General features: G+C 36.5%; 1 protein-coding gene and 3 pseudogenes across 1 annotated transcript; 2 read left to right on the top strand and 2 right to left on the bottom strand.

Annotated features, from left to right (window-relative positions):
- The first annotated feature begins 4,885 nt into the window (after positions 1-4,885).
- On the top strand, positions 4,886-85,533 carry LOC132170965 (cold-regulated 413 plasma membrane protein 1-like; annotated as a pseudogene).
- LOC132170972 (putative CoA ligase CCL6) lies at positions 6,322-13,659 on the bottom strand (annotated as a pseudogene).
- LOC148587412 (uncharacterized) lies at positions 49,174-49,937 on the top strand (annotated as a pseudogene).
- Positions 85,534-136,039: 50,506 nt separating the features above from the next.
- On the bottom strand, positions 136,040-137,926 carry LOC132170956 (uncharacterized). The gene is made up of 3 exons (XM_059582122.1): positions 137,674-137,926; positions 137,289-137,518; positions 136,040-136,054 (listed from the first exon to the last, which is right to left on the bottom strand). Exons 1-3 carry the CDS (start codon positions 137,924-137,926, stop codon positions 136,040-136,042), a joined length of 498 nt encoding a protein of 165 aa, XP_059438105.1.
- Positions 137,927-144,179: the final 6,253 nt, after the last annotated feature.

Raw genomic sequence — 144,179 nt, forward strand, 5'->3', positions numbered from 1 at the left:
TCAATTTATGAAAAAGCCAAGAGAGAGAGTTTTCAATCGTTGTTTCTCAATGAAAAAAATAGAATACAATTCTTTTATTTTTGTTATAACAGTTCTTTTCAATTATATTAGTATTTTAAATTTTTTCGTTTTTATCTTTATCCTATGGTTATGTTCTTCAATTTTCGTTTGTGTCCCTTATATATATATATATATATATATATATATTATATATTATTTTATTGAAATTGATTATTGCTCTTTTGCAAATTTTACATTGAATTCGAGAAATTTTACAATCAAAACGTAGGGGTTTTATTTGTAATATATTTTGATGCAGTGTAGGGCTATGATGGACAAGAAAACAGCAAGTAGAAGGGATAAAGATTCCTAAGAGTGTGAGACTATCAACAAAATCAAAGAAATTTTTTCTAAACAATAGATACCATCTAAGATTTGAAGGAAAAACCATAAAGAAACTTAACTCTGAGTATTTTTATTGAAGAAAACTAAATATAAACATAAAACTACGTTTTCAAGGCTCTAACCATCTATTTATAGCCGCAAGACTCCTAGTCCTAAGATAACAATGAAATAAAGTCGGTTTAAAAGTTTACGGGTGGCCGTCCGGACGGGACATACCCCTATTCGGACGGTCCATCACAAAACCGATAGGCAAAAAGCTATGAGTTCGAACGGAACACTCCTTCGTCCGGATGGGACCACTGAAAATATAATACGACACTGCAAAGGAAAACTAAACCAAATAAACAACTAAAAAGAAAGACGAGTTCTAATCAATGACTAAAATTAGGATAGGTGTCCGGTCAGCTACCGAATGGCCAGTGAACGAACGCCTTGGGTTTTTGTATGGAGAGATCTCCGAATGCTTCGCGTTCAGATGGTCTCCATCCCGTCCGGATGGTGATCTCTAAGACTTTGACGATAGCCTATCTGCTTGTGTCTGAGCTCTTGTCTTGACTCCTCCAAGTGCTTCCAGACTCCCATTTGCTTGGGTCTTCTGCATGTAATCCCAAGTAATGTGATCTACATCATCCTCCCAGGTTGGAGAGAATTCACCTCGAATTCACACCGTCATCATTAACATTCGTAGGGGTTAATTTCCACCCTACATCATTCTCTCCCTGTTGGATACAATTCGTCCACGAATTCCACCGGTTCTTTCTGTGGTCCTTCAGATGCCCCGTCACTCATTCCATTTTCCTCTGCTCTTCAAAAGTACAATAATGTAACATCCCGATATATCTAACATTCCTTTAATTACCACAAGAATGTGAATATCATCTTGAACCTCCTTTACAATAAGTCGACATAATGCAATCTTCACACGCAATCCACTTATTCTCTCCCATTCACGGGCCATGAAGATCTCCCAAAAGGGATTAACGATCTCTTTTGTTTTAAACATCATATTCTTCTCCGCATAAAAATCATCATTAACCTTAGCATCAAGGGAATTTGATAAAATCTGATCTACCCCAAGGAAATTGACTTCATTAACATCCATATCAAATACTTCACTTTTAGGGCTTTTATCAAGCACATGCTGTATAAAACTCACCTATTTGTCAGGATAGGTGTCATAGATTGGTGGAGAGGCCTAATCTATCGAGCAATCTTCCTCAATAAATCCACCATCCTCCTTCACAACTGATTGACTACTAATCTCCACCACCTCTCTAGGCCCCTTCTTTTTGTCGATTTTTTCTATTTTTTCTTTTTGGGTGTTGAGCTTGACACCTGCGTCTCGTGATATAGCATGGGCTTGTGTTGTTGGAAACTCTTTCTGCACTCCGCTCCCCGCATAAAGATTGACAGGTTCACTCAAACGATAGATTTGTCTTCCGGCCCCGCATACCGCGGTCTTGGTTGACTACGACATCTGTTGTGACCACTTATGTTGGAAACAAGGGTAACGAGGGCTTCGAATTGATCCCTTATAGCCGTGATTTGTTCCTTCATGTGTTTCAAACGAATCGTTGGTTGCTGCTTACATGCTGCTTTCGTGCGCATGTGCACTTTGTTTATGTCTGCACAACGGTTGCCCTTCCCCATTTATGGAAAGTAACTTGGGCTCTAATACCAACTGATGTAGTGTAGGGCAGTGATGGACAAGAAAACAGCAAGTTGAGGGGATAAATATTCCTAAGATTGTGAGACTACCAACAAAATCAAAGAAATCTTCTCTAAACAATAGATATTATCTAAGGTTTGAAGGAAAAACCATGAAGAAACTCAACTCCGAGCATTCTTATTGAAGAGAACTGAATATAAAACATAAAACTGTGTTCTCAGGGCTCTAAGCATCTATTTATAGCCCCAAGACTCCTAGTCCTAAGATAACAATGAAATAAAGTCGGTTTAGAAGTCTACAGGTGGTTGTCCGGATGGGACATACCCCCGTTCGGACGGTCCATCACAAAACTGATAGGCAAAAAGCTACGAGTCTGAACAGAACAATCCTCCTTCCGGACAGGACTACTGAAAATATAATACGACACTGAAAAGGAAAACTAAAACAAATAAACAACTAAAAAGAAAGACGAGTTCTAATCAATGACTGAAATTAGGATAGGAGTCCAGACGGCTACCGAACGGCCAGCAAAACGGACGCCTCAGGTTTTTCTATGGAGAGATCTTTGAATGCTTCACGTTCGGATGGTCTCCATCCCATCCGGATGGTGATCTCTAAGACTGTGACAATAGTTTGTCTACTCGTGTCTGAGCTCTTGTCTTGACTCTAGGCGCTTCCACACTCCCATCTCACTACAAAAAACCGGATGGTTACTGACGTGGCAAACAGTAACCAAATTTTGCCACGTCAGTAATATATTTATTGACGTGCCAAAAGTGGCACGTCAACAAATTTTTTTTAGACATGTTGAATATGCCACATCAATATTTATTGACGTGTTACATTCAACACGTCAGGATTTCCTAACGTGTCAATATTTGACACGTCAAAAAATTTAAATTCAATTTAATTTTTAAAAATTTTATTTAAATAACTTAATATTTAAATATTTATTGACGTGCTAAAATTAGACACGTCAATAATTTATATATATCAGGTTTATTTATATTATATATATTTCATCTAATTTTTGTTTTTTATTAGGAAGGAATTTAAGTGAAAATGAGACTCAAAATCTTTCCAGGTCTTTATTAAATAACTCTATTGCTGCTCTTAGCCTTTCGATCCGGATTTCTTTGATTTATTATTCTCCATGTAGTAATATAGAAATTAAAAAAAAAAAAAAAAGTTTTCTGCTGTATTTCTATTTTTTTTTCATTAAAAAACACTATTTGTTTGTAGATAAAACAAAGAAAAATGAAATGAAATTTCTGACGTGTTAATGTAGCATGTTAGAAATTTCTGATGTGCTAGTTCAGCATGTCAGAATTTTTTTTTTTTTTTTTTGATATGTTCACACAAGGGAAGCAGGAGGGAGAATTCGAACTAGTGACCGCCACTTTATGAGGCATGGTCTACTACCGATTGAAATACCCCTTGAGGAACAACATGTCAGAAATTTCTGACGTGCTAAACTAGCACGTCAAAAAAAAAAAAAAAAAAGCGGGACATTCAACTTTAATTTTTCCTCTTCTTTCCCTTTTTTATTATTTATTCTTTCCGTTGGATCTTATTTTCTTATTTAATTCCAGATCTTCTTTCCCTCTCTGTCTCTGCATGCCTGGCCATGGCCAGCTCCCTCTTCTCTCTCAATCTCTCTGCACGGCCAGCGCTGGCTCCCTCTTCTCTCTCAATTTCTCTGCATGGTAGCAGAGCTAGAAGAAAAGCAGAAGCTAGAAGAAGAAAAAGAAAAGAGAAGAGAAGAAGAAGAAAAAAAAAAGAAGAGAAGAAGAAGAAGAGAAGATAAGAAGATTTTTTGGGTTTGATGTTTGGGTTTTTGATTTTTAAGGTTGATTTTTTGATTTGGGTTTTTGATTTTTTGAAGATTTTTGGGTTTGGGTTTTTGAAAATGGAGGAATGAAGAGAGAGAGTGAGAAAATGGAGAAAAGAAGAAAGGGAGAGAGCTGGGGGGAGTATTGAAAATGGAGAAAAGAAGAGATCAGGGAGAGAGCTGTAAGGTGGTGAAAAGAATTACAAAAAAGAATTATTTTAATTGAAAAATAATTTAAATTAATAAATTTTTTAATTAAAAAAAAAAATCAAGACAAAATTTAAAAAAAGAAAAATTATTTTTTTTAATAATTTTTAAATTAAATTGACACGTCTGAAAAAATTTTTACGTGTCAAAAAGTGACACGTCAGAAAATTTTTATGACGTGCCAATTTTGACACGTTAGAAAATTATGACGTGTTACATCTGAAACGTCATAAATTTTACATTTCTGACAGCCAAAATTTAAACGCCTGACACACGTCAAAAATGCCACGTCAGAAAATTTTCTGACGTGTCAGACCACCTAACACGTTAGAAAACGCATGTCAGCAAAAAATTCTTTTTTTTTTTTTTTTTTTTTGTAGTGTCTGCTTGGGTCTTCTGCATGTAATCCCAAGCAATGTGATCTATATCATCATTTCTAGATCTTAAGACTATCAAGTAATCAAATAAATCTTCTTAAAACAATAGATACTATCTAAGGTTTAAGGAAAAAATACAAACGAAACTCAACTCTGAGTATTCTTATTCAACAAACTCAATAATAATCCAAATCTATGTGTATGAAGGCTATAAGCATGTATTTACAGCCCCAAGACTCTTAAACCTAATAAAACTACGAATTAAAATCGGAATTGAACTTTTACGGTGCCCGTCCAGACGGGACAAACCCCTGTTCGGACGGGCCCTCCTAAAACTAAAAGGAAAGTGCGTGAAACAATGAAAAGCTAAAAATAACATAAAACCGTTCGGACGACATGGACGGCTTGTGAACGGGCTGCCAACGGACGCCCTTTTGATCTAGTAAACATCGGAATTAGCAAACTCTTGTGAAACATGACTTTGTAGATCTTTGAGTTAGTTTTCTAAAGCCACAAAGATTGCTCCAATCGAAGGTCTGAAATGCTATATATGATCTTTTTAGTATAACTTGTCAGGTGCGAATTTCTCTCTAATCATTGCTCTTCTTTATGGAATCCTTAGTTTTCCTGGTCTACATCATCCTCCCAAGGTTGGAGAGAATTCGCTCTTGAATTCACATCCTCATCATTAACGTTCGTAGGGGTTAGTTTCCACCCTATATCATATTTATGTCTTAATGAAGAAAACAAAAGGTTTCCAAATTTTTTCTTTCTCTCTATTTTTTTTTTTTTTTTTTTTTATATTCTCTTGATTTTTGTTTATATCTTCAATGTGAGACAATTAAAAAGTATGGGTTTTATTTAGAATGCATTTAATTGACGTCTTAATGAAGAAAATAAAGGGTTCCCAAATTCTCTCTTTCTCTTTGTTTATTTTCCCTTTTTCTTCTCTTACTTTCTATTTTGGCTTAGAAAGAAAACAAAAGGTTTCCAAGTTTTGGCTTAGAGTGTGCCTAGAATAGCGACATATGTCCTAAACCTATTTGTTTTTGTGAGTGAACCCGTCCTCTTAGAGAGCGCCTATAATTGCGACACGTGGCCTTTTTTAAATTAAACTTCCATTTAGGTGAGACAATTAAAATGTAGGGGTTTTATTTGTAATGCATTTAATTGTCTTAATGAAAAAAAACAAAAAGGTTCACAAATTCTGTCTCTTTATTTAATTTTCTTTTCATATATCAAAGCCTAGTTTTGGCTTAAAGAATGCTTAGAATTGCGATACATGACGCTTTTTTAAGTAAACTTCCATTTAGGTGAGACAATTAAAAAGTAATGAATTTAAAAAGTATGAGTTTTGTTTGTAATGCATTTAATTGTGTTAATGGAGAAAACAAAAGGTTCACAAATAATGTCTCTTTATTTAATTTTCTTTTTATTTTCTCTTGGTTTCTGTTTATATATCAATGTGAGACAATTAAAATATAAGGGGTTTTATTTGTAATATATTTAATTGTTTTAATAAATAAAACAAAAGTTTCTCAAATTTTCTTTTTTCTTCTCTCGATTCGGAACCAGTTTATGACCTCACAGAATAAGAGTAGCACCAAGATTCCTCAAAATAGAAAATCTCAAACAATTTTTTATTTATAATTTATAAAGAAACATGGACAATGATCGGCATACCCAGCCATTGTGGGTAAAATATATAGGTGCTTTTCTCGTACTAGAGTTGTTAGACAAGAAAGAAAAATAAACAAACTTATGGGAAACTATAACAGTTGGTAATATCTGAATTACAGTTTGTACTTAACTTGTAGCTTCCAATCCTACTGTCACGCCCTTATTCCCTTGCCTTCACTGTACAATTGATCAACAGTGTCCTGCAGATGACATTGGCAAAAACATAATATTGATTACGCATAGGCCAACACTCTGACTTTCATGGTAGATCAATAGAAAGAATACACAGAATAATAAGAGAAAGAGGAATGCGGATTCGACTTGGGTCCTATTTCAGTTGAAATTGGACCCGAGTGAGACTTGTGTCCTGTTATGGGACACAAGGGATGCATGTCCCAACCCAACGGATTTAGTTCTAACTAGAATTGAACCCAAACCAAACCCGGAGGTTGGCTACTTAGCTTGAAATATAATCCTAAATAACGCACGTCATACCTTTTGGACTCTATGCTTTAAAATTCAGGTTTAGGTTCAAGTAATAGTAAAATGCCATGGGACCATTTTGTTTAATCCTTCATATTTTCCATAGAAAATCACAAAACATTAACCAACCTATGAATTGATCAATTTATACAACCTTTTACTTATTTGAAAAGATGGGATTTTAATTTCCCACTTCTGATAGGGAAAGATGGGAAAGACATAGCTTGGGTCCAATAGCAAGTCATAGTTAATAACTTGGCAGGCAGGTAGGTAGGTAGACCTTTCATAGACAGAGAGAGCACAAGGCATACCTTGTAGTACTTGAGCAATTGTTGTCTCTTCAATTTGAATGTTGGAGTTATCAGATATAATCCCTCTCCATGCCAAATGGATTTGGTTCCAAATGCACTGCTTTTAAAATCTCAAAACCTCGAAGCTGTCGGAATGTGTTTCAGTTAGATGAGAAGACATATCTCTGCATGAAATTAGAAACAGCCAATCGAGACAGATATACATACTTGGTGTTTGCGACCAGTGCTATTAAGCTCATCTAAAATGTATTTCCTTGCCTTCAGGTTTCTGCACAATGAATTAAAATCACCACTCATATTATGGTTTACTGCCCAATCCTCTACTGCTTTTTGGTCTGGGAAAACCACAGGTACAAGAAATGACTCAAAACTGTTCCCATAGACCCAAATCTGTGCCACAGAAGAAAGAAAATTGCACTTCCAAGATTAGAGAACTTGAAAAAAATTGTGTTAACAACTCACTAACAGGACTTATCGATTCTTAGGCATAAAGAGAACATTTGTGGACACAAGCAACCTACCGATGTTATAAGAGGGCATCGCAAGTATGTACTTTCAATGTTCTCTACAGCAACATATTCACCTTGAGAAAGCTTAAATATATTCTTTGTTCTATCAATGATTTTCATTGCTCCATTGGGCTGCCATTCTCCAATAATGTCACCTGCAGTTTTGTCAAAATGATGCCCATTAAGATTCATATTCAAACTGGGGATGAAGTTTTTTATGTCTTACAGCAGGTAAACAAATTATTGATAGGTTCCAAATACAACCCATGTAGTTATATATATATATTCTCCCTGTTCTGTCACTGCATAGTACTTCCAAGATTTACCTGTGTGAAACCAACCATCAACGAGGACATCTTCAGTTAGATCTTGTCGTTTGTGGTAGCCAGAGAACAAGATATTTCCCCTCAGGCAAATCTCTCCACGTGGCACGCTAGAAAGGGCATCATATCCCATTCTGGGACTGACTCAAGCCTGACTTCAATGGTTGTCATGGGGACTCCAACAGTTCCCACCATACTATATACATTGCCTATGGATGTAAGACACCCACCTATACTTTCAGTGAGACCTGTGAAGAACAAGTAGTATAAGTGGATAGAAAGAAAGATGTCCAGAAAACAATGGAAAATTATTATTACAACATACAATTTTTTGGAAAATAATTATCATAATTGGTGCTTCGATCTTCCACACACCTACTAATAAGCAAAACAGTTGGTCCAACTTACCATATCCTTGTGATAAAGTAGAGCAAGTGACAACCCTCAAAAACTCCTCCACATGCCTAGACAAAGGTGCAGCACCTGATAACAACATACGGATTCTCCCCCCTAATCCTTGTTTAATCTATAATGATTAACACATTATTATCATGCAAACCATATTTTTGAGAATAAAAAAATGGGGAAGGATATTATAATGACGGACCTTATCAAAGATAAGCCTGTCCATGAGAGGAGCTGCTTTGTCTTGTGGGAGACCCTTCTCCAGATTTCCCAACTTGCTGTCAGTATATTCTTTATTAGCCAAGCCCAGGCAGTAGGGAAGCAAAGCAAAGGAACATAGTGTTTATAGGTAAACGTACTAGGTATAAGCATATTGGAACAATGTCTTCGGCAATGCACCTCCAGATGATATTTTACTATTTATGCCTTTATGCAAAAGATATAAAGCCAATGTTTAGAATGACAAAAATAAATATACATCATCGATCTTATTATTAAATATAAAGTACAGAAATAATTATACCAGCGTATATACGATCATAAACTCTTGGAACCCCACAAAATGCAGTTGGCTTCAGTTCCTGGATGTCCTCCATCAGAAACCTGATATCCTGCAAGTTTAAATCAAGAAAACCCACATTGGACAAGTTCAAAATCTGTGAATCAAAAATATATATACATTCAAATAAAAAGATGAAGAAAGAAGTCATTGCAAGAATGAATCTTAATCTTATGCCTCGCCAAAATCCTATGGAGGAACCCTTGTAGATGAAATAGGTCTCCATTATCTGATCATATATATGGGCAAAGGGAAGGAATGCGAAGAATGAATCTTCTTCTGTAGCCTGTAATAGAGAAGATTCCATGTCAATATCATAAAGTAACTTCCATTAAATTTCATGCACATCCAGAATGTTTACATCCATCTAATTAAAAGAATCTTGAGAAAACTAAACTCGCATCTTTCAAAAGAGATGATGATCCCCCTAAGAGAGGAACTATTACTGACAACTTAGGTATTTGGTAGGATATCCCTTTTTAGATCCACAAGAGTATTAAACCATGAACAGAATTTCATTCAATATACAATATACTTGTAAAACATTAGACGAGGTATTGACAATGGCAAGAAGAAAACCAGCCTGAACCAGAGACATCGCTGATATTATTCATCAAATTGGACTACACCCACATGATTGCAATTTGCAAACATAACCTACTTCTGAAGTTCATTCTGAACAGGCATTTTACATTTGTCTTGATGTGATCAACATCATTCCAGGCTTTCGGGGAAACAAATCGTCGAACAACTTACATTGAAGTGTGTGTTCTATGCAATTTTATTTGCTTTTGGAGAGAAAATCATCATGGGCAGTAATATGCAAATCATAGATTAACATCTATTGACCAGGCTTTTTGAATCAGACCTAATCTAATGGAGATAAGAATCTGGTGATGATTATTGACACAAAAGAATATCACCAAATTAGAGTCACAGAATCTATTAGTGGGCATGATATATTTTCTGTAACTTTTGACATGCAGCAAGTTTGAAACTCAAAGAAATATAGAAAACAGAAAAGGTACAGAATCATTTAGCCTCAAGAAAACATAATGTGTGTTTTGGTTGTTTACCACTTTATCTGTAAGCAAAAGTATGCGGTCGATCGCCAATACTTGTGCTGCCATTATAGCCCCATTAATTTGTAAGAATAACACCTTTTGGTTCTCCTGTTGTTCCACTTGTATACATTATTGTGCAGATGTCAGTCTTCTGTTTTGGAGGCAATTTGTAATTCAAACTTCCCTGAAATTAGGTGGACAACATCAAACTGATGGAGAAATCAAAATTAATGTAGACAAGAATAAGCATTGTATATAGAGAAAAACAATGTGGATTGAAATCCTACCGAGAAAACTCTTCCCAAGAAAAGCAACACACTCCCAATTCTTCAGCTTCTTGCTTTTGTGCACTCGAAATTTTAGAAAAGCTGATAATAGCTGAGAAAATAATATACATAATTAGTTCCTGGCCCCAGAAATCTCATATTGTTTTTCAACTATCAGACAGAAGATAGCAGTTTGACCTACTTTTTAAATTGGTAGAACAGCTTGGGAGGCATGACAGAACCTGCACCAAGGAGTTACCACACGTGAGTGACGAAAAAAAAAAGTTGTAGAAGCCTAAGTAATTATTCAGAGAAATCTAAGTTGCCTCCTGTAAATTATTTTCATCCATATACACAAAGAGAGGAAAAAAACAGTATGAGCCAAGTGCCAACTGCTGACATTTAGATATGTCGATTTTATATTTACAATGATAACAACAAAATTGATAGAAAATGAAAACCTACGGCAGGGATTTTATTCTCTTGAACAAAAGCTATTGAGACTTCAGCATGATTGATTATGAACTCCACTGCATTAGCACCTGTGATGAGCAAAACCACTCAAAGTTTTAGTCAATTCATTTGATAACTCAACAGGCGTACGTTCTATACTCCAAGTAAATCAATTACCACCGGATCGGATGGAGGTGGGCAGAGGAAATAGAAAACTGAAAACTCATGGTGAGGATGATAGTAACTAAGCACACTGAGATTTACTGGAAAAGAAAAGGGTGTCCTATATTGGAACATACCAAGCGTGTCATATAGTGGAACATATGTTATAGACTGGCTGTTGCAAGCCTGTTGAAAATCAAACAAAAATATCAAAAACTTCTATCTTTGGCTCCCCTCTTATTATATGAAGATTGAAGAAGCTAATAAATCACGTTAAGGTGAGTTAATTAGGAAGCAATACAAGCAAAAATGGCTGCATGCACCATACTCATTAAACATTATTTCAAATCTTCTCACTCTTAACAACTCTTTGCATTATCATTGTATGTGGAAATCATAGAATAACACAGCCTCCTGACTGATTTACCACCATAAACAAAAAATTTGACCAGGCACTATGTGTCATCCTCATAAAGACACTAGGATTTATATTGATAGTCACTTAGAAAAGAAAATAACTCTGAAAGCCAACTAAACTAAAATTTTAATCATTTAATTAATATTCTAAGATTCTATACTTGTGTGTAGGTAATCATAATTAATCTGTATAAAACATGGTTTATACTTCCGTTGCGATTATCCATTCGGGACAGTTGGATCCATATATGCCACAACGATCACCCTACAAACATGAAACACATTATTACTTGCAAGAAAAAAGGATTTTTCACAAAAAAAAGAAAGAAAAAAACGAAGTCTTGTTAAGTTATGTAGGGAGAGTAGAAATTGGAGTTAATTACAGGATTGAGACCACGGCTCCTCATCGCAGAGCCCATGCGGATGGCTGCATCGTAAGTCTCCTGGTATGTGAGCCACACGTAGGGACCCACCTGCGAATTAATTGAGTAAAATATTTGTTAGCATTTTCTTTCAGCATTGTAAATTGAGAATGTTAATGACATCATCATCGATCATATTGCACCTTGGAGTCGGTGATTTGACGTCGACCCAGCCTTGGGTTGCTGGGGCTCCTCTCGGCGAAGTCACTGCCACAAAAAACTTAGTTTCAGAGGAGAAATCGCAGAGAGCCGAAGACCACGCAGTTCAGCATGCACGCTTTTTAAAACCGTAACAAATTATATGATTATGTATATTCTACTACACGGCTACACCGCTACTGGCCTAGCTATTGGCTCAATTGCTTAGAGCGTCTTGCTAATAATGCCAAGGTCGCGGGTTCTAGACCTGCAAGGGCCATTTGTTTTTATATTTTTAGTAAGGGTGTCAAGGCGATTACAATTAGTGGTTATTGGCAATAACTGTTAATCATAACGGCCTTAGCGGTTAGTAAATTAACCGCCGGTTAGCAGTTAGTGAAATAGATAACCGCCCGCTAACCGCTTTTTTAAAATTGGACTTTTTTTGGGCCTTTTTGGGCTTTCTTTAGGGCTTTTCGGGCCTTTTTCGGCCTTTTTTTTTTTTTTTTTTTTTTTTTTTTTTTGGCTTTATGGGCCTTTTTGGGCTTTTTTTTACCTTTTTTTTTTTTTTTTGGTTGTATTTTTAGTGTTTTCTTGGGACTAATTGCTATAAAAAGAGCTCAGAAAAATCAAAAATATTTGACCCAAAATTTACATTTACTTGTACTTTAAAAAGTTTTCTTAAATATTAAATCATAACCGGTTAACTTTTTTTTTATTTTTTATTTTTTATTTTTTAAATTCAACACAACATATAAAAAAAAGTTACAACTGTCACAACATATAATGATAATACATTAATACTTAAATTGTATTTATAAGTAACACATTGGTCATTGTTTAATCCACTGTCAATTACTTAATTTGATATTATACAAATCATATCATCATTGTACATTAATAATATGATTCAATTGAAGTCTTGAATAAAGTATTTGAATTGTCATTGAATCATAGGATTAAGTATTAATATTATACATTTATATTATTCATATGCATATGTAGACTTATATAGACTTATAACATATATAGACTTATAAGTTTATAACATACATTGGAAATAAGTCTCTAGATATTTAATTGTTGTATTAGTATGAATTGGTATACTTATGAGTTATATCATATTATATATGTATAATTTGTTATTATATAATCAAATGATTTAATGATCAATTGATCATGTGATATAATCTTATAAATTATAGTGACAATATATTAATACTCAAATTGTGATTTAATTATTTTTTTAAAAAAATTATGATTTAATGATCAAGTAATTGTATGATATAATCATATAAATTATAGTGATAATATATTAATACTCAAATTGTGATTTAATTATTTTTTAAAAAAATTGTGATTTAATGATGAAGTGATTATGTTATATGTATAAATATTTTTATAATTATAATTATAAAAATATATTATATAAAAAGGCGGTTAGCGGTTACGGTTAGTAAACCCAATAACCGCTAGGCGGCTATAGTGATTAGGCGGTTAGCAGTTAATACAGTTAAGCGGTTAACGGTTAGCAGTTATAGCGGTTAGCGGTTAGCTGGCGGTTTTTAACCGCCCGCATTAACACCCCTAATTTTTAGGACAAATTTGTTAGCTCAGTTGGTTCGTGCATAATTTTTTTTTTTTGGCTCTTTTTTCCGGTAATTCTCCATGCATGACGCTCATTGCGTGCTCTTAGAGTTGGTAACACGTCCGATCTTCTATAATAGACTACAAAAATTAAGGAAAAAAAGAAAGAAAGCAAAAGTGATCTTCAAGACTACCTTAGACTGAAGACGTACAGCTCAGAGAAGATTAATATATACCAAAACATGTTGAAAGAATGTCTCCATAAATAAACCAGAAAACACAGCAATGCAGTCCAAATTTGAAATGAGTGATATCATTACCTGAAGAACTGCCAGGGAGATTCCAATCCGGCCGGCAAGTCGAGAAGACCATCTTTGGCATAAATGTTTCTATACACATGATTTTTTTTTTTTTTTTACTTTTCATTTTCATGGCATTATTTTACTGAATTTATCTAATATCACTTGTTCATGAGATGTATTGAGGGATCTTTCAGTTTATGCCTTTGGTTAACTGATCTTCCAGGGTTCAAATATGTTTGCTTTTCCTGCCATGGTTTAATGGGGGGTGTCTTCGACAAATTTCTGATTCCAATGAGTAATGCTATTTAGTACAATTATCATACAATTAGATGATGTGGCAGTAGAAGTCGGCTATTGAATTAGCACTTATAAAAAAAAAAGGAAAAGAAGAAAGCCAATAGCTCCGAGTTTGTATGATAGTTGTATAGGGTGTACTAAATAGAATTACTAATGGAATTTAAATTTGCTCAATTTTACTTTCCCTCCTTGAGAGTATTTTTTTTTTCTCTTCAATTTAGTTCCTTTTTGATGGATCAAATTGTTTTTTCTTTTCCCTCTTTTTTGGGCCTTTTCTGTTCTTTATAGTTTTCTCTGCAGGTTTTGCTGCAACCAGTCTTGTCGCATTCCTTTTATGTCTCAAGATTCTATAATTGAATCTACCGAGTTGTTTCTTTTCACTTTATTTCACTTTTGATTAGTCAAGAAAATTTTATGTCATTGTGCTAGGAGGTCTACTATGTTTTCTGTTGCTTGCCATGGCATTCAATATTGCTGGAAAAATATGCATCCTGTAGGTTGAATCTTTAAATTCTACATCATTGATTCATTGTGACATCTTTGTTACAGATGTTGTCTTACGACTCTTACCTACATGAAAATTTTAATCAATTGACCGTAAACATGCAGCGTCTGATGGCAGTGAATTGATCATTGAACTTTTAAGTGGAAACAGTTACTTTGGAATTGCCAATTGATCAAATGAGAGCATACTCTTGCCATGTTTCTCTAGTCTATTATGTTTTTGTTATGGTGCTGTCTAGTTATTATTGCTTGTGGTGGTCTAAGAATTTCGTATGGCCTAATTGATTCCTTTCATATGCTTATTTTAGTTATTTGTTGGTTCTGGATCGAACACAATATTGGAAGACAAACATTCTTACGTCTCTGCTAATCCCGAACATCTTCTTCAGTTTTCCCTCGCTACTGTTCAACATCTTCATGTGATCGGTTGTACTATTGTAACACTTTTTCAATGATCTCAATCTTTATTGTACTTATATGCTACAAATTGTATGGTGATGCAGAGGAGAGATTGGGAAATGGATTGCTTTCGATGCGGTTGTGTTGCGCCTTTTCCTCCCACGACATTTCCCAAGTATAGCATAAGTTTCAGTCAGCGTTGATTGATCATGCTTATTTTTTAATGCTTTATAAATAATAAGTTAAACCTATATTGTAATTCTAACTTGGAATTTGAAGACTGAAATCCTAAACTTGCCGACTTCATTTAGTGGCGGGAATATACAACTAGTTCATTTGGGAAAAATATAAAAAAGTCTCCAAAACTACCAGTCATTTTCGATTTAGCCCCATAATGTTCTAAAAGTCTTAAAGTAGCTAGCCCCTCAAACTACCAAACTTTTTCATTTTGGCCACTCCGTTAGTCAAAACCATCAGTCTGGACGGAAAACACAAAACGGCGTCGTTTAGAAGGGGTGAAGTAACTACAATGCCCTTATATATATATATATATATATATTTTAAAGAAGGTGCAAAACAGCGCCGTTTTGCTTAGGGTAAGGAAACCCTGAGCAAAACGGCCGTTTTGCTCAGGGTATACATTAAGTCTCTTTCTTCCAATTCCCATCTCCCCCGATCGAGACCCTTCACACGCAGCCCAGCCGCATGGTGCCGTCCCATCTTCTCCTTCACACGTAGCCGAGCCGCACGGTCCCATCCCGCTGCTCCGAACGTCTCCTTCACACACAGCCCACCCGTCTGCTCCGAACGTCTCCTTCACATGCAGCCCAGCCATATGGTCCCGTCCCTTCTGCTTCGATCGTCTCCCCCACATAGCCGATCGGCCACTGAAGGTAGCCCACTAATTTCCCAATTGAGTTGTTCCTATTTTTTAGGGTTTGTGGAGAAAGGTTTTGGTCGTGTGTAGATGTATTGATGTTCTGATTTATTGTGAAGGAAAAATTTGCTTTATAGTTTCCGAAAGTGATATGGGTCCCTATGTTTAGAAGATTTTTGTTTGTATAGTTTTTTCCTTGGCTACAGACCGTTGTTTTGTATATTTTTATTTTGGTATAATATTTGAAGTTATTGGTTTATGGGTTTGTTGTCTGCTTATTGCCGGATGGGTTGGCTGTATGGTTTGTTTTTTTGCATTCTACCTTTCCTTTTTTCTGTGGTCCTCCTGCTGTAATGCATGCCATCTGTGGTCCCCTTTGTTGTCTGCTGTAAAGGAAATGAAAGAAAAATCTGAAGAAATCATGACAAGCAATACATCATAAGGTGACAAAAAATTAACAAAAAAGAAATCAAATTGTTCAAATGTAGAGCACCCACCCTGCTTCTTTCAACCTACGGCTTGGGTGTCAAATTTTGATTTTTCTATGCTATAGACCACCATTTTATTTAAAATGCACTCCCAAATGAGGAACTTTTAACAATTTTATTTAAAAACGCATCTTTGGCTTGCAAATCTTAAATGAACTCCAATAGAAAGTAGACATTAACAAAGAACCTTAAAAGTTGTATTTATTTTGGCACGAAAAAAATTGTTAGATGTCGGATGGTTGTTGTTCTACCAGTAAAATTCGGACCTAAAATGCTTTTTTATTTTTTTCTTATAAAAAATGATGGGAACCACACTTTTGAAACAATGTTGAAATAAGTTAAAAAGAAAGAAAGTGAAAATGTCATTAAAAAACACAAATGTTGACGAATTAGTTGCATCCTCTAGCCATGCTTGACTAGCTCCAAAAGGGATATCCAAATATATATTTTTTTCTCCCTTATGTTGTGAGTGTTTGAATATTCAAATATTACCATTTTCTTCTCTTCTTTATCTTTTCCTTTTTTCGTTTTTCTTTTCATTTTATCTCTCCTTAATTATATGCATCATGCATGCATGGGAGAGGAGAGAAATACGAATATGCTACGAATATGCCTCACTTTCGTGATATTTTGTTGCTACTTGTATGTTGCAAGTGTTTGAGAATGTCAAGTTGACAAGAATATATATATATATATATATATATTTTTTTTAAGGGAAGCTTTCATATTCATTTATTGAAAAAAAAAATCAATTAAAGTCACAAAATTGTGTGGTCATTTTGTAACATAAAAAACGTTATCTTGGAAAACAGTATGTATAGCACTTAATTCATTTTTACTCTAGTAATGTAAAAATATATTCTTGATTTTTTTTTTTAATTTTTTTTAATTTTTTTTTATTTTTATCTCACATATAAAATCACAATAATTAATTTATAGTGTCGAGTAACGCTATATCCCATCACTATTTCCAACCTCCATCCGCAATGAGTGACGTGGCCATATAAAATAATGTCATATAAAATAATCATATGATCATATAAAGCTGCATGTGCCTTTATAATTGGGTGTACATAATAATGACCATATATTGTCTACATTTGTTTCCGAGATGGTCCCTTACTCTAGATTACATGCATTGTACAATTTAATGTAAATTATTATTTTTATTTTTCTGTGAAGTGACTTTAATTAATTAGTTAAAGTTAAATTGTACTTAATACTAATTGATATTTACATAGTAACCCACAATAATAAACAGTATGTTGTGAATTTGTTGAGGAAAACTTGTGGCTGTAGACAGTAGGACATGACTGGAATCCCTTGTTCACATGCAGTGTTAGCAATTTGGTTTTTTAATGCAAACCCCGAGGATTACGTAGATGATTGGTATAGTGTTGAGATGTACAAAAAAGCCTATGATGACATTGTGTATTCAATGCCTGGAGAGGACCAATGGGTGAAGACTAACTATGGCCAAGTGGACCCCCCCATGAGTAGAAAACAACCAAGGAGGCCCAGAAAAGTAAGGACAAGGGGTCCAGACGAACCGGTCAATCAATACCGTATGAGAAAAGGTGGAGTGAGAATGAGATGCGGCAAATGCAGAGAGATTGGACACAATAGCAGAACATGTCCACGGAACAGAATAGATGCAGTGAATTATAGGAGAGGAAGCGGTATTGCAAGATAACATAAGGTGAGTTACTACATGTTTTTCTTTCTCTTTTTTGTTTTTTGTTTTTTGTTTTTTGTTTTTTTCTTTCTTTTCTCTTGATCATTATATATATTGTGCTATGTTAATATCATAGGTACAAGATGATAGTGGGCGAAGTTTACATGGTTAGACCCCAACTCCCTAGCCAACCATTGATGTTGAAACAGTAAGTGATAAACTTTTTAAATGTCATTACTCATTGTAATTAATTCATTACATTTGATTTACCAAGTTTACATCATATTTGCAGATTTCGCAAGATACTGATGCATTTTCTAAAGGTAGATGGAGTACTAGGGGTAGGGGTAGAGGTAGAGGTCAGTTTAAACCTACCCCAGAAGGGTCTACTCGACTGCAAAGAGGTGGACCAAGGACTAGGGGAGGGCTTATTGGACTGTAAAGAGGTGGACCAAGGACTAGGGGATGGCCTACTGGACTGCAAAGAGGTGTTCAGAGGACTATGGGAGGGCTTATTGGACTGCAAGGAGGTGGACCAAGGACTGGGAGTGGAGGTAGAGGTTAGTTTCAGGGTACAGTCCACACAGTCAGATTGTATGGGCCTTCTCAACATCAAACACCACAGTCTCAGGGCAATGCTAGTGTGAGCAAACTCTTTTGATACTATTATTTTATTGTGGTGCATTTTACTTTTGGATGACACAATATAAATCAATTACTTAATATTGTGAAATGTTACATAGTTTCAGGGTACTGTCAATACCGTAAGGTTGTATGAACCTCCTCATACACAGTCCGCACAATCTCAGAGGGATGCTAGTGTTAATGTGAGTACTTTATACACTAAGTGTTTCTTTTGTTAAATGATTATACACTTCAATTACTGTAATAAGAGTATGAATGCAGATAATGAAAGCTCCAAAAAATGTATTAATTTGAATATATATATATTAAAAAATGTGATGGGAAAAATGGGCAATGGGATACGGAGGACAGGTGTCCATTACCAAATGTTGAGAAAGTTAGGTGGTTAATGTGGTAGGAGGCTGTTTGTGTGATTCATGCATGTGATAGGCGAAGTTTGATGTAATTATTATGATTCTATGTAATAGGGACTTTCATATTTAGTTGGCAATTTTTAGATTTAGCCTATATTTTTTATGTGATTTTTCAATTTTGATAATTAGATGTTAAAGTTTTTTTTTGCCCTTTTCGATTAAAATATTGCCAGTTATGTGGGTGCTTATGCGTTTATTCCTTTGAAATTAATGGTTGGTTAATGTGAGCCCACACTCTTCGACACAGGAACATGGAACATCGCAAGCAGAAGGGTCTGCTCAACCAAGCGGATCTTCTCAGCCTTCTCAACAACAGTTGGGGTATACTACTGCACGTACGTCAACGCCTACAAGAAGAGGTAAAACTATTGTACACACCGTGGAGAAGGGAATTGAAATGATGGAGGCTAACAAGAGAAAAAGGAAGAAGCCAGATTGGCAAAAGTATTAGACTCCAAGGAAATGGATTACTATACAGACAATTGATCATTGTGGATGTGTAAATATGTATATGGTTAGTGCTACAATTTGATCGTTTTAGATGTGTAATATGTATATGGGTAATGGTAGACACGTCTACCTTGTCAATGCTATAATTTGGTCATTTTGGTTGTGTATTGTATATATGGGTAATGGTAGACACATTTACCTTGTCAATGCTACAATTTGGTCATTTTGGATATGTAATATATATATGGTTTAATGTTTAGACACATTTACCTTGTATATAAAACCATTGTAATTTGTGATAGAAAATTTAACTTAATTTTCCAAAATTATTTCCTTATATCATGAACAGACTCTCACCTACAATTGCATAGGGAAAACACCAATTACACGAAGACTAGGTGTAAACACTGCTTTATATAACACAAGGAATGCAATTTGGTTGGAATAGGTGAATGTACAAACAATTGAAACTCGTCAAATTGTCATATCAGGAAATTGAAACATCTCAAATATATACCTACTACCACATAGGTTTCGCACTTTAATACAACCCACTAAATAATAGTCCTTAAACTACATAGGTTTCTCCTTATCATTAACAAAACAAGACAACAACAAAAAAGCTAAGATCAAACAAGTGGCCAATGACATCCTTAAATTTTTTTCGACGCTATTATTTTTGCACTTTTCAGTAGCAATCTGCAATGTCAACTTCGCTAGTTCAGTTTCAAAACCTTTCTTATGATCAGCTATTTGGGCATCAAACTATGACACAGGGAGCATAGCTTCTTCGTCAACCCACACAAAATAATCACAACCACGATCACCTTCGTTCTACATATTTCATAAATGATAATTACTAACCAATTCACATACGGAGTGTAATATAATTCACAATGTAATTATTTAATGTTATTTGATTTCAAATAGTCAAAAAGAAAAGAAGGAAAAAAAGACAACATCCACATCCAAAATACCTACATCAACGAAAGTAGGTATTTCTTGCCTCTATTATTATAAGGTTTATTTTGGAAGTATGTTCACATAATTTCGACGACAAGTTGACATAACTCATTATTGTGCCGCATCACCACCAATCATATTAAAAATATGTAGTTAATGCTCTAGTGCGGATTAGGATCCCCTCAAATTTCTTTCAAATTTAGGATTCTCTTATTATTAAATCCTAGTCATAATAAGAGAATTGTGTATGTCATTGTGCAGCCCGCCCTAGCTCTTTGTCTTTGTCTAGAGTCTCAATTTTTTTGAACAAACATGTATGACAAAATCTCCATGTAATTTTATCATCTTCAATGCTACCTTTACAAAAGTCAATATGTATATTTTTGACTTTTATTAGATTTGAATTAAGCTCCCATTAAGAGTACTTTAATTCTCAACGCACGTGCCTAATATCTCAAGCACCTAATGCCTTATCTCTTTAGCCACATAACATAATCTCATCCTGAAAAATATCTTTGAGCAAATTGATCAGTGATGATTAAATTCTTTCATTCTCTCAAGAAAAGAAAACAAAAATAATTCTTTCAATTTATTCGTATATCTAGTAATAATTAGTACGAGAAGTACTTTAATTTTGAATAGATGGTATGTAATCTATTTTGATATGTTCAATATCTTCTTCTTTTTATTCTTTCTTTATTTTTTTATTTTTTCTTTTTTTGGCAGCTTACCTACTCAAACAAATTCATATTATTGGAGGCCCAAGTCTTCTATTCTCATCACAGAATCAAATGAAAAATATCTAACATAAGTAGTCATCATCAAAAACATCAAACACATTGGCTACACAACATGGAACACATCTCTTAGAAGAGACCCACAAATCCAAACCAACAATCACTGTACATAATTCAATCAAATGGAGAAAAGTAGAAACAATGAAAGAAAGAAATCGAAAACCTCTAATTTTTAAAACCTAAATTCGCACCTTGTATTTACCGTATCCAATAAACCTTCTACCAAGATTTTTCTGTGTGCGAGAAGTCATCACTCGTGATTCAATTCTGCATAGGCATTTCGTACACACAGAGGTAGACTTCGCCGGCGAACTTCCCATTGACAGTACACAGCCACTCGAATCATCTTCGCCTGCGGACTTCTCCATCGTTGACGACGGGACAACGGGACAGGCTGCATGGGGGAGGCGATTTGCAGAGAAGTAAAGACGGGACCGTGCGGCTGGGCTGCGTGTGAATGAGACGATTGGAGCAAACGGGACAGGACTGTGCGGCTGGGCTGTGTGTGAAGGAAACGATCGGAGCAGATGGGTGGGCTGCGTGTGAAGGAGATGATTGGAGCAGACGGGACGGGACCGTGCGGTGAAGATGCGTGTGAAGGAGACGATTGGAGCAGACGGGTGGGCTGTGTGTGAAGGAGACATTTGGAGCAGTGGGATGGCACCGTGCGGCTGGGATGGCACCGTGCGGCTAGGCTGTGTGTGAAGGGTCTCGATCGGGGGAGATGAGACTTGGAAGAAAGAGACTTAATGTATACCCTAAGCAAAACGGTGCCGTTTTGTACCTTCTTTAAAAATATATAGGGAAAAATATAAAAAAGCCCCCTAAACTACCAGCCGTTTTCGATTTAGCCCCCTAATGTTTCAAAAGTGATAAAGTAGCCCCCCAAACTAACAAACTATTGCATTTTGACCACTCCGTTAGTCAAAACCGTCGGTTTGGATGGAAATTCAAAATGATGTCATTTTGTTGGGGGGCTACTTGATCACTTTCTTAATATTAGGGGGCTAAAATGAAAACGGCTGGTAGTTTGGAGGGCTTTTTTTATATTTTTTTCATATATATATATATAATATATATATATATATATATATATATATATATATATATATATATATATATATATATATATATATATATAAACGACGGCGTTTTGCGTTTTCCGTCCAGACTGACGGTTTTGACTAACGGAGTGGCCAAAATGCAAAAGTTTGGCAGTTTGGTGGGCTACTTTATGACTTTTGGAACATTAGGGGGCTAAATCAAAAACAGCTGGTATTTTGGGGGGCTTTTTTATATTTTTCCCAGTTCACTTCAATACAACTTTGTTATATATGCGCTTCTTCTCATGCCTAGGCAGACATTATTAACTTGCTTAAACATTAGTTAAAAAGGGTGTCAGCCTGCTAGTACAAATTCTGATGCAGCGTAGGATTGTAGTGAACAAGAAAATAGCAAGTTGAAGGGGTAAATATTCCTAAGATTGTGAGACTATCACAAGAATTAAAGAAATCTTCTCAAACAATAGAGACTATCTATGTTTTAAGGGAAAATAATGAAGAAACTCAACTCTGAGTATTCTTTATTGATAAAGAAAACAAGTAATGAAAACTGAATTGCTAAAGGCTATAAGCATATATTTATAGCCCAAGACTACTAGTCCAAAGATAACAATGAAATAAAGTTGGTTTAGAAGTTTATGAAGGAAGACTAAACCAAATAGAAGACTAACAAAGAACCTAATTCAAATTGAAAGACTGAAAGATAAGATAGAAACAAACTAACAAAGATAAAATAGGATAAGATAAGATAAGCCATTCTAAACTACATCTGCATCATTCTCCCCACGTTGGAGAGAATTCGTCCTGCCGGTTCTTCCCACGGTCCTTCGGATATTCAGTAAACTCATTTCACTCCCTGTTTCTCAAGATCAAGACAAGGTAACATCCCACAATAAGCGTGACCCTTCTCATCATCGAAGTACCTGGATGTTTTGTCGTGAAATCCCCACATACCCCTTTGCTGTGTAGACTTGTCATGTGTTACGTGAATGCTTTTACATACATGTAATGGGATAGATTGTTAGGTTTTGAGGGAACCTAGAGCCCTTAGATTCGTTGAAGGGAACCTAAAACCTTTTCAAACATAAAGTTTGGATGAATTTTCTGGTTGCTTTATTCATAACATAATGGCCTTTAAATAGGCAAACTATTACAATATTTTATTGGGCTGAGTCATCAGCTCTTATTGGAATATAAATTAGGGTTGACTTATCAAGACTCTTAGATGGAAATAAGTAAAGGCAATATCAAATAAAATAAACATAATAGAATATTCTACAATATCATATATTTTAATATATGATACTATTAGTAATTATTCGGCATAATACTCCATTCTCGTAACATCATGCTTCTCTCATGCTTTGCTCTTCCCACAAGCCATGAGAATCCCCAAAGAACTCATAAAGACCCTTTCAATCTTTGACAGAAAATTCTTCTCCACCATATAGATCTCATCACAATTTTGGTTAGAATAATTTGATAAAATAGCATCTATCCCAATGAAATCAACATAGTCAATTGGCTCAACACTAAAATCGAAGGCTTTATGTTCGAAGCTCTTATTAGGCACATGATATGTAGAATTGTCATAAAAAAATACAAAACTATCCAAAAGATTTACCTCTTCCAAGGGTTTCTATTTTTCATGAAAAATTGCAAAACTCTCTAAAAAGCTTACCTCTTCCAAGAGTTCCTTTTCTTCATGAAAAATTGTGATACTCTTTGAAAGGTTTACCTCTTCCACTTGTTCCCCTAATTTTTCAAGCTTTTTAGGACTCTTGATGTCGTGTAGATGATTAGGAACATTAGACCCCAACACCAAATCAAGTTGAGGTTGAATGTCTCGCAATGAGGGCACCGCTTTCGGTAATTCTGCTCGGACCACATCGACAAATCTTCCCAATAGCTCCTTTATCGGCCCCGGTACCACTCACTTGATGCCACTTTCCTTGTTCGTTAACTCCTGCTTGGCTATAAAGGATTGACCACCTTTTGGCCTTGTGAAGGTTTTGGCTCTACCCATGGGCTACGTAGCAACGTCAATTTGGTTTTACCCAACATGAAGTTGTATGTGTTCTTTGTTTCATCATGGGTAACACTCTTCTCATGTTGCCATGGCTTTCCCAACAATAGGTGACACGTATCCATGTCGACCACATCACACCACACATGATCCAGATATTTAGCTCCATTAGAAAAAGACACTAGACAACGTTTAGAAACCATTACCTCATTTCCTTCTGTGAGCCATTCCAACCGATAGGGAGTAGGATGTCTCTTGGTCTCAAGCCCTAGCTTCCGAACTGCTTTTTTCGAGACTACATTCATACCACTCCTTGGATCGATGACAAGCTTGGCCACCTTGCCTCCCATGGTGCATGTAGTCTAAAATTGTCGGCATGTACCTCCAATGTATCAAGACACCGATTGATGCTTGACCTCCGCCATCTCCCAAGACACATTTTTTTTGTAGGAATTTTCTATTTTTTCTTTTTGGGTGTCGAGCTTGACACCTGCATCCCGTGATATAGCATGGGCTTGTGCCGTTGAAAATTCCTTCCGCACTCCGCACCCTGCATAAGGATTGACAGGTTTACCATCGACGATAAATTTGTCTTCCGCCCCCGATTATCTCGGTTTTGGTTGATAACGACGACGAACGCTTGGACCATCCATGTCTGCCAAGTGATCGGTAGGGACCCCATGTTGGATGCGCGCACACCCCTCCTTCTGCATGGTTAGACCACCAAACCTCTCCTTGATGTGCCACAAACAAAAATCGCTGGTTGCTCCTTACGTGCTGCCTCCCTGCACACATGCACCTTGTTTATGTTTGCACAACGGTTGCTCCTCTCCATTCATGGAAAGTAATTAAGCTTTGATACCAACTGATGCAGCGTAAGATTGTAGTGAACAAGAAAACAGCAAGTTGAAGGGGTAAATATTCCTAAGATTGTGAGACTATCACAAGAATCAAAGAAATCTTCTCAAACAATAGAGACTATCTATGTTTTAAGGGAAAATAAAGAAGAAACTCAACTCTGAGTATTCTTTATTGATAAACAAAACAAATAATGAAATCTGAATTGCTAAAGGCTATAAGCATATATTTATAGCCCAAGACTCCTAGTCCTAAGATAACAATGAAATAAAGTTCGTTTCGAAGTCTATGAAAGAAGACTAAACCAAATAGAAGACTAACAAAGAACCTAATTCAAAATGAAAGACTGAAAGATAAGATAGAATAACAAACTAACAAAGAAACCTAGTTTAAACCAAAGACTGAAGTGTAAAATAGGATAAGATAAGATAAGATAGGTCGTTCTAAACTATATATGCATCAAATTTTGCCATACAACCAAATATGTACTGATTATGATTGTAACTGCAGATTGGCTGGAACTTCAAGGCGCTTTGATTCTTTTGATGGTGGTGGCTCCTAGTTTACTTGTAGACACTGTAAGGGACGACTGGATTGGCGTGGCAATATGTCTTGCCATTGCATGTTATTTGCTGCAAGAACACATTCGGGCATCTAGCGGTGACACAATTAAAATATACTATCATAAGAACCATATATAATTTTATTTTTAATCCATATAAATTAAAATATGTTAAAAAAATTCTCATATGTGTAATTTAAAATGGAAAGACGTGTAAAGAAAAAAGAAAACAACAAGAAGAAAACTTGGAAGAAGTTAAAACATAAGACACTTAATTAATTTAAATTTAAGCATATTAAAAAATACATAAAAATCATAGTAAATCACACAAACAAACCAAAAAAAAAAAAATCAAACAAACAAACAAACACAAACATTGAAATGAGTTAAAATATAAGACCCTTAATTTTAACTTAATCCATATAAATTAGAACATGTTAAAATATTTATTGTAATTGGAGTAGTTTTATCTCTTTCATAAAATAAGGAGATAAAAAATCGTGGAAGGAATATTGGAACACAAAAAAAAAAAAAAAAAAAAAGAACAACAAAGTCAGTTAAACTTACAAAAGAAAAATAAGAAATTTGAATGAAAAATAATAGGGAAAAGTCCACATACATCCTCAAACTACCACTCAATTGACAATACCCTCAAACTTTCAATTGTGACAATGTTCCATCCAAATTACCAAAACATTGTCAATGTTCCCCCAAATGACCAAACTACCCTTAATAAAATAAAAACAAAAATACTAAAATTCTAAGAAAACCTAAAACTAAAAAAAAAAAAAAAAAAAAAGTAATATGTGGCCAATTTTTATTTTATTTTTTTTATTTTGTATTTTTTTTTTAAAAAAAAAATCATTCTTGGAAGAAAAAAATTAAAAATTTTCATTTTTTTTTTTAAAAAATTTGAAAAATTTCGTTTTATTTTTATTATATAATTTTTTCAATAAAAATTTTCATTTAAAATAAAATAAAATTTTTGTTTCAAATATATATATATTTTAAAAAAATCATACTTTTTTTTTAAATAAAAATTTATGCTTTTTAAAAAAGAAAAATTTTCGTTTTAAAAAATAAAAATTAAAGAAATCGTTTTGAAGGAAAATAAAACTATTTTTTTAATTAAATTTTTCATTTTTTTAAAAAATAATTTTTTTTTTTTGTTTTTTGTTTTTTGTTTTTGTTTTTGTTTTTTCAAATTTATAGAGATATTTTTGTCTTATTGAGAAATCTATAGGGGCATTTTTCTCTTTTTTGCTAGCCTTAAGGGGACGTTGATAATGTTTTGGTAGTTTGGGGGGACATTGTTACAGTTAAAAGTTTGGGAGGACATTGCCAATTATGTGGTAGTTTGAAGGGGAATGTGGACTTTATTCAAAATAATATATAAATTACAACAGAAAATAAGGAAAAAAAAAAAAGGAAAAAGAAAACAACATGAAAACGTCTTATCAAATAAAGGGATTGTTTTTTTCTTTTTCTTTTCTTTATACTATCCTTGACATATAGTAAAAGGAACTACTTTCAGGACAAATAGAAGGAAAAAAAAAAAAAAAAACAAAAAAAAAGACCCTCAATGAAAATCAACATATTCTAAAAAAAAGTCATACATCATACCAAAAGTGACGATAAGAAACTCTCTTTTACTATCTGTAACGACCTAGGAAAAAGCGCTAGCCACATCTGCGTTATTATTCCAAAAGGACTAGTCAATTTGGAGCTTTTATAGAATTCATTATAATCTCCAATTTCACCTAGTAACTAGGCAATGTGGGATGTAGCCCAGCTTCTCATCTTCCTAATATTAAAGTCTTATTTTAAAGATATTTATTTGATGATATATTATTCATATTAGGTAACGATATTTATTGTTGAGGTAGAAATAATTATTTGATGATATAATATTCATATTAGGTAATGATATTTATTTTAGGGTAGAGATATTTATTTGATGATATATTATTTATATTAGGTAATGATATTTATTCTTGAGAAATTTATTAGATCATATGAATATTATAGGAATAAAAATTGATTTTTTTTAATCTTCTCCATTTTGCCTTGCCTAATCTTGATTTCTATAACTGGATTAAATACAAAATGGAGAAGATTAAATACAAAACTGGATTTGGGAATATGTTTGTGGTGGATTGCGTAGGAAAAAGTGGAGGACTAGCTCTTTTATAGAATATGGAAGCTGGATTAGAAATTCAAAATTTTAGTCGTAGACATATTAATGCCACCATCAAGTTTATAGGCGGAGCTGTGTCTTGAAAATTTACGGGCTTCTATGGACACCCAGAGTCGAGTAAGAGGTGTGAGGTGTGGAGTTTGCTTAGGCATATTGCCAACCTACAACCGGGACTGTGGATGTGTGTGGGTGACTTCAACGAAATCCTAGATGCGTTGGAAAAATACGGTGGAGTTAAGAGAGCCAACTTGGGGATTATTGGAAGATTTCAAGAACACACTAAATTTTTACGAGTTGGCTGATTTAGGGGCTTAGGGCCCTAAGTACATGTGGCATAATGGCCGGGAGGGGGAGGCTTTCATTCAAGAAAGGTTGGATTGGGTGGTGGCGACTTCGGAATGGCATGAAAGATTCCTCGACATGGGAGTTTATGTGGAAGGAGCACTTAGCTCCAACCATAACCCGATAATAATTAATCTTGATGATAGTGGAGGCTGAAGGAGGGCTAGAAGGAGGTTCAGATATGTGGCACAGTGGGGATTAGAAAAAGAGTGCAAAGAGATTATTACCCATGTATGGAGGAAAAAATTCCATCATGGGGACAAGTGGCAAAATTTGAATGGGAAACTTGCTAATTGTAAGGGTATCTTAGCTTTTTGGAATTTTGGAAAGAAGGGGCAAAGTGAGCATGAAATAAAAAGAAAGAATGAGCTTTTGACCGAGCTGAAGGGAACAGAGGGTCCCACTCCAGAACTCAAGTGCAACAACTTCAAAAGGAGTTGCATTCCCTTCTTGAGCAAGAGGACTTGCACTAGTAGCAAAGGTCCAAAGAACTGTGGCTTAAAGAGGGGGATAGAAATACTAAATTTTTTCATGCTAGTGCAAATCAAAAGAGGCAACAAAACCGAATTAGGCGTATTTGTGATGAAGGGGGCCGTATGTGGGTGCAGCAGGAGGAAATCAGGGCAGCTTTTGTTCATTATTACAATATCTTATTCACAGCCGAATCATCTGGGGACATGGAATCTTGTTTGCATGGCCAGGAAGGGAGAGTTACAGAAGATATGACAGGAATTCGTTGGCAAATTTCACCGAAGGAGAAGTGTTCACAACTCTTAGCCAGATGTCTCCTTTAAAGGCACCGGACCTAGACGGCCTCTTTGCAGGTTTTTACCAGGATCATTGGGACATTGTGGGTAAAGAGGTTTGCCAAGTTGTTCTGAACTCCCTTAATTCAGGTTTCATTAATAGTGAGTTAAATTTTACTTATATTGCCCTCATCCCAAAAAAAATAATCCCACTTGTTTAACTGATTTTAGACCTATTAGTCTATGCAATGTCCTTTGCAAAATTATCTCAAAGGTCCTAGCTAATAGGCTAAAGAATGTGCTTCCTGTTATTATCTCACCCAATCAGAGTGCGTTTATTCCAGGGTAGTTGATAACTGACAATATCTTGGCTGCGTATGAAACTCTTCATACTATGCACTCCAGAATGTATGGTAAGAAGGGGTATATGGCAGTCAAACTTGACATGAATAAGGCCTATGACAGGGTGGATTGGAATTTCTTGGAAGCAACTATGGGGCGAATGGGGTTTGCGAAGAAGTGGATCGATCTTTTGATGATTTGTGTGAGAACCACAAATTATTCGGTGCTTGTTAATGGCGATCCTGTGGGTTGGATTTTTCCCTCTCATGGTATACGTCAACGCGATCCTATTTCACCTTATCTATTTCTGATTTGTGCTGAAGCTTTGAGCTCACTGTTGTCAAGGGTGGATGAGGAGGGTTTATTGATGGGAGTTCTGACTTCCAAAAGGGGGCCTCGTATTAATCATTTGTTCTTTGCAAATGATAGCTTGCTTTTTTGCAAGGCGGATCACAATCATTGGATGAGATTATCCTCTTTGCTCAGTACTTACGAACAAGCTTCGGGGCAACGTTTAAATAGGGAGAAGACTGCAATATTTTTCAGTAGGAACACCCCTATAGATTTCAAAAGGAGAATCTTGGATGTATCGAGGATCCCATCTTCACAGAGATATGATACCTATCTAGGCTTATCGGCCCTTATGGGGAATTCTAGAATAAGAGCTTTTAACAGTATCAAGGATAGTGTTTGGAAACGCTTTCAAGATTGGAAGTTAAAATTCCTATCCCAAGCGAGAAAGGAGATTCTCTTGATGGTGGTCATCCAAGCTATGCCTACCTATAGTATGAGCGTGTTCATGCTCCCAAAGGGCCTTTGTAATGATATTAACTCCCTGATGCATAAATTTTGGCGGGGTCATCAAGCAAATGACACTCGGATCCATTGGATGAGTTGGGGGAGAATGGGTACACCGAAAGTACCGGAGGGGGGGGGGGGAATGGGGTTCCGAGATCTTCATTGCTTTAATCAAGCCTTACTTGCCAAGCAATGTTGGCGGTTGTGGAAGGAGGAGAATAGCCTTATTGCGAAAATCCTGAAGGTGAAGTATTACCCAAACTGCTCCATCCTATAAGCATAAGTGGGGAATAAACCCTCATTTGCATGGAGAAGTATTCAAAGTACTTTGACACTTGTAAAAGAGGGGTTAATCTGGAGAATTGGGAATGGGGCTAGAGTGCATATCTAGGGTAACAAATGGCTTCCTATGCCTAGTACATACTGTGTCCAATCTCCCCAAAAATGGCAACAGATGCAAAGGTTAGTAACTTAATTGATCCAGATGCCCATTGGTGGAAGCAACCTTTGTTGGTAGAGATTTTCAGCCCTGAGGAAGTACAGGTGATTCAGAGTATCCCAATTAGTTCAAGCAACCAACCTGATACTCAAATCTGGAGAGGCACTGCTAAGGGAGAATTTTCTGTAAGCATTGCCTACCATATTGCTAAGGAGAGGGAGTTACTATATAATGCTGAGAGTTCCAGGAGTGTAGATGATAGTGATATCTGGAGGAGTATGTGGAATTGAGTATTCCAAATTCTTGGAAAAATTTCCATTGGCGGGCCTGCCATAACCTATTGCCTAGACAAGATAATTTGGTGAGGAGGAAAGTAATCACTGATCCATCATGCCCTTTCTATGAGAAGGAAGCTGAAACTACCTTCCATGTTCTCTGGGGCTACTTTACGGCAAGGGACACCTGGGGGGCTAGTGCAAAATTTTTTCAGAAAAGTTATTTTCATACCTCTGACTTCTTCCAGGTTGCTGAGGGTATCTTTCAAAAAGGGGTGGGGCATGCAATAGAGATTTTTATTGAAACTACCAGGCATCTTTGGGCCAAAAGGAACAAATGGATTCATGAAGGGGTTTTCACACACCCCAATGGCATTGTGCATGCTGTGGGTAATGCAGTAGATGAAGTCCACCACATTAACATGGCAAAGATCCCAAAGCATATTCATTGGGTGGAGGTCCAACAACAATAGAAAAAACCACCAAAGAGGTGTGTTAAGTGCCAAATTATTTATCTTTTAGCCCTTAACTTACATGTGTTAATCTTTAGTTTTGGTTAATTTATACCATTTTAGTTCTTTTAAGTGTTTTCTTTGTTTTTGTAGGTCCTTGGAAGAAAAGAAAGCAATCTCAGACGTTTTGGGCTTAAAGAGCGATTTTGAAGAAAATTGGAGGCTCTGGTAGTGCGATCGATTGCAGGGGAGCTGCGATCGAGCGCACTATAGGCGGAGACCACAAGCGCAAGGCACCTGCGATCGAACGCCTAGCACAAGAGGATCGATCGCAGTCCTGCGATCAATCGCACACCGGCTGCGATCTAGTGCACCCGTGCGTGATGAGCAAGTTAGTCGCCAGCCTTGATATGGAAAGTGTAATTTCTAGGGTTTTGTAATTTTGTGCAAACTAGAGCTTAAACCCTACAATTTTTAGGGTTTCTAGAGTATTCCTAGGGCTTATAAATAGACCCTTAAACCTCTAGAATAGACACACAATTTCCAAGGAGAAGAATTTGAGCTCTTCAATTTCAAGTTTCAGGTTTATTCTTTTCCTTTCTTTTTATTTTATGAAAATGTTTAACATCAAACTCATGTGTAACTAATTTACTTAGTAAGGCTAGATTGAAGCCCTAATTATGTTTATTTAATATTCAATATTGGCACCTTTGTGATGATCATGTTGTGATATTTAACTTGATTAATTCCTGCTTTCATGAATTCCTCATATGTGTTTGCCTGATCAACATATGCATGTGGTATTAACTAGTTAGTTATATCAATTTGGATGACCGAGTCCTGGGTTTAATAAAAGTAACAAAAGAAATTCACACTAGGTTCTTGGGTTAATCAACATGGGGAATCGGGAGTATATATCCATGCCCTAGGCCTGATGTGTTTATCGATTTTCACAAAATCATGCTTTCTAAAAGAACAACTTAGTATATACCTATGCTAAATCCTTTAAGAAAGAAAAGAGTTAGAGTATAAACCTATGCCTAACTCGTTGCTTAGGGAAATCTATAGCTTAAGGAGTATACACCCATGCCCTAAGGTTGACACATTAGATATACATAACACGATCAAAACATAGGCATATTGTTATATTATCTAAATATAATTAGTGGTGGATATCAAAGCCCTACCTTTTTATTATTATTGAATCAAACTCAATCTTTGTTTTGTTTTACTTTTGAAATTTATTTACGCAAAATTTAGCAATCCTCATGGGAATAACCCCGTATTTGCATCATATACTACTATGTTGACCTTGTGCACTTGCGGGTAAAATGTACAATTATGTGCCTATTAATTTAGGTAGTTGCACAACAGGGTGGCTTAAAGTAAACTGTGATGCAGCCCTTGACGTGAGGAATGGCCGTATTGGAGTGGGTAATTTGGTGAGAGACCATGAGGGAAGGGTGAAAGGCTGCAAGAAGCATCATGAAATCTGGTTTCCTGGAGCCTACTGCAGCTGAGGCATTGGCTTTGTTTGAAGGTGTTTGGTTATGCGAGGATCTGGGCATTCTCAATTTGATGGTGGAAGGTGATGCTCAGGTAGTGGTCAACGCCATTCAGGCAAGGGATCCAATGTGCAGTAGATTCGGCCAGCTCATGGACGACACATGGTCCCTCTTAAGGGATTTCCCCAGATGGCAAATTGGTTATGTGAGTATGAATGCCAATAACGGGGCCTATAGACTCGCAAGGGAGGCCACAAGATTGATCATGGACCGAACTTAGAATAATTCAATTCCGGATTGTATCTATGACCTTGTTTCAACTGAGCTTTCTGCTCATGTTGTGTGATTATTTCATGAATAAGAGTATTACTTCTTCTAAAAAACAAAAAAAAAAAAAAAAAAGAAGGAAAAGAATGAAAATTGATTTGAGGTTATTACATTATGCGGTTTGATTTTATATGAGAGATTATATTTTAATTATTTTATTGGGTGATTTAAGAGATATGATAATTAAAGATTTATTAATATATTTTGGAGTATGATTATAATAGTTGGTGATAGATTTAATGAGATTTTATGAAGTGAGGAATTCGTTGGATTATTAATGGAGGATTTTATTATATTTTTTTTAATAAATTGGAATTAGTGGGAGTTAGATTATCAGACCAGACGATTTGTTCCCTCTTTTCCCACTTTCCCCCACTCTATTTCTTTGATTTTTCTGGGTACTTACCTGCTGCCTAACGCCACAACCCCACTATCTTTATTTTCTTTTGTTTTTCATTTCTCCCCCTTGCCTCTTTAATTCACTCTTTCTTGCCTCAACCGAACCAGAGAAGAGGGTGAGAGTGAGAGATTGAGATAAATCAGAGAAAGGAGATTGAGGGAGAGAAGGTGAGAAAGAGAGTCACGTAGAGAGAGTGAGCATCAGTGAGTGGAAAATTTCTGATTAAGGATTAACTGCAGCAGAATGAGTTTCAAACAAGTAATTACCTTTGATGATTCATTCTTGTAACCTACTATAAGTATTCTTACTTACTGAGTATGATATTGATATTCAATAATACGGATTCTTGTGGTTTTATAACTTTTTTGGTCTTTTGATATATATGATTCAACAATGATTTATATTATCGAGAATCAATTGACTCACTACTTCACAGTTTTTGTAGTGCTTGCAGAAATGGAAAGTCAGGGTAATTATGCAGTTGTTTTTGAGATTCATACATGAGATGTACAGAGATTCCAAGTTGGAGGAGTTTGTCTAGAGTTTAGATAGTAGGATAGATTTGTATAAAGGCATTGTTTGGCATAGTTGTGGGTATTTTGTATAAATAAAAGTATTTTTAACTTTATTATTTTGTATTGATAATTTTAGCTTTTCCGCTGTGTGAAATTATTTTAGCGTAACACTCGATTTTATTTACAAAGAAAAGAAGAGAAATATCGGGATGTTCCACTATCGTTTCCTTGAATTCAATGTAAAATTTACCAAAAAAAAAAAAAAAAATCAATTTGAATCAAAAAATTATATATAAATTAGAACAAAATATAAGGAAAAAAAAAAGGTTAAATACTAAAAAGCCCGCTAGGGTTTGAACTCTTCATTTTTTTTCCCCTGGGTTTTCATTTTTATTGTTGAGATAGTTGTCAACCATTATAGCAATGGGACTTCAAAGACCCGCTAAGAACAAAAAAGGTTCAGTAGTGATAGACCGAGGTGGGGGGTGTGGCGGTCGTGCCACCTTCGATGCCTGAGTAAGAACTTGAGTAAAATAAATGTAAAGGAGATAATGAAAGTAATAAAAGTTGAGAATAGTCAAGGATAGAATTCACAGTCCTTTTACTGTTGGTTGGCTCCTCCTTTTATAGAGGCTGTGAGTGAGTGGGTGAGTCCTTATGAGACTCTCACTCGACTCCCTTCATATGTGGGAGTGGTTAAGCGATTTCCTCCATGATAATTTTTGGGAGGTTTTACGTGGTGCTCTCTTAATGCACCTGGACCCATTTCAGTGATATCTGATTGGTTATCCTCATATTTGGTTTGTTGGATGATGGTTGTGCTCCCTTGATATGTGGGAGTGGATTATCCTTCTAGATAATCTTGGAGATTACATGGAGAGAATATTATGTATCTGGACTCCTTTTGGGAGCTTTAGTTTGTTAGTCCTAGATGAGGTTTGTTGAGCAACTATTGGGCTTCCTTGATTATTGGGCTAGCATGATACACTGCATAACTACACAATTTGGAGCGGACTATGTGATGACTATGCGTCTTTGCTCAGATTGCAGGGGCTTGGGCTTAGGTCCTTAGTGATTTAGTGAGCCATGAGCCTCTTATTTGGAGTGGGCCCTATGGTTGGGCTTTAGGATATATTTTGTCCCAACAGTACCTTGGCATTCCCTTAGGTCACCATGGTGGCCTAATGGGAATAAAGTTTCTCTTATCCACACCTGAAATGTTACCTTTGTTTTTGCAACTCTTGTTTATATATCTTCGAATTTGATCTGATCGAGCATGCTCCGCCAAAGTCAGGAAAAATTTTGCATTAATTTGAAGATGGCAATTTTGTATGTAGGCATACTCGTGCACCGTTTAAGTAGTACGAGGTTTAAAGCATGTGTTCGTAGGTAAACGTATGGATGCATGTATGAGCAGATGCATCCATGAATAGATGCATGATCGGATGCATGTATGCATGTATGTATGTATGTATGTATGTATGTATGTATGTTTGTACTTTGGTAAGTAGGACTTTTATAGCTCTTACGCAAGGGAGTACCGTTTGCCAGAGTGTACCCTTGCTGGCCCATGTGCAAATTTTGCAACTTTCATAGCTCTTACGCAAGGGAGCACTGCTTGCCAGAATGTACCCTTACAGGTTTTACATGGAGAATTTTGTAAATTTCATATCTATTACGCAAGGGAGTACCGTTTTTCGGACTGTACCCTTGCAGGCTTACACGAAGATTCGTTTTGTATATTTCTTATCCTACAAATCTTTGTATCTGCCCCCTTTGAGTTTGAAAGTTAGGGGGTCTCTCTTTCCCAGTTTCTCAATGTTCGGACTCTTATGTTAAAATTGAGAGATATGTAGGCTACCCAACACTGTTTTATCTAACTGCATGGGTAAGTGTGTTTATAGCTAACGACACAAACGCCTACTAGCCTAGGCAAGATGTTCAACTTTTAGTTTTTCGTTATTCGAATGGAGGCGTTTTAATTTGTTCATGTCTACCCAACACAGTTTTACCTAGCTGCATAAAGGAGTATCATTTTGTATGTACAAAGTATACCTTCACCAACCCAAGCGAGATAATGGCGCATCACCGTTTCATAGTTTCACACATGATGTTTTACTTTAGATGCATCTGCATATCTTTATTTATTTATTTTTTTTTTATTTTTATTTTTTTATTTTTTTTTTCTGGAGATGGAGAGAGAAATTTGGGTCCGTTGAGTGGTCCACATAGAGTTATACTTGGGGCGTAGCATCCAGTCCGCTTGGAGTTAATGGTTGTCTAGAGTCCTTAGCGGATGACTAGTTAGCCATTTTTATTGGATGTGCCTTCTAATCTTTTCTGGTAAGAATGGAGCTTATAGTTGTGGTTTAAGATGCCTAGATAGGCAAATAATGGTTCACCTGGTTCTGCTCTACTGAGGAGTGGGGTATGCTGCGAAATGATTTTCTGTTATGTGGGTCTATACGTCCCTCCCAGACCGTTGACTGTCCTTCCTTCTTTCTGGAGACTTCTCCTTTTTTGCTTGTTTCGTAAATGCTTTAATGGTTTCCTTTTATAAACCTTCAGGGGTTTTGCTGTAGTGGAGCTAACTGTAGTGGTTGTAGTTGCCAGATATGCAAAGTTTTTGCCTTCTCCTTCTCCTTTGATGTTACCTCTTTGCTTAGGTTGGTCCCTACAAGGTAGTCCACAATGAAACCAGAGATTTTTCGACATTCAAGTCAGCTATTGATAAGGTTGCTAGACTTTGTAGTTCGCTGGACTTGACGGGTATTTGACGGACTTTGCAGTTCGCTGGACTTGGCGGGTGTTTGACGGACTTGGCAGAGTTTGGAATGAGAGGTTTATGCCTTTGTAGGTAGTATTGGACCTTCGAGAATTTTACATACCGACGAAAACTTGGGTGTATTTTGAAAGTAGAACCAAGAGGTCCTGTCCTGCCTTGGTGTAGGCGGATTATAGAATGAGAAGTTTCTTACTATCTTGGCATCTCATGTCTTATATGTACTGCAATTCAAGAGACTTGGGAAGTTTCTTACGTCCAAAGTAATAACAGGATCATAAAATATATTCAATCATTAGAGATCTTGCTAAAAGATTTTCTCAATAAGCCATAATTAATATGATAAACCAAACATGGGCCGCCATTATCATGTCTTGGAGAGTCTTCATTCAAATGACCATATTTTTTTTTTATTTCACAAACAACCATCATGGACCCATGTGTTGGGAATCAATTATAAACCATTAGCGGTGAAATAGTAATCCATGTAAATTCCCATGTTCGATTTTTCGTTTTCTTGCAGAAGCTCAACGATAAACAAAAGAATGTATGGTTTGAAGTTTGGTCCTCATTGGCACGTAATGTTACTCAAATAAGTAGTAATAGTTGAAGCATAATTAAATCAATCATTATTCATATGGCATAAAATTTCCATAAGCATATTTACTTATTGTGTAAATACGAGAAGTGCAAAATGTTGTGTTCCTGTTTTTAGTGGCTGTGAGTGTGGGCTTTGTGGACAAACAAATTTTCACGAATATCCATGTAGTGGCATATAGAGGTTCTAACATGTATTCATTTTTGTTGACTCTAGCCAACCACTCCACAAAAATAAAGCACACAGGTGCTCAATGCTTAAGGAAACAAACAAAAACTGCCTCTGAGAAATCCTAACATGCGGGCAAAGCTAAATAGCTTTTATTGTGCAAATGAAAAATGAATAGTCTTTGTTCAAAGCTGAGAAATCTCCGACCTCACAGATGAATAGTCATTTATTGGAAGCTAAGGCTATCCATAAAATTCAGGGAGTTGAGTGTGGATGCACGAAATTCAAGGGCTAGAAAGCTAAACCCATTGCCTTTAGCAAATCTCTATAGTCACATCTACATATTGCTTATACATATACCATGAGAAAAACACTTACGTATAAAGCCAAAACTCTTTGCACATGTAAATAAACAAAAAAACAATCATGTGGATATTGGCACATAAACTCAAGCGTGGCCATCACAAGGCTTTAGTAGATAAAAAATTCCATATATGTTGGGTGTGTCAAGCAATCAAAATTTAAAAGTGAGCTTTGGACAACTGTGACAACTAGTGATTTGGATTTCAAACTCCTCACATATTAATAAAGCTAGAATTCAATATTTCTATCATGATTTAATTTTTAATTTTTAAATCTTTATTGCAACAGAGTAAATGTGAAGGCATAGCTTTGTGTTAGTATGCTTTGAATAAAGTGCGGAGCTAGAAGCTCTTTTTACACCATATATGATTGATGGCTAACAGGTCCTTATGATTACCGTATTGAGGGCATCTATGTGAGGTGCACCGTTCAATGGAGCAACAACCAAGAGATTGTAGTTTTGTTGATAATAGAAAATAGGGGCACACATATATAAAAATAACAAATAAGAGGAAAACATGAGGCTGAATAATATATATGTATATATATATATATATATATATATATATATATGAAAAAGAGGGATAAGCATTCAACCATCTTTTAGATTGATCAAAGGTGAGTGTAGATCTGCTTCCGAGGGACACATTTTTGTTATGGAGGGTGTAGATCTGCTGTTGCCGAAGCAAGAATCCGATGAAAGGGTAGAGACCATGAAGTCTTTATTCTAGGTATGAGCTCATGGGGATGTTGGACGTTAGATGTCTCGGCATGAGCAGAGTGTTCATGGATCTAGTATTTACTATAGAAGCTTTACAATAGGCAAAAATGTATGGCAGCGCTACTGCTTGTATGCTCAGATATGGTTAGACCATAATCCAGGTTGATCCAAGTTTGATGGTTGCATTTTTCAAGCTTTTTTGATGCTTGGGCGTTGTGTCTTGGAACCTTGGCTTTTGGATCATCCCGTCCAAGATTATGTAGTCGGATGCTTTTATTATAACCTTACATTCTGGCAAATTGGAATGTAAATCCTGCATTTTACATAAGTACTACGAGGACATAGCAATATAATTAGATCCAAAATAGGTATCCGTCCCCCAACTTTGTTACTTCTCGAAGTTGGGGTTTCATTATCAAAGTTTTAACGTTCGAGATTATCCATTTGAAATTCTACTTGAGCTGTTGGGTCCAAGCAGTACCTCGAAATGTTTTGCCCTAAGTGCTATCAGCACTTGGGCATAAGCTTTTTTAGGGAGTATTTTTTTTTTCCTTTTGTGTATTTATGCATCTTTGTCTACACATTTTTTTTTTGTTTGAGTGCTTGCATATATACATATGTATAGGAGAGCATCTTTGGTGGTGAGGTTGCACAAAAGGTGATTTTTGTGCACTAACCAGAAGTTGACATATCAGCCAATTTTACTAGACTTATACTTAAAACAAACACACAACCACACCAGATTATACTCTATATGATATAAATATATATATATATATATATATTTTTTTAAAAAAACAAAACCAAAATTTAAAGGGGTGGTTGGCTAGCCACCCCTCCCCCACTTGGGGTGGCCGGCAGCCACCCCATAGGGAGGTGGGGCGGCGGAGCCGCCCCCAGCTCAGAGGGGTGGCCGGCAAGCCACCCCTAGGCCATGGGGTGGCTCCCAAAGTCACCACACCCTCTTCTCTTTGAAAGTCGTCTTCTTCTTCTTCTTGGGGTTATCCATAGCCCCCAAACCCAAAATCCTTCCCTCAGATCTCAAACTCTTAGACACTCACAAGAAGGTATATTCCAAGTTCCCTCATCTCAAATCTCCTCCCTCTTTCTCGCTTTCCATGGCTTCGTCTGGTAACCCAAACCAGCAACAGCAGCCCATCGCCACCTTCGACATGCAGAGCTTCTTCAAACCCAAGAACCCTTCACCGCCGCAACCACCAAACCCTCCAAATCTAAACACTTCACCCCCATTTCCGCCTCCCTTTAGATGGGGGTGGCCGGAGTGGCACCTCCCACCAGCCACCTCAAGTGGGGGAGGGGTGGCCAGTCAGCCACCCATTCAATTTTGGTTTGATTTTATTTTTAAAAAAATTAATTTTTTATTTCATATAGTGCATAATCTGGTGTAGATGTATTTTTTTCGTTATTGTGAAATTGACTAATGTGTCAGGTTGTGAATGGTGGGCACAAAAGGAGGATTTTGTGCAACCTCCTCATATAAGTTATTCTCTATGTATAGACATGTGATTAACAAAATCTGAAAAATTAATCACAAAAGTTGCATATAAAAAGGCATAATGCCGAAAGATGCATAAAAGAATAATATATTTTGACATTTATTTAAATAATTTGCAGGTATTTAACAAATTAAATATGCAATTGCACGATTTCATTGTTGGTGTTTATACACAAACAATTCAACCACATATTAAAGCTTTCATGTGAAATTGTCAACATACATGTTATGTCACCTCTTGATTTTTTGTTCCACGGAATGGGGCTTTTCTTTTTGTGCAGAATCGATAGATCAGAAAGATAGACATGCATTCTTATATGAACCCTTGCTACTTTCAAGATTTTAAAGGCAATGAATTAAAAAGACAAAGTATGACCCATATCTCTTTACCGTCAATATATATATATTTTTTAAACAGACTAGATATGAATGTTGCCAAAAATTCGTCTCGATAAATTGGAAGTTGCTACGAGTAAGCAAATAAGAAAGAAAAAATAAAGTATAAACTTATCTTGCTTTTTACGAAGATCAACGTACACTTTCAGAGACCCATTTCCTGGTGCAGCAGTCTCGAACTTTCCATTTTTATTGATCTGCAATAATTTGGCAAAAGAGAGCATGTGCATCCAAGTAATAGCAATGATATTTCTCAATCAGTGAGATGAGAATCAAGAAAATTAAGCCCTCATTTGCGCTTACACTGTTATAGTATGCACATATGTTAGTTAGAAATAAAACATCAATCTCCTTTATTTTTGTTTTGACTTCCGCCAAACACATATGAAGGAATAGAACTTTCAACTTTCATTTTACATCATAAATGCATTTATCGGACAAATTGTATTATTCTTAAAATTGCAAGGACACTAGTTAGTAATAAAAATATTGGTCTTTGTGCACCAATTTGTTTTGGAGCGAAGTGCTTGTAAAAAGGCAGAAAACTTATTGAGTTGTTTCACAGCTAAAGGCATAGTTTTATATTAGACTTGATGTTCAAGTATTTTTTTTATTATTAGAATATGCTCATCAAAATACATATATTCATCCATGCAATAAATTGCAAACAAGCATAATTAACTTTTAAAAAGAAAAGCTAATGTGGACTTATCTCGTTTATCTGGTGACCTTTTAGGTTCGTTGGTGAGGAACGACCCTTCAGGTCCGTCGGCAAGGAACGACCCTTCAGGTCCGTTGGGTGAGGAACAACCCTTTAGGTCCGTCGGGTGAGGAACGGCCATTTGGGTCCGTCGGCAAGAAACGACCCTTTAGGTATGTTGGGTGAGGAATGGCTTTTCTGGCATGTCGATGAGAAACGGCCTTTTAGGTCCATCGGGTTGTTCAGAATGATTTTTTGTGTCTGCTGAATCCTTATGCTTGTGTTGATTCTCGAAGTTTTGTTGCAGTAGGAGCCTCATTGTTTTCGTGTTGTGTTGGTTAAGATTCCCCGGTTGGTGTGGAGGGATGATGTAATCGTTCATCATGTTATGAGGATTTCTGAGATGGCCTTGGGATCTCGTAGCTACCATTCATGACTTTTGTCCTGTTTGAACTTTGGATCGTTTGGATGATCCTCGTCCCCACAGATGACGCCAATCGTTGAGACAGTTGTCAACCCTGATAGCAACGAGACTTCAAAGACCTGCTAAGAACAAAAAGGATCAGCAGTGACAGACTGCGAGGTGGGGGGTGTGGCGATCGTGCCACCTCTGATGCCTGAGTAAGAACTTGAGTAAAATAAATGTCAAGGAAATAATGAAAGTAATAAAAGCTGAGAATAGTCAAGGATAGAATTCACCGTCATTTTATCGTTGGTTGGCTCCTCCTTTTTTAGAGGCTGCGAGTGAGTGGGTGAGTTCTTGTGGGATTTTCACTCGACTCCCTTGATACGTGGGAGCTGTGAGCCCCTTATTTGGAGTGGGCCTTCTGGTTGGGCTTTGAGATATATTTTGCATCAACATTTATCATAGGAGGTACATGTAGTTTTCATAAAGACGAAGATGGTACCCCATTAAAATTCCATCCAAAACTTAACGAAACGCTACATCAGCACCAAACAAATGTCACCACGTGTCATATAATTAATTTTTTCAAAAAAAAAAAAGAGAGAAAAAACTAAAAATTTTGGAGCTACGGCCACCCCCTTGGCCATTTGTGGGTGGTTGGCCACCCCCTTTGGCCCTCTTCCTAGCCTGAGTGGCCAAAGCTCGCTAGAAGTGCTTATGCTTAGTAACAACCAGTTTAGTTTCATTTCTAGTGATTTCTTTGCTCGCATGTCTTTGCTTCAAGCCTTTGAGAGAATAATCCACTTTCGGGTTGGGAAATCCTAAAAAGTCTCCGTAACGCTACTGCGGTTCAGAACTTCTCGGCGAATTCGGCCAATATTACCGGCATGATACAGGAATTTTTAAGTGCCGATGTGTTCACAGGTCTGATTAATTTGCACTTGTCTTTAAATAACCTCGAAGGTGGGTTACTTGTGAGCCTTGCTCAATCGCAAATTCAGTCCTTCTGGGTTAATGGGCAGAAAAGCGATGGTATGCTTAATGGCAACATTGATGTTATTCAGAACATGACTTGACAGAGGTTTGGTTGCATTTGAATGCAGTTTGGGGCTCGCAACCCCCAAACTGGCCAAATGGGGGTGGCCCAGCCACCCCATGGCCAAAGGGTGGCTACGGCCACCCCAAAAAAAATTAATTATATGACACGTGGCGACATTTGATTGGTGCTGACGTGGCGTTCTTTTAAGTTTTGAACGAAATTTTAGCAGAGGTACTATCTCCATCTTTATGAAAACCACATGTACCTTTTGTGATAAAAATGAAAACCGAGGGGGCAAAAAATAAAGAGTTCAAACCCTAGGGGGCTTTTTAGTATTTAACCAAAAAAAAAAAAATGAAGAATGAAATAACATAACAACATATATAACATAAGATGAACTACTTTTAGGACACATAGGAAAAAAAAAAAAAACACTACTCAATAAACATCAACATAATAATAATAAAAAAAGGCCTTATATATCTAGTACAAAAAAATAAAAAGTCATATCTCATACATCATAATAAAAGAAACTCTCTCTCACTATCATTTCCCTGAATTCAATGTAAAATTCATCAAAGAAAAATAATCAATTAGAATAAAAAATAATATATAAATTAGTAGAAATTGTCTTTTTTTGCTTATACGTTTTCCAATTCCAATGAAACCTTGAAAACCAATGTCGTCCATTAATTGTGCAGGTAAATAGAAAAACGAATTACTTAATGAAGAACAACACAAACTAAAAATCCTCAACTAAAAATAACGATAGGAAACTATTTCTCACTATCATTTCCCGAATTCAATATAAAATTTACAAAAGAACAGTAATCAATTAGAAAAATAATAATATATAAATTAGAAAAAAAAATATAAGGGACAAAAATGAAAATAGAAGAACATAACCACATGATAAATATAAAAACAAAAAACAAAAGAAAATGCAAATACTAATATAATTAAAAACAAATGTTCTAGCAAAATTAAAAAAAAAAAAAAAAAAAAGAAAAAAGAAAGAAAAGAACAATAGTATATTTTTTTCATTGAGAAACAATGATTGGAAAGTCACTCTCTCTCTCTCTCTCTCTCGTCTTTTTCCTAAATTGACTGTATAATTTACAAAATAATATTGAGATATAAGTAGAAAGCAATAGAAGAAAAAAGAAAAATAAATAGAGAGAATTTGAGAACATTTTTTTTTCTTAACTAAGACATCAATTAAATACATTCCAAATAAAATTCCTACGTCCTAATTGTAGGATATAAATAGAAAGCAAGAGAAAGAGATAAAAAAAAAAAAAAAAAAAAAAGGATAAAATTTGGGAATCTTTTATTTTCTTTATTAAGACAATTAAATATATTACAAATAAAATCCCTACATTTTAATTCTAACTTTCCCAAATTCAATGTAAAATTTACAAAAGAGAAGTAATTAATTTGAATAAATATAATATATAATATATATAAAAAAATATAAGGGACACAAACGAAAATTGAAGAACATAACCACATGATAAAGATAAAAAAAGAAAAAGAAATGAAAATAATAATATAATTTTAAAAAAAAATTGTAGTATATTTTTTCATAAAAGCAACATTGGAAATTGTAAAATATAACCAAAAAAGTATATTTTATCTTTATCCCACAGGATAAAGATAAACAAAAAAAAGAATAAAGTAAGAGTTAATTCTTATGGAAACCACTTCTATTATAACCAACAACAATTTAATAGGATTAGGAGTAAGTAACCTTAGAACATTAATAGTGTTTAACGGTTTATCATATGTGCCATTAAATTCTTAGTGTACAATTAATGAGTTGTTACAATCGTGTGGGTATTTAAAGGATGTAAGAAGTAGCAAAATTTGGAGCATTAGAAATAAATCAAGCGATGGAAGTAGAGAAAATGAGTAATTTAGCACACTTGCTTGTTTTGGCTTTGTGCATGAGTCAACCGCTGATCACCAACGCCAGCTGGTTCTCCAAAAGGTATGTTGTCCACATTGAAAATAGGTTATCAAATCATAATCTACAAGCTCATCGTAAGTCTGGAGACAAAGATTTTGGCCTGCAGCATATCTCTCTGGGTGTACAGTTGAAATTGGGGTTTTACGTTAACTTTTAGGGAAACTTTTGGGGGAACATAGACTACTTCTGCGACTGTCGTGGCCGAGTGGATTTATGACCTTTGATGCTTTCAATAATGATTCCAATCATTGTGAAACATGGAAACCATTCACAAATAAACCTGATTTGAATTGCGTTTGGCGAGCCCAAGATGATGGAATATATTCGCTCGATCATGTAGAGCAAAAATATTATTTACAAAAGACGTGGGAACATTGGTAAACTTGAAGGTATGCAGATCTATTATAATGAGGTCGGTCAATTTTGTTAATTTTCTCTAATAAATAAAATGAAAAGCACTTTCTGATTCCAACGTTTTAGGAAAAAATGAAATAAAACATTTGACTCTTTTTTTTTTTTTCTCATAAATGTGCAATTTAGTTATTTAACATATTTTTATGTCCAACCTACAACATCTAATTAATAGATGGATGGAGTAAATTGGCAGGCATTGAAACTTCAACATAGGATCCAAATTACATTGACCTAAAGTTCAATGAGATAAATAACAAATAAGTGGTAGTTTATGGAGAAAAGATATATATAGTTGTAAAAAAACACTTTGTCAGGAGTGATGATTATATGCTTAGTGATTATATGTTCATTGAGCTATAAGGGATGTTAGGGTTTTGTTGTAAGAACCAAGAATGCTGAATCAAATTTTACTTCAATTCTTAGGACCTCAAAGACTAGCTAGTTTTAGCTAGTGATAGAATTGAAGTAAACGTTATCGGGAGCTTGTGCTTTGCTTTCATTTACATTTTGCGGCAGCTTTTGGAGTTGTAACGGCAGATGCACCATGGGACATACATACATACTTGTGGAAATTGCCTTATGTGACAATGTCGCTTTAATAGCTCTCTTTTTATTTATTTATTTTTTGGCAAATACAGTAGCTTCATAGTGTTTATTTAACATCTTGAATGGACAACCATTTTTAATTTAGCCTCATAAATTTACCAGTGTATATATCAAATTATCATCTTGTAGTAATTAATTAAGCCTCTCTGTTAGTGTTGATCCATACTTAGATGCATCAAATATTTAAAGAGTAATGCTACACATATTCTCAGTTTCCTATACCAATCACTATAAAAAAAAATATGGGTTTAGTGACGTGACAACTGTTCATTAGATGTTGCCACGTCACCATTTGATAACGTGTTAAAAGACAACATGTTACCATAATTATTGGTAATGTGGCATTTTTTATATGGTGACATGGCAAAAATGCCACGTTACCATAAGATTACGTGCTAAATGGTAACATTTCCAAATGTCACGTTACCATATGGTAACGTGTTAAATTAACACGTTACCATTTGGTAATGTGTCATATTGACACGTTACCACGTTACCATATGGTAACATGTTAAATTGACACGTTGCCAGTAATGTGTCATATGTCAATATGACACATTACCATATGGTAACGTGGCGTTTTGACACATTGCCATTTGACAACGTATCAATTTAACACATTACAAATTGGTTAAAAATTTTAAAAAATTAAAAAATAAAATTTTTCAGAAATTTGATGATAAAAAAATTGTTTGAGTGACTCATTGCATTATTTGCTAGATGAGAAGTGTTTTTTTTTTTTTTTTTTTTTATACAAGTGTAATCTTGTAATCTTGTAAACAATCATACAATTCTGTTGACATTCATTCTATTATTATTATATAATCAAATTTAGTTAGTGTATTAATAATTCAAACTATTATAAGTTGTAAAAACTTGAGCTATATATATAGATATAATTCAAACTATAATAAGTTGTAAAAACTTAAGCTATATATATACATATATATTATAAGTTTAGTGAGAGTGATGAGTTGTTAAACATACATAGAAAAAGGAAATGGGGGCTTAGGACTTTGTGGCAGACAGATCATGATCTAGATTGCATGCAATGCTATAGTTAATTAAATTTAGTGATTCCTTAGCAATATGATAGAGTACTAATTATGAAAAGAGTTAGATTTTTAATTACCCTATCAATTAATTAATCAAAGGGAACTGGATGCAAGCCCTGAACATGCATGGTGAAAATATGCACGCCATATTTTAAGTAAACATGCATGAAATAAATTAACTTGAGCAATGAAATAAATAAACAAATGAACAAAGTAATTTAGTTTATAATAAAATAAATAAACAAATCAATAGTATCACACTTTATAAAGTATATATGATTAGTTTGTTTCCTACTATATTGTCATATAGTAATTAACTTCTTTATATATATTATGGTTTATGTTTTGCTTTATATATAATTATAAATTAATTTATAATTTAAATATGCGTAATATTATGCATATTTAAATTGATATATATATCAACTTAATTATCAATTACTAAGCTTACTATAAAGCTTAATAATTGCAAGTATTAAGCTTTATAATATATCAAGTACTATTAAGCTTAATAATTTGCAAGTATATATTAATATAAAGCTTTATATCAATTATAAAGCTTAAGCTTTGTATTAAATATATATTAAGTATATATATATATATATAGTAAGTTACAAAAAAGTAATGTGCCTATGTGGCACGTTACTATTGTCCTCGGGAATACGCACTAGCTAGACCTGCAGCCAGCTTCTTCTTCCTCTCCTTTTCTCTTTCTTTCCCCTCTTTTCTTCTCCCCCACGTGCAGTGCTTCCTCCCCCCTGCATTCCAAAATTTTTCTCTCTTCTTCTCACATTTTCCAGCTTCTTCTTCGGATTTTGTAGCAGGCCCAGCTCATCACCTCTTCCTCCTCGCGCGATCAGCCACCACCGTCTTCTCTCTCTGCTGGCGAACTCTTCTCTGGCTGGCAACTCACCTCTCACGTGTTTTTCGGCCATCTCCTGCCTCCTCATCATCGATCAAGTATATATATATATATAATTTTTTTTTTTTTAGTATATATTGATAGTTTTTTTTTTCTCTACATTGTATATGTATATGTTCAAATTTTTTTGTTAGCTAATTAACTTATTAATTTGGTTGAACTATATATTATTTGTAGGGTCCTATGTTTGTATGATGGGTACGTACGTAGGAATGTAGGATTGTTCAATATGAGCATGCAATCAAAATATTTATATCTACATTTTTAGGTAAGTAGTTTGAAATTAGCTAGATTTTTTTTTTTTTTTTTTTTTAATTTTGTGTATGTTTTACAAACCTATTATATATATGATTACAAAAATAATAATAAAAAATATAGATTGGTAAAAAAAAAAAAAAAAAAAAATACACCTACCTATGTAGTTGAATTTTATTTAGGGTCTCCATATGAAGTTTAAATTATGTAACTTTATTTTTTTTAAAAAAATTGCGACAAAAACATAGCTTAAATTTATTTTATTTAGGGCCCCCGTAACTAATTATGCTTTTCAATTTGTTTAATATAATTTGGTTTAAGTTTTGCAAATTTAGATTAGAGTACAATTTATTAAATAAACAACGAACGTAGATTTTTTTTATGTACGGTACCCATGACAAATGGTTTTAATTTTGTATTATAATGTGGTTTAAGGTTTGGAAATTTAATTTTCGTAAATTACATAAAATAGATAAAGATAATAAAAAATGTCTTGAAAAAAAAAAAACAATTAACCTAGAAATATTTTATTAAGGATCCTTGTAACAAAGGCGATATAAAATAGAAAAATATAAAATGTAGATTATGTTTAGGGTTATAAAAAACCAATAGGACACAAACCGAAAACAAATAACAAACCTATATTTGTTTTATTTCCGGTCCAAATATATACATAACAAATGCATTTACAACAACTGGCCACAACATACGTAGGTTTAACTTATTTAGGGTCCTGGCCTGTACCAAATGCATTTAAGTTTTGGGCTTCAATTTTCGGTTGCCATACGGAAAGGATAATTTATTGCGGCACAATCTTGATCTCATGCACATAGAGAAAAATGTGATGGACAATATAATTGGCACAATACTTGACATTAAGGGTAAAATGAACTACAACCTTCAAGCCCGTAAGACTTGCAAGAAATGGGTTTGAAACTAGCACTTCATCCTTTCACAGGTGATGATGAGAGAATCTATATACTTGATGCTTGCCACACGATGTCGAAAGAGGATAAAACTAGTTTAATAAAAGTGTTTCGAAATATAAGGGTGCCAAACGGATATGCCTCAAACATTTTTCGATGTGTAAAACTTAAGGACCAGACAATATCGGGTTTGAAGAGTTATGACAGCCATGTATTGATGCAACAACTTCTCCCGATTGCATTGCGTCGATCACTGCCCGGTAGCATGGTTAGACCGTTGGTTGAGATGTCTGCATTCTTTAGGGGCATATGTTCAACGGCGTTGACCCAAGAGGATATGGCTCAACTTGAGGTTGACATCTATATCACTCTGTGCAAGATGGAACATATATTCCCCCTAGTTTTTTCACCAGCATGATTCATGTTATGGTGCTTCTTGTCCGTGAATGCCGACTCAGTGGACCAGTACAATATAGGTAGATGTATCCGGCAGATATTTATTTAAAAATAATTATTAGATGTAATGATTGACTAGTTTTGATATGTAGGAGCCTTGGGGGGTTCAAATCTTCTGTGTCCAGTAAAGTAGCTCCTGAGGGTTGCATTGCGGAGGGCTACATAGCAACCGAGTTGGTGACGTTCTGTTTCAATGTATTTAGAGAATGCACCGACATTTCACAATAGGCCGCAACGAAACCCGGATGAGCCTAAAAGGGCTGGAACCCGAGTCATCCTCGACCGACTCTCGTTGACACAGATTCAACGTTACATTATGTTTAACTCAAATGACTTCCACTAATTGCGAACGTGAGTATTATGTAATCAAGATATGCATGCTCATATCCTACAACAGCGTTAGTTGTGAATTAAAATTAACTGATTTTATTTCAAAATGTAGGATGCACACGGATTCGATAAGACAAACTGCAAACAGGAGGTGAACGACAGACGATCAGTTAGAAACCCAGCATTTTGAGCAATTTTGCGATTGGTATCGTGACTACGTAAGTCTAATATCATGTACACCTTGTAAATTTCATAATGTTTCCTCATTGCACTAACTACACTTCGTCATTGTATATGAGTCGTAGGTCGATTGTTCGGACGATCGAGGCAAGAAGGATATGGGTGACAAACTAGTAATGCATTGTAGAGGGCCGATGGTCTCAGTAGTTTAATATAATAGATATATGGTCAATGGCAAGTTGTTTCGCATTGTCGCACATAAAGTGGGAAAGAGGTCTCAGAATAGTAGCATGTGTGTGCCGACTGTTGATGGCAAAACATACTACGGGAAGGTAACTCAAATATTTGAGGTGGAGTATTACGACATGATAAAGTATGTTATGTTCGAGTGTGATTGGGTAGACACCACAAGGGACAGGGGATACAAGGTTGACAAGTATGGCCTAACGCTTGTTAACTTCAAAAACCTTGTCCATAAGGGGGAGTTGATTAGTGATGAGCCGTATGCACTGGTTTCCCAAGTGGAACAAGTTTCTTACGTCGTAGATGAAAGGAACCCAGATTGGGTTTACGCGGTAAGGACTAAACCTAAAAACATATACGACTTTGGTCAGGGTCAAGCGCCTCATGATGATCATGCGAACTATCACGAGAGTGAGCCACTTATTTTAAATAATAATCACCTAAACGATTCGCATGATGACAACCAATACTTCCAATCCGGCTTTGCACCAATCGAAGCATATGTCATTCCATATGAATTAAATATTGTACATTGATTGGTTTGTTGTTATTTATTTGTACATGGATTGTCAATTTTTCTTTACAGAAGCGGTGAATATTTCTAACACTATACACATAACTAATTGGGTGCATGCTGTATTTCGCAGTTAGATATGAGTACTTGGGGGAAGACAGGAGGACGGAAGACCCAATCTTCTGGGTTGAGAGGGCATCATGCCCTTACTGACAGTGAGTCGTAGGAAGCCGCTATGCTTCTAAGGTAGCAATCAGGGTATCGACCCATACTTCTACAGCATGTAGAAGGGCATATACCTGCGAGAGATGATTATGTCCCCAACATTCCCTGCTCTTTGATTGATCTAGGCCCGAATTTTAGATACCCAGGCCATCCGACAGGCCTTACCTAGTTCGAGTATTGATATGAGCCTACTCCTAGCGACTCGGACGAATCCTTGTGTATGCCATCCCTAGGACCCACATTAACACAAACTGGTATATTGCCGCACGGGTATTTTGATCGGCTACCACATAGCAGCGCATATGTGGATTATAGGGAGACACAGGCCCCTGGTGACATGGATGATGGGACAGGTGACGCGCACAATTAGCAGCACGATGACCCTACTTGGCCAGTATTGGCTATCGACCAGGTTCGCATGATAGGTATGTAAGTATGCTCTTCCGAACCATAAATATGTACATATTTACGCATAATGGTACATGTAATTAATTAGTAAATAAATTCAAATAATATATGTTTAACCATTTGTGTGTTAATACTTCATTATTGCAGATAGCGAGAATAACTTTAAAGTGTTGACCGTAAGTGATTCCCACAAGTTGTGGGACATTCCCGGTGGGAAAAGGATCGTCATTGGGTATAATGGCGCGTGGCAACCCGTAGGGCAAAGCGGCAAAAAATTTAGAAGGAAGATGGGCAAGACTTGTAAGGCCGGGTCCTTTATCAGGCTATCCGACAACTGGAAGGATGTACTAGAACAATGCATGGAGGATTTATTTGAGTCATTGATGGTAAGTGTAGATTAGATGTTCTTAATTTATGATATGTAGCATTTGTATATTAAATTTTGTAAAACAACCAGGGCTTTAATATCCTAGTCTTTAATTGATGCAGAATTACTTCTACATCATGCCTGAGTCGGATATGAATGAAATAAAAAAAGACGCTTTCAGAGATATGGACGAGAAGAAGAAGCTTTTAAGGTACAAGTTAAGGAAAAAGCTCATGATTTAGAGCGGTGACACTCCTGCGATAATGGCGGCAAGGATCGGTTGGACCATTTCAAAGTACAACCCCGCAGATGTGGAAATATTGTTGGTGAAATGGTGTGATCCCGCTTATCAAGTAGGTCACTTCAAACTATTTGTGTTTCGTTAATTGTAATTGTTCGATGGCTTAGCTATTAATAACGTCTACATGTTGTGTTCGTAGGCTTATTCTGTGCACATGAAAGACATACGAGTACATAATCAAACACCACACTACACCGGCTCGAAAAGCTTTTCAAGAGTGGCACATGAAGACGTACTACTCTAATTTACCATAACTATATATATATATGTCACATATTGCATAGTATATTCACGAATGTTTCATTCATGGTTTGAACTTATTGCAGGTAATTATTTCGGGCAAAGCTCCTATGCAAGCGAAGGCTTACATCAAGACCGTTATAAAGAAAGATGGTAGCTGCCCAAATCCGGGTAGATGGGCCCTAGGGGACGATGAGGTAGACACCAAATGACGCTTATGATTAAGCGCACGATAATAAGCCAGAGTATGCGGGTTGTGTTTGAGGGGTCAGTAAAAATATTCTGCCTGCACGAGGCACCATCCACTTATACTATACACCGTCCCAAGCACGGTCACAGAACCGTGGCGGGACGATGGTCTCGCGGGAAGAAATTAAAAGAGCCATGGAAGCTGAGAGAGAGAAGCACAGGAAGCAAATGAATGCGATGCTGGCGCAACAGAGGAACGAGATTACTGTGGCGGTGACAGCGCGGGTGACTTAGTAGATGGTTGAACAGATGGTTGAGCAGATGGCTGCTCAAATGGTGGCATATGAGGCCCGATTTCGCAGCCTTGAGGGGTCGAGACGTATTGGGTTCGAGCCGGAGGTGACGACTATCAGGAATCCGCAAGATGCGGAGTCCCCAGCCCAAGTGCTTGTGAGATCCTTAGTTGAGAGCCGATCAGGTAACAATATATTCTTATTGTTTTTATTTGAGTAACATGATTATCTTACGAGATGAATATCATTTTAATGGCTAGTAATTTTGTTTGGTAAATAAACTTTGTTCGTATCTAACACAATTGTATATAATACAATTGCAACGCACTATGTGTAGATGACGTAAGAGTACAAGCTGAGGACGATGATCACAATGAAATCCAACACCAGATGCTAGCTGGACAAAAGTCTTATTTGTCAAGACATTATACCTGTCGTTCAGCAACCCTATGAGTACATATATAATCGAGTAGCATATATATATATAAACTCAAAATAATTTACTTTATTGTTCCTGGTTGGTTTGGTTGTGATTGGAGCTTTGCATAGTTAATCTTACCATATTCGTTGAAGCCGCCTCATTGAATAAATGTATATGTAGATGTATATGTGTTTATGCATAGGTCGTGCAAATATGTATGTCGAGGTTGTTTATGTGACAATCATTCAATTTTTTTCTCACTTACTTGGACATTGCTTATCTATTAGGAGTTGATAAGATTATATCACAAGTGTCAATTAGCTGATTGATTGTTTGTTTTATCATTTGCAGTTAGTGCAGAGAAGTCGGGAGATAATGGTTATGATGATGTTCACTCGGCTTTGGTCGGAGTAGTGTTTGTTTGATAGTCTACATGCATAATTTAAGGCTTAAGTTTTTTGTATTTATGTATAACGTTTATGTATTGTATTTTACCATTTCCTACGTTGATGTGTGTATATATATATATTTAGAGTTGGATTATTTGTGGTAGTTGGATTGTGATTATATATAGTTGAATTGATAGACTATTGTGATTATATATTTGATGTTGGATTGATTGATTACATAAAGATTATTGGATTTTGGATTATATAATGTAACTCATATATCAGGTGCCAATCGGAGAAAACTGTAACTCGTATAACGACTGGAGAAAATTGAATAAATTTTTTTTTCCTGCCAACTTTAGTAACGTGTCATATTATGACACATTTCTAAATGGTAACATGACACAATCTGACACGTTACAACCATTTGTAACATGTCAGATTGTGTCACGTTACCAACCATTTGGTAACGTGTCAGATTGTGACACGTTACCAAATGGTAACATGTCATAAACTAACACGTTACAAAGGGGTTGTAACGTGTCAGATTGTGTCACGTTACAAAATGGTAACATGTCATAATCTGACACGTTACAACCCCTTTGTAACGTGTTAGTTTATGACACGTTACCATTTGGTAACGTGTCATAATCTAACACGCTACAACCCCTTTGTAACGTGTCAGTTTATGACACGTTACCATGTCACAATTTGACACGTTACTAAAGTTGAAATAGTTACGTCCAATTTCATAACCCATCTAACACGTTACCATAGACATGTTCCTAAACTTTAGTAACATGTTAACACCATATACACGTTACTAATGGTCCATGACCAAAAAAATTGATTCTTGTAGTGAATTTTTTCACACCTATAAGTAGCTTTTACAATTACCATTTGATTAAAATGCAATAAAGATTCATCTTATATCCAATGATGGTTATAAAAGCCACTTATGGATATGAGACCCATTATTCCGCACCTATATGTGGCTTTCTAAAACTATCATTGGAGTAAAATGCAATAAATTAACATATATAGTACTAAACCATTTTTACATTGCACATTTTTATAAATATGTGAGAAATAGATGCTCTAAGTGTATGTTTATATGTTTCTAAGATACAAGTTAATTTAATAGCATGAGTTGAAAGAAATTTCTTCCAAGAAAAACTTTATTAATACAAAGAAAAAAAGAAAATCGAAAGAATTGTTCCAGAAAATGTCACACTGAACTCGGGTTACTGGATGCATAGTCCAATATCCTGACCACTAGACTATGGGACCTTGATCTAAAGCTAATCGAAAGAATACTTTATAACAAAACATCATTTTGTACCAAAGACAAGTGGAGCATTATCTTCCCAACTCGCGCCAGTGTCCATTCGGCATTCATTGACTATGTTGAGGCCTTTCGTTGACTATGTTATGGTTGAAACCACCACCATGAAGCGCTTCCCTGAGTTCTCTGAGTCCGTCACCATGAAACCGTCAAAGTGGAAAATGGGGGGTCAAAAAGGGCTTATTATGTTAAATTGTGCTTCCTGAATTGTGTATAGGTGGTTGAAACATAATTCAGTGTCGTGTCTGAAAATTGGGAAGCTGATTTGCATGTCAATGGGGAAAATTGAGTCTACAAGAGTGGTTGAAGTCAATTCGTGTGAAGGGGGAGTTTCTTGGGGTTGCACTCACAAAAGCCGGTGAGAATATTTTGGAGCGCAACAATGATGAGTTGGATGAAATCATCGAGTATCTAGAGTGCAATGGAGTTACGAGGGATTCAATCAGTTATGTCGTGAGCCGATGCCCCCCTTTGTTGTCTTACAGCTTGGAGGAAGTGAGAGCTCATGAGCGGTTCTACTTAGATATGGGTATGAATGAGAAGGATTTTGGAACAATGGTCTTCGATTATCCCAGGGTACTTGGCCAGTTTACTATGGAAGAGGTGAATGAAAAGGTATTCGATTTTGATAATTTTGGAGTTTCAGAGGATCCATTTTTTATGATGTAGATTATAGTAGCAAAAGCAATTGAAACATGAGGCAGAAGTAATTTTTTAGAAATCATTCACCTTATCCTGATTGTGTGCGTTGATTTCACTTCAATACGATGTGTTCTTAATCACTAATCAATTTGCATAGACATTAAGTAAGATGCTGCTTGTGTTAACCAGGTAAGTTATTTAAAGGAATTTGGCCTTTGTAATGAGGAGGTCAGCAAATTGCTAGCGTTTAAACCACATTTGATGGGCTATGGCATTGAGGACACATGGAAGCCTCTAGTTAAGTACCTGTACTACCATGGGATTTGATGTAGCGGAAGACTTGGTCAACAAGTTAGGAGCTTCTTTGTCCCCCCACCAAGAAAAGTAAAACACAATCCACAGATTGCAACATAACCTGCAGGTTGAAGGATAATTCTCCATAGAGAAGTTTGAAGAGAAAATTCCCAATTCATATATTTGATTCAAAATTCAAGTTGGTTGTTATGAAATGAATTGTACAAGGGTCTTATTTATAGGAAAAGGAAAAAATTAAACAATTATAAAACAAATATTAAAATAATCTTGGCCCTAACGTGATTGGCCCTAACAATGGTAGCCTGTCAATGGCTCCATGGATTTGGCATTGGCTTCTCATTGGTTCTCCTTAACCGGCAGAAGCTTCTCATTGGTGCATGGTGTTGGCAGGGCCAGTTCTTACAATATTCCTTGCGGCTGTCAAACCCTAGTTTTGACATTAATTCCGACCCTAACACGAACTTGTCGGCCTTTCTTGGCTTTGAGATTATTCCTTGACATGATGCCATAAAGTCATGTTCTGACATCACCTTTGCGGCCTTCCTGGCTCTGACATTGTCGCCCAAGGTTCTGACATTTCTACCCCTATCCTGACATCATTTTGCAGCCTTCCCAGCTCTGACCCTGCCGACCATCACTGTTGCGGCTCTATCGCCCATTACTGACATTATTCTTTCTCTAGTGGCAGTTTTGTCAGATGTCAGAAACTTGATTCCCAAGGGTTTATGCCCAGGTGTAAAGACACTTGGATGTTATGCTCGGGTCAAAGGGTGCCCCGGGTGGAAGAGAAGTCTTGCCCGGGTGAACAGTGAAGCCTTGGTGAATAGTGATGCCTGGATGAATAGTGCCCAGGTGAACAAGGTTTGGGTGAATAGTACTCGGTTGAACAGTGTCTGGGTGGTGAATAGTGCCCTGTTGGTGAATAGTACTACCCGGGTGAGGTTCAAGTTTACCCAATTTAGGAGGTGCCCGGGTGAGAGAGAAAATCTCACCTGGTGGTGTAGATGCCTGGGTGAGAGAGAAAATCTCACCCGGTAGTGTATGAGATTTCCTTTCTCACTTGGCTGTCCTACATTAGTCTCCCCTTCTTGAAAATAACCCGGCCTCGAGCTAGACCTTGAAGCCTCCTTGGTTTTCTTCATGAACTTAGTTTCTTTGTCCAACAAAATTGGTTGCTGCTTCACTTGTTGGATCATCAATGATAGGGACAAGAAAATTCCTTCATCTGCAATGCATCTGTCATTTCATATCCGGACGCAAGAGAAACAGAAAGCCTTACGTTCTAATTGTAGGATATAAACAAAAAGAAAGAGAATATAAAAGTAAAAATAGAGAGAGAAAGATAAAATTTGGGAACCTTTTACTTTATTCATTAAGACAATTAAATATATTACAAATAAAATCCCTACGTTTTAATTGTAAATTTCCCAAATTCATATTCATATATTTCATTACTATATAGACAATAATCAACAATGGAAGATTGATCATCATAAGCCTATGAACAAATTAAAGCAAACCAATCAAGAAGACATATTCTAAAAACACTCCGGACATACCTGATTTTTCGGGTCACACCATCTCGCCAACAAGACATTTAAGTCCTCGGCGTCGTATTTTCTAACGGCAGCCTCACCCATTCTCGCCTTCACTGAGTCTGGAGTATCGCCCTCCTTGATTTTTAACTGACGTTTTACAGCGTGTCTCCAACTCTTCAGCTTCGAGCCCATATCTCTGAAGGCGTCTCTTTTAATCGCTTGAAGATCGTATTCAGGCGGCATGTAGAACTGAGTCTGCATATATACCAAGTAAAAATTAGGCGTATAATTCCACACATTAACAACGTTTAAAATATTAAAAAAACACATGCAAAAATATGAGAAAAAAATTTAACCATACCATCAAGGCGTCCCATACATCTTCCTTTGCACGGGGATGTACATGCTCCTATTCATCCCGAAGCCTAACATAAGTCCCGGCCCTTATGACGTTGCCGGTCTCCCTTCTAAATTTTATTCTACTAAATCCTACGGGCTGCCACGCCTTATTGTACTCACATACGATTTTTTGCCCTGGGGGAACCTCCCACTTCTTGTTCGATGGTGGGATGTCCACCACCTAAAATTGAGTGCTGCTGTCTCCCCCGATCCCTAAGACATTAATAATTGCAAATGTTAATTGTTTGAAATTTAATAGTAACTACGTAGTATTAAATTGTTTGAAATTTAATATTGAAATTTTATACATATTCAATATGGGCATTTAAAGCATATATACTTACTTTTTGTCCGGAGCTGGCGAATGCCCAACTCCTCTGGACGATCAGCGGCCTCCAAGTCACCTGAGCCATCATCCATATCCTCCCCATAATACTGTGTCTCGCTATCATCCGGAGGCAATGGCTCACTGTATGGGATACTTGTGTTCAACTTAGGGGGGAATATCCTCTGTACCTCACCATGCTCATATACCCCCAACTCGCTCAAGGTAGGATATTCTCTTCCAAGATCATATGAGGCATCCGTGTGATACGGAACCTGCAGAGACCCTTCCTCATGCTCAGGAAGTAAGGGTATATACCCCTGGTCGTCTATCTGTATGGACCCCCATCATCTACTCTTCCCCCTCGTGTTCATATCAACCTGCAAAACACATAATATACCCAATTAATTATGTATATAATAGATAAAAAAGGCACCACAATACCCAATCAATGTATAAAGAAATAACATTAAATACATCAAAATAATGTGAACTATATATATTATTAAAGTTTTAATTTTTTTTAAATCACATACGGATCTAAGTCTTGTCGGATGTAGTCAATGCCATCCTGCGGATCCACTTCATTATTCCTGGTCAATAGGAGCGGCTCACACTCATGGTAGTTGACACTTTCATCATCAGAACCTTCACCTTGTCCAACGTCGTATACGTTTCTAGGTTTAGTCCTTACAACACAAGCCCAATCAGGGTCCCTTTCATCTTGGACGTAAAAAACTTGGTCAACTTGTGACGTTAGCACATACGGCTCATCAGTAATTTCCTGACCCCAGTGGACAAGGTTTTTGAAGCTGACAAGCAGTATGCCATACTCGTCTCCTTTGTACCCCCTGTCCCTCGTGTTGTCCGCCCAATCACACATGAACAAAACATACTTAGTTTTGTCGAAGTACTCCACCTCAATTATTTCTGTCAACTTCCCATAGTACGTTTCGCCATCAACAGTTGGCACGCACACCCCGCTGTTCTGGGTCCTTTTTCTAGCATCAAATGCAATAGTGCGAAACAACTTTCCATTAACCACATATCTATTATATATGGTCGCTGTGGCCTTCGGCCCTCTACAATGCGTTACCAGTTTGGCACCTATTTCCTTCCTTTGTCGATCGTCCAATTGATCGACCTGTTAACACATATGTACAATTGACCATAAGAAGGTTTGTTTTGTTAGTTGTTATGAACTAATAACTAAATATAATGGGTATGCAACAGTTATACATCACGGTAGTCTTACGTAGTCACGGTACCAATCATAGAACAGCACATGATGTTGGGTTTCCAATTGGTCCTCCGTCGTTCGCCCCCTATCGCATGATCGCCTAAGTGTATCCATGTGCACCCTACAATACAAAGTTTAAATTATATTATAATTCACAACTAAGGGTGCAAGATGATATTGAACTTGCATACACTACTAACACGACTTACGTCCGTAGTTGAAGGAACTCATCCGAGTTAAACAAAATGTATCGATGAATTTGTGTCAATGTGACACGGTCGAGGATGACTCGTGTTCCCGCACCTTTTGACCCATCCGGGTTTCTTAGAGCCCTATTGTGAAATGTTGGTGCGTGATCTAGATACCTTGAGTAAAACGCCACCAACTCCGTTGCTATGTAGCCCTCCACAATGCAGCCCTCAGGAGCTGCTTTATTGCGAACATTAGATTTGAACACTCCAAGGCTTCTACATATGATCATAGTTCATTCATTACAGTTAGTGACGGTTGTATATCGGAGAAAAAAATAATTTCATGAATATTAGTAAAGTTATTTTACCTTTTTGTCGGATACATCCACCTATACTGTACCGGTCCACGAAGTTGGCATTGATGGACAAGATGCACGACCAAGTGAACCATTATAGTGAAAAAACTTGGGGGGAAGACCCTTTCCATCTGGCACAAAGTAATATAAATGTCACCCTCTAGTCGGTCCATATCATCTCGTGTCAATGACGTTGAACACAGGCCCCTGAAGAATGCAGACATCTCGACAAGTGGTCTAATCACGTTTCCTGGCAATGATCCACGCAATGCAATAGGGAGAAGTTGTTTGTGACTATCATGGCTCTTCAAACCAAATATTGTACAATCACTAAGTCGTACACATCGGGAAATATTTGAGGCATATCCGTCCAGCACCCTTACATTCCGAAGCACTTTCAAAAAATGTGTTTTTTCGTCCTTAGACATCGTGTGACAATTTGCGGGCATATACGTTTGACCATCCTCACCTGTGTACGGATGAAGTGCATGTCTCAACCCCATTTCTTGCAAGTCTGTGCGGGCATGGATGTTGTCCTTCGTTTTCTTTGGAATGTCTAGTATTGTGCCAAGAATGTTGTCCATCACATTTTTTTCAATGTGCATGACATCAAGATTGTGCCGCAATAGATTATCTTTCCAATACGGCAACCTAAAGAAAACACTTTTCTTCTTCCACAATACGTTAGCAGTCTCGCCTTCTCTTTTTGTCGGCCCACTCTTCTTCCGTTTCTTGTTTTTTTTCTCATTATCCGTCCTTGCCTTACCGGCATTCTCATCTCCATATGCCATATCTTGTAATTGTCTAAGAATGTCATCTCCACTTGGCACATCAGAGGCACATTCAAATTCTTGTTTTTCGTCAAATGTTATTTTATTCCTCCTCCACGGATGATCAATGGGCAAGTATCGCCTGTGCCCCATATAACAAAATTTTCTGCCATGTTTTAACTGCGTGGACCTCGTCGAGTACATACAGCAGGGACATGCCTTCTCACCCCTGTTAGGCGACCCAGACAAATCTGCGTATGTTGGGAAGTCATTAATTGTCCACATCAACTGCGCCCGCAGCACAAAGTTCTTTTTGTTAGACACGTCAAATGTGCGTACACCTACAATCCATAGTTCCTGTAACTCCTCAATTAAGGGTTGTAGGTAGACATCTAGATCCATCCCAGGTGACTTTGGGCCTGGGATTATCAGGGATAGTATAAATGATGTTTGTTTCATGCACGTCTAAGGAGGCAAGTTGTACGGTACAAGCATTACAGGCCAAGTGCTGTGGGATGTACTCATGTTCCCAAATGGATTAAATCCATCCGAGGTTAGTCCAAGCCTGACGTTCCTGTTGTCCGCCGAAAAGTCTAGATGCAAATTATCGAATGCCCTCCATGCTTCACCATCGGTCGGATGCCTCAATACACCGTCCTTAGTCCGACCTTCTGCATGCCACCTCATATAAAGAGCAGTATGCTCTGACATAAACAATCTCTGTAGCCATGGTATGAGTGGAAACCACCGCAACACCTTGACCGGGCGTTTCTTACTCGATGAGATGGGTTGCCCATCCTCATCCAACTGAATTTCATCCTTCCCCTTAGATACTCCACAAACAGTGCATATATCCAAATCCTGATTGTTCTTCCAGAATAACATACAATTATTAGGACACGCCGGGATCTTCTCATACCCGAGGCCCATGTCCCTTAGAAACTTTTTTGCCTCATATGTATTAACTGGCAAACCTTCATCACTAGGAGGCAGCAACTGATTGATGAACTCAAGAAAAGATGAAAATATTGCATTACTAAGTCCGCAAACACACTTCAAATTGTACAGATGTACAGTAGCATTAAGCTTGCTATGTTTGGTCCCATCATGAAGTGGCTTCTCTGCCTTCTTAAGCAAGTTATTGTACTTTAGTCCGTCACCTTCGTCAGGTGCTTCATTCACAGTTTCTTCATTCCCCTGCACCTCTACTTCAGGCTCACAATTGTCTTCCACGACACGGTGCATGCCGAATAGATCACGCAACATTGACTGCATGGTTTCACCTTGTGTTGTGCCTATACCCTGATCTATGATCGTGGGAGTCAAAGTAGACACTGCAACAGGAGACCGAACAGGCCTCTCCCCGTGATAATACCAAGTTCTGTATGCAATCATTATTCCCTTACCCTCTGTCAAGTGGTCAAATACCAAATCCGGCGGGGTGGCGCTGCTTATTATGGCACACCTTACAGGGGCAGTGAATTTTTCCATCAGGGATTGTACAGTTACTAACTGCAAACTCCACGAATGATCTACACCCGTCTCTGTATTCCCTCGTACCCCTAGACTTTGTCATCCAACTCTTGTCCATAGCTTTAGTTACTGTAACCCTAATTGAATAAAATAAATCTAAGTTAGTTGGTTAGATGTTATTTTTTTTTTCTTTTGTGTATTTGTTTAAGTACATCGTTACAATTTTTTGTATATTTTTTACAAATAAACACAAACATTAAGTATTAATTATAACATCTACATAATCAAAAATTGTAAAACCTAAACAAAATTAAGGTCCAAATTTAAAAACATTTGACATGCCACATGGGGAACCTAGATAAAATATATGTGGCTATCTTATTTGCTGCAAATTTTTTGTTTTCGTTTTTTCTGACATTTACATAACCTGAAGTTGTAAGACCTAAATTAATTATTTTGTTATATAGGGGGACCCTAAATAAATTAGATATACCTAGCTAGGTTAAATGTTGGTTTTCTCTAGTCCGCTTATTATAACATTATGCATTTGTATGGGAAGTGTATATAAAACAAATCAAGCAACCTATGTTAGTTGTTTCTTACTTTCTTTTTTCGATCATAGCATGTACATACTTATTATAAATTTACAAAATCTAATCATAAATTAACGGTCGACCAAAGTAGATATGCATTTCTTATTTGTATATATATATATATATATATATTTTTGGTTACGACAATGTGCAAAAGAAAAACCTACACAAATATGGGTCTAAATGTAAATGCAAAATCCTAAACAAAAAAACAAATTTCAAACTATATATGAGGGTACGTAATTTTGCATGCATGCATGCAAATACATTAAACAATATTCTCACCATATACAAAACATATATATCAAACAAGTAATATTACATAACATAAATCTTAAGCAAATAAATTAATTAGCTAACATGTAAAAAAAAATTAAATTTGCTAATATAATTAACTACATCAACAATATATAATAATATATTTATATAATCCATATATAATCTATATATTAATTTATATAAATAAATAAACTAATTTTCTGTATATATATATAAAAGAATATATATATATTTCATTGTGTATATATACACACTGCAGGTGTATATTCGGTATGTATATATATATATATATAAATTTCAAAATCAGGTATATATATACCTAATTTTTGATAGTTGATCGGGAATGGCTTGGTCGCCGGAGGGAGCGGCGGTGACGGACGATGGTGAGAGAGAGAAGCACCACCGAGGGAGAGAGAGAACCACCGAGAGAGAGAGGCCTACAGAACGGCCGGGCTGAGAGAGAGCACGCAGGTGAGAGAGATGCTGCGCGCAGAGGGGGCTGATGGAGAAACAAAAATGGCGGATGAAATGGGTCTGTATCTACTGAGTTGCGCAGGGGAGAGAAAGAAAGAGAGGGAAGAAGGAAGAAAGAAGGGAGAAAGAAAGGAAGAAAAAAAAAAAAAATCGAAAAAGCAAGGGAAGGCGCAGCTGGTGTGCGCGCCTTCCCGAGGAGCATTCTTGATGTGGCACGTCTGGCACGTCTGGCACGTCAAGAACTCTTTTAATTTTTTTTTTTTTTTTTGTAACAATTTTAATTTTAATTTAAAAAATATACAATTTTAATTTATACCATTATTTATTATATCAATTTTTTCTCTTATATAACACATTATCCATACAGTATACTTAAAACTTATAATTAGATGATAAACAAATTAATACTCTAAACGTACAAATAATAAAATTCATTTGTTTAATTAATATTACTAGCTAGAATTATTTATGCATGAGAATTTCATATCATATATATATATATGAATGAAATGTTTGATTCATATACATGTATTAATATTAATTGTACAACAATATATGATTATAATACTAACTAATTGCCATGCATGTGATATATATACGTATATACTAATTAATTTATACTAATATGATATAATTGATTTTTTATACCAATTGAAATCTTAATTTTACATATACCAAGTAATTTATACTAATGATAATAAACTATAATTTATACGAATGACCATAAAAATTAATTTTTAAAGCCAATTAACATTAATTTTTTTTTAATGCATATTTTTTTATATCAAAATTAAATTTATTTTTGATATATATATATAATTGAAAACTCTTTGACGTGCCATGCATGACACGTCAAAACTTTTTGACGTGCTATGTGTGGCACGTCAAAAACTTTTAATTAGTAATTCCAACATTTTATGTTATTTAAATTATATTTATTTTAATTTTATTAAAATTATATTTACTCTATCATATAATTTTTTCCTCTTATACAACACATTGTCAAATTACAATTAATTAGAGAATAAATAAATTAATATTCTAGATTTATAGATAATTAGATATATCCATTGACCGACCACATATGTTGTGTTTGCCGAATTCATGTAAGGTTTGCGGGTCTTATAAAATAAATGTATCAAGTATGTTTTATATATTTTTTTAAAAATAATATGGTTAGCTATCATATTAATATTACTAGACTGATCGATTTATGCATGCATGATATGTATATATATATAAATATACACTAATGATAATTTTTTAAAAAATTATCATTAACAAGTAATCTATACTAATGATAATAAACTATAATTTATACTAATGACAATAAAAATTAATTTTTAAAGCCAATTAACATTAATTTTTTTAATGCACATTTTTTTTATATCAAAATTAAAATTATTTTTGATATATATATATAATTTAAATTTTTTTGACGTGTCATGCATGACACGTCAAAACTTTTTGACGTGCCATCTTCACGTCAAAAAATTTTAATTAGTAATTCCAACATTTTATGTTATTTAAATTATATTTATTTTAATTTTATTAAAATTATATTTACTCTATCATATAATTTTTTTCCTCTTATACAACACATTGTCCAATTACAATTAATTAGAGAATAAATAAATTAATATTCTAGATTTATAGATAATTATATATATCCATTGACCGACCACATATGTTGTGTTTGCCAAATTCATGTAAGGTGTGCGGGTCTTATAAAATAAATGTATCAAGTATGTTTTATATATTTTTTTAAAAATAATATGGTTAGCTATCATATTAATATTACTAGACTGATCGATTTATGCATGCATGATATGTATATATATATAAATATACACTAATGATAATTTTTTAAAAAATTATCATTAACAAGTAATCTATACTAATGATAATAAACTATAATTTATACTAATGACAATAAAAATTAATTTTTAAAGCCAATTAACATTAATTTTTTTAATGCACATTTTTTTTATATCAAAATTAAAATTATTTTTGATATATATATATAATTTAATTTTTTTTAACGTGCCATGCATGACACGTCAAAACTTTTTCACGTGCCATGCATGACACGTCAAAAAATTTTAATTAGTAATTCCAATATTTTATGTTATTGAAATTATATTTATTTTGATTTGATTAAAATTATATTTACTCTACCATATAATTTTTTCCTCTTATACAACACATTGTCCAATTACAATTAATTAGAGAATAAATAAATTAATATTCTAGATTTATAAATAATTAGATATATCCATTGACCGACCACATATGTTGTGTTTGCCGAATTCATGTAAGGTTTGCGGGTCTTATAAAATAAATGTATCAAGTATGTTTTATATATTTTTAAAAAAATAATATCATATTAATATTACTAGACTGATCGATTTATGCATGCATGATATATATATATAAATGTACACTAATGATAATTTTAAAAAAAATTATCATTGCCAAGTAATTTATACTAATGATAATAAACTATAATTTATACTAATGACAATAAAAATTAATTTTTAAAGCCAATTAACATTAATTTTTTTAATGCACATTTTTTTATATCTGAATTAAAATTATTTTTGATATATATATATATATATATATATATATATATATATATATATATATATATATATAATTTAAATTTTTTTGACGTGTCATGCATGACACGTCAAAACTTTTTGACGTGCCATGTGTGGCACGTCAAAAAATTTTAATTAGTAATTCCAACATTTTATGTTATTTAAATTATATTTATTTTAATTTTATTAAAATCATATTTACTCTATCATATAATTTTTTCCTCTTATACAACACATTGTCCAATTACAATTAATTAGAGAATAAATAAATTAATATTCTAGATTTATAAATAATGAGATATATCCATTGACCGACCACATATGTTGTGTTTGCCAAATTCATGTAAAGTTTGCGGGTCTTATAAAATAAATGTATCAAGTATGTTTTATATATTTTTTTAAAGATAATATGGTTAGCTATCATATTAATATTACTAGACTGATCGATTTATGCATGCATGATATATATATACACTAATGATAATTTTTTAAAAAATTATCATTACCAAGTAATTTATACTAATGACAATAAAAATTAATTTTTAAAGCCAATTAACATTAATTGTTTTTTAATACACATTTTTTTATATCAAAATTAATGTTAATTTTTTTTTACAAAAAAAAAAATTAGTTTTTGACGTGTGTAATTGACACGTCAAAAAGTTTTGACGTGTGGATTCTACAAGTCAAAAACTTTTGATGTGTCAATTACACACGTCAAAAGTTTTTGACGTGCCATTGTGACACGTCAAAAATTTTTGACGTGTGAATTTACATGTCAAAACTTTTTGACGTGCCAATTTCACACGTCAAAAACTTTTGACGTGTTACAGCACACCACGTCAAAAATATATCTGTTGACGTGTCTTTTTCGACACATCAATATGTTTTGACTTATGTTTGCCACGTCAAAAAATACCCTTTTTTTTGTAGTGCAATGATTTGTTGAAATTTGAGTTAGCTTTCCAATGCCGCTTGAATCACCTTAATTGGATATTTGAGCTGAAAGTTATGACCAAAATACCGAGACGTATGCAGAATCCAAATTTGAATCCAATCCGATTTTGACTCCAATTTGAGAAATTCCAAATTAATCCCTTTCTTTATTAGATTAAACTTAACCATGATTGGTTAAGTTTAACCATATCTTCTAGGTCTTCTCAAAGTGTTCTTTTAAGCCCAAAATCAATGGAATTAATTGCATCTTTATTTATAACATGAAAACAATAAAAACAAAACAAAATCAAACAAATAACAATGCTAAGGAATTAACATATGCAAATTAAGGGGCTTGAATATGCAACATTTGGTGCTTATCATTACATATCTCTCCGGGTGAACTGTTCCAATGGGAGTTTCACATCAACTTAATTTGGGGGACCACACTCTACTTCTGCAACATGTTGTGGCCGGGTGGATGTAGGACCTTTGATGCTTTTGCGACTAATGGCAATGGGTTTGAACGATGGAGTCCATATCCATATGATCAACATGATTATAATCTTCTTTGGCAGGCCCAAGATGATGGAATATACTTGTTCAATGGTGATGAACAGAAATATAATTTACAAGAGATGTGAGGTCATTGATAAACATGAAGGCATGCAGATCTATTATAATGAGGTCGGGCAACATTGTTAATTTTCTCTAATAAATAAAACGAAAAGAACTTTTTGATTCCGATGTTTTAAAGGTTTCTCTCAATAACATGGTGAATATGTATTGCTATAGATGAGAAGAAAAATTTGAAATAAAACATTTGACTCTTCTTTTTTTGTTTTGTTTTTTTTTTTTGTTTTTGATATGTCCACACAAGCGAGGGGGGGGGGGGATTCGAACTAGTGACATTCGCTTCATTAAGCGTGGTCCACAGCCGATTGAGTTACCCCCTTAGGGAAGACTTTTTTTTTTTTTTTTTTTTCTTTATTTTTTTTTTCTCATAAATGTGCAATTTAGTTATTTAACATATTTGTATGTCCAACCTATAACAGCTAATTAATAGATGGATGGAGTAAATTGGCATTGAAACTGCAAAATAGGATCCAAATTACATTGAGCTAAAGTTAAATGGGAAAAATGACAAATAAGTTGTAGTTTGTGGAGAAAAGATATATATAGTTATAAAAATAACTTTATGAGGAGTGATGATTCTATGTTTATATGTTTAGTGATTATATGTTTATTGAGAGCTACAAGGGATGTTGGGGTTTTGTTGTAAGAACTAATAATACAGAATGAAATTTTACTTCAACTCTTAGGACCTCAAAGATTAGCTAGTTTTAGCTAGTGATAGAATTGAAGTAAACTTTATTGGGAGCTTGTGCTTGGCTTTCATTTGCATTTTGCAGGAGCTTTTGGAGCTATAACGGTAGATACACCATGGGACATACATACATGTGGAAATTGCCTTATAGGACAATGTCTCTTTAATAGCTCTTAGGCTATTTTTTTTTTGGCAAATACAGTAGCTTCATGGTGTTTCTTTAACCTCTTGAACTAACAACCATATTTAATTTAGCCTCATAAGTTGACTAGTGTAATACTTAAATACATCAAACTATTATCTTGTTATACTTCACCTCTCTGTTAGTGTTGATCCATACTTAGATGCATCAAAAATTTAAAAAGTAATGTTACATATACTCCCACTTTATTAAATCTATTTTTTCACACTCATAGGTAACTTTTTAAATTTCCATTGGATTAAATTGCAATAAAGATTCATCTTATATCAAATGATGGTTTCAAAAGCAACATATGAGTATGAGACCCTTTATTCTGCACCTATATGTGGCTTTCTAAAACTATCATTGGATTAAAATGCAATAAATTAGCATATATAGTAAACCAGTTTCCTCCAAACTGGTTTACATTGTGCATTTTTATAAATATGTGAGAAATAGATGCTCTAAATGTACTTGAGAATTATATATTTATAAGTTTTTAAGATACACGTTACTTTAATAGCATGAGTTAGAAGGAAATTTCTTCTAGAAAAATTTGTTAATGAAAAAAAAATAAAAAACAAACAAACAAAAGAATTTTTTGAGAAAAGGTCCCACGGACATTTGCTGGATTCAGAGTCCAATGTCTTGACCAAACAAGGAAAAACCAAATCATCATCTCACAATCCAACATAATAACTTTCCTTCTCTATCTTGATTTTGTAATCTCATCACCTACCATTGAAAATTGAAGTCTTTTGTCTAAGTATATATGGACATACTATATGTGTAAAATGTAAATTGTGGGAAAATTATTGAAGAAAATACCTTGTTTCTTAGTTATCCACATGTTAAGCTGTAGAATGAATGAGTTGTTTATAATTGTTTGGGTATTTAAAGGATGTAAGAAGTAGGAATATTTGAAGCATTCGAAATGAATCAAGCCAAGGAAGTAGATAAAATGAGTAATTTAGCACTCTTGCTTGTCTTGGCTCTATGCATGAGTCAACTGCTAATCGCCAACACCATTAGATATGTTGTTCACATTGAAAACGAGTTTAAAAATCATATTTGATACAGCAATGGATAGTAATGAACAAGAAAACAGCAAGTAGAAGGGATAAATATTTCTAAGATTGTGAGACTATCACAAGAATCAAAGAAACCTTCTCAAATCAATAGATGTTATCTATGAATTTAAGGAAAAATAATAAAGAAACTCAATTCTGAGTATTCTTATTGAGAAAACCAAAAATATTCATAAACTGAGTTTGCTAGAGGCTATAAGCATGTATTTATAGCCTCCAATACTCCTAATACTACTAAAACACGGAATAGGGACTTTCAAAACCATAATCCCAGCAAAACAAACAAAGAAAGTCGGTTTAAAGTGAAATAAATGGGGAAAAAGTAAGATAGTGCCCCGAGTGTGCTCGATCGCACTTCTAGGGACTCGGTGCACTTGAGCATGTGATCGATTGCAGTAATAGAGACGACCCTCAAATTCTAGGGGTTGGATGCTCGAGTGCAGGCATCGTGCGCTTGATCGCAATCAACGTGTGATCGATCGCAGTTCTAGGAACTCCCTTTTCTGCCGTGCGAGTTTGGGATCGCGTCACCATCTTTCGGGATATGTCCACACTACCATCCATTCCCGTCTTCGTCCTGAAATCCCAAACACTTCGATCTACATCATCCTCCCCAGGTTGGAGAGAATTCGCCCACGAATTCACATCCTCATCCGAAGAATCCTCTGTAAACGGGACAAGGTGTTTGACATTAAAGACATCAGACGTCTTAATGTGGCTAGGCAACTTTAATCGATAAGCATTCGAATTGATCTTCTCTATAATCTCTACCGGACCAATCTTGTGAGCAGCCAACTTGTTGTATTCTCTTACCGAAAACCTATCTTTAGTCAACACATCCCACACAAAATCTCCTTCCTTAAATTCTACAGCCTGACATTTCTTATCCGCATCTGCCTTATACTTTGCTGTGGACACTTGTAAATTTTGAAAGGTGAACTTGTGACCCTCTTGTATTTGGGCTATTAAGTCTTCGGCCTTACCATGTGGTTGCTTCAAATCTGGAATAGGCGCCAAATCCAATGGGGCACGAGCATTACTCCCATAAATGATGGTGAATGGGCTCAGGAAGGTACTCCAGTTAGTTGAACGGTTATAGGCGAATTTGGCTTGGAACAATTTCTAGTCCCACGACTCGAGGTGCTCCCCCACCAAACTCCGAAGCAAGGTTCCCAGTGAACGGTTGACTACCTTTATTTGCTCATCCATTTGTGGATGGTAGGTGCTGCTGAAGTCAAGCTTAGTACGTGACAATTGCCACGAGCATCGCCAAAAGTGGCTAAGGAACCGTGTGTCGCGGTCAGAAACAATGGACAATGGTAGCCCATGGAGGTGGTAGACCTCTTGGAGATACAATTGTGCCACATTTACCACATCGGCTATCTTCTTACAAGCAATGAAATGCACCATTTTAGAGAATTGATCAACAACCATAAAGATAGAGTCGTTACCTTTTTGGGCATTTGGTAAGCCCAACACGAAGTCCATGCTCACATTGGTCCATGGCCCCTTTGGAATGGGAAGGGACATATACAAGCCAGCATTGGTAGCCGACCCTTTGGACACTTGGCAAATTCGGCAGTTCTTCACCAATCTTTCCTCCTCTTTCCTCACGCTTGGCCAATAAAACTGGTCCGCCACCAGTTGTAATGTTTTATCCCACCCCATGTGCCCTTCATTTTGGCGTTCTTGGATAATCTTCAATCGCAGGTTGCCTTCTGGAATGCACAGTTGAGTGCCTTTGAAAAGGAACCCATTCTACAAGCCAAAGTCGTCTCTTACCCTTGAGGATACCTCTCCAACCATGGGACCAAAAAAGGGATCATCAGACAAAGAATCTTTTAATAAGTCAAAGCCTATTACCTCCGACTTCATGGTGGTCAATAGGGATGATTTCCAGTTGAGGGCAACGGTCACTTTATTCAAAGCCCCCGACTAGTGCTTGATTGTAAATGAGAATTGTTGGACAAAGGCAGCCCATTTAGCATGTTGGGATGACAACTTATCTTGACTATTAAGGTGCTTGAGTGCTTCATGATCCGAATACAAGATAAAGTCGTTGTAGGCGAGGTATGAGCTCCAATGTTTCAGTGCTTGCACTAATGCATAAAACTCAATATCATATGTGCTATAATTAAGTTGTGCATTCTTCAATTTCTCACTGAAATAAGCCATGGGCTTGTCCCTTTGGCTGAGTACCACCCCAATGCCTATCTTTGAGGCATCAGAATGTAGCTCAAAAGGTAAGTCAAAATCTGGAAGGACTAGTAATGGAGCTGTAGTCAATTTTACCTTGATCAACTCAAAGGTGGTAGTTGCTGCGTCACTCCATACAAATTTTTCCACCTTCATACACTCCATAAGCAGTGCCAAGATGGTGCTAAAATTCTGAATAAAACGTCGATAAAAAGAGAATAACCAGTGGAAGCTATGTACCTCATGTAGTGTAGTTGGGAGAGGCCAATCCCAAACTGCTGTGATCTTTGACTTGTCCACTGCCAATCCATCTTTGGACACCACGTATCCAAGAAAAAGGACTGAATTGGTCATGAAGGAACACTTAGCAGGTGCCGCATAAAATTTTTCTTGGCGCAACATATCTAGTACCTCCTGTATATGTCGAAGGTGTTCCTCTGCTGTGGAGCTATATATAGGGATGTCATCAAAGCAAATGACTAAAAACTTCCCGATGAATGGACGGAATGCTTGATTCTTCACCCTCATGAAGGTGCTAGGAGCATTGGACAACCCAAACATCATCACCAACCATTCATAGAGCCCCTCTCATGTTTTGAACGCGGTCTTCCATTCATTACCAACCCGCACCCGAATTTGGTAGTACTCACTCTTCAAATCCAGCTTTGTTAACACCGTTGCCCCACTCAATTGATCCAATAAGTCATCCAAATGAGGGATAGGAAAGTGGTACCTTTTGGTGATTTTATTGATGGCGCGGCTATCTACGCACATCCTCCATGTTCCATCCTTCTTAGGCTTGAGCAATGCGGGGACTGCACATGGGCTTAAGCTCTCCCGGATATGCCTTTTGACAAGAAGTTCTTCCACTTGTCGCCTCAACTCTTCATGCTCCTTGGGACTCATGTAGTAGTGTGGTCGGTTGGGAAGATTTGAACTGGGCACCAAGTCAATTTGGTGTTGAATGTCATGAAGGGGTGGAAGCTCCTTGGGTAACTCTACTGAGAACACATCTGAAAATTCTTCTAATAAACCCTTGACCGCGGGCGGCACTACCTCCGTAGAACCACACTCCTTCCCATATAATTGGTACACACAATCTGAATCGAGCATCTCCTTAATGAACTCATGCTTTGCTAACTACATTTGACCCGCCCCTTTTGAAGGTTTGGAATCTTCTTTAGGATTTGGAAGGAGAGTAAGTTTTACATTGTCCACCAAAAAACTATAGGTGTTCTTCCTCCCATTGTGATGAACACTCCGATCATATTGCCATGGCCTTCCGAGTAATAAATGGCATGCATCCATGGCCACCACATCACACCATGTTTCATCTTTATACTTATTGCAATCGAAAAATTCACAAGGCAACGTTTGGATACTATTACCTCGTTTCCTTTTTTAAGCCTCTCCAAGCAATATGGTGTAGGGTGTTTCTTCATCCCAAGGCCCAATTTTTGGACTGCTTCCTCCGCTACTACGTTCTCACAACTGCCCCCATCAATGACAAGCTTGCACCCTTTGCCCCTAATTGTGCATGTCGTCTGAAAAAGGTTGTGGCACTGGCCATTGTCACTCTCCACCTTCCAAGGTGTAAAACACGCCCTCCTAAGCATTAATAGAGGGCTGTCATCCCCGGTAACAAATTCTTCATCCACCCCACCATAGTCGTCAAAGATTGCTTCTTGCTCATCCTTTTCCCCTTGTTCTTCGAAGGCCTCTCCCGAGTCAATGAGTAGCCCCTTACAATAACTTTACCGTTTGCGGCAATCCGCCATCCGGTGGCCAAGTTCTCCACACATAAAACATTTAGGCCCATTGGATGCTGCAGCTCGAGTCAGTGGTCCCGTGGTGGTTGGGGTACGGCCTTGACTTTGAGTTGGAGTGGTGCTACGTACAGTGAATGGCCCATTTAACTAGTTTGTGCTACCCCCGGTTCCTCGACCGAATCCTCCAAAAGGCCCTCTAGAAGCCGTCCTTTCTATCAATAGTGCCCGTTGATGGGCCTCGGACACATTAGGTGGATCAGCTTTAGGGAATCCTAAATTTGTTGGTGCAAACCTCCAATGTATCATGACACGAGTTGGTCGTTTGTTTCGGCTAGATCCACGTGAGTGAGGTACTTGTAGAATTCTTTTGTATATTGATCCACAGACTTCAAACCTTGGCTCAAATTTTGCAGCTTTTGATACATGGTTCGGGTATAATTGTAGTGTAAAAAGGCCGGTCACATATGCTTCAACAATTTCTCCCATTTGTTGATTTTCTTGTTGCCTTACAGCTCTCTTGATTGATTCAATTGCTGCCACCATGCAGCTACTCTCCCTCGGAATTTGGTTGCGACCAAAGAAACTTGGCGATCCTCGGGCACCCCCTTGAAATCAAGAATTTCTCCAACTACCGCTACCCAATCCAAAAATTCTTCAGGTTGAAGACCCCCATGGAATTCTGGAATATCGAGTTTGAAACCGCACCCTCACAGATTAGCATGGGCTTGTACATGGGGTTAATGGCCATGTACTCGGCACCCTGTGGAAAGGTTCCCAGCTTCATTCTCGGTACCTTGTTCATCTTCGTCCTCTGAGCTGGGTGGTGAGGATTGTTGACGGTGCTCGTGGCGCCCCTCTGGATTGGCCGCTAGAGCGTTGGAGGCCGCAAGTTGGGCCCTCAAATCAGTGACCGTTTTCGCCATGAGTTGCCACTGCTCGTCCGTGTGTGTTTCACCAACTACTTCCTCACGTTCATACACGTCCTCTAGATTTGCGAATCGGTTGCCCCTTCTCCTTGTGTTTGGCGGTGCCATGGGAAGAAAACTGGGGCTTTGATGCCAACTAACGCAGCAACGGATGGTAATGAACAAGAAAATAGCAAGTAGAAGGGATAAATATTTCTAAGATTGTGAGACTATCATAAGAATCAAAGAAACCTTCTCAAATCAATAGATGCTAACTATGAATTTAAGGAAAAATAATGAAGAAACTAAACTCTGAGTATTCTTATTGAGAAAACCAAAAATATTCATAAACTAAGTTTGCTAGAGGCTATAAGCATGTATTTATAGCCTCCAATACTCCTAATACTACTAAAACACGGAATAGGGACTTTCAAAACCCTAATCCCAACAAAACAAGGAAAGAAAGTTGGTTTAAAGCAAAATAAATGCGCAAAAAAGTAACATAGCCCCGTAGTGCACTCGATCGCAGGTAAGTTTGCGCTTAATCGCACTTCCAGGGTCTAGATGCTCTCGAGCATGCGATCGATTGCAGTTCCAGAGACATATTGGTCACAGTACCAGAGATGACCCTCAAATTCTAGGGGTTGGACGCTCGAGCGCAAGCACTATGCGCTTGATCGCTACTCCAGGGTGCTCGATCGCAATCAATGTGCAATCAATTGCAGTTCTAGGAACTCCCTTTTTTATCGCGCAAGTCTGGGATCGCGTCACCATCTTTCGGGGTATGTCCACACTACCATCCATTCCCATCTTCTTCATGAAATCCCAAACACTTCGATTTACATCAATATTCTATAAGCTCATTGTAAGTCCGGAGACAAAGATCTTGGCCTCAAGCATATCCGTGTCACTTCCGAGTTCTAATGGAAGTGTTCCATCAACTTTTGGCACACCACACTTTACTTCTGCAACTTGTCGTGGGTGGGTGGACATCCGACCTTCGATGTGTTCTATGTTGAAGGCAATCTTCTCCATAACTATTGTCGCTACTCAGATTGCTACTGGATGGCTCAAGATGATGGAACTTACTTATTCAATACTTATAAGGTAGCTTTCTCATTAAATTCTGAAACATGGCATATTTTAGACGTTTAGATGAAATGGACGGCTGAGATTTATGAACTTGAGAATCTTAAATTTAAAAGGAATTTCAGGGGATCTCATTCTCAGAAACCAAGAGAAGATAAAAAGAAAATTAAATAATGAGACAATTTGTGAAACTTTTTGTTTTCCTCATTAACACAATTAAATGCATTACAAATAAAACTCCTACTTTTTAAATTCGTTACTTTTTAATTGTCTCACCTATATAACTTTGAGATATAAATAGAAAGCAAGAAAAGAAAGAAAAATAAACAGAGAGAGAAAGAGAGAATTTGGGAACATTTTTTTCTTCATTAAGACATCAATTAAATGCATTCCAAATAAGACCCCTACGTTTTAATTGTCTCATATTAAGGATATAAACATAAAGCAAAAGATAAAAAAAAAAAATAGAGAGAGAAAAAAAGAAAATTTGAGAACCTTTTGTTTTCTTTATTAAGACAATTAAATATATTACAAATAAAACCCCTATATTTTAATTGCCTCACATTGATATATTGATATATAAATAGAAACCAAGAGAAGATAAAAAGAAAATTAAATAAAAAGATAGAATTTGTGAACCTTTTATTTTCTTCATTAAGACAGTTAAGTGCATCACAAATAAAATCCCTACTTTTTACATTCATTACTTTTTAATTGTCTCACCTAAATGGAAGTTTACTGAAAAAAAGGCCATGTGTCGCAATTCTAGGCACTCTCTAAGAGGACGGGTTCACTCACAAAAATAAATGGGTTCAAGATGTACACGTGTCGCTATTCAAGCCAAAATTGGGCTTTTATATATAAAAGGAAAATTATATAAAGGTCCCTAAGAGGTAGCTCAATCGGCCGGGACCACGCCTAATGAAGCGTGTGGACATGTAAAAAAAAAAAGGAAAGGGAAACTTCACTGAAGACCCCCGAACTTCCACCCATTTTGAAATACCTCCCATAAACTTCAAAATCTCTTAATTTAGTTCCTTGAACTTTCAATTTCTCTCAGTTTGGAACCTTCCGTTAATTTTAGCCGTTAAAAATTCAAAAAAGACAAAAATATCCTTGATTTTTTTAAAAAATAAAAAATAAAAAAATGTTTTGGAAGTTGAAATTTTATACAAAAGTCAGGGTATAAACATCATGTGACGTTTAAAATCTAAGGAAAGGGGTCCAAATTGAAAGCAATTGAAAGTTCAGAGGACTAAATTGAGAGATTTTGAAGTTTAGTGGGGATTTATCAAATTGAGTAGAAGTTCAGGGGTCTTCATTGAAGTTTCCAACAGAAAAAAAGAAAATTATATAAAGAGGCGAAATTTGTGAACCTTTTGTTTTCTTCATTAAGACAATTAATTGCATTACAAATAAAACCCATGCTTTTTTTTTTTTTTTTTTTGAGATAAAATATATCGGCACTTTTATAAATCAATCAAGCTGAAAAGAAAACAGAATGCTCCCTTTGGAGAATTTCCTGGATACAATCAGGAACAAACCCAATCCATGTCCTCTCAATGCCCTTACTAGCAGCCTGTCGAGCAATGGTATGGGCCACACTATTTTGTTCCCGTCCCACCCCCTGCACCCGCCATTGTAGAAAGCTCGACAATAAGATTTTCATATCATGCACCAGATGACCGATTTTGCTCCAGTCGGTGTTCACTGCATTGACAGCCTCCACCACGACCTTCGCATCTCCTTCTAACAATATCTGAGACAGGACCAGTTCTTTACCTAATTCAAGAGCTTGTGTTCCTGCCCATGCTTCTGCAGCTAGAGGATCCAAACAACCAGACCTGGTCAAACCACGAATAGCCAGAACTTTCTCGTCCCAGTCACGGACTACAGCACCCATCCCAATCTTTTCCTTCTGTTTACACAGAGCAGCGTCCCAATTTATTTTATACCATCCAACCGGAGGGGCTGCCCATTTATCTTGAGCAATATTTCCTGATCCTGGTGGTATTGTGATACGGCCTATGGGCTGCACAGACGCAAAAGCTTCTGCAGCTTCTCTCGCTTGTTGGACCATAATATTGGGGTGAAGGAAAGGACCTCCATGAACCACCGATTACGCCGAGACCAAATTTTCCTGATTAAGCCCACAAAAAGATTGATCTCAGTTACCTCCCAGTGCTTGAAAATCGCCTCTACCACATGATAGAAAGTTGGACCCCCAAAAGAACTTTTCTGCACCTTTCGCCCACACCCGCTCCACACATCGCGCACTGAGGGGCACTCCCATAAGATGTGAATACACGTCTCTTCCGCAAGACCACATATTGGACAGGATGGGTCAGTGATGACCTTGCGTTTGCATAGATTGGCTTTGGTGGGCAATATCTCACGGCAAGCTCTCCATAAATTTTTTTTTTCTCCATTTGGCACTTGTAGTTTCCACAGCAGCCTCCATAGTTCTCGAAACTCCCCTCGTCCCGAACTTTCTACTTGTTGTTGCATCTTATCTTCCATTGCCATGTAATAAGCACTACGGACCGTGAAGATCCCCTTGGCCATTCCCCTCCAGATTATTCGATCTTCTTGATCGGTGACACTTAAAGGAATAGATAGGATAGCCTTCACCTCATTGGGGAGAAAGATTTCTTCGATAAGCCTTGTATTCCACCATTTTGTATCACAATCGATTAAATCACTTACTTTAGCATCCGAATCTAGAATCCGAGGGTAGGATTGGATAGAATAAGTGGTTGGGATGGGGACCCACTTTTCCCCCCAAATTCTCGTTTTCTGCCCATTTCCAATCTGGGAGAGCAGCCCTCTTGCAAACAGATCCCTTGCCCCCCATATACTTCTCCATGCGAAGGACGGTGTATTTCCCAAACTCGCATCAAGGAGAGTGCCATTAGGATAATAGTCCGCCTTCATTATGTTCGAGACAAGACTGGTCGGTTCCTGCCAAATACGCCAACATTGCTTGGCGAGGAGGGCTTTGTTAAAACACACAAAATCTCGGAAACCCATACCTCCTCTAGCCTTTGATTTCCCATCTTATTCCAACTTAGCCATGAAATTTTGGATGCTCCCCACCAAAACTTCTGCATAAGAGAATTAATTTTTGAACACAACTTTTTTGGAAGCAAAAATACACTCATACAGTAAGTTGGGAGGGTTTGAATATCTGCCTTTAGTAAAATTTCCTTATTCACTTGGGAAAGAAATTTTAACTTCCAATCTTGAAGGCGTTTCCACACACGATCAATGATTCCTTTAAATTCAATTGACCGTGACTTTCACACCAATGCCGGGACTCCCAAATATTTGTCATACCGTTGTGAACTTTGAATGCCGGCAACCTCCAAAATTTGCTCCTTTATTTCCGCCAAGGTGTTACGACTAAAGAAAATAGCCGTCTTTGAAGCATTCAACTGTTGGCCCGAAGCTCGCTCATATGACTCGAGGGGAGATTGAAATCTAGTCCAATGACATATATCAGCTCTGGAAAACAACAAACTGTCGTCAGCAAAAAAGAGGTGGTTAAGTCGAGGCCCCTTTTTGGATGTAGGGACCCCCCTCAACTCCCCCGTGGAATCTGCCTTAGTCAACATAGTACTCAATGCCTCTGCACAAATAAGGAAGAGATAGGGCAAAATCGGATCCTCCTGCCGAATTCCTCGAGTTGGAGTAATCCTTCCTGTTGGAATCCCGTTTATTAAGACCGTATAATGAGCAGTGTTGTTACACTTCATGATAAGCTCTATCCAATTCTGATCAAAACCCATCCTCTCCATGACTACCTTCAAAAACCTCAATTCCACCCGGTCATAAGCCTTGGTCATGTCAAGTTTCACGGCCATATATCCCTTCTTACCCCGCATCCTAGAATGCATAGTATGTAATGTCTCAGAGGCGGCTAAAACATTATCTGTAATCAACCTCCCTGGGATAAAAGTACTTTGGGTCTATGACATTATAAAAGGGAGCACCTTTTTTAATCTATTAGCAATAACCTTAGAGACAATTTTGAACAGGACATTGCAGAGGCTAATAAATCGAAATTCAGTTACGAAAATAGGATTTTTTGTCTTAGGAATAAGTACAATGTAAGTAGCATTCATCTCCTTGTTAATCACACCACCATTTAAAACATAAAGGAGAGCTTGACATACCTCAAGTCCTACAATACCCCAATTTTTTTGAAAGAAACCTGCATGGAATCCATCCGGACCCGGCGCTTTTTGGGGGGCCATTTGAAATAAAGCTGTCCGCACCTCTTCTTAGGTAAAAGGTTTGGATAGTTCTTCATTCATTGTGGCTGTAACCCGCCCTTCTAGACCTTCCAACCCGTCCACCGTATGCACATGCTCTTCAGAGTGAAACAGATTCCTAAAATAATTAACAAAAGCGTCCCCTACCTCTTTTGTATCATCCCAAGATACCCCCTGTTCATCAGTTATACAACTTATATGGTTGCTCCTTCGTCTTTGATTGGCACAAGCATGATAAAATTTAGTATTTTTGTCACCAAATTTTAGCCAATCAATCTTCGCCCATTGACACCAACGTAGTTCCTCCTGCGCCATGCGGAGCTTCAATTCATCCTTGAGTTTTGAGAATTCACCCCAATCCAGGTTATTCTCATCCCCCTGCATTGCAGCAAGTTGTTCACACTGCTTGTTAAAATTCCACTTTGGTTCCTCTGCCTTTCGCCTCCACTGCAGCAACTTTTTTTGACAAGATAAAACCTTGCAATTTAGGATGTGCCACGGGTCCTCATCAAGCTGCTGCCCACCCCAAGCCTCCTCTATAATTTCATGGTATTTTGAGTCCAACTCCCACCCCATTTCATATCTAAACCTTCTCTGCGCCTAGTGCCCAAACCTGAATCCCAATGGAAGCAAAAAAACCGGGGAGTGGTCTAAACTGATGGGTGCCGTAACATGCACTTCTGCCCCCACCAAACAACTCACACCACTGCCAATTTGCCACCACCCTGTCCAGCCGCTCCTTGATAAGACCCATCCCTTCTTGACAATTACTCCACGTGTATTTAGGTCCTCTAAACCCCAAATCTGAGAGTCCACAATCATCCAGGGCAGATTGAAAGTCTTCCATTAATTTTCTTGAATGGCCATGTCCTCCAAATTTTTCAGATAGATTAAGGATTTCATTGAAATCCCCACACAAACCCATGGTTCTAGCTCCAAGTTTGCAGTATGTCGAAGGAGAGTCCTCCCTTCCATTCTCTTACTAGCGTCTGGATGACCGTAAAAGCCCGTAAGCTTCCAAGGTGTACCGCTCAAGTAAGAACTCACCCTTGCATTAATGCGACGATGGTTGAAATTTTGAATTTCGACACCATCTTCAGTTTGCCACAATAACGCCAATCCCCTACTTCGACCCACATTATCCACGACGAACATATTGTCAAAGCCCAATTGAAGCCTCACCCTTCCCATCTGAGTTTTGCACAGTTTGGTTTCCGTAAGGAAAACCACTTTGGACTTCTTTTCCCACACCATACGGCAGAGGTCTCGAATTGTCTAGGGGTTCTCAAGCCCCAGACAGTTTCAACTTAGTAGAATCATTGCGGTCGGCGGGGCTGGATGCCAGCCTCCGCCAATCCCGAACCAACTTCTTTTGTGTATAATTCCACTCCGCTTGACTTTGTGCTAAGCACTCCTTTTGTACGCCCCTTCTTATTTTTCTCATTCTCCTCATATTTGTTGCTATCCTTCTTACATTTCCCTTGAGATTCTGCACTGCTTATCGTGTGGGTTACTCCCTGTCCTGATCATTCTCGACGTTTCCAAGTCACTGAGTCACTAGCTCATCGTCGGGTAGTGCCTTCCCCACTACTTTCACTCCTTATTTTTTCTGCCACATCAGCAATGGTGAAACTCGGGCAGAAAGTTCTTGGTTGATTTACGTCCATATTAGAGGTCCAGTCAGCATGTATTTTTTCCACTTCACTACCCCTCTGGGCGTTAACTCCAGGAAACCCAACCCCATGCACGTGGACACCATCTGCATACGCAGTTGAATCCTTGCCAAAACCTCCAACGTCTTCCTCCCTATTTCCACCAGCTTCATATCTTTATAATTATTGAGAATATCTTACCTCCCAATCTGCGACTCAACTAACAGATTGTCAAGATTGACCCCCAAAATAGGATCCCCACAATTAGTGCCTTTGTCTCCCCCATCCTTACTAGAGTTGGTCTGTGCATTTAAACCATCCATATTTTCATCTCCCCAATCTCTGCCCATCATTCCTCCATGAGATTTTGAGACAGAAGGATTATTATTGGAAGGGAATTTATTTTGCCGAAAGTTACGCGCCGTTGGTGACCCAGCTCCGTTCTCCGCCATGTTAGGGAACGCTCCTCCCCTCTCCGGACTTCTGCTGTGGGGCCTTTTCTGTCGTTGGGATTGTCGGTCCTGACCATACCGACCAAACCCAGCTCCGTTATCATGGTAGGAATTCTCTTTTTTGTCCTGCATCTGGCCAACCTTCCTCCAAACGCACGCTTAGGGGATGGTGCATGGAGCCATGGCCCAAACTCAGTGGGTGCATTTTGTTTCCTAGCTTTGCTTCTCACCGGGCATCCTGTCACCCCATGCTTGATCACACCACAATGGAAACAAAATTTTGGGAGCCTCTCATATTGAAAGGTAATCAACATAGAGGTCCCGTTAATTTTCATCATTCGTCCTCTCAACAAAGGCTTTTTCAGATTAAGAATAATCTTAACCCTCAAAGCTTTTCCCCAACCCATGCCACCTTCATCTACATCCACCTCTTCAACTCGTCCCATTGACAAGCCAATCTGTTGGCCCATAGTCCGGTTCATACAGGCCAGAGGGAGTCTGTACATCCTTACCCAAAAAGCTACTTCATCAAATTCGTACTATGCTGGGGGAGTTAAACTGTCATAGTCCTCCACTGCGAAAAGGTTTCCCTCAAAAACCCAAGGCCTCCCTTCCAACACTCTGGTTTTGTTTGATTCCATTACAAAATCCACCAAAAACATGTTGTCCCCTACAACTTTAAAGGAGGGAGATCCTAATGGTTTCCAAATACGTATCAAAGTGGATCGTATTGTCTCCTTACTCATGAGGTGATCAGCAATCAGTTTCCCCACTACATAGGTTCTCCTCCGATGGGCTCCTTCCTCCCACGCCTGGTTCTAGATCTCCAATTCGACCCCCTCAACCTCAGAGAGAGAGAGAGAAGTTCCCCACATCCGTGTTAGATCCTTGGCCATCTTTGCGTCTGCCATCAATAGATTGTAATACTTCCACCGCCGTGAGAGGCTTGGAAAAAAATCCTTCTGCCCTAGGCTATAGCACGCCTAGAGAGAAAACTTTCATAATAAATTCCATTCTTTTGCATATACTAAGAGCTTGTTTGGCCTTAAACCCATACTTTTTAAATTCATTACGTTTTAATTGTCTCACCTAAATGGAAGTTTACTTCAAAAACGTCATGTGTCGTAATTCTAGGCACTCTCTAAAAGGACCGGTTCACTCAGAAAAACAAATGGGTTCAGGACATGTGTTGCTATTCTAGGCACTCTCTAAGCCAAAAATCGGCTTTTATATGATATGATATGATATATGATATATGATATGAGATGCTATGATATAAATCGAAAGTAAGAGAAGAAAAAAGAAAAATAAACAAAGAGGGAGAGAAAGAGAGAATTTTGGAACCTTTAGTTTTTTTTTCAGTAAGACGTCAATTAAATGCATTCCAAATAAAACCTCTACGTTTTAATTTCTCACATTGAAGATATAAACATAAATCAAGAGAATATAAAAAGAAAAATAGAGAGAGAAAGAGAAAATTTGGGAACCTTTTGTTTTTCTCATTAAGACAATTAAATATATTACAAATAAAATCCCTACGTTTTAATTGCAAAATTTTATGAATTCAATGTAAAATTTGCAAAAGAGAAGTAATCAATTTGAATAAAAATAATATATAATTTAGAAAAAATTATAAGGGACACAAACGAAAATTGAAGAACATACCCACAGGCCGCGGATAAAGATAAAAAAAAAAAAAAAAAAAAAAAAAGAGGAGTTAATTCATATGGAAACCACTTCTATTAGTTAACCAACAATTTAATAGGATTAGCAGTAAGAAACCTTAGAACATTAATAGGGTTTAGCGGTTTATCATATGTGCCATTAAATTCTTAGTGTACAATGAATGAGTTGTTTATAATCCTATTATTTGCTGCAAGAACACATCCGGGCATCTGGCGGTTTCAGAAAGTCTTATTGAAGTGAACTAGTTGTATATTCCCACCAGGGCCGCCACTAAATGAAGTTGGCAAGTTTAGGATTTCAGTCTTCAAATTCCAAGTTAGATTTACAATATAGGTTTAACTTATTATTTATAAAGCATTAAAACATGAGCATGATCAATCAACGCTGACTGAAACTTATGCTATACCTGGGAAATGTCGTGGGAAGAAAAGGCGCAACACAACCGCAACGAAAGCAATCCTTTTCCCAATCTCTCCTCTGCATCACCATACAATTTGTAGCATATAAGTACAATAAAGATTGAGATCATTGAAAAAGTGTTACAAAAGTACAACTGATCACCTGAAGATGTTGAACAGTAGTGAAGGAAAACTGAAGAAGAATGTACAGGATTAGCAGAGACGTAAGAATGTTTGTCTTCCAATGTGTTCGATCCAGAACCAACAAATAACTAAAATAAGCATATGAAAGGAATCAATTAAGCCATACGAAATTCTCGGACCACCACAAGTAATAATAACTAGACAGCACGATAACAAAAACATAATAGACTAGAGAAACATGGCAAGAGTATGCTCTCATTTGATCAGTTGGCAATTCCGAAGTAACTGTTTTCACTTAAAAGTTCAATGATCAATTCACAGCCATCAGATGCTGCATGTTTACGGTCAATTGATTAAAATTTTCATGTAGGGAAGACGACATCTGTAACAAAGATATCACAATGAATCAATGATGTAGAATTTAAAGATTCAACCTACAGGATGCATATTTTTCCAGCAATATTGAATGCCAAGGCAAGCAACAGAAAACATAGTAGACCTCCAAGCAAAAGGACATAAAATTTTCTTGACTAATCAAAAGTGAAATAAAGTGAAAAGAAACAACTCGGTAGATTCAATTATAGAATCTTGAGACATAAAAGGAATGCGACAAGACTGGTTGCAGCAAAACCTGCAGAGAAAACTATAAAACAGGAGGCCCAAAAAAGAGGGAAAAGAAAAAACAATTTGATTCATCAAAAAGGAACTAAATTGAGGGAAAAAAACAAAAGATAGACTCTCTAGGAAGGAATGTAAAATTGAGCAAATTTAAATCCCATTAGTAATTCTATTTAGTAGACCCTATACAACTATCATATAACTCAGAGCTACTGGCTTCTTCTTTTTTCATTTTTTTTACAAGTGCTAATTTAATGGCTAACTTTCACTGCCACTTCATCTAATTGTATGACAATTGTACTATATAACATTACTCATTAGAATCAGAAATTCATCGAAGACACCCCCCATTAAACCATGGCAGTAAAAGCAAACATATTTAAACCCTATTAGAAGATCAGTTTACCGAATGCATAAACTGAATGATCCCTCAATACATCTCATGAACAAGTGATATTAGACAAATTCAGTAAAATCATGCCATGAAAATGAAAAGAAAAAAAAAATTACAATGGGGTTGACTTTCACGAGAATGATCTGCAGACCATCAACCAGAGTGAATAGAAGCTGAATCAAATTGACCATCAACCAAAGAATAAAAAAAGTGCACAAACACACACACCCACGAAAAAAAAAAGATCTCATGATAACAAAAACATATAGACTAGAGAAACATGGCAAGAGTATGCTCTCATTTGATCAATTGACCTTCAACTTCCAGGCGCTTTGATTCTATTGATGGTGGTGGCTCCTAGTTTACTTGCAGACACTGTAAGGGACGACTGGATTGGCGTGGCAATATGTCTTGCCATTGCATGTTATTTGCTGCAAGAACACATCCGGGCATCTGGCGGTTTCAGAAATTCCTTCACAAAAGCCAATGGCATATCAAACACGGTTGGTATAATCCTTCTGTTGGTCTATCCTGTCTGGACACTGGTACTTGACTTCATATAGCCACACACTCAGAAGATAAGCTGTTATCATTTGCACCAGTATAAACGCCAATAGAAAAATTGTGCTTTATTCTGTTGAAGGGGATTAGCATAATTTTTTTTTGTTATTTCATCCTTATCATGTGATCTTTTTTAAGGCATCCAAATATTTTGATTGTCTTTTTGTGTCATTATTGGGTTAGGATAGATGAATTCGATAACAACGTCCAATTACTAAGACACATCACATGTTACATGGGCAATTCCAAAAAATAACACATCATCGGACTGTAGATGATGGAAGCCCGTCATTCTACTGACAGTCGGAGGAGTAGGTTATGTAACAAAAAAGTTGAGGTGTGTTTGTTAAAGGGTAAGAATGTTTCGTATAGAAAAATGAAAAAAAAAAAAATTATTTTGTAGTGATTTTTTTAAAAAAATTTAAATAGCAATAAAAAGTAATTGATGTAATGTAAAAAGTAAGGGAATGTTGAAAAATGAAAAAGTAAGATGAATAATATTGAACCAAAATCGTTTAGCAAATGGGGCCTTAATTGTTTGTGCCTTCAAACATATACTTGCATCTTGATTGCTTGCTCAAATCTAGATATATATTTTCCCTTCGCGCTATTGTATGAAGTCAAAATCCATTTTGTTAGTATGCGATGTTTGCTTGTACATGGGTGGTAAACTTCATAGTGCAATCTTTCTAAGGTGAATAGATAACGATGGGGATGTCCAACAGTCTTCTTGCTTGGATTGCAAGGGATATTTGCAATTGGGAGAGGTCTTCGATGGAGTTTATTTGTCTGAGTAAGTATTCAGGCAAGTGAACCCTACTAGGAGTGGTCCGAATCCCTAGCAATTAGCTGCTCATATTGTTGGCAATCTAGGTAACTAATTGTGAGAGGACTACTTATAGGCTTTACTTATTCGAGCAGGTCTCGAGATGCCTAAACATTTATCCGGACAAGTAGGCCCCATGTAGGTCTTTTTACACTTGTGGTCTAAATTGTTAACAATCTGGATAGATAAGTGCATTGAATCTCAATCCCTCGTGATCTAGTGATCCCATAGATGACCACAGAAAGTCACCTAATTACTGTAGCAGAAGTAATTCAACAGTGCACAATTGGCAAAGAAAGTGCTCTTTGCTTGTTATTCATACCGCCACTACATTGGAGCTGCATCAGCCATCCACGGCTGCTTGACCCACTATAGATTATTTGGATTATATAAAAGCAGGCAATTTCTTCTTTGGTCCATCTAACTTAACCCACTAGGGAAAAAAAAAAAAAACTGGGCTCACGTTGGTGCCAGGCTCGGGAAACATATGTTATTCTCGTAGCGTAGGTTGTCCTAGTTTTGCAACCCAGTTTTATGACCTCTTAAAAGGACAGTAGCACCAAGATCCTCAAAATAGAAAATCTCAAACAATTTTTTTATCTATAATTTATAATGAAACATGGACAAGGATCGGCATACCTAGCCATTGTGGGTAAAATATATGGGTGCTTTTCTCACACTAGAGTTGTTAGACAAGAAAGAAAAATAAACAAACTTATGGGAAACTATAACAGTTGATAATATCTGAATTACAGTTTGTACTTTGTAGCTACCAATCCTGCTGTCACGCCCTTATTCCCTTGCCTTCACTGTACAATTGATCAACAATGTCCTACCGATGACATTGGCAAAAACATAATACTGATACCGCATAGGCCAACACTCTGACTTTCATAGTAGATCAATAGAAAGAATACAAAGGATATATAATAAGAGGAAGAGGAATGCAGATTCGGTTTGGGTCCTATTTCAGTTTAAATTGGACCCGATTGAGACTTTTGTCCTGTTATGGGACACAAAGGACGCATGTCACAACCCAACAGATCCAGTTCTAACTATAATTGAACCCAAACCAAACCTGAAGGTTGGCTACTTAGCTTGAAATACAGTCCTAAATAACGCACGTCATGCTTTTTGGGCTCTGTGCTTTAAAATTCAGGTTTAGGTTCAAATAATAGTAAAATGCCATGGGACCTTTTTGTTCAATCCTTCATGTTTTCCAAAGAAAACCACAAAACAGTAACCAACCTATGAATTGATCAATTTATACAAGCTTTTACAAATTTGAAAAGATGGGATTTTTCCCACTTTTGATAGGGAAAGATGGGAAAGACATAGCTTGGGTCCAATAGCAATTCATAGTTAATAACTTGGCAGGCAGGTAGGTAGGTAGACCTTTCATAGACAGAGAGAGCAAAAGGCATACCTTGTAGTACTTGAGCAATTGTTGTCTCTTCAATTTGAATGTTGGAGTTATCAGATCCCTCTCCATGTCAAATGGATTTGGTTCCAAATGCACTGCTTTTAAAATCTCAAAACCTCGAAGCTGTCAGAATGTGTTTCAGTTAAATGAGACGACATATCTCTGCATGAAATTAGCAACAGGCAATCCAGACAGACATACATACTTGATGTAAATGTTGAGAAAGATATACATACTTGGTGTTTGATAATTTTTTTTTTTTCTTTTTTTATAACTATAACTTTTCTCCATAAACTACCACTTATTTGTCATTTATCTCATTTAACTTTAACTTGAGGAATGCTAGGCCGCATACAAACACATTTTACAAAAAAGCTTTTACAAACGGATGTGACACAATATGATTGGATATGAGATAAATTCAAATTTTGAGAAACTCAATCATATTGTGCCACATCAGTTTGTAAAAGTTTTTTTTTAAAATGTATTTGTAAGCCTAATATTTTCCTTTAACTTCAGCTCAATGTAATTTGGATCCTATTTTGATGTTTCAATGCCAATTTACTCCATACATCTATTAATTAGCTGTTATAGCCTTATAGGTTGGACAAAAAAATATGTTAAATAACTAAATTGCTCATTTAGGAGGAAAAAAAAAAAAGAGTCAAATGTTTTATTTCATTTTTTCCCTCTCATATATAGCAATACATATTCACCATATTATTGAGAAAACCCTTTAAAACGCTGGAATCAGAAAGTGCTTTTCATTTTATTTATTGGAGAAAATTAACAAAGTTGTCCAACTTCATTATAATAGATCTGCATGCCTTCAAGTTTACCAAGATTCTTTTAAATAAGATGTACCTATTCCTGAGAGCAAGTATATTCCATCATCATGGGCCTGCCAAATGCAATTCATATCACTATCATTGAATGGTTTCAATGATTCACAGAAATGTGAATTTTCCTTGTAAACTTCAAAGGTCTTATCTCCACCCGGCCACCACAGCCTGCAGATGTAGGATTTGGTCTGCCAAAATTTGAGGTAGAACCCCCATTGGAATTGTTTACCTTGAGAGATATACTGGAGGCCAAGATTTTGGTCTTCGGACATACAATGAGCTAGGAGAATATCATTTGATAACCAATTTTCAATGTGAACAACATGCCTTCTTGAGAACCAACCAGCGTTGGTGAATAGTGGTTGACTCATGCACAAAGCCAAGACAAGCAAGAGTGCTAAATTACTCATTTTCTCTACTTCCATGGCTTGATTCATTTTCAATGCTTCAAATTTTGCTACTTCTTACATCCTTTAAATACCCACACGAATATTGTAGACAACTCATTCATTGTACACTAAGAATTTAATGGCACATATGATAAACCGTTAAACACTATTACTGTTCTAAGGTTAATTACTTACTCCTAATCCTATTAAATTATTGGTTAACTAATAGAAGTGGTTTCCATATAAATTAACTCTTCTTTTTTCGTTTTTTTAATCTTTATCATGTGGTTGTGTTCTTCAATTTTGGTTTGTGTCCCTTATACTTTTTTTTTTCAAAATTATATATTATTTTTATTGAAATTGATTACTTCTCTTTTGCAAATTTTACATTGAATTAGGGAAATTTTACTATTAAAACGTAGGCGCTTTATTTGTAATATATTTAAGTGTCTTAATGAAGAAAACAAAAGGTTCTCAAATTTTCTCTTTCTCTCTCTATTTTTCTTTTTATATTCTCTTGATTTCTGATAATATCTTCAATGGGAGACAATTAAAACATAGGGTTTTATTTGGAATGCTTTTAATTGATGTCTGAATGGAAAAAATAAAAAGTTCCCAAATTCTCTCTTTGTTAATTTTTCTTTCTGTTTTTTTTTTTTTTTTTTTTTTTTTCTCTTACTTTCTATTTATATCTCAACTATGTATATATAAGCCGAGTTTTGGCTTATAGAGTGCCTAGAATTGCGATACATGACGTTTCTTAAGTAAACTTCCATTTAGGTGAGATAATTAAAAAATAATGAATTAAAAAAGTAGGAGTTTTATTTGTAATGCATTTAATTGTCTTAATAAAGAAAACAAAAGGTTCACAAATTCTGTCTCTTTATTTAATTTTCTTTTAATCTTCTCTTGGTTTCTGTTTATATATCAATGTGAGATAATTAAAATATAGGGGTTTTATTTGTAATATATTTAATTGTGTTAATGAAGAAAACAAAAGGTTCTCAAAATTTTTTTTTCTCTCTATTTTTTATTTTTTTTTATTTTTTATTTATTTATCTTAGCTTGCTTTATGTTTATATCCTCAATATGAGACAATTAAAACGTAGGAGTTTTATTTGGAATGCATTTAATTGATGTCTTAATGGAAAAAAAAAAAAAAAAAAAAAAAAAAAAAAAAAAAAAGATTTCTCAAATTATCTCTCTCTCTTTGTGTTTATTTTTCTTTCTTATTTTGTTTCTATTTATAAATGTTATTTAGGTGAGGCAATTAAAAAGTAGGGGTTTTATTTGTAACTCATTTAATTGTCTTAATAAAGAAAACAAAAAGGTTCACAAATTCTGTCTCTTTATTTAATTTTCCTTTTATTTTATTATTATTTTTTTTTTGACATGTCTACACAAGAGAGGGGGAAGGGGATTTGAACTAGTGACCTTCGTTTTATAAGGCGTGATCTCCAGCCGATTGAGCTATCTTTTAGAAATATCTTCTCTTGGTTTCTGTTTATATAACAATGTGAGACAATTCAAAAATTAGATGGGATGCGAGAAGACCCCACCATGCACAACCGTGTTCCTGCACATCCAGAGTTTCCTGGCAATGGTAGCAAAAAGATCCCCTTCCCCCTTATCACACCGTGCAACAATCTCCCTAAATAGTTGCATGAAATTCCCATTTCCTATGTTGCTTTTCTGTAACTTAATGGTGCTACCACTCAATACGTCATTTGCAGCTGGGCATTCCCAAATAATATGCATTATTGTTTCATACTCCCTTAGGCAAATCGGACATTGCTGGTTCTCACAAACTCCTCTGCGAAACAGATTTGTTTTTGTGGGAAGGAGATTATGAATTGCTCTCCAGAAACAGTTTAGCTGTCGGGAAAACATTCAGGCTCCGACATGTCTTCCAAACCTCACTATCCACTTTCAGCACTGAACCACTAGGAAGTTGCCGGTCATGCACCTCCAGCCCCAAGTGATAGGCACTCCTTACCGAGAATTCTCCATTCTTTGTGCAGCGCCATATCAGCCGATCTTTGGGAAGAAAAGGACTGAGGGGGATGTTGAGAACGGATGTAGCTTTTGCAGAGATAAAATGGCGCTCTATGAGGGAACAATTCCAATGCTTCGTAGCAATTTCAATAAGATCATATACCCGTGTATCTTCCCTCCACCCATTCCTCGGCGATTGCACCGAGAATGTTGTTGGTGTAGGCAAGGCAGCCAACAATCCCCCCATACCCTTATATCTTTTCCATCCCCTACCCTCCATATGGCCCCTTTTTGTAGAATCTCCCTCACAAAGAGTAAACTTCGCCATGCTAGTGAAGGACGTGAACCAGGGCCAGCTTCCCATAAAGTTGTTTGTGGAAAATATTTGGCCTGCATGATACAAGCCACCAAAGAATTTGGGTTTTAAAACCCAAATTTGCAGAATTCTCCATAGCTGCTTAGCCAAGAGAGCCTTGTTGAACATAGCCAAGTCTCTAAACCCCATGCCACCCTTAGCTTTTGACAAACCCATTCTTTCCCAACTCATCAATGAATCTTGGAGTTGTTTTCCTTGTGTCCCCACCAAAATCTTTGCATAAGGCCATTTAACTCCTTACATAAAGAGATTGGGAGAACACGCTCATACAATAAGTTGGTATCGCTTGGACCACCGCCTTAATCAAAATCTCCTTACCAGTTTGTGATAGGAAATGAAACTTCCAATCATTCAATCATTTCCCCATGCACTCTCCTTGATACCTGAAAAAAGCCTTATATCTGGAGCGCCCCACCACAGTCGGGAGCCCTAAATACTTTTCATATCTATCCGTTGCATTTAGCCTCGATAAATGTGTAATTTCTCTCTTTTTTCCAAGCTAATATTACGAAAGGAAAAAATTGAGGTCTTCTTCTGTCTGGAAGCCATCTCGTATCTATCTAGATTCTTTGTAAGTCGTCTTTATTCAACATAGTTGGCTTTACAAAAAAGTAAACTATCATCTGCAAAGAAAATGTGACTCAGTTTGGGTTGCTTCCTTGACGTTGGGACCCCTGTAATAATTCTCGTATTCTCTGCATGTGTTAACATTGTATTGAGGGCCTTAGCACACAACAGAAACAAATATGGGGATAGAGGGTTACCCTGCCAAAGTCCTCGAGTTGGAATAATATTACCCACAGGTTGTCCATTTAAAACAATGGAATAGGAGACTATGCATATACATGCCATGATCAATCTTATCCACCCTGCTGCAAATCCCATTTTACACATGACTGCTTCTAGGAACACGTGTGCATTGTGTGCATTGTCTCGTAGGCTGCTAAAATATTGTTTGTAATTGGCCCCCAGAGAGGAAAGCACTCTGATTTGGCGAGATGATCTCAGGAAGTACCATTTTGAGCCTATTTGCCATAACTTCCGAAACTTCCAATCATTCAATCATTTCCCCGTGGTGCATAATCTCCCTCCTTCGGCTTGGATTTGGTCAATTGTGTTTCTTCTTTTTCTTTGCGTGGCACATGCATGGAAATATTTTGTGTTTTCATCCCCATACCATAACCACTCCTCCTTGGCCCGTTGCCTCCATTTAGAGTCCTCTTGCTCCAACAAACCGTTAATTTCATTTTTGAGAACCCTTTCCTTTTCTCCACTGTGCACTACACTTTCCCCTTGTAAAGACTCCAACTCCTTGGTTTTTGAACTAATAAGCCTTTCATTAACTTGTACATTCTTCCTAACCCATTTCTGGATGGTTTTTTTTTTTTTTTTTTTGCAATTATTCATTTTTCCGCGAATCATCTCCCATTTGGTTCCCCTGCTCGGCCTAGTTGTCCAAGCAGTGTGCACCGCATCCTTGAATTCCTCATTCTTCAACCACCAAGCCCCCAAACGGAACAGTCGTTGTCTCCCCTTGCAAAAATGCTTCTTCTCGTTGAGAGTGACAAGAATAGGATGGTGATCCGAACTTCAGTTAGCCAACACCTGTACTTCCATTGCGTCATATATAGTTCTCCACTCTGAATTCGCAACCACCCTATCCAATCTTTCTTTGGTAAAGGCTCCACCATCTCGCCCATTGTTCCAAGTGAATTTTGGCCCCTTGAAACCCAAATCGCACAAGTGGCGGTCTTCTAGAGTTCTCCTAAAAGCCTCCATTTGACCATTAGCTCTCATAACAACCCTCCATTTCTCAGATAAATTCACGATCTCATTAAAATCTCCAATGCACAACCATGGGACGGGTGGTAAGGTCGATAAATGACGTAGTAAAGCCCAAGAATCCTTTCTTCATGCTACCTCTGGATGACCGTAAAAGCCCGAAAACTTCCACTCCACCTGTTGTACAAATTTATTTAACTCGCAAGTGCACGAATCGATTGTAGGTTAATGAATTGCAAGTGCGAGGTTGAACCCACAGGGAATTGTATTTTTGCAAGGGCAATTTAAATCTAAACTAATTAAATCCTAATCTAGTACCAAAAGGGTTTTGAATTTTGGTTTTAAAAATTAAAAGACAAACATAAACTAATTAACAGACAAACATAAACTATTAGTAAAATGCCATGGGACCATTTTGTTTAATCCTTCATGTTTTCCATAGAGAATCACAAAACATTAACCAACCTATGAATTGATCAATTTATACAAGCTTTTACTTATTTGAAAAGATGGGATTTTAATTTCCCACTTTTCATAGGGAAAGATGTGAAAGACATAGCTTGGGTCCAATAGCAAGTCATAGTTAATAACTTGGCAGGCAGGTAGGTAGGTAGACCTTTCATAGACAGAGAGAGCACAAGGCATACCTTGTAGTACTTGAGCAATTGTTGTCTCTTCAATTTGAATGTTGGGGTTATCAGATCTCTCTCCATGTCAAATGGATTTGGTTCCAAATGCACTGCTTTCAAAATCTCAAAACCTAGAAGCTGTCGGAATGTGTTTCAGTTGGATGAGAATACATATCTCTGCATGAAATTAGCAACAGCCAATCAAGACAAATATACATACTTGGTGTTTGCGACCATTGCTATTAAGCACATCTAAAATGTAAATGTTCGAGATAGATATACATACTTGGTGTTTGACAATTTTATTTTATTTTATTTTATAACTATATCTTTTCTCCATAAACTACCACTTATTTGTCATTTATCTCATTTAACTTTAGCTCAATGTAATTTGGATCCTATTTTGAAGTTTTAATGCCTATTTACTCCATCCATCTATTAATTAGCTGTTATAGGTTGGACATAAAAATATGTTAAATAACTAAATTGCAATACATATTTATGAGAAAAAAAAAAAAAAAAGATTCAAATGTTTGATTTCATTTTTTCCTTCTCATATATAGCAATACATATCAACCATGTTTCTTCGCCTGTCACAAAATAATTCCACGAGATCGAAAATCTCCCCCATGCACCACGAGATTTGTTCTAAACTAGATTTGACGGGCTACAGTGACGAAAAGCTAGAAGGTTTCGGCATCCAGTTTCCCCATTTGCGAAGGAGCAGATAGCCAACTCAGATTGGGAAGTGACGAGGCGATTAACTAATAGAAACCAGCTTGAAGGTCCACCTCCTGCAGAGTTTGTGAAAATGAACTGGGACGCATCTATTTCCAAAGATTTGGGGTTGATGGGGATAGGGCTCATTCTACGTGATCATGCAGGGAATGAATTAGCATCCTACTGCAATTCAAAAATTTTGAACATGGAACCACCTTCCGCAGAAGCAACAACAGCATGGCATGCCACAAAGATTTGTCGTGAACTGGGAACGGAAGATCATCTTAGAAGGTGATGCATTAGAGGTGGTTCAGGCTTTGTGGCGTGAAGGAAAGTGGAGAGGAAGCTATGGAATGGTGATAGAAGAAGCTCAACAAAACCTGCAAACTTTATCGGCATGGCGGGTGAATCATGTTAACAGGCAAGCTAATGCAACTGCACAGTACCTCTTAGCTAAATATGCTTTTAGTTTTACAAGATGAACAGCTTTGGATAAGGGGTTTTCCCCAGTGTATTCATGAGTCTGTACTTGCTGAGCAAGTTTCTGATTAATAAATGAGAAGGAGTTACTCTTTAAAAAAAAAAAACATATTCACCATGTTATTGAGAAAACCCTTTAAAACATTGGAATCAGAAAATGCTTTTCGTTTTATTTATTGGAGAAAATTTACAAACTTGCCTGACCTCATTATAATAGATCTACATCTCTTCAAGTTTACCAAGATTCTTTTAAATAATGTGTTGGATCTATATCCGAGAGCAAGTACATTCCATCATCATGGGCCTGCCAAACACAATTCATATCTTTATCATTGAATGGTTTCCATGATTCACAGATATGTGAATTTTGCTTGTAAGCTTCAATGGTCATTTTTCCACCCGACCACGACAACTGGCAGATGTAGGATTTGGTCTGCCAAAATTTGAGGTAGAACCCCCATTGGAATTGTTTACCTTGAGAGATATACTGGAGGCCAAGATTTTGGTCTTCGGACATACAATGAGCAAGTAGAATATCATTTGATAACCGATTTTCAATGTGAACAACATGCCTTCTCGAGAACCAACCGGCGTTGGTGATTAGTGGTTGACTCATGCACAAAGCCAAGACAAGCAAGAGTGCAAAATTACTCATTTTCTCTACTTCCATGGCTTGATTCATTTTCAATGCTTCAAATTTTGCTATTTCTTACATCCTTTAAATACCCATACGATTGTAGACAACTCATTCATTGTACACTAAGAATTTAATGGCACATATTATAAACCGTTAAACGCTATTACTGTCTAAGGTTAATTACTTACCCATAATCCTATTAAATTATTGGTTAACTAATAGAAGTGGTTTCCATATGAATTAACTCTTCTTTTTTCGTTCTTTTAATCTTTATCATGTGGTTATGTTCTTCAATTTTGGTTTGTGTCCGTTATATTTTTTTTTCCAAAATTATATATTATTTTTATTGAAATTGATTACTTCTCTTTTGCAAATTTTACATTGAATTTGGGAAATTTTACAACTAAAACGTAGGGGTTTTATTTGTAATATATTTAACTGTCTTAATGAAGAAAACAAAAGGTTCCAAAATGTTCTCTTTCTCTCTCTATTTTGATCTTTTTATATTCTCTTGATTTCTATTTATATCGTCAATGTGAGACAATTAAAACATAGGGGTTTTATTTGGAATGCATTTAACTGACTTCTGAATGAAAAAGAAAAAACAAAAAAAAAAACCAAACAAAAGGTTCACAAATTCTCTCCCTCTCTCTCTCTCTCTCTTTGTTTATTTTTCTTTTTTCTTCTCTTACTTTCTATTTATATCTCAACCATATATATATAAAAGCCAAGTTTTGGCTTATAGAGTGCATAGAATTGCGACACATGGCGTTTTTGAAGTAAAGTTCCATTTAGGTGAGACAATTAGAAAGTAAGAATTTTATTTGTAATGCATTTAATTGTCTTAATGAAGAAAACAAAAAGTTCACAAATTCTGACTCTTTATTTAATTTTCTTTTTATATATGAAAGCATAGTTTTGGCTTTGAGAATGCCTAGAATAGCGACACGTGTCGTGAATTCATGTGTTTTTTTGAGTGAATCAGTCCTCTAAGAGAGTTCCTAGAATTGCGACACATGGCATTTTTTTATGTAAACTTCCATTTTGACGAGACAATTAAAAAGTAATGAATTTAAAAGGTACGTAGGTGTTTTATTTGTAATACATTTAATTGTCTTAATGAAGAAAACAAAAAGGTTCACAAATTTTGTCTCTTTATTTAATTTTCTTTTTATCTTCTCTTGGTTTCTATTTATATATCAATATGAGACAATTAAAATATGGGGATTTTATTTGTAATATATTTAATTGTGTTAATGAAGAAAACAAAAGGTTCTCACATTTTTTTTCTCTCTATTTTTATTTTTATCTTCTCTTGCTTTCGGTTTATATTCTCAATATGAGACAATCATAGTTTCTGTTTATATATCAATGTGAGACAATTCAAATATATGGGTTTTATTCGTAATATATTTAATTGTCTTAATGAAGAAAACAAAAGCTTTCCAATTTTTTTTTTCTCTCTATTTTTATTTTTATCTTCTATTGCTTTTTGTTTATATCCCCAATATGAGACAATTAAAATGCAGGGGTTTTATTTGGAATGCATTTAATTGATGTCTTAATTAGAAGAAAAAAAAAATTCCCAAATTCTCTCTTTCTCTCTCTGTTTATTTTTCTTTCTTCTCTTGCTTTCTATTTATATCTAAATGTTATTTAGGTGAGACAATTAAAAAGTAATGAAGTGGAGGTTTTGCCTTTTCTCTAGAATTCTTCTCCCTCTTTTGTTCTAGACAACACTAAGAAGAACTTCAAGAGGGAAGATCTAGATCTAGATCTTCCCTCCTCCCCTTTCACGGTAGCAGTGCTCAGCATCTTCTCTGTAGGCTCCACCGGTTTTCATTTTTGGCGGGTTACTTTAGATCTAGTCTCTTCAACCACTACAAAAATGCCAAGAATTTTTAACGTGGAGTTTTTGACGTGTCAATGGTATTGATACGTCAAAAACCCCTTTTGACAGGCGGCTTTTGACGTTTCTCAACGGTTAAAATGGGGGATGTCAAAAAATTCAGATTTTTGACGTGTCTATAGTACCACGTCAAAAAATTTTGACGTGTTGGGGAGGACACGTCAAATTTTTTTTTTTTTTTTTACATGCTCTTTTGACTGACACGTCAAAAATATACTTTTTTTTTTCAATATAATATTATAATCCAATATTAACCTGATATCCAAATCCAATATTCAATACATAATCAAATTCCAATATCCAATACATAATCCGAAAACAAATCTAATATCCAAATCCAATACTATCCAATACATAATCAAATTCCAATATCCAATACATAATCTATATCCAATTCCAATATACAATGCATAATCCAATTCCAATATTCATTACATAATCCCATTCCAATTCCAATATCCAATACATAATCCAATTCCAATATTCAATACATAATCCGATTCCAATTCCAATATACAATACATAATCTATATCCAATTCCAATATACAATGCATAATCCAATTCCAATATTCATTACATAATCCCATTCCAATTCCAATATCCAATACATAATCCAATTCCAATATTCAATACATAATCCGATTCCGATTCCAATTCCAATATCCAATACATAATTAAATTCCAATATCCAATACATAATCCAATATCCAATATATAATCAAATTCCAATATCCAATATCTATATCCAATACATAATCCATATCCAATACATAATCTAATATCCAATATCCAATATACAATATACAATATCCAATATGCAATATACAATATACAATATCAAATATCCAATATACAATATCCAATATCCAATACATATACTATATATATACAATATATATACAATATCTAATACATATATCCAATATACAATATATATCCAATATCCAATATATATCCAATAATACATATCCAATATCTAATACGTATCCAATTTCTCATACATTCAATGCGTATGAAATTCCAACACTTCATTAAACAAAATTCTAGCACACAAACTACGTTCCAACACAATACATAACAAAACAGATATATACATCAAAAACACGTTCCAACACAAGGCAAAAATAAGTTCCAATTAGTCTCAACAAACATATAGTTTGATCTAACTATATACAACGCAATAAACAAAAGTAAATATATAGAACTTAACAAACAGTGATGATAAATGGCGTGTTCAACCCAACTCAACACAGTCATCCCCCAACGCTTAATTTGCATTACCTGCAAATGAGTTGTGAACTAGTAATAATCAATACACAAATTGCAAACATATCTATACAGTGATGCAAATATACACGTTAGTTCTAAAATGGACCGCTATAACAAAGCATTGCTAATTGCAACTTTTGTGAAAACTAGGGGTCTTTAACTGTTAGAAAAATAACACAACTTATATCATTACCTCTGTGGGGCGCAGATCTAGAGGTCTTAGCGAGCATGGCCTCAAGCTGGCGAAAACGGGCCTCAAACAAAGCATCTTTCTCTGCTTCCTGAGCTTTTTGTTCTTCAATTTGCTTCGCCATCTCATTCATCGCACTTCGTTGTTTTGCACACTCCTCTTCAAATTCTCTAATCCTATCCGTCATCTGTGAGAACAAGGAGTTCGAATAATTTTGAGACCGTGCTTGGGACGGTATATAGTACGAATGTATGTTGCCCCGCACCGGCAGTACATTCGGACCCACCTGTCGCACCCTGCAAGCATACTCAGGCTTATTTCCGTGCGCTTGAGCATACGCGTCATTAGGTGTCTACCGTACCATCCCTTCAGTAATGGTCAACGTCAATGCCGAGTTAGTGGGCATCAATTTCTTCATCCTGTCTTGTACATTAAAAAACAAGTTAGTATTTCATATAAGGAACGTTAATCATAAATAATTTATCAAAATATATATCGGTGAGTAATTACGCATCTCTCCCTGACCACTTCATTCGGATAGCCACCATCCTTCTTTGTGTGTGTCGTGATGTAATTTTGCGCTCGAGTCGGAGCAATGCCCTAAGATAAGGTCTGCATAGAAAAAAAAAATCAATAAAAAATCGAAAATAAAATAACAAATACCTAAACAACCGATTATATACATATAAGACAAATACCTCTTGATGTGTCGCTCTAGCGAAACTCATTGACCATGTGCAGTGAGGTGTATTGTTTTTTTGTCGCAATGCCTTCATGTAGGCAGCAAACTCCTACATGAATACCACCCTTAAAATATTAGGTCTAACACAATTATAATTAACAAAACTACACAATTACAATTAATTCAACTACACTCGTGATGTACTTGATTCTTCGGGTCGCACCATTTAGTCAACAAATAATTCAAGTCCTCGGCATTGTATGCCCTAATGGCATTCTCACCCATTCTCGCCTTCACTGCGTCTGGAGTATCGCCCGACATGATTTTCAACGCTTTTTTTACAGAGTGTCTCCAACTTTTCATCTTCACGCCCATGTCTCTGTACACGTCCCTTTTAATCGCCTCGAGATTGTACTTAGGCGGGATGTAGAACTCAGTCTAGACAAACTAAAAACAGTTAGGCGTATGATTTCACACATTAACAACGTTTAAGAAATTGAAATACAAGTGCGAAAATAGAATAAAGAGTTTAACCATACCATCAAGGCGTCCCATACATCCTCCTTCGCACGGGGAGGTACATCCATCAATTCATCCCGTAATCTAATATAATTCCCGGCCCTTATGATGTTGCCAGTCAACCTCCTGAATTTCATCGTGCTAAATCCTATAGGCTACCATGCCTTATTGTACTCGCACACGACCTTTTGCCCGGGGGGGACCTCCCACGTCTTGTTCAATGGTGGGATTGTCACCACTTGAGTTTGGGTGCCCCCGTCTCGCCCGATGCCTAACACATTAATAATTGCAAATGTTAATTATTTGAAATTCAATAATAACTACATATATTGTATACGTATTCAATATTAGTATTTGAAGCATATATACTTACTTATTGTCCGGAGCTGATTAACGCCCAACATTTCTATATTATCACTAGGCTCTGAGTCATCTGAGCCAACATCCACATCCTCCCCATAGTATTGTGTCTCGCTGTCATCCGGATGCAATGGCTCACTGTATTGGATACTATTGGGGGGAGCAACCACTCTATCTCGCCATGTGCACATATCCCCATCTCGCTCATCGTAGGCGGGGTACTACCAATATTATATGACGTGCCAGTGTTATACGGAACCTGCTGAGACCCTTCTCCATGGTCAGGAAGTAATGGTCTATACCCCTGGGTCGTCTATATGTAAGGACTCCCGTCGTCTACTCTTCCCCCTCGTACTCATGTCAACCTGTAAAACACATAACACACCCAATTAATTATGTATATAATAGATAAAATATGCACCACAATAACCAATCAATGTAGAAAGAAATAACATAAAACACGTCAACTAATGTAAACTATATATATTAATATATATAGTTTATTAAGGCAAATTAATATATTTTTAATTATATAATATATTAATGTAAATTCATATATGGTTTACATTATATATAGTTTACATTATAAACTATATATAATGTAAACTTTAATTAATATATTATTAAATCAACCTTTTTTTTAACCACGTACGGCTCTAAGTCTTGTCGGATATAGTCGATGTTATCCTGCGGATCCACTTCATTATTGCTTGTCAATAGGAGCAAGTCACACTCGTGGTAGTTGACACATTCATCATCAGGACCTTCACCTTGACCAATATCGTATACGTTTCTGGGTTTAGTCCTTACAACACAAGCCCAATCAGGGTCCCTTTCATCTTGACGTAAAAGACTTGGTCAACTTGTGAGGTTAGCACATACGGTTCATTAGTAATTTTTTGGCCCTGGTGGACAAGGTTTTTAAAGCTGACAAGCATCATGCCATACTCGTCTACCTTGTACCCCCTATCCCTCGTGTTGTCCGTCCAATCGCACTTGAACAAAACATACTTAGTCTTGTCGAAGTACTCCACCTCAATTATTTTCGTCAACTTCCCATAGTATGTTTCGCCATCAACAGTTGGCACGCATACCCCACTATTCTGCATCCTCTTTCAAGCATCGAATGCAATAATATGAAACAACTTTCCGTTAACCACATATCTGTTATATCTAGTAGATGTGGCCTTCGGCCCTCTATAATGCATTACCAGTTTGTCACCTATTTCCTTCCTTCCTCGATCGTCCAATCGATCAACCTGCAAGTATATTACGTACAATTAACCATAAAAAAGTTAGTTTTCTTAATTGTTATGAACTAATAAGTAAATATATTCAGACTATAAAAGTTAAACATCACGATAGTCTTACGTAGTCACGGTACCAATCACAGAACAACGCATGATGTTGGGTTTCCAACTGATCCTCCGTCGTTCACCCCTAATCGCATGATCACCTAAGTATATCCACGTGCACCCTACAAATTAAAAATTTAAATTCTATTATAATTCACAACTAAGGGTGCAAGGTACATATTGAAGTTGCATAGACTACTAACACGACTTACGTTCGTAGTTGAAGGAACTCGCCCGAGTCAAATATAATATAGCATTGAATTTGTGTCAATGTGATACGGTTGAGGATGACTTGTGTTCCCACCCCCTTTGAACTATCCGGGTTTCTTTGAGGCCTATTGTGAAATGTTGGTGCATTGTCTAAATACCTCGAGCAAAACGCCACCAACTCCGTTGCTATGTAGCCCTCCACAATGCTTTATTGCGAACATTAGATTTGAACCCCCCAAGGCTCCTACATATGATCATAATTCATTCATTACAGTTAGTGACAGTTTTCTAACGAAGGAAAAATGAATTGATGAATATTGGTAAAGTTATTTTACCTCTCTGCCGGATACATCCACCTATACTGTATCGGTCTACAGAGTCTTCGTGGACAAGATGCATGACTAAGTGAACCATCACGGTAAAAAAACTTGGGGGGAAGACCCGTTCCATCTGGCACAAAGTGATACAAATGTCACCCTCTAGTCGGTCCATATCATCTTGTGTCAATGGCGTTGAACATAGGCCCCTGAATAATGCAGACATCTGGACAAGTGGTCTAACCACGTTTCCTGGCAGTGATCCACGTAAGGCAATAGAGAGAAGTTGTTGCATAATGACGTGACTATCATGGCTCTTCAAACTGAATATCGTACGATCACTAAGTTGTACACATAGGGATATACTCGAGGCATATCCGTCTAACACCCTTACATTTCGAAGCACTTTCAAAAATTTGTTTTCTCGTGCTTAGACATCGTGTGGCAAGCTGCGGGCATATATGTTTGACCATCATCGCCCGTGTACGGTTGACGTGTATGTCTCAACCCCATTTCTTGCAAGTCTGTGTGGGCTTGGATGTTGTCCTTCGTTTTTCCTGGAATGTCTAGTATTGTGCCAAGTATGTTGTCCATCACATTTTTCTCAATGTGCATGACATCAAGGTTGTGCTGCAATAGATTATCTTTCTAATACGGCAACCTAAAGAAAACACTTTTCTTCTTCCACAATACGTTAGTAGTCTTGCCTTCTCTTTTTGTAGGCCCACTTTTCTTCCGTTTCTTGTCTTTTTTCTTATTATCCGTCCTTGCCTTACCGGCATTCTCATCCCGAAATGCCATATCTTCTAATTGTCTAAGGATTTCATCTCCACTTGGCAGATCGGGGGCACATTCTAATTCTTGCTTTCCGTCAAATGTTCTTTTGTTCCTCCTCCACGGATGATCCATGGGCAAGTATCACCTGTGCCTCATATAACAAAATTTCTTGCCGTGTTTTAACCTCCTGGACCTGGTCGAGTACATACAGCAGGGACATGCCTTCTCACCCCTGTTAGGCCACCCGGACAAATCTGCGTATGCCGGGAAGTCATTAATTGTCCACATCAACTGCGCTCGCAACACAAAGTTCTTTTTCTTGGACACGTCAAATGTGCGTACACCTACAGTCCATAGTTCCTGTAACTCCTCAATTAAGGGTCGAAGGTAGACATCTAGATCCATTCTAGGTGACTTTGGACCCGGGATTATCAGGGATAGTATAAATGACGTTTGTTTCATGCACGTCCAAGAAGGCAAGTTGTACGGTACAAGCATTACAGGCCAAGTACTGTAGGATGTGCTCATATTCCTGAATGGATTAAATCCATCCGAGGTTAGTCCAAGCTTGACATTCCTACTGTCCGCTGAGAAGTCTGGATGCAAATTATCGAATGCCCTCCATGCTTCATCGGCCGGATGCCTCAATACACCATCCTTAGTCCGGCCTTCTGCATGTCACCTCATATAGGGGGCAGTATGCTCTGACATAAACAGTTTCTGTAGTTGTGGTATGAGTGGAAACCACCGTAACACCTTGACCGGGCGTTTCTTACTCGATGATATGGGTTGACCATCCTCATCCAATTGAATTTCATCCTTCCACTTAGATACTCCACATACAGTACATGTATCCAAATCCTTATTGTTTTTTCAGAATAACATACAATCATTACGACACGCCGGGATCTTCTCATACTCGAGGCCCATGTCCCTTAGAAATTTTTCGCCTCATATGTATTAACCGGCAAAGCTTCATCACTAGGAGGCAGCAACTGATTGATTAACTCAAGAAAAGATGAAAATATTGCATTACTAAGTCCGCCAACACACTTCAAATTGTACAGATGTATAGTAGCACTAAGCTTGCTATGTTTGGTCCCGTCATGAAGTGGCTTCTTTGCCTTCTTAAGCAAGTTGTAGTACTTTAGTATGTCACCATCATCGGCTTCTTCATTCACAGTTTCTTCATTCCCCTGCACCGCCACTTTAGGCTCACAATTGTCTTCCATGACACCGTGCATGCTGAATAGATCACACAACATTGATTGCATGTTTTCCCCTTGTGCTGTGCTTATACCCAAATTTGTGATTGTGGTAGTCGAAGTAGAGACTGCAACAAGAGACAGGATAGGCTTCTCCCTATGATAATACCAGATTCTGTATGCAGTCATTATTCCTTTACCCCCTGTCAAATGGTCAAATATGAAACCCGGTGGGTAGCTCTGCTTATTATGACACGCCTTACAAGGGCAGTGAATTTTTCCATCAGGGATTGTACAGTTCCTAACTGCGAAGTCCACGAATGATCTACACCCGTCTCTGTATTCCCTCGTACCCCTAGACTTTGTCATCCAACTCTTGTCCATAACTTTAGTTACTGGAACCTTAATTAAATAAAATAAATCTACGTTAGTTAGTTAGATGTTTTTTTTTTTTTAAGTGTATTTCTTTAAGTACATCATTTCAAATTTCTTATGTGTTTAACAAATAAACATATACGTTGAATTTTAATTATAACATTTACATAATCTAAATTTGTAAAACCTAAACCAAATTAAGGTCCAAATTTAAATACATTAGTTATACATGGGGACCCTAGATAAAATATATGTGGCTATCTTAATATATCCAATTTTTTTGTTTTCATTTTTTTATGACATTTACATAATCTAAATTTGTAAGACCTAAATTTATTTTTTATATATGGGGACCCTAGATAAATTAGATATAGCTAGCTAGGTTAAATGTTGGTTTTATTTTTTCCGTTTATTATAACATTTATGTATTTGTATGGGCAGTGTAGATAAAATAAATCTAGCCACCTATCTTAGTTGTTTTTCACTTTCTTTTTCTGATCTTAGCATTTACATACTTATTCTAAATTTACGAAATATAAACATAAATTAACCACAAAAAACTAATTTCATTTGATTAAACTTAACCACAGCATATAGGTCCTTTGTTATGATTGGCTAAGCTTAATCATCTCAAAGTGTGCTTTTAAGCCGAAAATCAATGGAATTAATTGCATCTTTATTTATAAATTGAAAACACAAAAACAAAACAAAGTTAAACAAATAACAACGCTAAGGAATTAACATATGCAAATTAAGGGACTTGAATGTGCAACATTCGGCGCTTATCAGTGGTGGCTTGGACATGCTCATGATAAGAATTTCCAGACTCATCCTCATCAATCATGTAGTGTCCTTTAGCCATGACCTGAATTTGATGCTCTTCTTCCTTATCATTATCCTCTATGCTCTCATTGTCTCAATATTGAGTCATTGGGTCAAGTTGATGTTCAAATGGATGTTCATTATCACTCTCGCCAATCCATTCTTCCATCCCTACAGTAGCATGAGCATTGGCATCTTTGAGCTCTTGATTGAGTCTGTTCATATCTTGCTTCATCTCTTGCACGTTCTTATCAATTGATTGCATGAATGCTTTCATCATGTCTTCCAGTGATAACTGTGGTGCAGGCTGTGGTATTTGAGTAATGGATTGATCCACAGGTGCATGAATCGTTTGTAAGTTGTAAGTCTTGAGCTCTTGTACAGCTTGATGCATATTTTGCATGCATGCTTTGAATGTGTCTTCCAATGATAACTCTTGTGGAAGAGGCTGTGGCACTTGAGTGATGGATTGATAAGCAGGCGGTTGAGCTTAGTGATCGAACTGCGGATAGTCTGAGTGGTGCACTTCATCAAATTGGTGAGTGTAATTTCCTGTAGCCTGAGCTGACCATGAAAAATTAGATTGGTTGTTCCAGTCCGGGTTGTAATAATTGAAATTTGAATCAAATCCTGGACTGGAAAAACTGGTGTTCATTTGCTCATATGAAAAATTAGAAGCTTGTCCCCATAATGGACAATCACTATAATGATGATAAGGATTGGAGTAGTATGAACATGGATTATGTGGGTAAAAATTTTGAGGGTAGTTGGTAGGAGCTGGTGTCTTACAACTAGGAGAGGCATTAAAATCATTAAAGTGAAAATTCATGCTCCCCCCTCACTTTTTAGCATGCAAATATCCTACATAAAACATAAAAATAATAATAATAATAATAAAAAAAAAAACGACTAACTAACAAAAAATAAAATGAAACAAAAATTTAAAAACTCACAAAAAGGACCAAAAATAAATTTTTGGCGAAGATCTACGGAATTGCTATCTTTGTTGTGACTGCGATCGATTGCACTAACAGGGGCGTGTGGAAGGTGTTGTGGCAGAACTGTAAAACAAGCCAAAAAAAAAAAAAAAACAAAAAAACAAAACAAAACAACAAGTTTTTGGCGCCGGTGCCGGGGAATTGTTCAATTTTTGAAACCAATTTATTTCTAAATTCTAAATAGAATTACTAATGGAATTTAAATTTGCTCAATTTTACTTTCCCTCCTTGAGAGTATTTTTTTTTTCTTCAATTTAGTTCCTTTTTGATGGATCAAATTGTTTTTTCTTTTCCCTCTTTTTTGGGTCTCTTCTTTTCTTTGTAGTTCTTTTGTGCAAGTTATACTGCAACCAGTCTTGTCGCATTCCTTTTATGTCTCAAGATTCTATATTTGTTAGCCTGCTAGTACAAATTCTGATGTAGCGTAGGCTTGTAGTAAACAAGAAAACAGCAAGTTGAAGGGGTAAATATTCTTAAGATTGTGAGATTATCACAAGAATCACAAAAATTTTCTCAAACAATAGAGACTATCTATGTTTTAAGGGAAAATAATGAAGAAACTCAACTCTGAGTATTCTTTATTGATAAACAAAACAAATAATGAAAACTGAATTGCTAAAGGCTATAAGCATATATTTATAGCCTAAGACTCCTACTCCTAAGATAACAATGAAATAAAGTTTATTTAGAAGTTTATGAAAGAAGACTAAACCAAATAGAAGACTAACAAAGAACCTAATTCAAAATGAAAGACTAAAAGATAAGATAGAATAACAAACTCACAAAGAAACCTAGTTTAAACAAAAGACTGAAATGTAAAATAGGATAAGATAAGATAAGATAAGATAAGTCATTCTAAACTACATCTGCATTATTCTCCCCATGTTGGAGAGAATTCGTCCTCGAATTCGGCCGGTTCTTCCCATGGTCCTTCGGATATCCAGTCAACTCATTCCACTCACCGTTCATCAAGATCAAGACAAGGTAACATCCCACAATAAGCGTGACATCAAAGTACCTCGATGTTTTTTCGTGAAATCCCCCCACACCCCTTTGCTGTGTAGACTTGTCATGTGTTTCATGAATGCTTTTACATACACGTAACGGGATAGATTGTTAGGTTTTGAGGGAACCTAGAGCCCTTAGATTCATTGAAGGGAACCTAAAACCTTTTCAAACATTAAGTTTGGATTAATTTTTTGCTTGCTTTATTCATAACATAATGGTCTTTAAATAGGCAAACTATTACAATATTTTATAGGGTTGAGTTAGCAACTCTTATGGGAATATAAATTAGGGCAGAGTTATCGAGACTCTTAGATGAAAATAAGTAAAGGCAATATCAAATAAAATATTCTACAGCATCATATATTTTAATATATGATACTATTAATAATTATTCCGCATAATACTCCATTCTCGTAACATCATGCTTCTCCTGTGCTTTGCTCTTCCCACAAGCCATGAGAATCCCCAAAGAACTCATAAAGACCTTTTCAATCTTTGACAGAAAATTCTTCTCCACCATATAGATCTCATCACAATTTTGGTTAGAATAATTTGATAAAATAGCATCTATCCCAATGAAATCAACATAGTCAATTGGCTCAACACTAAAATCAAAGGCTTTATCTTTGAAGCTCTTATTAGGCACATGATATGTAGAATTGTCATAAAAAAGTACAAAACTATCCGAAAGATTTACCTCTTCCAAGGGTTCCTATTCTTCATGAAAAATTGCAGAACTCTCCAAAATGCTTACCTCTTCCAAGAGTTCCTCTTCTTCATGAAAAATTGTGATACTCTTTGAAAGGTTTACCTCTTCCACTTGTTCCCCTAATTTTTCAAGCTTTTTAGGACTCTTGATGTCATGCGGATGATTAGGAACATTAGACCCCAACACCAAATCAAGTTGAGGTTGAATGTCTTGCAATGAGGGCACTACTTTCGGTAATTCTACTCGGACCACGTCGACAAATCTTCCCAATAGCTCCTTTATCGACCCCGGTACCACTCCCTTGATGCTGCTTTCCTTGTCCGTCAACTGCTGCTTGGCTACAAAGGATTGACCACCCCCTTGTGAAGGTTTTGGCTCTACCTTTGGGCTACGTAGCAACGTCAATCTGGTTTTACCCAACATGAAGCAGTACGTGTTCTTTGTTTCCTCATGGGTAACACTCTTCTCATGTTGCCACGGCTTTCCCAACAATAAGTGACACCTATCCATGTCGACTACATCACACCACACATGATCCACATATTTAGCTCCAATCGAAAAAGACACTAGACAATATTTAGAAGCCGTTACCTCATTTCCTTTCATGAGCCATTCTAACCGATAGAGAGTAGGATGTCTCTTGGTCTCAAGCCCTAGCTTCCAAACCGCTTCTTTAGAGACTACATTCATACAACTCCTTGGATCGATGACAAGCTTGGCCACCTTGCCTCCCATGGTGCATGTAGTTTGAAATTGTCGGTACGTACCTCCAATGTATCGGGACTCCGATCGATGCTTGACCTCCGCCATCTCCGAAGACACCTTTTTTTTGTAGGAATTTTCTATTTTTTCTTTTTGGGTGTCGAGCTTGACGCCTGCGCCCCGTGATATAGCATGGGCTTGTGCTGTTGAAAATTCCTTCCGCACTCCGCGCCCTGCATAAGGATTGACAGGTTCACCCTCAACGATAAATTTGTCTTCTGCCTCCGATTATCTCGGTTTTGGTTGACGATGAGAACGCTCGGACCATCCATGTCTGCCAAGTGATCGGTAGGGACCCCATGTTGGGTGTGCACAAGCCCCTCCTTCTACACGGTTAGACCACCAAACCTCTTATTGATGTGCCGCAAACGAATTGCCGGTTGCTCCTTACGTGCTGCCTCCGTGCGCACGTGCACCTTATTCATGTCTGCATAACGGTTGCTCCTCCCCATTCATGGAAAGTAATTGAGCTCTGATACCAATTGATGCAACGTAGGATTGTAGTGAACAAGAAAACAACAAGTTGAAGAGGTAATTATTCCTAAGATTGTGAGACTATCACAAGAATCAAATAAATCTTCTCAAACAGTAGAGACTATCTATGTTTTAAAGGAAAATAATGAAGAAACTCAACTCTCAGTATTCTTTATTGATAAACAAAACAAATAATGAAATCTAAATTGCTAAAGGCTATAAGCATTTATTTATAGCCCAAGACTCCTAGTCCTAATATAACAATGAAATAAAGTTGGTTTAGAAGTCTATGAAAGAAGACTAAACAAAATAGAAGACTAACAAAGAACCTAATTCAAAATGAAAGACTGAAAGATAAGATAGAATAACAAACTAATAAAGAAATCTCGTTTAAACCAAAGACTAAAATGTAAAATATGATAAGATAGGATAAGATAAGCCGTTTTAAACTATATCTGCATCAAATTCTGCCATACAATCAAATATGTACTAATTATGACTGTAACTGCAGATTGGCTGGAACTTCCAGGCGCTTTGATTCTTTTGATGGTGGTGGCTCCTAGTTTACTTGCAGACACTGTAAGGGACAACTGGATTGGCGTGGCAATATGTCTTGCCATTGCATGTTATTTGCTGCAAGAACACATCCGGGCATCTAGTGGTGACACAATTAAAATATACTATCATAAGAACCATATATAATTTTAGTTTTAATCCATATAAATTAAAACATGTTAAAAAAATTCTCATATGTGTAATTTAAAATGGAAAGAAGTGTAAAGAAAAAAGAAAACAACAAAAAGAAAACTTGGAATGAGTTAAAACATAAGACACTTAATTAATTTTAATTTAAGCATATTAAAAAATACATAAAAATCATAGTAAATCACACAAACAAACCAAAAAAACAAACAAACACATAAACATTGAAATTAGTTAAAATATAAGACCCTTAATTTTAACTTAATCCATATAAATTAAAACATGTTAAAATATTTATTCTAATAGGAGTAGTTTTATCTCTTTCATAAAATAAAGAGATCAAAAATCGTGGAAGGAATATTGGAACACCAAAAAAAAAAAATGAACAACAAAGTCAATTAAATTTACAAAAGAAAAATAAGAAATTTGAATGAAAAATAATAGGGAAAAGTCTACATACCCCCTCAAACTACCACTCAATTGATAATACCCCCACAAACTTTTAATTGTGACAATGTCCCCCACAAACTACCAAAACATTGTCAATGTTCCCCTCAATGACCAAACTACCCTTAATAAAATAAAAAATAAAAATACTAAAAATTCTAAGAAAACCTAAAACTACACAAAAAAAATAATAATAATAAAAAAAATCATTCTTGTAGGAAATAAATTAAAAAATTTCGATTTTTTTTTTTTTTTGTAAAAATTGAAAATTTTCGTTTTATTTTTATTATATAATTTTGTCAATAAAAATTTTCGTTTAAAATAAAATGAAATTTTTGTTTCGAAAAATAAAAATTTTGTTTTAAAAAAAAAATCGTTCTTTTTTTAAATAAAAATTTTATGTTTTTTAAAAAAATAAAAATTTTCGTTTTAAAAAATAAAAATTAAAGAAATTGTTTTGAAGGAAAATAAAAACATTTTTTAATTAAAATTTTTGTTTTTTAAAAAAATATATTTTTTTTTTCATTTTTTTTCAAATTTATAGAGATATTTTTGTCTTATTGAGAAATCTATAAAGACATTTTTCTCTTTTTGCTAGCATTAAGGGGACGTTGAGTGTTGACAATGTTTTGGTAGTTTGGGGGGACATTGTCACAGTTAAAAGTTTGGGAGAATATTGTCAATTATGTTGTAGTTTGAAGGGGTATATAGACTTTATCCAAAATAATAGATAAATTAAAATAGAAAGTAAGGGAAAAAAAAAAAAAAAAAAAAAAAAAGTGGAAAAACAAAACAACATGAAAAAGTCTTATCAAATAAAAGTTTTTTTTTTTTTTTTTTTCTTTAGACTATCCTTCACATATAGCAAAAGGAACTACTTTTAGGACAAATAGAAGGGAAAAAAAAAACAAAAAAAAAACTCAATGAAAATCAACATATTCTAAAAAAAAGTCATACATCATACCAAAAGTGACGATAAGAAACTCTCTTTTACTATCTGTAATGACTTAGGAAAATGCGCTAACCATATCTGAGCTATTACCTCAAAAGGATTAGTCAATTTAGAAATTTTCTAGAATTCATTATAAAGCTCAGTTTCACCTAGTAACTAGGCAATGTGGGACTTAGCACCCACGACTATCTTTATAAACCACCCACTCTATGTAAACCCTTCTTCTCATCTTCCTAATATTAAAGTCTTATTTTAGAGATATTTATTTGATGATATATTAATCATATTAGGTAATGATATTTATTGTTGAGGTAGAAATAATTATTTGATGATATATTATTCATATTAGGTAATGATATTTATTTTGGGGTAGAGATATTTATTTGATGATATATTATTTATATTAGGTAATGATATTTATTCTTGAGGAATTTATTAGATCATATGAATATTATAGGAATAAAAAATGATTTTTTTAATCTTCTCCATTTTGCATTGCCTCATCTTGGTTTCCATAACTAGATTAAATACAAAATGGAGAAGATTAAATACAAAACTAGATTGGGGAATATGTTCGATGTGGATTGCGTAGGAAAAAGTGGAGGACCAGCTCTTTTATATAATATGGAGGCTAGATTCGAAATTCGAAATTTTAGCCGTAGACATATTAATGCCACAATCAAGTTTATGGGTGGAGATGTGTCTTGGAAATTTACAGGCTTCTATGAACACCCGGAGCCGAGTAAGAGGTGTGAGGCGTGGAGTTTGCTTAGGCATATTGCCAACCTACAACCAGGACCGTGGATGTGTGTGGGAGACTTCAACGAAATCCTAGATGCCTCGAAAAAATACGGTGGAGTTAGGAGAGCCAGGGGATTAATGGAAGATTTCAAGAACACACTAAATTTTTGCGAGTTGGCTGATTTAGGGGCTCGGGCCCTAAGTACACGTGGCATAATGGCCGGGAGGGGGAGGCTTTCATTCAAGAAAGGTTGGATCGGGTGGTGGCGACTTCGGAATGGCATGAAAGATTCCCTGACATGGGAGTTTATGTGGAAGAGCACTTAGCTCCGACCACAACCCGATACTAATTAATATTGATGATAATGGAGGCCAAAGGAGGGCTAGAAGGAGGTTTAGATATGAGGCACAGTGGGGATTAGAAAAAGAGTGCAAAGAGATTATTACCCATGTATGGAGGAAAAAATTCCATCATGGGGACAAGTGGCAAAATTTGAATGGGAAACTTGCTAATTGTAAAGGTAGCCTAGCTTTTTGGAATTCTGGAAAAAGAAGGGGCAAACTGAGCATGAAATAAAAGGAAAGAATGAGCTTTTGACCGAGCTGCAGGGAACAGAGGGTCCCACAGCCGGAACTCAAGTGCAACAACTTCAAAAGGAGTTGCATTCCTTTCTTGAGTAGGAGGACTTGCACTGGCAGCAAAGGTCCAAAGAACTGTGGCTCAAAGAGGGGGATAGAAATACTAAATTTTTTCATGCTAGTGCAAATCAAAAGAGGCAACAAAACCGAATTGGGCGTATTTGTGATGAAGGGGGCCATATGTGGGTGCAGTAGGAGGAAATCAGGGCAGCTTTTGTTCATTATTACAATACCTTATTCACAGCCAAATCATCTAGGGATATGGAATCTTGTTTGCATGGCCAGGAAGGGAGAGTTACAGAAAATATGAACAGGAATTCGTTGGTAGATTTTACCGAAGGAGAAGTGTTCACAACTCTTAACCAAATGTCTCATTTAAAGGCACCGGGCCAGACAGCCTCTTTGCAGGTTTTTACTAGGATCATTGGGACATTGTGGGGAAAGAGGTTTGCCAAGTTGTTCTAAACTCCCTTAATTCAGGTTTCATTAATAGTGAGTTAAATTTTACTTATATTGCCCTTATCCCGAAAAAAATATTCCCACTTGTGTGATTGATTTTAGACCTATTTGCCTATGCAATGTACTTTACAAAATTATCTCAAAGGTCCTAGCTAATAGGCTAAAGACTGTGCTTCATGTTATTATCTCACTTAGTCAAAGTGTGTTTATTCCAGGGCAATTGATAACTGATAATATCTTAGCTGCGTATGAAACTCTTCATACAATGCACTCCAGAATGTATGGTAAGAAGGGGTATATGGTGGTCAAACTTGACATGAGTGGTCAAACTTGACATGAGTAAGGCCTATGACAGGGTGGAATGGAATTTCTTGGAAGCAACTATGAGGCGAATGGGGTTTGTGGAGAAGTGGACCGATCTTTTGATGATGTGTGTGAGAACCACAAATTATTTGGTGCTTGTTAATGGCGATCCTATGGGTCGAATTTTTCCCTCTCACAGTATACGTTAGGGTGATCCTATTTCACCTTATCTATTTCTGATTTGTGCCGAAGCTTTGAGCTCACTGTTGTCAAGGGCGGATGAGGAGGGTTTATTGATGGGAGTTCCGACTTCCAAAAAGGGGCCTCGTATTAATCATTTGTTCTTTGCAGATGATAGCTTGTTTTTTTCCAAGGCGGATCACAATCATTGGATGAGATTATCCTCTTTGCTCAGTACTTACGAACAAGCTTCGGGGCAACGTTTAAATAGGGAGAAGACTGCAATATTTTTCAGTAGGAACACCCCTATAGATGTCAAAATGAGAATCTTGGATGTATTGAGGATCCCATCTTCACAGAGATATGATACCTATCTAGGCTTATCAGCCCTAGTGGGGAATTCTAGAATGAGAGCTTTTAACAGTATCAAGGATAGGGTTTGGAAACGCCTTCAAGATTGGAAGCTAAAATTCCTATCCCAAGCGGGAAAGAAGATTCTCTCTATGGTGGTCATCCAAGCTATACCTACCTATAGTATGAGCGTGTTCATGCTCCCAAAGGGCCTCTGTAATGATATTAACTCCCTTATGCAAAAATTTTGGTGGGGCCATCAAGCAAATGACACTCGGATCCATTGGATGAGTTAGGGGAGAATGGGTACACCGAAAGTACGGGGGGAATGGGGTTCCAAGATCTTCATTGCTTTAATCAAGCCCTACTTGCCAAGCAATGTTGGCGGTTGTGGAAGGAGGAGAATAGCCTTATTGCGAAAATCCTAAAGGCGAAGTATTACCCAAACTGCTTCGTCCTAGAAACACAAGTGGGGAATAAACCTTCATTTGCATGGAGAAGTATTCAAAGTACTTCGATACTTGTAAAAGAGGGGTTAATCTGGAGAATTAGGAATGGGGCTAGAGTGTATATCTACGGTGACAAATGGCTTCCTATGCCTAGTACATACTATGTCCAATCTCCCAAAAAATGGCAGCAGATGCAAAAGTCAGTAACTTAATTGATCCAGATGCCCATTGGTGGAAGCAACCTTTGCTGGTAGAGATTTTCAGCCCTGAGGAAGTACAGGTGATTCGGAGTATCCCAATTAGTTCAAGCAACCAACTTGATACTCAAATCTGGAGAGGCATTGCTAAGGGAGAATTTTCTGTAAGCAATGCTACCATATTGCTAAAGAGAGGGAGTTACTATATAATGCTAAGAGTTCCAGGAGAGTAGATGACAGTGATACCTGGAGAAGGATGTGGCAACCGAGTATTCCAAATTCTTGGAAAAATTTCCTTTGGCGGGCCTACCATAACCTATTGCCTACACGGGATAATTTGGTGAGGAAGAAAGTAATCACTGATCCATCATGCCCTTTCTATGAGAAGGAAGTTGAAACTACCTTCCACGTTCTCTGGGGTTTGCATCGCGGCAAGGGACACCTAGGGGGCCAGTGCCAAATTTTTTCAAAAAAGTTATTTTCATACCTCTGACTTCTTCCAGGTTGCTAAGGGTATCTTTCAAAAAGGGGTGGGGCATGCAATAGAGATTTTTATTGAAACTACCAGGCATCTTTGGGCCAAAAGGAACATATGGATTTATGAAGGGGTTTTCACACACCCCAATGGCATTGTGCATGCTATGGGTAATGTAGTAGATGAAGTCCATCAGATTAACATGGCAAAGATCCCAAAGCATATTCATTGGGTGGAGGTCCAACAACAATGGAAGAAACCACCAAAAGGGTGTATTAAGTGCCAAAATATTCATCTTTTAGCCCTTAACTTACATGTGTTAATCCTTTAGTTTTGGTTAATTTATGCCATTTTAGTTCTTTTTATGTGTTTTCTTTGTTTTTGTAGGTCCTTGGAAGAAAAGGAAGCAATCTCCGACGTTTTGAGCTTAAAGAGCGATTTTGAAGAAAATTGGAGGCTCTGGTAGTGCGATCGATTGCAGGGGAGCTACGATCGAGTGCACTACAGGCAAAGACCACGAGCGCAAGGCACCTGCGATCAAACGCCCAGCACAAGAGGATCAATCGCAGTCCTATGATCGATCCCACATATGCTGCAATTGAGCGCACCCGTGCATGATGAGCAAGTCAATCGCTAGCCTTGATATAGAAAGTGTAATTTCTAGGGTTTTGTAATTTTGTACGAACTAGGGCTCAAACCCTATAATTTTTAGGGTTTCTAGAGTATTCCTAAGGCTTATAAATAGATCCTTAAACCTCTAGAATAGACACACAATTTCCAAGGAGAAGAATTGGAGCTCTTCAAGTTCAAGTTTCAGGTTTATTCTCTTCCTTTCTTTTTATTTTATGAAGATGTTTAACATTAAACTCATGTGTAACTAATTTACTTAGTAGGGCTAGATTGAAACCCAAGTTATGTTTATTTAATATTCAATATTGGCGCCTTTGTGATGATCATGTTGTAATATTTAACTTGATTAATTCCTGCTTTCATGAATTCCTCATATGTGTTTGTCTGATCAACATATGCATGTGGTATGGACTAGGTAGTTAAATCAATTTGGATGACAGAATCCTGGGTTTAATAAAAGTTACAAAAGAAATCCACACCGAGTTCTTGGGTTAATCAACATGGGGAACCGGGAGTATATACCCATGCCCTAGGCCTCATGTGTTTGTTGATTTCTACAGAATCATGCTTTCTTAAAGAACAACTTAGTATACACCCATGCTAAATCCTTTAAGAAAGAAAAGAGTTAGAGTATACACTCATGCCTAACTCATTGCTTAGGCAAATCTATAGCTTAAGGAGTATACACCCATGCCCTTAGGTTGACAAACATTATATATACATAACATGATCAAAACATTGGCATATTGCTATATTATCTAGATATAATTAGTGGTGGATATCAAAGCCCTTCCTTTTTTATTATTATCGAATAAAACTCAATCTTTGTTTTGTTTTACTTTTGAAATTTATTTTAAGCAAAATTTAGCAATCCTCGTGGGAATGACCTCATATTTGCATCATATACTACTATGTTGACCTTGTACATTTGCGAGTAAAACATACAATTATTTGCCTATTAATTTAGGTAGATATTTGCACAACAAGGTGGCTGAAAGTAAATTGTGATGCAGCCCTTGACGTGAGGAATGGCCATATTGGAGTGGGTGTTTTGGTGAGAGACCATAAAGGAAAGGTGAAAGGCTGCAAGAAGCGTCACGAAATCTGGTTTCCTGGAGCCTACTGCAACTGAGGCATTGGCTTTGTTTGAAGGTGTTTGGTTAAGCAAGGATCTGGGCATTCTCAATTTGATGGTGGAAGGTGATGCTCAGGTAGTGGTCAACACCATTCAGGGAAGGGATCCAATGTGCAGTAGATTCGGCCAACTCGTGGATGACACAAGGTCCCTCCTAAGGGATTTCCCCAGATGGCAAATTGGTTATGTGAGTAGGAATGCCAATAACGGAGCCCACAGACTCGTAAAGGAGGCCATAAGATTGATCATGGACCGAACTTGGAATAATTCAATTCCGGATTGTATCTATGATCTTGTTTCAACTGAGCTTTCTACTCATGTTTGTGACTATTTCATGAATAAGAGTATTACTTCTTCTTAAAAAAAAAAAATGAAAATTGATTTGAGGTTATTACACCATGCGGTTTGATTTTATATGAGAGATTATATTTTGATTATTTTATTGGGTGATTTAAGAGATATGATATTTGAAGATTTATTAATATATTTTGGAGTATGATTATAATAGTTGGTGATTGATTTAATGAGATTTTATGAAGAGAGGAATTCGTTGGATTATTAACGGAGGATTTTATTAGATTTTTTTTTTTAATAAATTGGAATTAATGGGAGATAGATTATAAGACCAGACGATTTGTTCCTTCTTTTCCTACTTTCCCCCACGCTATTTCTTTGATTTTTCTCTGTACTTACCTACTGCCTAACGCCACAACCCCACTATCTTTATTTGCTTTTGTTTTTTCTTTTCTCCCTCTTGCCTATTTAATTCACTTTTTCTTGCCTCAACCGAACCAGAGAAGAGGGCGAGAGTGAGAGATTGAGATATATCAGAGAAAGGAGATTGAGGGAGAGAAGGTGAGAAAGAGAGTCACGTAGAGAGAGTGAGCATCAGTGAGTGGAAAATTTCTGATTAAGGATTAATTGCAGTAGAATGAGTCTCAAACAAGTAATTACCTTTGATGATTCGTTCTTGTAACCCACTATAAGTATTCTTACTTACTGAGTATGATATTGATATCCAATAATATAGATTCTTGTGGTTTTATAACTTGTTTGGTCTTTTGATATATATGATTCAACAATGATTTATATTATCGGGAATCAATTGACTCACTACTTCACAGTTTTTGTAGTGCTTGCAGGAATGGAAAGTCAAGGTAATTATGCAGTTGTTTTAGAGATTCATACATGAGATGTACAGAGATTCCAAGTTGGAGGAGTTTGTCTAGAGTTTAGACAGTAGGATAGATTTGTATAAAGGCCTTGTTTGGCATAGTTGTGGGTATTTTGTATAAATAAAAGTATTTTTAACTTTATTATTTTGTATTGATAATTTCAACTTTTTTGCTGTGTGAGATTATTTCAGCATAACACTCAATTTTATTTACAAAGAAAAGAAGAGAAATATTGAGATGTTCCACTATCGTGTCCTTGAATTCAAAAAAAAAAAAAAAAAAAAAAAAAAATCAATTTGAATAAAAAAATTATATATAAATTAGAACAAAATATAAGAAAAAAAAAAGTTTAAATACTAAAAAGCCCCCTAGGGTTTGAAACTCTTCATTTTTAGCCCCCTAGGTTTTCATTTTTATTGTTGAGACAGTTGTCAACCATGATAGCAACGGGACTTCAAAGACCTGCTAAGAACAAAAAAGGATTAGCAGTGACAGACAGAGGTGGGGGGTGTGGCGGTTGTGCCACCTTCGATGCCTGAGTAAGAACTTTAGTAAAATAAATGTAAAGGAAATAATGAAAGTAATAAAAGCCGAGAATATTTAAGGATAGAATTCACTGTCCTTTTATTGTTGGTTGGTTCACCCTTTTATAGAGGCTGTGAGTGAGTGGGTGAGTCCTTATAGGACTCTCAATCGACTCCCTTCATACGTGGGAGTGGTTAAGCGATTTCCTCCATGATAATTTTTGGGAGGTTTTACGTGGTGCTCTCTTAATGCACCTAGACCCATTTCAGTGATATCTAATTGGTTATCCTCATATTTGGTTTGTTGGATGATGGTTGTGCTCCCTTGATATGTGGGAGTGGATTATCCTTCTAAATAATCTTGGAGATTTCATAGAGAGAATATTATGTATCTGGACTCCTTTTGGGAGCTCTAGTTTGTTATTCCCAGATGAGGTTTGTTAAGCAGTTGTTGGGCTTCCTTGATTATTAGGCTAGCATGATACACTGCATAACTACACGATTTGGGGCGGACTAGGCGATGACTATGCGTCCGTGCCCAGATTGCAAGGGCTTGGGCTTAGTTCTTTAGTGATTTAGTGAGCTGTGAGCCTCTTATTTAGAGTGGGCCCTATGATTGGGCTTTGGGATATATTTTGTACCAACAGTACCTTGGCATTCCCTTAGGTCACCGTGGTGGCCTAATGGGAATAAAGTTTCTTTTATCTACACCTAAAATGTTAGCTTTGTTTTTGTAACTCTTGTTTATATTTCTTTCAATTTGATCTGATCGAGCATGCTCCGCCAAAGTGAGGAAAAATTCTGCATTAATCTGAAGATGGCAATTTTGTATGTAGGCATACTCGTGCACTGTTTGAGTAGTACGAGGTTTAAAGCATGTGTCCGTAGGTAAACATATGGATGCATGCATGAATAGATGCGTGATCGGATGTATGTATGCATGTATGTATGTGTGTATGTATGTATATATGTATGTAGGTAGGTATGTTTGTACTTTGGTAAGTAGGACTTTTACAGCTCTTACGTAAGGGAGTACCGTTTGCCAGAGTGTACCCTTGCTGGCCCATGTGGAGATTTTGCAACTTTCATAGCTCTTACGCAAGGGAGTACCGCTTGCCAGAATGTACCCTTGCAGGCTTTACATAGAGAATTTTGTAAGTTTCATAGCTCTTACGCAAGGGAGTACCGTTTTCCAGAATGTACCCTTACAGGCTTATACGGAGATTCGTTTTGTATATTTCTTTTCCTACAAATCTTTGTATCTGCCCCCTTTGAGTTTGAAAGTTAGGGAGTCTCTCTTTGTGTGTAGGAGATTCTGGAGAGAAGACCTCTCAATTTTGACATAAGAGTCCAAACATTGTGAGACTGGGAGAGGAAACCTCTCAATTCTAGTAGGAGAATGTGGACATTATGAAATTGGTGTATATGGAGAAATATGTAGGCTACCCGACACTGTTTTATCTAACTGCATAGGTAAGTGTGTTTATAGCTAACAACACATACGCCTACCAGCCCAGGCAAGATGTTCAACTTTTAGTTTTTCGTTATTTGAACGAAGGTGTTTTAATTCGTTCATGGCTACCCGACACAGTTTTACCTAGCTGCATAAAGGAGTACCATTTTGTATGTACAAAGTATACCTTTACTAACCCGAGCGGGATAATAGCGCATCACTGTTTCATAGTTTCACACATGGAGGTTTACCTTTTGATGCATTTGCATATCTTCTTTTTTTTTTTTCTTTTTTTTTCCTAAAGATGGAGAGAGAGATTTGGGTCCGTTGAGTGGTCCACCTAGAGTTATTCTTGGGGGGTAGCGTCGAGTTCACCTGGAGTTAATGGTTGTCTGGAGTCCTTAGTGGATGACTAGTTAGCCATTTTTATTGGATGTGCCTTCTAATCTTTTCTGGTAAGAATAGAGCTTATGGCTGAAGATGCCTAGATAGGCAAATAGTGGTTCGCCTGGTTCTGCTCTACTGAGGAGCGGGGTATGCTGCGAAATGATTTCGATTATGCGGGTCTGTACGTTCCTTCCAGACCGCCGACTGTCCTTCCTTCTTTCTAGAGACTTCTCCTTTTTTGCTTGTTCCACAAATGCTTTAATGGTTTCCTTTTATAAACCTTCAGGGGTTTTGTTGTAGTGGAGCTAACTGTAGTGGCTGTAGTTGCCAGATATGCAAACTTTTTGCCTTCTCCTTCTCCTTTGATGTTACCTCTTGGCTTAGGTTGGTCCCTACAAGGTAGTCCACAACCAAACCAGAGATTTTCGACGTTCTAGTCAGCTGTTGATAAGGTTGCTGGACTTTGCGGTCCGCTGGACTTGGCGGGTGTCCGACGGACTTGGCAGAGTTTGGAATGAGAGGTTTATGCCTTTGTAGGTAGTATTGGACCCCCGGGAAGTGGGTTAGCTGAAGTTTTTCAATGGTGAGAGCAAATACTAGATGAATCTCGTTCATACTTTTGGAGGTCACCTTAGAACTTTGAGGTGGTCTTCAGAATTTGAAGTCGTCCTTCGAGAATTGTACATACCGACGAAAACTTGGGCGTATTTTGAAAGTAGAACCAAGAGGTCCTATCCTGCCTTGGAGTAGGCGGATTATAGAATGAGAAGTTTCTTACTATCTTGGCATTTCATGTCTTATATGTACTGCAATTCAAGAGACTTGGGAAGTTTGTTACTTCCAAAGTAATAACAGGATCATAAAATATATTCAATCATTAGAGATCTTGCTAAAATATTTTCTCAATAAGTTATAATTAATATGATAAACCAAACATGGGCCGCCATTATCATGTCTTGGAGAGTCTTCGTTCAAATGACCATATTTTGTTTTATTCCACCAACAACCATTATGGACCCATGTGTAAGGAATCAATTATAAACCATTAGCGGTGAAATAGTAATCCATGTAAATTCCCATGTTCGATTTTTCGTTTTCTTGCAGAAGCTCAACGATAAACAAAAGAATGTATGGTTTGAAGTTTGGTCCTCATTGGCACATAATGTTACTCAAATAAGCAGTAATAAGTTGAAGCATAATTAAATCAATCATGATTCATATGGCATAAAATGTCCATAAGCATATTTACTTATTGCGTAAATATGAGAAGTGCAAAATGTTGTGTTCCTATTTTTAGTGGCTGTGAGTGTGGGCTTTGTGGACAAACAAATTTTCACGAATATCCTTGTAGTGGCATATAGAGGTTCTAACATGTATTCATTTTTGTTGACTCTAGCCAACCACCCCACAAAAATAAAGCACATAGGTGCTCAATGCTTAAGGAAACAAACAAAAACTACCTCTGAAAAATCCTAACATGTGGGCAAAACTAAATAGCTTTTACTGTGCAAATGAAAAATGAATAGTCTTTGTTCAAAGCTGAGAAATCTCCAACCTCACAGATGAATAGTAATTTATTAGAAGCTAAGGCTATCCATAAAATTCAGGGAGTTGAGTGTGGATGCACGCAATTCAAGGGCTAGAAAGCTAAACCCATTGCCTTTGCAAATCTCTATAGTCACATCTACATATTGCTTATACATATACCATGAGAAAAACACTTACGTATAAAGCGAAAACTCTTTGCATGTAAATAAACAAAAAGACAATCATGTGGATATTGGCACATAAACTCAAGCGTGGCCATCACAAGGCTTTAGTAGATAAAAAAATTCCATATATGTTGGGTGTGTCAAGCAATCAAAATTTAAAAGTGAGTTTTGGACAACTGTGACAACCAATGATTTGGATTTCAAACTCCTCACATATTAATAAAGCTAGAATTCAATATTTCTATCATGATTTAATTTTTAATTTTTACCCCTTTATTGCAACAGAGTAAATGTGAAGGCAAAGCTTTGTGTCAATATGCTTTGAACAAATTGCAGAGCTAGAAGCTCTTTTTACACAATATATGATTGATGGCTAACAAGTCCTTATGATTACCGTATTGAGGGCATCTATGTGAGGTGCACTATTCAATGGAGCAACAAACAAGAGATTGTAGTTCCGTTGATAATAGAAAATAGGGGCACACATATATAAAAATAACAAATATGAGGAAAACATGAGGCTGAATATATATATATGAAAAAGAGGGATAAGCATTCAACATATCTTTTAGATTGATCAAAAGTGAGTGTAGATCTGCTACCGAGGGACACATTTTTGTTATGGAGGGCGTAGATCTGCTATTGCCGAAGCAGGAATCCGGTGAAAGGGTAGAGACCATGAAGTCTTTATTCTAGTTATGAGCTCATGGGGATGTTGGACGTTAGATGTGTCGGCATGAGCAGAGTGTTCATGGATCTAGTATTTACTATAGAAGCTTTATAATAGGCAAAAATGTATGGCAGCGCTACTGCTTGTATGCTTAGATATGGTTAGACCATAATCCAGGTTGATCCAAGTTTGATGGTTGCATTTTTCAAGCTTTTTTTATGCTTGGGCGTTGTGTCTTGGAACATTGGCTTTCGGATCATCCCGTCCAAAATTATTTAGTCGGATGCTTTTATTATAACCTCACATTCCGGCAAATTGGAATGTAAATCCTGCATTTTACATAAGTACTACAAGAACATAGCAATATAATTAGATCCAAAATAGGTATCCGTCCCCCAACTCTGTTGCTTCTCGAAGTTGGGGTTTCATTATCAGAGTTTAAACATTTGAGATTATCCATTTGAAATTTTGCTTGAGCTGTTGGGTCCAAGCAGTACCTTGAAATTTTTTTGCCCTAAGTGCTATCGGCACTTGGGCATAAGCTTTTTTATGGAGTATTTCCTTCTTTTTTTCTTTTTTTTTTTTCCTTTTGTGTATTTATACATCTTTGTCTGCACATTATTTTTGTTTGAGTGCTTGCATATATGCATATGTATAGACATGTGATTAATAAGATTTGAAAAATTAATCACAAAAGTTGCATATAAAAAGGCATAATGCCGAAAGATGCATAAAAGCATAATAAATTTTGACATTTATTTAAATAATTTGCAGGCACTTAACAAATTAAATATGCAATTGCATGATTTCATTGCTGGTGTTTATATGCAAACAATTCAACCACATATTAAAGCTTTCATGTGAAATTGTCAACATACATGTTATGTCACCTCTTGATTTTTTGTTCCACGGAATGGGCCTTTTCTGTTTGTGTAGAATCGATAGAGTAGAAAGATAGACATGCATTCTTATATGAACCCTTGCTACTTTCAAGATTTTAAAGGCAATGAATTAAAAAGACAAAATATGACCCTATCTCTTTACCGCCAATATATATATATATTTAAACAAACTAGATATGAATGTTGCCAAAAATTCGTCTCGATGAATTGGAAGTTGCTACGAGTAAGCAAATAAGAAAGAGAAAACAAAGTATAAACTTATCTTGCTTTTTACAAAGAACAACATACACTTTCATAGACCCATTTCCTGGTGCAGCAGTCTCAAACTTTCCATTTTTATTGATCTACAATAATTTGGCAAAAGAGAGCATGTGCATCCAAGAAATCGCAATGATATTTCTCAATCAGTGAGATGAGAAGCAAGAAAATTAAGCCCTCATTTGCACGTACACTGTTATAGTATGCACATATGTTAGTTAGAAATAAAACATCAAATCTCATTTATTTTTGTTTTGACTTCCATCAAACACATATGAAGGAATAGAACTTTTAACTTCCATTTTACATCATAAATGCATTTATTGGACAAATTGTATTATTCTTAAAATTGTAAGGACACTTAAAAATATTGGCATTTGTGCACCAATTTGTTTTGGAGCGAAGTGCTTGTAAAAAGGCAAAAAACTTATTGAGCTGTTTCATAGCTAAAGGCACTATTTTATATTAGATTTGATGTTCGAGTATTTTTTTTATTAGAATATGCTCATCAAAACACATATATTCATCCATGCCATAAATTGCAAACAAGCATAATTAACTTTTAAAAAGATAAGCTAATGTGGACTTATCTCGTTTACCTGGTGACCCTTTAGGTTTGTTGGTGAGGAATGACCCTTCAGGTCCGTCGGCAAGGAACGACCCTTCAGGTCTGTTGGGTGAGGAACAACCCTTTAGGTCCATCGGGTGAGGAGCAGCCCTTCGGGTCCGTTGGGTGAGGAACGGCCTTTCAGGTTTGTAGGCAAGGAACGACCCTTTAGGTCTGTTGGGTGAGGAATGGCTTTTCTAGTCTGTCGGTGAGGAACAGCCCTTCAGGTCCGTCGGGTTGTTCATAATGATTTTTTTGCGTCTGCCGAATCCTTTTGTTTGTGTTGATTCTCGAAGCTCTATTGCAGTAGGAGCCTCATTGTTTCCGTGTTGTGTTGGTTAAGACTCCGCGGTTGGTGTGGACGTATGATGTAATCATTCATCATGTTATGAGGATTTCTGAGATGGCCTTGGGATCTCGTAGCTACCATCCATGACTTTTGTCTTGTTTGAACTTTGGATTGTTTGGATGATCCTCATCCCCATAGATGGCGCCAATTGTTGAGACAGTTGTCAACTCTAATAGCAACGGGACTTCAAAGACCTGCTAAGAACAAAAAAGGATCAGCTGTGACAGACCGCGAGAGGGGGGGGGGGGGTGTGGCGATCGTGCTACCTCTGATGCCTGAGTAAGAACTTGAGTAAAATAAATGTGAAGGAAATAATGAAAGTAATAAAAGTTGAGAATAGTCAAGGATAGAATTCACCATCATTTTATTGTTGGTCGGCTCCTCCTTTTATAGAGGCTGTGAGTGAATGGGTGAGTTCTTGTGGGATTCTCACTCGACTCCCTTGATACGTGGGAGCAGTGAGCCTATTATTTGGAGTGGGCCTTCTGGTTGGGTTTTGAGATATATTTTGTATCAACATTTATCATAGGAGGTACTTGTAGTTTTTATAAAGACGAAGATGGTACCCTGTTAAAATTCCGTCTAAAACTTAACGAATCGCCACGTCAGTACCAATCAAATGTCAACACGTGTCATATAATTAATTCTTTCCAAAAAAAAGAAAGAGAAAAAATTAAAAAATTTGAAGCTACGGCCACCCCCTTGGCCATTTGTGGGTGGTTGGCCACGCCCTTTGGCCTTTTCCTAGCCTGAGCGGCCTAAGCTCGCTGGAAGTGCTTATGCTTAGTAACAACCAGTTTAGTTTCATTCCTAGTGATTTCTTTGCTGGCATGTCTTTGCTTCAAGCCTTTGAGAGAATAACCCACTTTCGGGTTGGGAAATCCCGGAAAGTCTCTGAAACGCTACGGTGCTTCAGAACTTCTCAGCGAATTCCGCCAATATTACTTGCATGATACAGGAATTTTTCAACACCGATGTGTTCACGGGTCTGATTAATTTGCACTTGTCTTTCAATAACCTTGAAGGTGGGTTACCTGTGAACCTTACTCAATCGCAAATTTAGTCCTCTGGGTTAATGGGCAGAAAAGCGATGGTATGCTTAATGGTGCTGATGTGGTGTTCTGTTAAGTTTTGAACGGAATTTTAACGGAAGTACTATCTTTGTCTTTATGAAAACCAATGGGGCAAAAAATAAAGAATTCAAACCCTAGGGGGCTTTTCAGTATTTAACCCCCCCAAAAAAATATATGAAGAACATAACAACATATATAACGTACGATGAACTACTTTTAGGACACACACATAAAAAAATAAAAATAAAAAAATAAAAAAACTACTCATTAAACATCAGCATAATAATAATAATAAAAAAAGGCCATATATATCTAGTACAAAAAAATAAAAAGTCATATCTCGTACCGAAAAACATCATAATAAAAGAAACTCTCTCACTATCATTTCCTTGAATTCAATGTAAAATTTACCAAAGAAAAATAATCAATTTGAATAAAAAATAATATATAAATTAGTAGAAATTATCTTTTTCTGCTTATTCGTTTTCCAATTCCAATGAAACCTTGAAAACCAATGTTGTCCAATAATTATGCAGGTAAACAGAAAAACGAATTACTCAATGAAGAACAATGCAAACTAAAAATCGTCAACTAAAAATAACGATAGGAAACTATTTCTCACTATCATTTCCCAAATTCAATATAAAATTTACAAAAGAAGAGTAATCAATTAGAATAAAAATATATATATAAATTAAAAAAAAAATATAAAGGACAAAAATGAAAATAGAAGAACATAACCACATAATAAATATAAAAATAAAAAATAAAAAAAATAAAAAAAATAAAAAAGAAAAAAGAAAAAAAATGCAAATACTAATATAATTAAAAAGAAATGTTCTAAAAAAAAAAAAATGAAAGAAAAGAACTGTAGTATATTTTTTTCATTAAGAAACAATGATAGGAAACTCTCTCTCTCTCTCTCTCGTCTTTTTCCTAAATTGACTGTAAAATTTAGAAAATAATATTGAAATATAAATAGAAAGCAATAGAAGAAAAAAGAAAAATAAATAGAGAGAAAAAGAGAGAATTTGGGAATATTTTATTTTCTTAACAAAGAGATCAATTAAATACATTCCAAATAAAATTCCTACGTTCTAATTGTAGGATATAAATAGAAAGCAAGAGAAGGATAAAATATATATATATAAAGCGAAAGATAAAATTTGGGAACCTTTTTATTTTCTTTATTAAGACAATTAAATATATTACAAATAAAATCCTTACATTTTAATTCTAAATTTCCCGAATTCAATGTAAAATTTACAAAAGATAAGTAATTAATTTGAATAAATATAATATATAATATAGAAAAAAATATATATAAGGGATACAAACGAAAATTGAAGAACATAACCACATGATAAAGATAAAAAAAAAAAAGAAAAAGAAAAAAAAGAAAATAATAATATTATTGAAAAAAAAAATTGTAGTATATTTTTTCATTGAGAAACAACATCGGAAATTGTAAAATATAACCAAAAAAGTATATTTTATCTTTATCCCAAAGGATTAAAAAAAAAAGAAAGAAAGAGGTAATTCATATGGAAACCACTTCTATTATAACCAACAACAATTTAATAGGATTAGGAGTAAGTAACCTTAGAACATTAATAGTGTTTAACAGTTTATCATATGTGCCATTAAATCCTTAGTGTACAATTAATGAGTTGTTACAATCGTGTGGGTATTTAAAGGATGTAAGAAGTAGCAAAATTTGAAGCATTAGAAATGAATCAAGCGATGGAAGTAGAGAAAATGAGTAATTTAGCACTCTTGCTTGTTTTGGCTTTGTGCATGAGTCAACCGCTAATCACCAACGCCAGCTGGTTCTCCAAAAGGTATGTTGTTCACATTGAAAATAGGTTATCAAATCATAATTTACAAGCTCATTGTAAGTCCGGAGACCAAGATTTTGGCCTCCAGCATATCTCTCTAGGTGCACAGTTGAAATTGGGGTTTTACGTTAACTTTTGGGGGAACTTTTGGGGGAACATAGACTACTTCTGCGACTTGTCGTGGCCAGGTGGATTTATGACCTTTGATGGTTTCAGTAATGATTCTAATCATTGTGAAGCATGGAAACCATTCACAAATAAACCTGATTTGAATTGTATTTGGCGGGCCCAAGATGATGGAATATATTCGCTCGATCAGGTAGATCAAAAATATTATTTACAAAAGACGTGGGAACATTGGTAAACTTGAAGATATGCAGATCTATTATAATGAGGTCAGTCAACTTTGTTAATTTTCTCTAATAAATGAAATGAAAATCACTTTCTGATTCCAACGTTTTAAAGGTTTTTCTTAATAGCATGGTGAATATGTACTGCTATATATGAGAAGGAAAAAATGAAATAAAACATTTGACTCTTTTTTTTTCTCATAAATGTGCAATTTAGTTATTTAACATCTTTTTATGTCCAACCTACAACAGCTAATTAATAGATGGATGGAGTAAATTGGCCAGCATTGAAACTTCAAAATAGGATCCAAATTACATTGAGCTACAGTTCAATGAGATAAATAACAAATAAGTGGTAGTTTATGGAGAAAAGATATATATAGTTGTAAAAAAAACTTTATCAGGAGTGATGATTATACGCTTAGTGATTATATATACATTGAGCTATAAGGGATGTTGTGGTTTTGTTGTAAGAACCAAGAATGCTGAATGAAATTTTACTTCAATTCTTAGGACCTCAAAGACTAGCTAGTTTTAGCTAGTGATAGAATTGAAGTAAACGTTATCGGAAGCTTGTGCTTGGCTTTCATTTACATTTTGCGGCAGTTTTTGGAGCTATAACGGCAGATACACCATGGGACATACATACATACTTGTGGAAATTGCCTTATGTGACAATGTCGCTTTAATAGCTCTCTTTTTTTCTCTCTTTTTTTTTTTTTTTTTTTGGCAAATACAGTAGCTTCATTGTGTTTCTTTAACATCTTGAACTAACAACCCTTTTTAATTTAGCCTCATAAATTGACTAGTGTATACATCAAACTATCATCTTGTAGTAATTAAGTCTCTCTGTTAGTGTTAATCCATACGTAGATGCATCAAATATTTAAAGAGTAATGCTATACATACTCCCAGTTTCTTACACCAATTTTTTCACACCCATAAGTAGCTTTTATAATTACCATTTGATTAAAATGCAATAAAGATTCATCTTATATCCAATGATGGTTTTAAAAGCCACCTATGGATATGAGACCCATTATTCCACACCTATATGTGGCTTTCTAAAACTATCACTGGAGTAAAATGCAATAAATTAACATATATAGTACTAAACCATTTTTACATTGCGCATTTTTATAAATATGTGAGAAATAGATGCTCTAAGTGTATGTTTATATGTTTTTAAGATACAAGTTAATTTAATAGCATGAGTTGAAAGAAATTTCTTCCAAGAAAAACTTTATTAATACAAAGAAAAAAAAATTGAAAGAATTGATCCAGTAAATGTCACACCGAACTCGGGTTACTGGATGCATAGTCCAATGTCCTGATCACTAGACTATGGGACCTTGATGTAAAGCTAATCGAAAGAATACTTTATAACAAAACATCATTTTGTACTAAAGACAAGTGAAGCATTATCTTCTCAACTCACGCCAGTGTCTATTTGGCATTCATTGACTATGTTGAGGCCTTTCGTTGACTATGTTATGGTTGAAACCACCGCCATGAAGCACTTCCCTGAGTTCTCTGAGTCCACCACCATGAAACCGTCGAAGTGGAAAGTGGGGGGTTAAAAAAGGCTTATTATGTTAAATTGTGCTTCCTGAATTGTGTATAGGTGGTTGAAACATAATTCAGTGTCGTATCTGAAAATTGGGAAGCTGATTTGCATGTCAAGGGGGAAAATTGAGTCTATAAGAGTGGTTGAAGTCAATTCGTGTGAAGGGGGAGTTTCTTGGGGTTGCACTCACAAAAGCCAGCGAGAATATTTTGGAGTGCAACAATGATGAGTTAGATGAAATCATCGAGTATCTAGAGTGCAATGGAGTTAGGAGGGATTGGATCGGTTATGTCGTGAGCCAGTGTCCCTCTTTGTTGTCTTACAGCTTGGAGGAAGTGAGAGCTCATGTACAGTTCTACTTGGATATAGGTATGAATGAGAAGGATTTTGGAACAATGGTCTTCGATTATCCCAGGGTAATTGGCCAGTTTACTATGGAAGAGATGAACGAAAAGGTATTCAATTTTGATAATTTTGGAGTTTCATAGGATCCATTTTTTATTATGTAGATTTTAGTAGCAAAAGCAATTGAAACATAAGGCAGAAGTAATTTTTTAGAAATCATTCACCTTATCCTGATTGTGTGCGTTGATTTCACTTCAATATGATGTGTTCTTAATCACTAACCAATTTGCATAGACATTAAGTGAGATGTTGCTTGTGTTAACCAGGTTAGTTATTTAAAGGAATTTGGCCTTTGTAATGAGGAGGTTGGCAAATTGCTAGCATTTAAACCACATTTGATGGGCTGTGGCATTGAGGACACATGGAAGCCTCTTTTTAAGTACCTGTACTACCATGGGATTTGACGTAGCGGAAGATTTGGTAACAACACGTTAGAAGCTTCTTCGTCTCCTCACCAAGAAAAGTAAAACACAATCCGCAGATTGCAACACAACCCACAGGTTGAAGGATAATTCTCCACAGAGAAGATTGAAGAGAAAATTCTCAATTCATATATTTGATTCAAAATTCAAGTTGGTTGTTATGAAATGAATTGTACAAGGGTCCCATTTATAGGAAAAAGGAAAAGATTAAACTATTCTAAAACAAATATTAAAATAATCTTGGCCCTAATGTGACTGGCCCTAACAATGGTAGCCTATCATTGGCTCCATGGATCCGGCACTGGCTTCTCATTGGTTCTCCTTAACCGGCATAAGCTTCTCATTGGTGCATGGTGTTGGCAGGGTCGGTTCTTACAATATTCCTAGCAGCTATCAGACCCGAGTTCTGACATTAATTCCGACCCTGACACGAACTTGGTGGCCTTTCTTGGCTCTGAGATTATTCCCTGACATGATGTCGTAAAGTCATGCTCTGACATCACCTTGTGGCCTTCCCGGCTCTGACATTGCAGCCCATGGTTCTAACATTGCCGCCCCTATCCTGACATCACTTTCCAGCCTTCCCGGCTCTGACCCTGCTGACCATCACTGTTTCGACTATGACATTGTCACCCATTACTGACATTATTCTTTTTCTGGTGGCAGTTTTGTCAGATGTCAGAAACTTGATTCCCGAGGGTTTATGCCCAAGAGTAGAGACACTTGGATGTTATGCTCGGGTCAAAGGGTGCCCTAACTGGAAGAGAAGTCTTGCTCGGGTGAACAATGATGCCCTGGTGAATAGTGATGCCCAGATGAATAGTGCCCAGGTGAATAGTGCCCAAGTGAACAAGGTCTGGGTGAATAGTACTCGATTGAACAGTGTCCGGGCGGTGAATAGTGCCCTGTTGGTGAATACTACTACCCAAGTGAGGTTCAAGTTTACCCAATTTAGGAGGTGCCCGGGTGAGAGAGAAAATCTCACCTGGTGGTGTAGATGCCTGGGTAAGAGAGAAAATCTCACCCGGTGGTGTAGATGCCTAGGTGAGAGAGAAAATCTCACCCGGCAGTGTAGATGCCCGGATGAGATTTCCTTTCTCACTCGGCTGTTCTACACCAGTCTCCCCTTCTTGAAAATAACTCGGCCTTGAGTTAGACCCAAACGCCTCGGTTTTTTTCATGAACTCAGTTTCTTTGTCCGACAGAATTGGTTGCTGCTTGACTTGTTGGATCATCAAATATAAGGACAAGAAAATTCCTTCATCTGCAATGCATCTGTGACTTCATATCTGGACGCAAGAGAAACAGAAAGCCTTATGTTCTAATTGTAGGATATAAATAGAAAGAAAGAGAATATAAAAGTAAAAATAGAGAGAAAAAGATAAAATTTGGGAACCTTTTACTTTATTTATTAAGACAATTAAATATTTTACAAATAAAATCCCTATGTTTTAATTGTAAATTTCCTGAATTCAATGTAAAATTTGCAAAAGAGAAGTAATTAATTTGAATAAATATAATATATAATATAGAAAAAAGAAATATAAGGGACATAACGAAAATTTAAGAACATAACCAAAGGATAAAGATAAAAAATAAATAAAATACTGATATAATTGAAAAGAACTGTTATAACCAAAAAAAAAAAATTGTAGTATATTTTTTCATTGTGAAACAACAATTGGAAACTCTCTCTCTCTCTCTCTTTTTATTCTTTCATAAAGCAAGAGGTCTCAAGGGGTAGCTCAATCGGCTAAGGAACACGCCTAATGAATCGAAGGTCACTAGTTCGAATCCTCCTCCCTCCCCTTGTGTGGACATGTAAAAAAAAATGGAAAGCAAGAGAAGAAGAAAAGAGAGAAAGAAAATGAGAATTTAGGAACCTTTTGTTTTACGCACTAAGACGTTAATTAAATTGATTCCAAATAAAACCCTCACTTTTTAATTGTCTCACATTGAGGATATAAACATAAAGCAAGAGAATATAAAAAGAAAAATAGAGAGAGAAAGAGAAAATTTGGGAACTTATTGTTTTCTTCATTACGACAATTAAATATATTACAAATAAAACCCCTACATTTTAATTGTAAAATTTTCCGAATTCAGTGTAAAATTTGCAAAAGAGAAGTAATCAATTTGAATAAAAATAATATACAATTTAGAAAATATATATATATATATATATATATATATATATATATATATATATATATTTGAAAGAAATACATTCCAATTTCATTGATAATAATGACGAGCATAAAGCTCTTACATTGCAGGAGCACAAAGCCCTGAAAATGCAAATTATAGCCGAAGCTATAACGATACAATATCACCTAAAACCTCCGCTAACCTATGACTAGTTTTCAGTTGAAATAACAGATCTGCATAAGACAGACGCAATCCAATGCATAGGTAGCTCAAATTCCTCCTTGACCCAAAAGCCAAGATGAAGTTCACGTCCACAACTGAAGGTTTGGACTAAAATTCACATCCACGACCTAAAAGATCCGGACCAAAGTTCAGTTCACATCCAAGCAGGCAAATCGAGTGGCCAATCCTTATTACAAAACAGAAGCAAGAAAACTGAAATAAAACATGGGCGAACCAAAGAGGCAGGGCCATATTACAAGCAAATAACATGAATGAAATGCATACAGGGAAAAAACATGAACAAAGACAATACAAGGAAAATGAAACAAACGGGAATAGGCACACGCAGCGTGGATGTTGATTGTGCACTCGCCGGAAACCGACACCGGAAGGGAACGATGGAAGCTCGACGTGGTGGGGACGCAGAAAAAGCCCAAAACAGTGGACAGAGGGTGATGAAACCGATCGCCAGCTGGCCAAAAAACCATTGCAGCAGGGGATGTTGAAGAACAAAAACAAAAATTGAAGAACATAACCACAGGATAAAGATAAAAAAAACAAAAGAAAAAAAAAAGAGTGTTAATTCATATGGAGACCACTTCTATGAGCTAACCAACAATTTAATAGGATTAGCAGTAAGAAACGTTAGAACATTAATAGTGTTTAACGGTTTATCATATGTGCCATTAAATTCTTAGTGTACAATGAATGAGTTGTTTACAATCGTGTGGGTATTTAAAGGATGTAAGAAGTAGCAATTTTGGAAGCATTTGAAATGAATCAAGCCATGGAAGTAGAGAAGATTAGTAATTTAGCTCTCTTGCTTGTCTTGGCTTTGTGCATGAGTCAACTGCTAATTACCAACGCCTGGCCCTCCCAATGGTATGTTATTCACATTGAAAATAGGTTATCAAATCAAACTCTACAAACTCATTGCAAGTCCGGAGACCAAGATCTTGGAATCCAGCATATCTCTCCTAGTGAACAGTTCCAATGGTAGTTTCACATCAACTTAATTTGGGGGACCACACTCTACTTCTGCAACCTGTTGTGGCCGGGTGGGCATTGGACCTTTGATGCTTTTGCGACTAATGGCAATGGGCTTGAACGATGGAATCCATATGCATATGATCAACATGATTATAATCTTCATTGGCAGGCCCAAGATGATGGAATATACTTGTTCAATGGTGATGAACAGAAATATAATTTACAAGAGATGTAGGGTCATTAATAAACTTGAAGGCATGCATATCTATTATAATGAGGTCGGGCAACATTGTTAATTTTCTCTAATAAATAAAACGAAAAGCACTTTTTGATTCCAATGTTTTAAAAGTTTTTCTGAATAGCATGATGAATATGTATTGCTATATATGAGAAGGAAAATATGAAATAAAACATTTGACACTTTTTCTTTTTTTTTGATATGTCCACCCAAGGGAAAAGGGGGGGGGGGGGGGGGATTCGAACTAGTGATCTCCACTTCATTAGACGTGGTCCATAGCCAATTAAGTTACCCCTTAGGGATGACTCTTCTTTCTTTTTTTTTATCTTTTTTTTTTCTCATAAATGTGCAATTTAGTTATTTAACATATTTGTATGTCCAATCTATAACAGCTAATTAATAGATGGACGAAGTAAATTGGAATTGAAACTGCAAAATAGGATCCAAATTACATTGAGCTAAAGTTAAATGAGAAAAATGACAAATAAGTTGTAGTTTACGGAGAAAAGATATATATATTTATAAAAAAAACTTTATGAGGAGTGATGATTATATGTTTATATGTTTAGTGATTATATGTTTATTGAGAGCTACAAAGGATGTTGGGGTTTTGTTGTAAGAACTAATAATACAGAATGAAATTTTACTTCAATTCTTAGGACCTCAAAGATTAGCTAGTTTTAGCTAGTGATAGAATTGAAGTAAACTTTATCGGAAGCTTGTGCTTGGCTTTCATTTGCATTTTGCAGCAGCTTTTGGAGCTATAACGGCATATACACCATGGGACATACATACATGTGGAAATTGCCTTATGGGACAATGTCTCTTTAATAGCTCTTTGGCTTCTTCTTTTTTTGGCAAATACAGTAGCTTCATGGTTTTTCTTTAACCTCTTGAACTAACAACCATATTTAATTTAGCCACATAAGTTGACTAGTGTAATACTTAAATACATCAAACTATTATCTTGTTGTAATTAAGCCTCTCTATTAGTGTTGATCCATACTTAGATGCATCAAATATTTAAAGAGTAATGCTATACATACTCCCACTTTATTAAATTTATTTTTTTACACTCATAGTTAACTTTTAAAATTACGATTGGATTAAATTGCAATAAAGATTCATCTTTTTTTTTTTTTTTTTTTTGAAGAGAATAAATATTCATCTTATATCAAATGATGGTTTCAAAAGCAACATATGAGTATGAGACCTATTATTCCGCACCTATATGTGGCTTTCTAAAACTATCATTGGATTAAAATGCAATAAATTAACATATATAGTAAACCAGTTTCTTCCAAACTGGTTTACATTGTGCATTTTTATAAATATGTGAGAAATAGATGCTTTAAATGTACTTGAGAATTATATATTTATATGTTTTTAAGATACACGTTACTTTAATAGCATGAGCTAGAAAAAAATTTCTTCCAGAAAAAATTTGTTAAGGAAAAAAAAAAACAAACAAACAAACAAAAGAATTTTTCGAGAAAAGGTCCCACAGACATTTACTGGATTCAAAGTCCAATGTCCTGACCAAACAAGGAAAAACCAAATCATCATCTCACAATCCAACATAATAACTTTCCTTCTCTATCTTGATTTTGTAATCTTATCACCTACCATTGAAAGTTGAAGTCTTTTGTCTAAGTATATATGGACATACTATATGTGTAAAATGTAAATTGTAGGAAAATTATTGAAGAAAATACCTTGCTTCTTAGTTATCCACATGTTAAGCTGTAGAATGAATGAGTTGATTATAATTGTTTGGGTATTTAAAGGATGTAAGAAGTAGGAATATTTGTAGCATTCGAAATGAATCAAGCCAAGGAAGTAGATAAAATGAGTAATTAAGCACTCTTGCTTGTCTTGGCTCTATGCATGAGTCAACCGCTAATCGCCAACGCCATTAGATATGTCATTCACATTGAAAATGGGTTTAAAAATCATATTTGATGCAGCAACGAATAGTAATGAACAAGAAAACATCAAGTAGAAGAGATAAATATTTCTAAGATTGTGAGACTATCACAAGAATCAAAGAAACACTCTCAAATCAATAGATGCTATCTATGAATTTAAAGAAAAATAATAAAAAAACTCAACTCTAAGTATTCTAATTGAGAAAACCCAAAATATTCATAAACTGAGTTTGCTAGAGGCTATAAGCATGTATTTATAGCCTCCAATACTCTTAATACTTCTAAAACTCGGAATAGGGACTTTCAAAACCCTAATCCCAGCAAAACAAGGAAAGAAAGTCAGTTTAAAGCGAAATAAACGCGGAAAAAGTAACATAGCGCCCCGAGTGTGCTCGATCACAAGTAAGCTTGTGCTCGATTGCACTTCAAAGGACTTATCGGTTGCAGTACTAGAGACAACCCTCAAATTCCAGGGGTTGGATGCTTGAGCACAGGCATTGTGCGCTCGATCGCTACTCCAGTGTGCGATCTCAATCAACGCGCGATCGATCGCAGTTCTAAGAACTCCTTTTTCTGCCATGCTATTCTGGGATCGCGTCACCATCTTCCGGGTTATGTCCACACTACCATCCATTCCCGTCTTCTTCATGAAATCCCCAACACTTTGATCTACATCATCCTCCCCAGGTTGGAGAGAATTCGCCCTCGAATTCGCATCCTCATCCGAAGAATCCTTTGTGAACGGGACAAGGTGTTTGACATTAAAGACATTAGACGTCTTAATATGGCTAGGCAACTTCAATCGATAAGCATTCGAATTGATCTTCTCTATAATCTTTACCAGACCAATCTTGCAAGCAGCCAACTTGTTGTATTCTCCCACTGGAAACCTATCTTTAGTCAGCACAGCCGACACAAAATCTCCTTTCTCAAATTCTACAGCCCGGCATTTCTTATCCGCATCCGCCTTATACTTTGCTGTGGACACTTGCAAATTTTGAATGGTGAACTTGTGACCCTCTTGTATTTGGGCTATTAAGTCTTTGGCCTTACCAAGTGGTCGCTTCAAATCTGGAATAGGCACCAAATCCAATGGGCATGAGGATTACTCCTATAAATGATGGTGAATGGGCTCAGGCTGATACTCCGGTTAATTGATCGGTTATAGGCGAACTTGGCTTGGAACAATTTCTGGTCCCATGACTTGAGGTGCTCCCACACCAAACTTCGAAGCAAGGCTCCCAGTGAAAGGTTGACTACCTTTATTTGCCCATCCGTTTGTGGATGGTAGGCACTGCTGAAGTCAAGCTTAGTATATGACAATTGCCACAAGCATCGCCAAAAGTGGCTAAGGAACTGTGTGTCGCGGTCGGAAACAATGGACAATGGTAGCCCATAGAGGCAGTAGACCTCTCGAAAATGCATTTGTGCCACATTTACCACATCAGCTATCTTCTTACAAGCAATGAAATGCACCATTTTAGAAAATCAATCAACAACCACAAAGATAGAGTCGTTACCTTTTTGGGTCTTTGGTTAGCCCAACATGAAGTCCATGCTCACATTGGTCCATAGCCCCTCCAAAATGGGAAGGGGCATATACAAGCCAGTATTTGAAGCCGACCCCTTGGACACTTGACAAATTGGGCAATTCTTCACCAATCTTTCCACCTCTTTCCTCATGCTTGGCCAATAGAACTAGTCCGCCACCAATTGTAATGTTTCATCCCACCCCATGTGCCCTTCATTGTGGCATTCTTGGATAATCTTCAACCGCAGGCTGCCTTCAGGAATGCACAGTTGAGTGCCTTTGAAAAGGAATCCATTGTACAAGCCAAAGTTATCTCTCACCCCTGAGGATACCTCTCCAACAATAGGACCAAAAAATGGATCATCAAACAAAGAATCTTTTAATAAGTCAAAGCCTATTACCTCTGACTTCATGGTGGTCAATAGGGATGATTTCCTGCTGAGGGCATTTGCCACTTTGTTCAAAGCTCCCGACTTGTGCTTGATTGTAAATGAGAATTGTTGGACAAAGGCTGCCCATTTAGCATGTCGAGATGACAACTTATCTTGACCATTAAGGTGCTTGAGGGCTTCATGATCCGAATACAAGATGAAGTCGTTGTAGGCGAGGTATGAGCTCCAATGTTTCAGTGCTTGCACTAATGCATAAAACTCAATATCATATGTGCTATAATTAAGTTGTGCATTCTTCAATTTCTCAATGAAATAAGCCACGGGCTTGCCCCTTTGGCTGAGTACCACCCCAATGCCTATCTTCGAGGCATCACAATGTAGCTCAAAGGGTAGGTCAAAATCCGAAAGGACTAGTAATGGAGTTGTAGTTAATTTTACCTTGATCAACTCAAAAGCGGTAGCTGCTGCGTCACTCTACACAAATTTTCCCGCCTTCGTACACTCCATAAGCAGTGCCAAGATGGTGCTAAAATTCTGAATAAAACATCGATAAAAAGAGACTAACCCATAGAAGCTACGTACCTCATGTAGTGTAGTTGGGAGAGGCCAATCCCGAACTGCTGCGACCTTTGGCTCATCCACCGCCAATCCATCTTTGGACACCACGTATCCAAGAAAAAGGACCGAATCGGTTATGAAGGAACACTTAGCCGGCACCGCATAAAATTTTTCTCGGCGCAACACATCTAGTACGTCTCGTATATGTCGAAGGTGTTCCTCCACTGTGGAGCTATATATGAGGATGTCATCAGAGTAGACGACTACAAACTTCCCGATAAATGGACGGAATGCTTGATTCATCACCCTCATGAAGGTGGTAGGAGCATTGGACAACTGATAAGTGTCAAATATTGCATATTTGGACCCCTTTATTTACATTAGTTAATCCTTTAGCTGTGTCGTTATTTAATATTTTGTGTTAGTTTTGTGTTTTTAGTATTTTGTAGGTCATTGAAGAAAAACTACAGCTTTAAAGGGAAAAATGCGAAGTTTGGAAGAAAGCATACTTTGAGAAGACCTAGATGATGTGGTTAAGTCTAACTAAATCCAAGAAAAGGTTAAATCAGATTAAAGTTCAGATTGGATAAGATTTCGGATCGGATTCAAATTCAGATTCTGCACACGTCTTAGTATTTTGACCATAACTCTCCGGTCAAATATCGGATTGAAGTGATTCAAACGGCATTAGAAAGCTAGCTCAAAATACTACAATTTGTTGTGAAATAGAATTTTCGTAATTCGGACGGGTTTTATGTCAAAATCGCCCCGCAATTAAGAGACACAAATTTGGACGAATCCTAGTCCGATTTCAGACTTCTATTTTGACTGGGAGACAGACTTCCGAATTATCTAGGTTTACTTGGGCTTCTAAGATTTCCCTAAGCCTATAAATAGACTTCTTTGCATTCAAGAAAATATACACAATCCCAGAGAGCAAAATTCTTTTGTTTAGTTTTTCTTTAGGTTTAGGTTTAGGTTTAGATTTTATTTTTATGTGGAGCTAAATTCCCAACTAAGGTTGGGGATAAAGCCTCACCGATGAAGAACATCAATACTTTTATGTAAGTTTTTATTATTTTGATTTTATTGGGTTTTATATTTCAATTGTTTTACTTCTAATCAATTGTGTGGAGTGATTCTTGGATATCTCTTGTGATTCAAGGATACATGTGATGATTTGAGATAATTTCATATGATTGATTGCTTGGCTTTTAACTCATAAAAATTGGATATCCCTTGTGATTTGTTCTACGGATACATCTGGTGTTTCAATTGAATTTGGATTCCTTTTGTGATTTGGTCAATGAATGGATACATGGGATGATTTTGATTAATTCTTTGAAGCATAGTAAAACATATCTATGATTTAATTTGTGAGAACTTCGGATTAATATTGATGAACATAAAGTATGTTGTTATAATTTGGTGAGTGTGAATTCCCAAACCTTAGTACCTTTATCCTTATATTTACTTATTTTATTTAGTTTATGTTTATCCTTTAATTTTCAAAACTCAAAAATCAAAACCCTTTTGGAACTAGATTAGGATTTAATTAGTTTAGATATAAATTGCTCTTTCAAAAATACAATTCTCTGTGGGATCGACCTCGCACTTGCAATCCATTAAACTACAATCGATTCGTGCACTTGCGAGTTAAATAAATTTGCACAACAACAACCCAAACGGCATTACCAACCATTTATAGAGCCCCTCTCGCGTTTTGAACTCGGTCTTCCATTCATCACCAACCCGCACCTGAATTTGGTGGTATCCACTCTTCAAATCCAGCTTTGTGAACACCGTTGCCCCACTCAATCGATCCAATAAGTCATCCAAACGAGGGATAGGAAAGCGGTACCTTTTGGTGATTTTATTGATGGTGCGGCTATCTACGCACATCCTCCATATTCCATCCTTCTTAGGCGTGAGCAATGTGGGGACTGCACATGGGCTTAAGCTCTCACGAATATGCCCTTTGACGAGAAGTTCTTCCACTTGTCGCCTCAACTCCTCATGCTCCTTGGGACTCATGCAGTAGAGTGGTCGGTTGGGAAGATTTGAACCGGGCACCAAGTCGATTTGGTGTTGAATGTCACGAAGGGGTGGAAGCTCCTTGGTAACTCTACCGGGAACACATCTGAAAATTCTTCTAACAAACCCTTGACCGCAGCTGGCACTACCTCCGTAGAACCACACTCCTTGCCATATAATAGGTACACACAATCCGAATCGAGCATCTCCTTAATGAACTCATGCTTTGCTAACAATATTTGACCCCCCCCCCCCCTTTTGAAGGTTTGGAATCTTCTTTCGGATTTGGAAGGAGAGTAAGTTTTACACTGTCCACCAAAAAATTATAGGTGTTCTTCCTCCTGTCGTGATGAACACTCCGATCATATTGCCATGGCCTTCCGAGTAATAAATGGCATGCATCCATGGCCACCACATCACACCATGTTTCATCTTTATACTTATTGCCAATCGAAAAATTCACAAGGCAACGTTTGGATTCTATTACCTTGTTTCCTTTTTTGAGCCACTCCAAGCGATATGGTGTAGGTTTCTCCGTCCCAAGGCCCAATTTTTGGACCACTTCCTTCGCTACTACGTTCTCACAACTACCCCCATCAATGACAAATTTGCACCCTTTGCCCCCAATTGTGCATGTCATCTGAAAAAGGTTATGGCGCTGGCCATCGTCACTCTCCACCTTCTGGGGTGTAAAACACACCCTCCTAAGCATTAATAGAGGGCTGTCATCCCCGGTAACAAATTCTTCATCCACCCCACCATAGTCGTCGAAGATTGCTTCTTGCTCATCCTCGTCTCCGGGTTCTCCGAAGGCGTCTCTCGAGTCGATGAGTAGCCCCTTACCATACCTTTCCCCTTTTCGGCAATCCGCCATCCGGTGGCCTGATTCTCCACACTTAAAACATTTAGGCCCATTGGATGCTGCAGCTTGGGTCGATGGTCCCGTGGTGGTTGGGGTACGGCCTTGACTTGGAGTTGGAGTGGTGTTGTGCACAGTGAATGGTCCACTTGACTGGTTTGTGCTGCCCCCGGTTCCTCGACCGAATCCTCCAAAAGGCCCTCTAGAAGCCATCCTTTCTAGCAATAGTGCTCGTTGATGGGCCTCGGACACATTAGGGGGATCAAAGAGGTTTAGGGAATCCTGAATTTTTTGGCGCAAACCTCCAATGTATAGTGACACGAGCTGGTCGTTTGTTTCGGCTAGATCCACGCAAGTGAGGTACTTGTAGAATTCTTCTGTATATTCATCCACAGACTTGGAACCTTGGCTTAAATTTTGCAGCTTTTGATACATGGTTCATGTATAATTGTAGGGTAAAAAGGCTGGTCACATATGCTTCAACAGTTACTCCCACTTGTTGATTTTCTTCTTGCCCTACTGCTCTCTTGATTGCTTCAATTGCTGCCACCATGCTGCTGCTCTCCCCTGGAATTTGGTTGCGACCAAAGAAACTCGGCGATCCTTGGGCACCCCCTTGAAATCAAGAATTTCTCCAACTGCCGCTACCCAATCCAAAAATTCTTCGGGTTGAAAACTCCCGTGGAATTCTGAAATATCGAGTTTGAAACCGCTCTCCCATCGATTGGCATGGGCTTGTACATGGGGTTGATGGCCATGTACTCGGCGGCCTACAAAAGGGTTCCTAGCTTCATTCTCCATACCTTGTTGGTCTTCCTCCTCCGAGTTGGGCCGTGAGGGTTGTCGACGGTGCTCATGGCGCCCCTCTGGATTGGCCGCTCGAGTGTTGGAGGCCGCAAGTTGGGCCCTCAAATCAGCGACCGTTTCCTCCATGAGTTGCCACTGCTCCTCAGTGTGTGTTTCACCAACTGCTTCCTCACATTCATACACGTCCTCCAGATTTGCAAAGTGGATGCCCCTTCTCCTTGTGTTTGGCGGTGCCATGGAAAGAAAACTGGGGCTCTGATACCAACTGATGCAGCAACGGATAGTAATGAACAAGAAAACAGCAAGTAGAATGGATAAATATTTCTAAGATTGTGAGACTATCACAAGAATCAAAAAAACCTTCTCAAATCAATAGATGCTAACTATGAATTTAAGGAAAAATAATGAAGAAACTCAACTCTGAATATTCTTATTGAGAAAACCAAAAATATTCATAAACTGAGTTTGCTAAAGGCTATAAGCATGTATTTATAGCCTCCAATACTCCTAATACTACTAAAACACGGAATAGGGACTTTCAAAACCTTGATCCCAGCAAAACAAGGAAAGAAAGTCGGTTTAAAGCGAAATAAATGCAGAAAAAGTAACATAGCGCCCCGAGTGCGCTTGATTGCAGGTAAGCTTGCCAATCGCACTTCCAAGGACTGGGTGCGCTCGAGCATGCGATCGATCGCAGTTTTAGGGACATATCGGTCGCAATACCAGAGACGACCCTCAAATTCCAGGGGTTGGACGCTCGAGCGCAAGCACCGTGCGCTCGATCACTACTCTTGGGCGCTCGATTGCAGTTCCAGGAACTCCCTTTTCTGCCATGCGAGTTTGGGATCACATCACCATCTTCCGGGGTATGTCCACACTACCATCCATTCCTGTCTTCTTCATGAAATCCCAAACACTTCGATCTACATCAATATTCTACAAGCTCATTGTAAGTCCGGAGACGAAGATCTTGGCCTCACGCATATCCGTGTCACTTCAGAGTTCTAATGGAAGTGTTCCATCAACTTTTGGCACACCACACTTTACTTCTGCAACTTGTCGTGGGTGGGTGGACATCGGACCTTCGATGTGTTCTATGTTGAAGACAATCTTCTCCATAACTATTGTCGCTACTCAGATTGCTACTGGATAGCTCAAGATGATGGAACTTACTTGTTCAATACTTATAAGGTAGCTTTCTCATTAAATTCTGAAACATGGCATATTTTAGACGTTTAGACGAGATGGACAGCTGAGATTTATAAATTTGAGAATCTCAAATTTAAAAGGAATTTTAGGGGATCTCATTCTTAGAAACCAAGAGAAGATAATAAGAAAATTAAATAATGAGACAATTTGTGAAACTTTTTGTTTTCTTCATTAACACAATTAAATGCATTACAAATAAAACTCCTACTTTTAAAATTCGTTACTTTTTAATTGTCTCACCTAAATAACTTTGAGATATAAATAGAAAGCAAGAAAAGAAAGAAAAATAAACAAAGAGAGAAAGAGAGAATTTGGGAACATTTTTTTTCTTCATTAAGACAT

This window comes from Corylus avellana, chromosome 2 (genome assembly GCF_965113065.1).
Source record: "Corylus avellana chromosome 2, dhCorAvel1.hap1.2, whole genome shotgun sequence".
NCBI classification, from domain to species: domain Eukaryota; kingdom Viridiplantae; phylum Streptophyta; class Magnoliopsida; order Fagales; family Betulaceae; genus Corylus; species Corylus avellana.

Excerpts from the sequence above, each read along its gene's own strand:
- LOC132170956 (XM_059582122.1), bottom strand. The coding sequence starts at position 137,926 with ATGGTGCATTTCATTGCTTGTAAGAAGATAGCTGATGTGGTAAATGTG. Across the intron at positions 137,519-137,673 it reads ACTGGGAGCCTTGCTTCGAA|ATTTGAAGCGACCACTTGGT; the intron begins GTTTGGTGTGGG and ends TGCCTATTCCAG.